General features: G+C 39.7%; 10 protein-coding genes and 1 long non-coding RNA gene across 16 annotated transcripts; 4 read left to right on the forward strand and 7 right to left on the reverse strand.

Moving 5' to 3' along the window:
• Positions 1-9838: 9838 nt before the first annotated feature.
• LOC116264875 (UMP-CMP kinase 3) lies at positions 9839-15547 on the reverse strand. Of its 3 annotated transcripts, none has more exons than XM_031645314.2 (10): positions 15391-15547; positions 13092-13175; positions 12880-12934; positions 11827-11944; positions 11035-11191; positions 10772-10852; positions 10565-10672; positions 10396-10467; positions 10232-10302; positions 9839-10145 (listed from the first exon to the last, which is right to left on the reverse strand). In XM_031645314.2, the coding sequence occupies exons 2-9, from the start codon at positions 13173-13175 to the stop codon at positions 10234-10236; spliced, it is 744 nt and encodes a 247-aa protein (XP_031501174.1). In that variant the 5' UTR covers positions 15391-15547; the 3' UTR covers positions 9839-10145; positions 10232-10233. The 3 variants fall into 3 exon arrangements, with proteins under 3 accessions (XP_031501174.1, XP_031501176.1, XP_031501177.1); XM_031645316.2 differs by having other exon boundaries at positions 13137-13175; positions 15391-15546; XM_031645317.2 differs by lacking the exon at positions 13092-13175 and having other exon boundaries at positions 15391-15530.
• Positions 15548-20757: 5210 nt separating this feature from the next.
• Positions 20758-34314, reverse strand: LOC116264023 (phosphoinositide phosphatase SAC3-like). The gene is made up of 16 exons (XM_031643925.2): positions 33699-34314; positions 30641-30845; positions 29026-29191; positions 28158-28380; positions 26394-26470; positions 26092-26279; positions 25919-26016; positions 25615-25748; positions 25365-25493; positions 24845-25211; positions 24170-24291; positions 23973-24059; positions 22890-23096; positions 22565-22735; positions 21671-21779; positions 20758-21318 (listed from the first exon to the last, which is right to left on the reverse strand). The coding sequence occupies exons 1-16, from the start codon at positions 33795-33797 to the stop codon at positions 21205-21207; spliced, it is 2496 nt and encodes an 831-aa protein (XP_031499785.1). The 5' UTR covers positions 33798-34314; the 3' UTR covers positions 20758-21204.
• A 12366-nt stretch (positions 34315-46680) lies between these two features.
• On the forward strand, positions 46681-58795 carry LOC116264297 (uncharacterized). 4 transcript variants are annotated; one of them, XM_050080574.1, is made up of 11 exons: positions 46681-46830; positions 50862-51276; positions 53775-54221; positions 54305-54508; positions 55311-55368; positions 55550-55612; positions 56530-56605; positions 57276-57391; positions 57525-57614; positions 57696-57827; positions 58268-58795. In XM_050080574.1, exons 3-11 carry the CDS (start codon positions 53812-53814, stop codon positions 58403-58405), a joined length of 1287 nt encoding a protein of 428 aa, XP_049936531.1. In that variant the 5' UTR covers positions 46681-46830; positions 50862-51276; positions 53775-53811; the 3' UTR covers positions 58406-58795. The 4 variants fall into 4 exon arrangements, with proteins under 4 accessions (XP_049936531.1, XP_031500294.1, XP_031500296.1 ...); XM_031644434.2 differs by lacking the exon at positions 46681-46830 and having other exon boundaries at positions 50718-51276; XM_031644436.2 differs by lacking the exons at positions 46681-46830; positions 50862-51276 and adding an exon at positions 53050-53312.
• On the reverse strand, positions 50958-52612 carry LOC116264298 (uncharacterized). The gene is made up of 2 exons (XR_004174820.2): positions 51533-52612; positions 50958-51329 (listed from the first exon to the last, which is right to left on the reverse strand). It is a non-coding gene; the product is annotated as an uncharacterized LOC116264298 (long non-coding RNA).
• Positions 58796-60305: 1510 nt separating the features above from the next.
• On the forward strand, positions 60306-63232 carry LOC116263564 (uncharacterized). Its single transcript, XM_031643301.1, has 2 exons — positions 60306-60478; positions 61279-63232. The coding sequence occupies exon 2, from the start codon at positions 61320-61322 to the stop codon at positions 63075-63077; it is 1758 nt and encodes a 585-aa protein (XP_031499161.1). The 5' UTR covers positions 60306-60478; positions 61279-61319; the 3' UTR covers positions 63078-63232.
• Positions 63233-71523: 8291 nt separating this feature from the next.
• LOC116264463 (21 kDa protein-like) lies at positions 71524-72489 on the reverse strand. The gene has a single exon (XM_031644710.2). It carries the CDS (start codon positions 72351-72353, stop codon positions 71748-71750), a length of 606 nt encoding a protein of 201 aa, XP_031500570.1. The 5' UTR covers positions 72354-72489; the 3' UTR covers positions 71524-71747.
• A 2015-nt stretch (positions 72490-74504) lies between these two features.
• LOC116264405 (AUGMIN subunit 4) lies at positions 74505-82396 on the forward strand. The gene is made up of 13 exons (XM_031644599.2): positions 74505-74696; positions 74804-74851; positions 74999-75124; positions 75914-76234; positions 77446-77545; positions 77629-77674; positions 78014-78107; positions 78217-78288; positions 78477-78535; positions 80637-80705; positions 80784-80835; positions 81731-81808; positions 81886-82396. Exons 1-13 carry the CDS (start codon positions 74568-74570, stop codon positions 81961-81963), a joined length of 1272 nt encoding a protein of 423 aa, XP_031500459.1. The 5' UTR covers positions 74505-74567; the 3' UTR covers positions 81964-82396.
• A 4264-nt stretch (positions 82397-86660) lies between these two features.
• On the reverse strand, positions 86661-87735 carry LOC116264496 (uncharacterized). The gene has a single exon (XM_031644763.2). The coding sequence runs from the start codon at positions 87602-87604 to the stop codon at positions 86834-86836; it is 771 nt and encodes a 256-aa protein (XP_031500623.1). The 5' UTR covers positions 87605-87735; the 3' UTR covers positions 86661-86833.
• Positions 87736-106378: 18643 nt separating this feature from the next.
• Positions 106379-110636, forward strand: LOC116264797 (probable flavin-containing monooxygenase 1). The gene is made up of 5 exons (XM_031645200.1): positions 106379-107002; positions 107997-108237; positions 109163-109344; positions 109519-109868; positions 110130-110636. The coding sequence occupies exons 1-5, from the start codon at positions 106511-106513 to the stop codon at positions 110470-110472; spliced, it is 1608 nt and encodes a 535-aa protein (XP_031501060.1). The 5' UTR covers positions 106379-106510; the 3' UTR covers positions 110473-110636.
• Positions 110637-113786: 3150 nt separating this feature from the next.
• Positions 113787-114872, reverse strand: LOC116263565 (uncharacterized). Its single transcript, XM_031643303.1, has one exon. It carries the CDS (start codon positions 114870-114872, stop codon positions 113787-113789), a length of 1086 nt encoding a protein of 361 aa, XP_031499163.1.
• A 10266-nt stretch (positions 114873-125138) lies between these two features.
• LOC116263946 (peroxiredoxin Q, chloroplastic) lies at positions 125139-127426 on the reverse strand. Its single transcript, XM_031643782.2, has 4 exons — positions 127142-127426; positions 126283-126420; positions 125768-125857; positions 125139-125488 (listed from the first exon to the last, which is right to left on the reverse strand). The coding sequence occupies exons 1-4, from the start codon at positions 127337-127339 to the stop codon at positions 125270-125272; spliced, it is 645 nt and encodes a 214-aa protein (XP_031499642.1). The 5' UTR covers positions 127340-127426; the 3' UTR covers positions 125139-125269.
• Positions 127427-138300: the final 10874 nt, after the last annotated feature.

Raw genomic sequence — 138300 nt, forward strand, 5'->3', positions numbered from 1 at the left:
GAACCAAATATTGGAATCCAATCCAGTACGCTGATGAAAGAAGATGATGTGGGGCATGGACAATAAAAAGAGAACGGATGGATCACGTGTCGGTAATTATCATATTTTTTTTTTTTTACCTTTTTACTTTTTTCGTTAAAGTTTGAAGATTAGATCTATTAGGATGGTGCAGCCTAACGCTTTCACTACGCGTTCTACAATCAGAGGACCATTTGGCACGGTGAGCCCTTGAACTTAAACACCAAAAGGAGAAGAAAGAAATGAAGCTTCTCTCTTAGTTGGGATCGATGATTGTATCTTTCCAGAGGCAATGAAATTCATTCATTGAAGACGCAATTATTACAAATCAATGTTTGTAATGCCCACATTTTTCCACTGTGGACCTGAAATTCCAAGATGTCAAGGCGCCTCGAATTTGAGATTGGATATTGAAAAACCACTTGTACAGTTGTATGCGCACAAGAAATTGCATCATCTTCCGTTTATATTTGTTCGAACTAAATGTGGTTAGCATGGGGTGCTGGTTTACACTGCCCCAAGTTCCACTGAGTCTCATTATTATTGGTATTTAATGGACATCGTGCCATGAGCTTGCCACCACACGAAATGGCAGCTGGGGAGATGCTTTCAAGCAGTTTCTCCTCAGACCTGCTAATGCACTAATTTTGGTGCACCAACCAATTTCTATACATTTTCAGTGGTGTTTCACATTAATGAATGCAAATATAGAATGGTTTGGTCGCCACGCTTGGCCTTGGTTGCATTTTTCACTTAATTAGTTGCATTCATTTGTTGAGGGCACTGTTCCTCTAGAAATCGCATCTACGGTAGCAAATGTGGGCAGTTTACTTAGAACTGGGACCCCGTTAAGAGCTTAGTGGCAGGCAAAGGAGTTTTATTCACCTTTTAAGGCCCCACATCTAAGACCCTCATGTTTAAAGATGTCGGAAAATAAAAAAGGTATATCTCTTGGCACAATCCACTGGGGTCTACCTAACCCGGCTTCCTCGTCAAACAAGAGCTCCTTGAAAAATAAAAAAGGAAAAGAAAAAAAAGTTCTTTGTCGATCTGGATCGCCGATACCTCTAACATAAATCCAAAGCGGTTCATTTGTAGGTCCCCAACTGAATCTGGATCACCCGATCCATTAATGGGGGTGACAATATCTACTTGTGGTAGGTAGGGCCGCTAAAGCTACGACCTTGTTGGACCAGCGACGCTGTTGGGTGAAGACGTGCCAGAGCGAGAAAGGCTTTTTCACTCGTTCCTTTCATTTCACGTCTGCGACTGCTAGTGCTTTAGCCTTCACCCTCCTTTTAGGTGAATCTGGTGCCATGGAGAAGAAAACAATTAGATATGGGGCACTTGCAGAACAAGTGACCGGTTGAAGCAAAAGAATGTTAGGCGCGGGGCTGCATCCAAAATCCTTGAATCGATGCAGCACCTATCTTATAGCTACAACTTACCAATGAAAAACGTACTTACTTTTAAATAATATTCTTATTCTACCATGTATATTATCTATATAAATATAATTTGCTTTACAAGTTTTTGGCAGCAATTTGAAGTTTTGAAGAGAAAAAAATTACTGCCGTAACCTTCACCTAACGGTCGTCCTAAGGTATTTGATAATTGCAATTTGGTGTTGTCTTTAATGCATCAAACGTGTAGTGTACCTAACCTTCCAAAGGGGGGGTACACATTTATGAGCGCTTGGACGCGTGCTCTTGTCATCCAACGGCTAATGGTCCCTCACGTCCTGCGTAGGGCAGAGACTTGATGAGTGCAACCATGTAGTCCCTGTCAGGCTCATTAGTGACCCGGACCGTTGGAACCATCGTAAGTCCAAATACCACATCATCCAACAAGAATGACAAGGGCCCTGTACCGTATCCAACCCATGCATGCTTATTATTATTAGAACTTGAGCGCCCCAGCTCCTATACTCAAGCAAGCCCATGTTCATATACGCTCGAGTTCTGTCCGCCCCAATACAAACATTTCTGCGGATGAACATATCGTCAATCTGCCTGAAACATATTGGCATATTTTATACTTTTCTTTCTTTCTTTCTTATTAGAGCTTCGGATATCCAAAGTGTCATTTTTTTTTATAATATCAAACACACACTAGACGTGCAAATAAATGTGTTTCGTTATTAACAAACGGTAGACAGGACGAACATGACCTCGGACAAAACAAACATGTTGTCCATTCCAAAAGGTAAATGGGGCAAAACGTATGCATGGAGAACTGAATGTCCCAGATCCTCCTGCCCAAGAAACGCCTATCAAATGGTACCCTCGGTTAGATTTTGCCACGCCCGTCTATGCTTAAGAAGTATCGATCAAACGTGGGTGGGGATTTATTTAAATGGGATTAACTTGATTTCCTCGCAAAGGCAAAAGTCTGCTAGAAATTTTCGTCCAAGAAGTGGATCGCATGACCTTACCCGTAATTTAGGGGCCACGTGAGGAAGCGGAATCTTACACGAGAGGGAGGGAGCTGCACAGCAATTCGGTGGGTCGGACGTGGGTCCCGCTCTCGTCTCAACTTCTGACCGTTCGCAAAGGCGTCCCCCTGTTTTTGATATCGCGCATTAGCATTTAGCATATTCGGGGGATCAAAGAGGTGGGACCCACGCAAAAGCCCCGTGGCCCCCACCGCGAGACGGTGGCTTCACCGGACGACATATCTGACGCCGCAAACCCTGTGACTTGGTTAATGCTTAGGCGGGGCCCACTAGGCGCCTTCCTTCCTGTTCCTGCCCACCTCCTCACCAACACGCACGACTCGAACGGACCCGATTATATCCAATTGGACCCGGACCTCCATGTTCCTCTGATTTCCTTCGACCCACTTTTAGACTGTGGGTATCGGATATGAGCATCAGGCGTTGTTTTCTTTCTTGGATCTGGACCTATATATTGTCCACCTCAATCGCAATTTCTACTGAAAACCAAGGGCCGCATCTGACAGGACGTGGACCACATCCCACCCATCCGATCCAATCGAAGGTCTGTCCTAAAACAGCACCCGCCGCTGGGGCATAACGATCCAAACCTGATGGGGACAAACACACGAGTTGACATTGGATCCAGCGTGCCTGACCTGTTCTTTGGATCTAGGAAAAGGAAACTTGTTCATCAAGAACGTGGCCTCCGGAATTCGGGTTGAACCAAGACTCCGCCATACCAACACCGCGGATGTGGATCCCGGACATGGTATGGTATCTGCCCCCAGGATTCAATTGAAACGGACCCCTCGATTGGGAAAGTGGTAAGTGATCTTAGCCTGGCCCTCTCTCGTAGTCGTCAATATACATCACTAATTAGCAACTGAACATTAGTTTGTATGCATAATTACACATCATCTACTGCTATAAATATAAATTGCCCACTGTTATGTGGGCCGCATTGATGAACTTTAACTGACACAACGAGAAGGCCCACATTTTCCAAACCACTACTCGATCTAATCCACTCTGAACAAAAAAAAAAAAAATGTTTATAATATGTCAATCACTAATTGGACAAATCCAACGTATTATGATATTTTATATCTACTCCTTGTCGTGTGGTGCCACCGTGATTTATGGCGACACACCATTGGTTAATGCAAATCTAGTTTAACAATTGGAACAAACAAAGTCTTGGGTCATGTGTTATGTTACCATTACTACCTACTTCCGGCCGTTGAACAATAATTTCTTTATTGCTTCAGATTTGAGTCATTATCATATGAAAACATTTTTTAAAACGCACCATGCCCCTACACTTTAAAGCTACATCAAATGGCAATGAAAGAATGCAGACGTAGGTTGCATTGATTCAGGATCAGAATATATATATACGTTTTTTTATTTAGTCTACTTAATGTGAATATACGTTATGCCTGAACGGTTTCGAGGCAGAAAGCTACAACTCTTGGGCAATAGATAAATTTTAAAATGTTATGGACCTTGTAGGACACGAAGCAATTTGTTGAATATTGAATTTAAGAGGTTCCTGATAACATCTGCTCGCTTGCAACTTGAGAATTGAGACCAACTTCAAGACAAATCAATAAGCGATCATTTACGTGAAAAAATAAACTGAAATAATTTTTTTAAGAAGGGTACTTTTTATCTACGTGAAATCCATACTCAATTGAAAATGATTATTGACTCTGTCATGGCGTCACCGCCAGTTAAATGCCAAATCGGCACTCTACCACGTATAGATAAGCAAGCATCTGCATACCAAAAGTCTGATACCGTGTTCAAAGTTCCTAAACTGGCCCCATCTGCTCTTACTTAATAATCTCATAGTAAACGGATTCAGTATAATCTAAAAATTCCATGCATCGCCTCGGTCATTCATTTAAGCAAAAGAATTTCCCCCGAAACTAATGCGAAACCACTTTTAAGTCACTAACTAACTAGATCCTGACGGCTTACAAGAAACTATTTCTTGGAATAGCATCGATATTCCATGAGACTCTACATGGTGTGGATCACAACTTATTTTTTTGTTGAATATAAGTTATACATGCATGAAACGTTGACAACCATGACCAGAGACCAAGTTATATACACAAGGATGATGAACATCATCGAAGTTGACAACACGCTGATTCGATGGGCCAAAGAAGAGAGCACGCTCGACTTTGAAGGTCAGAAGTTTGAGGTATTGGGTGAAGCATGCAAATGAATTAATGTCTCCTCTCCTCTCCTCTCCTTTCCTCTCAGCAATTATTATATTCACAGATTGCCTGCGCTCCCCTAAACACGATATAATGTCAACGGCAGATGGAAGCAACGCAACGATTTGCAGCGGGTAAGGCGTCGTCGATAACAGGCACGATGGCAAGGGATGAGGTCACGAAGAAGAAGAGTGGGTGCCCTCCTTTCCTCTCCTCCCCATGATTCGTGGTCTCTTTTGCGTCGTTGAAGTGTCGGTAACGGCTGGTCACAACGAAAAAGAGGGGTGGGACTGGGATGGAACGCCCTCTCTCTTTCCGCAAAAAAGTTAGGCGTGCAAAACAAGCCTTTGTCTAAATCTCATTATCTTGAGTTTCGAGTTGTTTCAATCAAACCCAACCAAGACATTCCCAAACAAAATCCACCTTTCAGTCGCCAGCCATGATCGATCGACTTGTTACGAATCGCTCTGTAATGCCTGCCACAATTAGTTCAACCCAAGTAAAAATTCGAAATCCCGGCCAATTTACGCCGGGGAAACTGCATGACCGGCCGGAGATTCAGCTTGTATGAAATCGATCATGAGAATTACGCTTATGTGGTTGGATTTGGTTAAGAGTAACTCAAAAATCAAAACATGACGACACAAAAAAGGAAGGGGAGGGGCTCCAACTACCCGCAGCTCTGCACGTGATGGGTGGCGACATTTCTGAGAGACCTTCAGATCTCAGATCTGACGATGTCAGGAGCTGCAGATGTGGTATGCGAGTGTAAACAGATATTTACGGCATTGAATCAAATCACCGCAATGTCCCTTGGCTGTGAAAATCAGAAGAAGCACCAAGTATATCTGAAACCGGAGGGTCCACAAGGGCTCCCCTCCCCCCCTTATCCAGAAGGGAAGGGAAGATGCTTTCAGCAAGCAAGTTGAGGAGATTGTCAGAGGTTTGAATCTCCAATGGCTTCCTTCCCTACAGCGAACTGGAAGGTGAGAGATTTTACAAAGGCCTTTACCCCGATACAATACATTACAACAGCAGCCAAAAGTTTTTTTTTTTTTGACTTCTTGTCTTTTACGTTTGCATGGGTCGAATCTGTTTTTTGTTGTATTGGGTCGGAACTCCCCAATCCAAACCATTTGCAGACTTGGTTCGACTCACGACACATTTATCCAGATCTGCTCCAATTTTATAATCCGATTTCCGTTCACCAACTTGAATGTTCCTAAGAGGGGAGGGTTGTACTTGTTCCAGACAAGGCTGGGATAGAAGGGGCCCACGAGGTCCTCTTGCTGCTGCCCAAGTTGGGGATGGGACGAAGCCAAATGGAATTGGGTCTCCAAAATCTGAAAACCGTTCATGTGTGTTGGATCAGATCTAATAATTTATTCAGCTCGACGCTCGAATCTGATTGATTCCAGCCTCAGTATTTAATTACAATATCGATAGGCCTACGGGACAAGATAACAATATATACATCAGTACAAAATATCCACTTGAGACCATTTATCATGACACACACAAAGATTTATGCACGCGGGCGTGTGTGTGTGTGTATATGTACATCCATATATATAGATATACATAAATAAATAGAGAGTGATGTGTGATCCATGACTGGTTATGTGATGCTTACAAATTTAACCAGGAAACTCCACATATATGCCCAAAAACTTAGGAAAGAATATGCGATACAATTTTCTAACTTGTATATTAATGGTTTTTATTGTGCACAAATGTGTTGTATGTCTAGTATATATAACGTGTGCATATATGATGCCTGTATTCATAAACTTATTTATGCAACTTGGTTCATATTGAGCATGGATGCTGATGATCCATCGACCGACGTCCAAGGTAGCAGCGTTTGGTTTGGGTGGCAAGGGAGCCAAACAGACGGAATTCGTACGGCCACCAAAGAGAAAAGGACAAATCAGCAGCCCCCAGGAAAAGAGAGAGAGAAGAAAAGAAAAAGGGGGAGCCGGAGGTGCTCTTACTTGCATGCATCTGTCTCTACTGCAGACTCATTCGCAGAGCAGAAGCTAAATGCCAGGAAGAGGGCAAAAGATAAATGCATCTTTGGCGTGATTGCGAGCGCGGAGATGGGCAAGAACTCAGATTCAGCAGAACATGGGGCCCTTCAGTCCCCACAAAAAAAAAAAAAAAAAAAGGAGATGAAGAACCATGAATGAGAAAGAGGGAGAGATCAGAGAAGTGGAGAAAGGAACAAAGGCACCAATTACCAAGGTTAGTCACGTGACGAAGGGACAAGACTGCCGTAGTTTAGCCACCTACGCTGCTAAATAATGTTATCTGGCTAAGCCTCTCAAGTTGCAGCCTCAGTAGTAGGAACACTAGGTTGTTGTGCTGGACCTGGACTCACCAACGCTTGGTAGAATGAAGGAAATATTTTCCCGGCTGGGCTGAGCCTTTCTTTTGGCCACAGTCCTAAAACGAGATTTGTGTTTGGGATTTTTTACGAAATGTCCGTTGTACTTTTACTGGCAACTAAGAAATAGCATTCTATTTTACCATAAAGTAAAAACTAAGTTATGTAAATGGGTAGCAATACCTTTTTACTTTTTTGTATTGAAATTTCAAAAGGGTGACATGAGAACATTTTTAAATTTCAGAGGAATCTAATTTCCCTTGAGATCCATGGGTCAGACATTTGTTTTCAATGTAATAAGTATCAATCCTGCGTCTGTGGTTCGATGAAACATAAATTTAATCGTGGAATTTTTGCTACAACAGAAAAGTATGCTACGTTAGATCTATGGATCTAAAATCAGAAGTAAGCAAACACACCTCTTCAAAAACGGCAGAACTTTTCCTCTTATCTTGTCAGCAGATGTATGGCATCATGTACTGAGAAATTGAAAAAAGGCAGGCCGTTCTTAAGATTACGGCCTTACTTGTGCAGATGCCGTTAAAATCGAAATCTGAACTGATCTAAATCCAACGTCGAAGGCTGTAGCCTGAAATTTCGAATCCATAAAATGTGTCCTAAAATCCAAACAAGCAAATATAATTATTTCAATGACACCGTGGTCTGAAAAGCTCTCAAAAATATTCTCTCTTATGGGAATGTCTTCATTCTTGTGGCAAGGTGCTAGAATGTGATCTCACCGTATTGACTCTCTGACCTCCGTTAACAAAGCCTCAAGTCCAACAACAACTTTGCCATGTATACAAACCGTAATGGCTTATCTGCAGACCGCGAAATTTTGCAGAGATCTTGAAAAAATCTAACCGACACTTTTGGTGGAGCCACACGGAGGCCAGAGTAGGTGAGCAATCTACCCTGACCCTGAAGTTATACGACAAAGAAATTGGCTTTACAGCGCCATTCGTCCTACCAGTACCCTGCCACCATCTCCTTTTGCGCTCTCTACCTACCTTCTTTATCAATGACTCTCTCTCTCTCTCTCTCTTCTCGATGTTCGTGCTTATTTGCTTCTCTGCTTCCTTCATGCTTGGAAATTTTTATATATGAAATGAACCGTTGGTTTCTAAGCAGACAACTCGATCGAGTACCTACAAGTTGAATGACTCGACGGTGTTTATTAGAACTCCCATTAATATCATTAGGTCAAGCATCTCCTAAGCATACAGAAGTTAATGACACGACAGGTTTTAGATTTGGATGTTCATAAGCGTGTTATAGAGTCTAACCACAGTGACGCTCGGACTTCAGTCGATTTCATGCAAAGATGGAGGTCCTTGAGCGATGCTAACAAAAAAAAGTCGTGTTCAAAGTTGTAGCAATGAAATTTAAAGTACACTTGTCAATGTGAATTGAAATCTTCACCGCCAATACCCAGTAACATAATAGGGAACAAATTTTTCATTTTCTGCACCTACTACGCGCCACCCGGCCCCAACCAGTTGTGTTACCCTTCATTTCCTCACAGAGAGAGAGAGAGAGAGAGAGAGAGAGAGAGAGAGAGAGAGAGAGAGCTGAAAAAAATTCATTACAACGGAAAACATCCAAGAGAAATGGATGGCAAGACAAACAAAAATCAGAAACAAAAATGCTGAGTGAATTTAGCAATAACATCCGGATGCCAAAATGTCTGCACAATAACAGTAACATCCGCACGCAGGATGAAAAGAAGGACCTGAAAGTCATACGGCTGCTCCCTAAACAGAGCATGTTTCTCATGATCCAAATATGCCCAGTTTTGTATGTTATATTCCTAGTTTCAACATGACCAAGGCCCAGGGACCGGGTAGGATCCCGCAACATCCAAGGAAAGATGATCTCCCAATCTGCAGAGTACAAGAAAGGGAGCATTTTCTGTGCTTCCCAATAAAAGGAGCAGACGTCCTCAGTTAGTTCGCAATGGCAAAACCGGTGTTCACAAGAAAATATAAGCGATAATATTAATGCATTATTAAGGTAATTCTATCCTCCAGTACGCCTGCTACCAAAAGCTACACTTTCGTTGCCTGCAGATGGAAAAAAGGAGAACCATTTAATGATTTCAGAAACGAAAACAGGAAGGAAAAGACGACTTAGAAATCCGGGCCAACTTCGCCACTCCATATAAGTTCTCATTTACCCTGCCAGTTCCAAATCATTAATCTCAAGATGGAGGGAGCACATGCAGGATAGCGACTTTTCAGCTTTGTGTTCCGCAGAGTCTGCTTTGTTGATGCCATCTAGAGCATCTCTGCTCAAAAGTTGGCCCTATCGGATCACCTAAGCAAATGTTTTTCACTGTTCGGGAATGAGATACCTTGCTAATCATTGAACACACGGTGATCTTACTGCAATCCAAACCTGCCGTAGGATCCCTTTGGATACTACAGCAGCAATGGCCAAATTACTGATGCTCATGTTTGGATACTCATATTTATCTTGTTCCAATCAAGAATGAGATATTTGCCAAACATAATTTTAAGTTTCTTAGGTCAACAGTGACGGATCAATTGACTGGTCGATAAGAAAATCCAGCCAACGTTCAACTCCAATTCTAGAAATAGGTAACCCATTATCAATTACGTCCACCACAATGTACGCCATTTCTCTTGGCATTTATATTAATGTGTTTTCTTACTTGACCTCTCTTCAAAATCGCGTCATTTTTGAAACATACGTGCTATACGATAAAATGAAAGTAACAAGGATCATGGTACAGCGTTCTTCGCCAGATGCCACAGCATGCCAACACTTATTATTAAGTTCCTTATCAAGTTTAACACATCCATGCACCCATTCTCATATTTGAGTGACTTTTTGAACACTAACCACCTTCACATTAGTGGAAGAAATTGTTTAATCCGGAAGGGCTTACCATCCGGTTGAATAGAATACCGGTTCTCTAATTCAAGTCATCGTCCACAAAAAAAAAAAAGAAAAAGAAAAAAAGTATATAAATGCCCGACAGTTCTGTAATCGTTGACCACCTAGAAAGATGCTCCTCATTGCACCCAAATGAAAAACTATGCACTTCAAGCGCCTGGTGAAAAAACCCCAGAAGTAATTAGGAAGGAGCCTTTCATGTAACTGTACTGCTTGTGCAAAACGAAAAATTAAAACTTGTACCTCTAGACTAGATGGATTTGCTTAACCTCATCGGCACAGTCCTCAACATTGTTCTCAACATTGACTTTTCCCTGACAATTCATGAAAAAATTAAACACTGCAAGTGAAACCGCCCGCCCGCCTAGGATGTCAAAAGCAATAGCAAGCACAAGAAAGTGACATACCTTCAAACTGTATGGGCTAAAAATACACTCGAGATCCTCAAAAACCTTCTCTTTGGGCCTTCCAGCATCAATCTACACAAAGTTAGCCTAAAAGTAATGTACAACTGTACAAGTTAAATAAACAAAGTTTAAGTAGGAACGTGGATATTGAGATGAAAAATCAAGTCACCTTGAAGACCTTCCCAAGTGAGGTATAGTACTCAATTACTGGTAAACTAGATTCTAAGAAAACTTTGAACCGCTTTCGTATTGTCTCAATGTTGTCATCTTCTCTTCCCTTAATGGAAAACAAATGCAAAAAATTACTGCAATCAGGAATCACAGACAACAGAAAGCATGATTGCTATGACACTTTTGATAGAATGTCACAGCTAACCTGGTTTCTGCTTAAAAGCCTCCTCTCCATCTCTTCTTCAGGACATTCAAAGAACAATACAAATTCTGGTTTGATGTTGGTCTGTCAATTGAAAAAAAAAAAAAAAACCCAGTAAAGATAAGTTTATGCAAAAATCAGCACTTGCATGTGAATGATATTATGCCAAAAGCAAAATATCAACCTAGAAAGAAGTTATATTGAAACTGAGGAAAAAGTAGTGCACCCTAAAAGCGTTACTTTATTAGAGAGGATAAAAATTGTACCACTCTCTCAAAGGCAGAACGGTTCTCTTCATTGCGAGGGAAGCCATCAATAAGAAATTTGTCATTTTTGTCTTCCTTCATTGCTCGTGCTAGGAGCTTAATTGTGACCTCTGAGGGAACAATTTTACCTTCCTTTATCATGTTCTGTATCATGGTCCTGCAAGTATGTCACATGATAGGTCCCATGTGCAATTTAGCAGTCAAGGTCAAGATGTGTTATAATTTTTCATCCCATTGAAGGTCCCAGAGTCAAGGTAGAAAAAGGATTACATGCAGGCATGTGTGATTATTTTGATGGAGAATGTGTGTTTTGTTAAATATCTCGTCGATGTGGAAACATATTCATACATGTGCATGATAGAATTTTATCTCAGTGACAAATGAGATACAGCATACTATTTCAGCTCTCAAAAAACTATCATCTGAAATGAACTAACGAGGTTCACAAAATTCAACAAGAATTCAAGATAATCCCCAAAATCAATACAAATGATATAAGCATACAATGTCCATTACAACGGTGATGTGACAAAAATAAATCTCACGAGGCACTAGCTTTGACATAACTATGCAGTTCAGAGAATTTTTTTTTTTTTTTACAAACAGCAGAAAAGCATTTTGGTCTGATAACCAACATCTGAACAATATGTGGACTAAAATAAGAGTGATTATCTATTAGCATATAAAATAATTACAACGGAAAAAACAAATAGCTCCTGAAAGAGGGAAGCATGCCAGCTTTTGAGGGGTAAGAGGGAGGGTAGTATTCTAAGGGAAGAGCCAGGAACATACCCATTTTCTGAACCAGATTTAATTTCTGCTCGAAGCAGATCACCAGCACTAAGGTGGGTAAACCCAAAGTGTTCAACTATGTTCGCACACTGTGTGCCTTTTCCACTACCTGGACCACCTGCTCAAGTAAAGAAAGGGAAACAGAAATTAGCTAACATTGAAGCTAAGAAAAAAGGACCTTAGGGAAGGTACAACAAATATTTACAATTTCAAGGGCTTGATGCTGACGGTTTCTCTAGATACCATGTTGTTGTGGCACTCAGAATTGTATAGAATAGTAGGAGGTGCATGCTTCCAAATTCAAGCTTCAAGTAGAAAAAGGTTTATTTACATAAAACTATCTTTATCTTCACAAGGAACCAGGCTTTCTTGCTTTTGCACATCTTTGTCTTGAAAAGGGATGAAACTTATATAATAGCTCTAAGACAACAATCAGGTTAGGAATACTATGTTAGAATTGGGGCAGGATGAAGTTACCAGAGACCTATGTCACATAGGTACGGGTACGGGTGCCGGTGTGGGTACCGAAGCGGGTACGGGTATTGACCATTTTCAAAAAACTTGAGTGCGCGGGTACGGCCGTATATATATATATATATATATATATATATATATATATATATAAACAATAAAAAATACTTAGAAAATATGTATCAAAATAAAGAATATACATCAACATAAACAAATAAATAACATAGAAAATATATATCAACGGCTCTTGCAACAGTCTTTTTAAGAAACCTATGAAAAACTTTAAACATTTGGACAACCAAGCAGCCCCCTAGTCAAATATACACATCAATCGAATTTTCACAACCAAAGAATAAAATAAAAAGTAAAGTAAAAAAAATTAAATCAAAGTAAAATTAAGCAGCTTGGATCTATAGATACCCAAGTGTCAAAGTACCCATTTTTGGTACGGGTACAGCGACACGGGTACGTGGACCTAAGTACCCAGAGACACATGGAGGGTTAAAATGAAGAGAAAAGCAAAAGAAGTTGATAATAAGAACACAATGCACCAGAAGATGGAAAACAACAAGAAACACTTACCAAGAACAAATACCACAGTGACTTGCTTCCCACCCAGAAGGTTCTCACCCTCCACCTGCAGGCACATGGCATATTGTTACTGCATAAATTTAAAATTGTTCTGGATTTGGGAACACACTTAGTGATTCCCTCATATGAAGAAAGGAATGCTGCCTGGACAATGATTAGAATTATATAATCATAACATCACGATAAAAAGCAAAATTCTTTACAATAGGCCCAAAACTGGAAGTAACTTGTTGACAATAACGAGAGACCTTGGATGCATCAATACAATCCACAGAATTGGTGCCCATCTGTACCAAAATCACCAGTTATATATAAGTACAAAAGTCAAAATAGATGCACAAATCCAAATAGATGTCACAAGCCCATAGGAGATAATAACACATAACTAACCTATTACCATGCACTAGCATCATGTTTCAACTAGATAATATAACGTGATGTAGAAAAGCTTTGACACGGCAAATTTGACTATACGGCATGTGAATAGTAACCTTTTGGCATAAAATATGATGCTTCTATAGAAAAATACAGCAGAAACAGGAAGCTTAGTTTCCAATTATTGGGCAGTCCTTTACTTCATTTAATGAAAACGTTCAAGTTCAAGTCTTGAAAACATTTCTTTTGATGAAAATTAATATATACTGGTTGAATCCACAGCTTCAACAGGCTAGCATGCCTTGACAAAGCCCAAAAAGAAAAACTGGAAAAGGAAAATCCACATGAGCTCTATCTTCCCTTCGCAGGCACAAGTACATGCAACCATGCACGCAGAGGTAGGGAACTTCCTCTACCTCATGCAAGTGGAAAATAAATAACAAAGTGTTAAAGGAAGTTGAAGGATACAGCTGCAAATATTCGGTTACTAAATAAACAACAGCTCACTAATAGGAATAAATGTCAAAGAGCTTTTGGATGTGGAAAGCAATTCCATTTTTGAGTACATATGTGCCCTGGATAACCTACCACTTCACAATAAAAAGATGACATGACAGCTTTTGAGTGGGAAAAAAACAAAAAGAGGAATTTTCATGTGAAAACCACCATAATATGGGAGGGTTCCTGATGACACATGCATCTTAATAACAAGAAATTCATTATGGTGGCATTTGGTCGCCCTATATAGAAATTTATTGACAAAAATCCACAGACAGAAATCTCCTATCCCAAATTTCCTACCAACGTGTGATGCGAAAGGACAAAAATCTGCAGTTTGATGAAAGTGGAAAAAAAATCCATAGATGAAAAACAGGGAAATAACACTACTATCAGTCATGTGTAGTGAGAAATAGGACAATGGTGTAACACCACAAAAATTTAGTTCCCTAACTGCTAGGGCAGGTTGGGATCCACTGAACCAGGGGCCCGAGCCTAGAAATGGGTTGAGTTGTTACAGTGGTATCAGAGCCATTGTCTATGAAGTCATATCAATGGGTAAACAAGCAGCAAAGATAGAAATGGCAACGTGATCATGTCTATGGATGCATTTGACCATGTCCATTCTTTATAAAGTTGCACTATTTCAGATATCAACAAATAGCACTACACCATTGAGCTGTGACAACCAAGTTTCCCCTTGTACCATTGAAAAAATCAGCTATGGCTCATAAGCAGTTGGGCAAATAATTCATTAAAAATTCTGTAGTCTCTTTTGGCAGAAACCAGTTTAGCTTCTTCTTACTCTATTTATGGTAGATACATCGAATCCATTGTCTGAACCACATAAATGATGTTAAGCATCCCTACAAACTTATGGCTAGGGCCAACCCGAACAAAATATGGACTAACTATAGCCTATCTGATGTAGTATTTTTTGCAAAGGAAATCACCTAGGATCCTGATATTGACAACATGGCCCAGGGCCATCATAGTTGACACTTTTATTGCAGCAAAATTTCAGAAGTGATCTTGCTGTGAAGTTGATTTCTAACATTTCCACCACAACCATAGAATTTACTTGATATTGAGGACGATCTCAGGGGTCAATATGCATTAAACTTTCTAGTCATTAACATGCCAATTCTCTTCAATTGATCTACAGACATAGAAGCTACAAGCTATGACGAATACTCAACGACCATAACAAACGACAGCTAGAGAATACGAGAACCATCCGGTTTTTTAAATTTGAAATCTGAAAAATCATCAACTACAAAAGAAAAAGTCAAGAGCATCAAGAGGAACACCACATATTTATAAGACGAATAAACGAATGAGAACCCAGCAGATCCGCCACATCTCATGAAACGAAACCGCGAACAACTACTCAATCCAACTATTTATAAAAACGGGGTCGTATTTCCATGGAACCAATGAAACAGACCAACGCAAAGAAAATTTTCGCCAAAACGATCACTGATGTGAATAGTAGGCCGACCCATCGATGAAATTCTGATTGAACTCACTAGATCAACCAAGACAAATATCAGAAATTCAAGACCCAAGAGGAAATTAAGATCTTGCTTGCACCAAGAGCAAATGAGAGAAAGAGAAAGAGAGACGCACCGAAGTTCAAGCTAGGACGGCGGGGGAAAGAAAGATTGAAGGACGGAGAACTCAGAGATCCGGCAGAGCAGAAGAAGGAGGGAGGGAGGGAGAGGGAGAGGGAGATCAGATCTGGACAAGCGCGTGAAAACTGGCGCCTTTTCCCCCTGAATTTATGCAGTTCGGAGTGAGGCTTAGGCGCCGGGTCGGGTCGCCATCGAGTACTCGGTACCCGGCCCGGTACGAGCCCGGGTCCGGGCAAGAATCGGGTTATCGCCTGTTTTGCCCGGCCCGTTAGGTCAAAATCTTCGAAATTAAAGAAAGAAAGCGAAGCTGCAAAGTGCGAAGGCCGACTTCGAAGTAGAGAGAGAGCTGTGCGGGCCAGAGCTGCCACCGTCACCGTCGCCGGTCCGCCACCACCACCCTTGCCGCTGGCCGGTTCTGACAATTCAGTTTAAGGCGTCCTTTGTCTAGCACCCAAACAGGATCATAAGTCTAAAGCATTCAAGAAAACAGAAAACAACGACCAAAATCCAAACTCATGCTCAATCCCCCAAACGGCAAAGGACGACCAAAATACCTTTTCTCCCCTTCCCCTTAAGAAAAGATCGATCCTTTTCCTCCAAATCAAACCCACACAACGAATTAAGGAACCAAGAGCAACTGCAATAACAGATGAAATCTGATAAAGAGGCCAAATAAGTGAGTTTACATCTTAAACAACGGTTAGGTTAATGGATTTGGGGCTTTTTCCAGCAATCTTCGTCACAATTCTTTCGGGCGTTGTTTTGTCGGGCCGGCCCGATGCCCATTGTCTTCGGACACTTCGTGGCAAATGTTTTTCAAATTTTATTAGAAAATGAAAAGAAAAGGAAAAGGGGAAGAAATAACGGCCTCCATTCAAACGTCCCCTTACTTGACTTCCGGTTCAATTGGGTCAAATACTTTGAAACATGCGTGGTTCTGACCCGAGTCTAACCCGTTTACCATCCCTCCTACGACGGATTTGCCCTTGCAAACCCCAAAACTGCTATAATTTAATAAACACTATGTTTTGTATTGATTAAGCCTCGTGAAGTAAGTATTCACTTCGGTTCCATAATCTTAGTAGATCAATTTCTGAATTTTCTTAATTACTTTTATTATTTTTGTATGCCAAGCCAAATGAGTCTCCGACCGACGGTAAACAGTGTGAAATCTCGGCATTATTGATGCAGTGATTAAAAGGGTTAGCTCTAATCCCTGTGGCAAAACTAAATCAGAGAAGAAGGGAAGGGAAAAATGAGTTGCACCTACGTGACGCCGGAGAGATCTCCCGGAGGAGCAGCAACTAGGTGGAATACTCTCTTGCCCAGCCTTAGGATCCCCCAGATCACCTGATTTCGGGTGGGAGTTGACGTTGCGTTTGATTGTGCGGTGTAAATGCTCTGCAGCAGTCCATTTTGACAGGAAGAAATTCATGTACATGTAGGTGTGTGTGTGGGAGAGAGAGTATGTGAGTACCTTCCATTAAGAGTGGGCCCCCGAATAATTTATTTGCTTTGCAGCAATCCATTTTGACGGGAAGAAATTCTGAAACAACCGGCTCCTAGAATTTTAAAGATGAACGAGTGTTTGAAAAGATGTGAATAGATGATGACGTCTCTTCTAATTTCACCCTCGAATTTGATTTCAAGCAATTGGGTTTTACAAAAAAAAATAAAAATAAATAAATAACAATGTCACTTTGCATTTGAATCCGAATTCAACAGCGGTTTCAAGTTTCAACTAATCACTATCTGATTCAGGCAGATGCAGAAAGGGCTATATCCGACAAGAATATGAAACATTTACTCCACAATTTTGGCATCGATGTGGTTGCCTTCATATTCAGATGCAAAACTGCGAGAAAGATTCAAATTCGGTTGGCAATCAGATTGCATTTCCTTTACTGGACGGAATTTGGGTTTAAGTCGGACCAGCCCACTGGCATCGCCCCAACTAAGAGTGCTGCATATCCATGAAAAACAATTGGGATGGTTCTGGGCGTGAATGGACCCCAATTTTTTATAGGAAATATAATTAAATATGTAGAGATTTGCGAGCATCTTTAACGAAAAGCTTTACCAGCGTCCTGTAGATGATGCAAAAATGTTTCCTTCTCCAGTTCCCCTCATTTGCCTCTATACTCGAAAGCAGAACAAGGAGAAAGAAAATTACATTTAAGGAACGCATTAATACGGTGACGAACTAGATCCCTTTAGTACTTCAGATAACTGGACAATGAGGGGACATGTCAGCGTCGTTGAAGTTTCGAGGACAAGAGGGAAAAGCGTAGGTCGTTGAAAAGTTTAGAAGCCGTCCAAGTTCATGAACTGTAAGTGCTTGAAACTGCAAGATCAAGAACCAGTTGATATCTTTTTCCAAAAAAAAAATCACCGTATTTGAAGCAAAAAATCACCTCTGCCAAAACATCATTTTTAGAAGCTAAAAGTGAATAGGCTATTGACGGTTTGATTTTTTTTTTTCTTAAAACATATGAAAACGTTCATTTTAAAGGTGAGAGCGGATTCTCTGGTCCTCCAAATCCTGGAAAGAACTTCCTCATTTTATTATTCGTTGCTACAGAATTGCGATTTTGCTCAGCTCAGCTGCTTGTTCAAGTGACATATGAATAGGTAAGTACAAATTTTCCGCTATTAGACAATCCCATTTTGGCCACGGGTTTCACTGATAGGAAACAGTACGAGATGCACGCGCGGCCCAGTGGGCCACTGAGCGTTGCTCTTTTCCGAGCTCCAGGCTTTAATTAGGTTGGTTTTTACTAGGGACTCGATTCATGTGCAAAATTGTCTAAAAAATTCTTAACAATTCAGTTGTTGGATCCGATTTTCTTTGTCTAATCTAATCTAGATTGTCATTACTAACCAGATATACCCGAATTGTTTTGGCTTGAATATTTTCTCTTGTGAAAATCTACCTCTGTAAGGCAGGCCCCATGAACTGTACCATTCTTCATTTGATGACCTTGAATTTCAGATTCTCATGATTTGAAAACTATGGATTTAAGATCCGACGCTCCCTCTTCCAATCTTAAATCCTATTTTTCCTCAATGCAAGGAAGTAAAATAAGGCTATTAAGTATGGATAGTTGTTACATCAGCAAGATCATGCCATAAAAAGGATGGAATTATCCCAGACTCTCAATAGCGCTTGGAGGTGGATGAATATTGTATGTTGGGAGGATGTTCTGCAGTATTCTGCCGTCAAATCTTCAAGATTGACGTTGAAGAAAGACTGGAAACGCGTCTTAATCATCTTTCTAATATTCTCCGCGCATGTCAAGCAAAATGGGGACCGTATTCTTTTTCCTATTTGCTCATAATTTTGCTGGACGTTCGGGTTCTTGTTCGCCCGTACTTTTCTGAAACCAGTGGGCTTCTGCAGGGAAAAAGTGGGTAAAGAAGATATAAAGTAGGAAGATATTCCAAAGAATCAGATTCATAGCAGTTAAATACATAGGGAGCCCAGTGAAGGTCAATTTTGGGACGGGCGGTCATGTTTGGAGGTGCTCTGGGCGCATGAAACTAGGCCAAGTTTCTGAGCTCAAAAACTCATTCTCATGTCCTGACACTTTTCTTGAACTTGGCTGTCGTGTTTATTACATTATCGGATGTTAGAATAATCTCGCCGGCAGTATTAAACTACACCTTCACCTACTTTTCCTTCATGCGTAAAAGGTGGCATGCCCGCATCCTATGGCTACTTCCTACCAAAGCTAGTTAACGTAAAAAAAAAAAAAAAGACCCTGTTCTAGGCATCTCATAACAGCTCACGTGTGTCGTGGCTAAGCCACCTCTGACCTAATTAATCAAATTATTTATTATTGCACAACATCAATTTGGTGCTGACCTAACATCAAGTTAAGCATTCATCAGTGATGCGGACACATAATCATCAAAGTAGATAACATAAAATTACAAAGATTTGACATGATTCAGCTTTAAAACTCAAAGGAAAATTACCAACCATGTGATGTTAATTGAGCAAGAAGCTAATCCTACTGCCCGAGTGAAGAGCAAAGCCTCCTTCCATCCCCATAAGGTTTAGGGTTGCTCTGGTGCTTGGGGTAACAAACTTGCTATATGGTGCGCTCTTTTTACAACATAGAGAGTTGACGGTACAGGAGTTTGAAACTTAAATTAACCAACTACCAACCACTGCTCCATTTATTGCGCCAACCCCGTGAGGATTACTATTACGTGATTCACCTCTAAGGGTCTTTTCTTATTATTGAGGGAGAATGAAGCAACTTTTTTTCTTTTCTTTGAAAATGCCCCCTTCAAGATTTCTATTAAGTGATTCACTTTTAAAGAGACGTCTTCCCTTATTACTAGAAAAAGCAATTTTTTCTTTTTCTTTTTCTTCTGAAAATATAAGAGAAGGCGTCCCTTTAAAGGTGAATCACATAATAGTAATCCCAAGGGGGTTAGTGCAGCCGATGGAGAGACACCAAAACAGGAAGCCAAGTCTTAAACCCTAATGGAAAGCATGTTTCCCTAGCGGCAACAGCCCCAAACAATTACAACATCGAGAACAAGAGAAAACCACTACACATTATTCACTTTCACATAACCAGTTAAAACACCAAGATCCATGCAACGGGGACACTTAGAAGCTGGGACCATGTTTTACCCCTTTGTAGCGTAGTCATGATAGAAAGCTACATAATAAACCGAATATCATGTTATTTTCGACGCACTCAGATGACTTGAAGATCACAAAATGAGTGACTTAAGCACAAAGATTTAAAAACATAGTATACCTTTAGATCATCTTGGAGAGCGAATTTTAATTCGGAGTGTGGGACGATGACTCTTAGCTGATGAGGGTTCCAAATAGTGCCCCATACGATGCAGTCCTGTTGATCAATTGAAGGGACATGGTTCTAGGCAAATTCTCGTTACCATGGATATTTAAAGGCAGTTTGGCAATCGGTAATCGGTTAGCCTAATCCCAACTCCATGCGTAACCAAAACGTCTTCACAAGTAACCTGATTGTTTGACAACTTCTAGGTACGAAGAAATATTTTACTCTCTGCGTAATTTACAGAGAGAGAGAGAGAGAGAGATGGCGAAGTCGTGGCCAAAGTACGTGTCTAAGAGAGAAAGAGAGAGAGTCGTTCTGTCAACTGGTCCAATCAACTCAGGTAGTTTAAGCTAACTGTAAACATTAATTTTGCAAAGTCGTGGCCAATGTGTGTGTGTCTAAGAGAGAAAGAGAGAGAGTCGTTCTGTCAACTGGTCCAATGAACTGAGGTAGTTGAAGCTAACTGTATACATTAAATTTGCGAAGTCGTGGCCAATGTGCGTGTCTAAGAGAGAAAGAGAGAGAGTCGTTATGCCAACTGGTCCAATGAACTCAGGTAGTTTAAGCTAACTGTATACATTAAATTCGACAAGTTATGAAGAGAAGTCTTTCCTTTTGGCTGAGAACAAATACGGCATACAATATATGTACATGAAACACTAAGGCTTCTAAACCCCATTTTCCCACAGGAAGAGAGAGAGAGAGAGAGAGAGAGCGAGAGAGAGAGAGAGAGAGAGAGAGGAAATTCTGCAACTATTTACCCCCAGACCTATGTGGGACTCGGATTGGGCATCTTCACCCAACCAAGAATATACCCACTAACCAGTATCTTACAAAGAATGCCGCACGCCAGCAATCCAGAAGCTAGAACAAGAGCAGCGCCGTCTCTGTTCCATTTTTTCCCTATTTCCTGATTGAGCACGTCCCCCCACTGCAAGTAGGTCAGAGCCAACAAATAATAAATATATTCCAGAAAATTTTTGGGACTAATTACACAGGGTCTGTCCAAAGATAACCCATCGTGCAAAGTTATCTGACAGCTTGGCAAAAGGTCCAGATTTTTGCATCTGATACATCTCCTCTAACTCTGCAGTGGCTTCCTGCAACAATGCAAACCCCCAAATCAGATACACAAAAACCGTGCAACAAAATGACCTCGAGCTAGATCAGACTTCTGAAGACCCATACAAACACCATACATGCAATGCATGACCAGTTGGTTCCCATGAACTTCTCAAACCGTTCCATTAGAAGTAGAGGTTTACAAACTGTGAGCAATAATGGTATCCTGATGGCCAGGGCAACAGTTTCTCCATGAAGTCCCAAACAAAAAATTTTAGATACAAGTATGCTGGAAAATGATCTGAAAGAGCATTTTACTCGCTGAAATCTCATTGTGTTACGTTATTAGCAGAAGATTTTAGTATATGACAGGAGTGGAAAAAGTCTCACCATTGAGCTACCTCCATTTTCACTTTGAGATGGAGTTGTTTCAGCTGAGATGCCATTCATCATATTCTCTGATGATTGCCCAGCACCCAAGGAATTAATGAGTGCAGACCTACAATCAGCACAACTGCTATGATCACATCTAATGGGAGAGGAAAATGACATCCATGTTAAGTTGGTCAAACTTGACACAAAGAGGCTCATAATGATACTTTCACTAACAAAGAAACTTCAATTAACTGATAGGTGGATGGAACACATGGTTTCCCACACCTGGGGTGAGCAACAATGTCTCTTGACAAAGGTTGTGGTTTCCAAGTGTAAAAACAGAAAAGGTTGACAAGTTAACTGCTGAAAAAGGTCCATGCAACTACAGCAAGCTAACTGCTGAGCCACGGTTGGTGAACCCTGTAGTCGACTTGAAAAATGCAATCGAATCTGTTTTGACTTGCTTGAATGTTGCATCTTGACAATTTTAGTACTTTAAAAGCATTATTCTGGTGAGAGAAAGAGAAATTGTTCGACAATAAAAAATGTCTCCCATTGGCAAAAGGGACAGGAGATGTGCTAATACAGTAATCTCAGAAACAAGAACATGTCAATCATAATACTGATGTTTATATTCATTAGTGATACTTGAGAGGTTGAAGTATAGGAACAAGGGAATCAGTGTAAAGCAGCTCAAGAGTTTCAAAACAAAATATATCTGATCAAAGAGTAGCTGCAAAGTTTCAGAAGCAAAATAAGATACGTGTGAATACTGCTTTAATATTGGAAAAGCCAATCAAAGATAGCAACCACTAAATCATATAGAAAATTATGAACAGTAGAAAAACTAAAAAATACAAAATGAACATTCTAGGAAGGACATTTCAGATAGGATGCATCAAAAATTACCTTTCATCAATTTCATCAGATGAGTTATCGGAAGATGACAACCAATCAACATCTACAAAATTTGAACTGCTTGAAATTTTACCAAGACTATGCTCACTAGCATCACTGTCGTGGCTAGAATCACCTTGCATATCCGGAAAAAGTTGCCGGCGAGTTGCTAAGGGCACAAACCTACAAAATAAGAAAGTGAAAACAGGTAAATATTTTTTTCCATTGTTCTATTTAGTGGATTATGATCAGCTCAAAATTTAAAGTAATATCTTATACTGAAATTCAAGGAAGTTCTCATGATAAAAAAGAGAGAAAGTAGAAGGAGTTGAAGAACCTGGAATAAGAAATATTATGTTCACTCGTTGAGGTCTCTCCCTTGGAATCAGAGTGGTCATGGGTAGAATTTTCTTGTGCACTTATTTCAGGTAAAGCTGAGTTAGAGAAACCATGTTTCTCAATGCCAACATCCTTGGTAATGGATAAAGGTGTGCCACCGTCACAGAGAATGCTACCATCTGATAAGGACCTTTTGAAAAGTACTCTGCAGAAATGTAAAGAACGAAATTCAAACCAGGACACTGAAAGCCAAAAGTAGAAACTCAGAGAGACAAGACCACTTCTGCATATATCAGAACTATTTTCAAAACAAGCATCAATCAAGCTTTTTTTATTTCTGAACACATTGAAAAAAGTGAAAATATAAGTTCTTCACGAGGAGGTGGTTGACATAGACAATAATACTCATGCATTGACTACATTACTCTACCATTAATCAACATAAAGGAAAGCATATAATCATGGACACGTGCATACAGGGAATTCCATCATCACAATAAACTCTAGTGCCAGGGTTGCGACCTTTTTCTAAATAGCAAAGATGCTACTTTTGGAGTAGGAGTCCTGGCTCACTGGATTATCCCACTGTACCTACGTTCCCCCCACCATGTACGACTCTGATGTGAAGACCGTTGAACCCCAAGAACCTTCAATATGGGGCAAGCATGGTGGTGCTCAGCCCCATAAAAAGTTATTCACAACTTGTTCAACAGGAATTTAGGAGCATTGCCACAATTCCTGCAGCTTCCCCAGTTGTTGAATGCTAAATCATTGAAGATATACAAATTAAATGTGCTTATTTTCAACAAGCACATCCAAAGATTCAACTCAAAGTCAGGACTAACACTAATGGGCTGGTCCACGTGCAGGTACAACAGAGTATAAAGCATCTATAGCATTAACTGCATCTCAGGATTTACCCATCACACTGTTGGAAACCAGTTTAAAATATATAGAAAGGATTCAAAGATAAAACCGTGTATGGAAAAAACATTGGCAAACACAAGGGACAAAAGACGTCCCCTTTGATAAACAAATATTAAGATAACACTAAGGTAGAGAAAATAAAACATAACAGTACCTTGCATTTTCATCGGTCCTACCAACATTGTGATGTAATTCCCAAAGTGCAGGCTTGTCCACTTGTGGTTGAAAGTTACCAAGAAACCTGATTACCCAGCAGACAAAAAAAAAAAAACTAAGACTACAGCAAAAAAGATTTTGAAGAAATGGGAAGAAAAAAAGGAGGAAAAACTCATCAAGGAAAAATAGGCGTACAGGTTAATTGCATTTTGTTTTTCTGCATCCATATAAGCATTATTATAATAGCGTTGCAGTGTCCTAAAGAATTCCTGGGACTGTGTTGCCGGTTTCCACTGACCTCTCCTCTCAGAAAATATCTGTTCAATACCACAAATAAATTTGTTGAAAGAACATAAAAGCAGTGCAAATATGCTGAAAGATGAACCAAGAGTTCTGTGAGACAGAAAAGCATCTAAAATGAGAGCAAGAATGTAGAAAATTAAAAAAAATCATTGTTTCTTTCCTAGGATGTTCAACCCAGGACAAAGGTTCTTAGTCCTAGAAAGTTAACTACAACTTCTGTGTGAAGAAAAAACCGCAAACATAATCTAAATTGCCACTTATAAAGCCTGCAACAAGGATATGTTTTGATATTCTTTGCACGCTCATGGTTATGTTGTCATTTCAGCAATTCAGCGAAGTTCATAGGAAACAACAAAATTCCTAAAGGTTCTTGTACATCTTTGGCAAGCAACATAACAAATACCTAAATAGTTCTAGAAATGTAACATAATCAGCAGACTGCAGACCCAAAGAGTTCTAGAAGTGCAACACAATCAGCAGCATGCAGACATTGTTTGGACTATTATGAAAAATAATGGAGCCATGCAACAGTCCAAAGTAAAAGATGGCGACAGGATTTCAGAATACCTTATTGTGTGCAGGAGAACCCCCATACTGCAAAGCAAGTGTATCACCCATTCTTTCATAAAATTCCATCAATTTCTCTGCCAAGGGGGCATCAAGGTCAATCGTGGGATCATCAGTTAAACCCAACGCGTAGAGCTGTTGGCCAAGTGCAGCTAATCCATATGCATATTGGGCAACATTTGTGCGGTCTAAACAATCTATACAATTTGTTCTCAGGACACCAGTTTGGAACATAGGATCCTTGACTACATGACTGGCATTCATATCAATTGATCCTTCCTCATTGCCAAATTCAGCATCTTGAGAATCCTCTGAGTTATTGCTCTCAGTACTTCCAGAGACATACAATCCACCATTTTGCCTGGAACTGTTCAATCAAAGTCAATAATGTCCATGACTAGTCAAAGCCACTAAAATACACATACAAATAGATACATGTTTTCCTCTTTATCTAAAGAGAGAAAGCAAACCAAGAATAAAAAGGAAATATGAGAATTTGGCAAGGAAAAAAAAAACTTACTCAGGAAAAGTCTGACTTAAACATCCCTCAAATTCTAATGATGGTGTCAACTGACCGAAAAAGAAACCAGTCATTTCCAACACATCTTTGGCAACTTTTCCTAACTTTGCCAAAACATTTTCTGCATTGCTGCAAAAATTAGCTTCTGCTAGTTAGAAATTAATTTCCTGTCACAAGTTCATTAGTCTGGCTGGTTAAAGCATAAGATAATATATAAATGAATGATATATGGAACACAAGGAAATTATACCTTTTGTAATGTTTGTGCAAGTCCCAGTGAAGGAATTTGAGACGATTTTTCTCAGATAGATCTTTATTAATATGATTAATTGCATTAGCAAACTCTACACGAAGGATAGACTCTCGAGGTTTCTTCTCATTTGTCTGTCAGAGAAAAAAGCCAGCATAACTGCTTTAGTGTAAGAGTCCTGAATGTCTAAAACTATTGGTGTCATGCTCTAATAAAGTACAGAGAGAATAAGAAATGACCAGATCAGACATCTAAGTCAAGTTTCTCTCCAAAAATCTTTACAAATCAACTTATAAAAACTTGCCTTCACCAAATTCAAGACAATGATAGGGTTTCCATATCTCTCCACAAGATTCTTAAAATGAAGTCTTGTAGCTTCATATGCTTCATCCTTTTTCAGCACTGGAGGAAAAGAATGTCAGTTGGCAAACAATGCAAACATCAAGTATTCATATGGCAAGAAACAATTAAACTCACAGACTATATCAGGCCGAATATTCAGGCGTGATGTTTCCTGTGACCAAAATAGGGGTATTGAACCCCTGTTCTGCACTACAGAACTTATTTGTGTTGCAGATCCTTCAGGAACATCCTCATAAACTATCTGTTCTGTTTCAACATCATTAGCAACACTTCCTTGATCATTAACACCACGTTTGAGGTATCTGACACAGAACATAGGCAAATAAAGAAAATCAACACAAAGGACATAAAATTATCTCAAAACAAACTTGAGCAATAAAAGTTGTGTGCATAGCAAACTTGAATATAAACTCAACCTGGTCCCAGCAAAGTGGCGTGATCGTCGGGCAATGAGTGCTAAATTAAAATCTTTTCCACATATGGAAAGTTTGGCCTGCATCCATAAATTAGAAGAAAACATTGGCAATAACTTGAGAATCCAATCACTGCAATAGTATAAAACCCAACAATTATGCATTCTAGAGGAGTTTATCTCCACCATACAACCCGTTAACACAACACGTATGCTTTCTAAAAAATTTTCCACTTTGACAAAATCTTTTGTACACCTTTCTTTTCTTCTCCCTACAAATAGATCCAACTATTTTTTTTGTGGATAACTGTACACATGGAAAAGTCCTCAAAAATTTTCCTGCAGTCAAACAGGCCTTGTAGCGTGATCCTTCCAGTTTGCAGAATAGACTCTATTGTTTGATCCCACAAAAAAGATATCAATGGAAAGCAAAAGAAGATAAAAATTATCGTCAGATAATTGAACGAACAGAGAAAAAGAAGTAACAAACACAGCACTGCATATAATCTAATGGCAACACACAAAGTAAAGGTTTATGGCCTACCTGATTCTAGACTTCTAGTAGAAGTGATAGTACAAAAAACTGGAGATAACATTGCATGCCTTAAGATGCATTCAACATAACAGCAGCTATAAAACCAAACAATGTTTAATCAAATGTGACGTTATAAGGCCAGAAGAGGCAGCTGTATGGACCAAGTGGTGTATTTTTTGTTTCCAACAAATAACATCTCTTGTTCTTTTGCTTCTTTAAAGTCCATAGTCACAAACAACGTGTCTTTCTAAAAAAAATACATGTTAAAAATGTGAAAAATGCTCAGCTAAAAACTTGCCATTTAAAATCCGTAAACAGTATTTGAGATTATGCTTTAAAGTTTAAACACAATCATAAATTAAATGGATTACATTTTGTTTCTCAAAGCTTTGAACTCCCATGTTAAGAAAAGCTTGTAAAATGGAGCATGTAAGAATTTATAAACATATGTGAGTTGCAAAAACAGCTTTTATTTATGGTGCCTTGGCCGGAATATGGTATATCATATATGAGAACATGACATAGTTCATAGAACCATGTTTTTTCTCTCCTCTTATGGATCCTATTCAGTCTGGAGACCAAAATGACTAAGCGATCTTCCACAATTACCATTTAACCAGCTTATTCAATTTCCACAAGCAGAACAATTTGTTATTCCAGGCATTCCATCCTGGCTTGTTTTATCAATCTCTGCCCAAGAGGTATACCTAAATAAACATTTGGTGTTAGCCATCAGTCATGCAGATTCAAATTTATCATCATCATCCAGGAGCATTTGAAGATGACTAGCCCATGGAAAATATTCTGATCCTGTTTTTTTTGGGAGATTTTTCAGTGCCAAGAAGGAACAAGACCTATGCTTAAACAGGCATCTTCCTAATTAAGAACTCCGATGCTCATTTAAGAGATGAAATTAGTTAAATGGGTGTGAACCGAAACTGTGAGATCTCACTAGTGGACCATGTAGACACCACCATCTTGATATAACTTCTGAATCACAAACAGGAAAACTATGATCAAGTACAAATAGCAAAATCGAAGAGATCCAGACACTAAATTGTTTCCATGTACATATCAAATGCATCAATGATATCATGGACAATAAAAAACACAACAAGAAAGCTTTGGTTCTTATAAAGTTCTCACTTTTACTTCAAGTAAAGGTTCCAGTTCCTATAAAGTCCCATTTCTTACTTCAAGTAATTCCAGTAAGATATACTGCAATTTCATTACCTGCTTGAAAAAGCCATACACCAATGCTACTGTCCAGATAGTGTTCTTCAGATGCTTCCTTATTCCACGTGTCAGAAATTCATTCCAAACAAACATAGTCTCATATACAACTTGTCCTGCTTCACGGTCGCATACGTTCATTTGAAGGCTACGCATAACATGATATGAGTAGCTGAAAAAGAAGTCCTTGGTAAGATCCACTGCGCAAAGGAGCCTCTTGTATCTATATCATATAAAAAATACAGAAATACATAATTATGTCCACAACAGATAATGGTAAGGAACTTCAATAAGACTAACAAAAAGTGTATGCAGCTAGCAAGCAATATCAGACAAAAGGACAATTTGTAAGTAAGCTGAAGATATTTATTCACACAACATATGGTACATAGATTAATAAGAAAAATCTCTGGTGAAACATCATCAGACTGGACATAAACGAGTTACAGAATCAGCATTATTGACAAGTTGAGCAACTACCTACAAGTTATATTTGCCTTCTTGCAAATGGTAAACATGGGATTGTTACAGCTATTTATTTAGGAAACGGAGTGGTGGGAGCAATTCTTATTTACCCATTCTAATATCAAAATTACTTCGACTAGTGATATCATTAAGGTCATCATGCACAAAACCCCAAAATAATTCAAACATTTCATCATATAAAATTGGGCAAAAAGTAAAAGCTTCTTAGCACTGCCGGGTGGCAAAGAAGAGAAAGCATTTCCCAAACACAACTTTCTCAAATTCTATAACATAACCTTCTAACTCACAAAATAAACAACTTTCTCCATCAGGAGTATGAATGTTAGATACTTTTACATTAGTAATTTCTACAGTCTCCTTTAGAGTACAATGAACAAAAAACCTGTTCTCATATTTAGAATAAGTCATATTGGATTCGACAGTAGAATGGGGAAGTGCAATCATTTCGCTCTTAGCAATTGCATATACTGTATGACCACATATTGCTCCAATCTGCTTCCTTTTTGTAATAACTAGCATGTAATAAGGCCCCAGAAATTTTACAAATCCTGCAGAAAAGACAAAAACATACAATATTAAGTTTGTCATACAGAAGGTAGCAAACAGGAAAAGAGAAGATGCTAAAACAAAAAATTTACAGACAGGTCACAGAGTTAAAAATGCTGATTTATCACTATTGCGAAAGTAAATTGGCTTTGAAAAATTGTTCACACAAACTGAAGACCAAAGAATGCAATGCACAAATTTGGATGAAAATCAAGCTTTGATGCAAAAAACCTAATAACCACATGAGCTTCAAGCATAATGAGAGTAGATTATATAGATTTGGAGCTGTAGGAATCAATAGATGGATGGTTTGATTACCACATGTAGCCTACAGTCTAGAATTTCCAGTAGATGTTCAGGCACTAAAGGTATCACTTTTTTAATCCATAAGCACATTTCAAATGTCAAATGGTAGCAAATGGGCCACTAAATATGCCTAGAAACACAAATCTACTCAAAAAGTTAAAAAAACTGCATATCATATTCATAGCAGTATGCAGATTCTAGTTTAACAAATACGGATGTGTTCTTGTACATGGAAACATTTCATATAGCAGTTCTAATGTACAATCCAGTTGACATTCACACTTTCAAGCTTTTCTCAAGTGGTGCGTCCAGCTTGTGAAATTTTCAGAATGCTAATTGTCAAACACTTATAAAATCATCATTAGACTAAAAAAAATTAAGAGTCATTTATAAATATAATCCACATGGATATGGATAGTTTGGCAATGCTCAATTTTGACTAGAAAAACTATGTGGGAGATATAAATCCTTCAATTACACAAAAGTGGCTATGCCCAAAAGCAATGTCTTGTGTTTTTATGCATCTTCTAGATGCCCTTGAGGAGGAGAAAGATAGATAGATAGATAGATATCCTAGTAACCACGAGGTCTAACAATAAATTGCATTGGCAATTTTAGCAGACACCTTTAGAAGCAACAGAAGCCATTAGTAATGATGAGAATGACATTTTCTCTAGTAACACATTGAGTTTCTGAGAGTTGAAAAAAGATTTAATCAATAAGACTAGGCTATCTTAAAGCAGATTCATTTGTTGCAGTTGATTAGTTGGCTTGATAAATGCCTGGTCAATTTAGTTTAGCAAATTCATGTGATCAATCGTATGTGGTTGATTCCCTTTTCAAAATGGGTATATGGTAATGCTCTCAAACAAATAAGTGAACTTCCAATAAGAATACCCAGAACATTTACAGGGAAAAAGATAAGTTCAATAATGAACTTCAGTAAAAAAATTTAACTCAGATACCAAATCCGTGAGGATGCACCAACCGCCCTTAAAGTGTTTTGATCTTACAACAACATTCTCTCTCAACAATACAAAAAATATAAACAATTATAAATAATCGACTGATGTAATTGTTAAAAAATTGTGATGAACATAAGGAACTTAATGAGCAAATCATACTGGTAGCTAGTATATACATACCAACAATCCCATAACACTTTGTCACAAACTTCAGTCCACCCGTTGCCTTATTGCCTTCATTTATTCTCTTCAGGAGATCATAACATTCATCCTCTGTGTAGATGGTAGAGTCCTCAAGAATGTTCAACTCGGATGTTTCTGATCGGTCAATCTTTAAAACCCTCCATGATATCCTATTCTTGTCCCTTCCAATCATATAAAAATTCTGGTGCACAATAAAAATAAAGATAAGATACAGTAAACAAGGATATTAGGATCTTCACTATAATGGAGCATATCAGTAAGTCTTTCATAATCCTAGCACAAAACTAAATAAATGACCAGTAAGGCAATAATAATAGTATATGTATATGATATCTATGCTCTACATATTTTATCCCTTTGTATCTAAATAGCAAATGTCTGATATTTTCAAAGTTTCAGACCCTACAATGCGACAAAATTAAAGGGAAGTCCAACCAAGATGGGTGCCACGATTATGCCTTAAAAATGCTGTTCATATAGAGGATAGACAAGCCAAAACAACTGGGTTTAACAACTAGCTAAATTAAGCATGAGAAATGGTGCAAGCCAAAATTGGGCTCAAATAGAGAATTCCTCGTTCTCCTCTATAGGATCTTCCAGTCATAAGCTTCCTGATCTAAACCACAAAATCACCCCAGCTAGATATTAGACTCCAACAGAAAGTACAATAGACTGCCCATCTTTCTCCTGAAATATATATTCTCAATTGATCGATTATCCAACAATTTTTCCATTCCACTCTGCAAGCTTTTCCATCAGTGAGTCACTTCATGTCAGTGTTCTCCAGTAATCATGTTGCCATGATGCAGAGGCATGGAAGAGTTATTAGATGCAGTCCTTTAAGTGAATTTATTCCTTATTGGGGGTCTTGAAAGTTCTTGCAGTACATCAGAGGGCATGTAGTTGCAGATATTCTTTCTTAAGTTTTCTACAAGAACTTTTAGAAAATCGACAGTATTCAATCTTTCAGTTAGTTATAGATTATTCATAAGTAAATCACGTTGGAAACCACAGGCTGTTAATGCTAGTCTTTCTTGAACTTAGCCTTCATAACCATTCACAAGGGTGAGTATCATGATCTTGCAGGGTTATAAAGGAACTCAGTTAAAACTCAATTTTCTAATGAAGGAGGCTATTTTACAACCTGCAGCTTCAGATTCTCAGGTTATATATTTAAAAAGGTGATTCTGGACATTGACACTATAAATAGACTAATCTTTGTGAAGAAGCTTAACATCACCAGATTCATTACTTGTGAAATATGAAACATTATTCAAGAGCAATAGTACCTCACAAGTCACAGGATGTCATGTTAGAATGTATCTGCTTGCCTCTGCAGTGGGATTTTTCAGCTTCACCTTGTTCATTTGTTAATGGGTAGTTTGTTCTTTCCAAACGTTTCCCACATGTAGAAGGTGTCATCCTCACTTTGCAGTTATTTATAACCTTTACTTTCTCCTCCTGTTTCCAGGCATCAGAAACTGTTTTCAGATATCTAACTGGATAGCTTTGTGGGACAGTCTACCTATGACAGGCAAACTATTGGACCTATATCTCTTTCTAGTCTGAGGGATAGCAGCCAAAGGTTGACTATCATTCCTTTATAGCATGTAATCACATTCACACGGTTGTTCAAGCTCGGGGTCATCTATGAGGATAAGAGTTGACCTCCAGCTTTTAAGTTAGTTGAGTCCATGTTAGTCTAACCTCTCAAATCAACCTAAAAAGCTTGATGCATTTAATAAGTGTGTCCTCTTTGAATATGCATATCAGAGGCACACTCAGGAACAAGGTCGGATCAGCAACTCTTAAACCTAGGCATATGCATTGTCACGCAAGCAAACGAAACAAGTTCTCAAAAAGGGATTCTTTTGAACAGAAAATAGCTTTTAATCATTCAAAATTTGAACAGAGTTTCTTATACACCTCATCTGAAACTATATCAACTTCCAAACCAAAAGTCATTGGAAGAATTCCTTGGAGTCTCTATTGTAACTGCTCCCATAATAAGAAGCTGCAACGACTCAGATGATCCAAATTCTAGAGGATCCTATCACCTCCTGAGACAAGTTGGCACATTATAAAATTACTTGCCTGTGTAAAAGGTGGACTGTACAGAAATAGAAGCCATGAAAAGAATAAACGACCTTAGACCAATTCTTGATCTGCTGTTTTTTGGCAAAAAGAAATGCAAGTGATCATTCCCAATAACATGCATGAAGTACAGGTTAAACAACTTACTGAATTAGGTAAATTATTAACAAGCAAAGATCAACATGGTTTTTCTGAAATTAGAATGACAAGTCGGTGCTTGAAGGCTGTGAGAACCAAATGACTCAAACAAGAGAAATTGTCAGAGAGAGAGAGAGAGAGAGAGATGATTGCAAAAATCAAGAGGGGAGGTCCAGAAACAAGCAGCAAAAAAGCAAAGGACGTTCATATTATCTGAATCCTAAGTTCCGACCTCATATTTGCCGGAAGAAGAATAAGGGCATAGAGAGCTTTCTTGTTCGTAACCTGATTGCGCAAAACCAATCGAATTGCAACAAGAAGTATAACAAGAACCTATTTACATAAAATTCACGAGAAATTTTTTTTAACAAATTGTGACAGAATTTGAGAAAAATCACATTTATCGATCCAACACAGAAGAACGACCATCACTCCAAAATTAGCTTCAACGCCAGCAAACCTCGGCTAAAACTAGAAAAAAACTCGAATAAGAAAAAACAAACAGAAAAACAGATCTCGGTCCATAGGAATCGATAAATTCTCCGGATAGCGAGAGAGAACTTATCAGATTATCCGAAATCCAACAAAATAGAAGCGAAAACGCATGCACCCAAACCGCATCTAGAAAATACAGGTAAAAAACAACAGAAATCAAGACAATCCGCAGAATCCAACAGAGCAGAAGAAAAAACGCATGAGTCCGACCGCATCAAATAAGGTACAGTTAAAAAGCAACAAAAATCGAAACAAGACCCGGAAAAAAAAAAAGCTGAAGAAACGAAGAGAAGCTTCATCGACTCACCGATCTCGTCTCGTACAATTTAAATTGTTGGAAGTTGTGATCCGCCGGCTGCTCCGCCTCATCTTCGATCTGTCTGCACTGTTCGTTCTCCGACGTCATTGAGTTGATCCCGAGCCTCTGGCTCGGGAGGACTCAGAGTACCATACAAAAGGAAAGAAGGACCATAAAATTTTGGAGGAGAATGGATCCTTCTCCCCGAAACGAAAAGCAACCAACAAAAGAACTCCTTTCCCCTTCTTCTCTACTTTCTCGTGTCAAACAATTCTGGAAATACGGCAAACGGAGAAGGATAAGGGAGTTTCTAGGTCAGGTCGCAGCGAACCAGCTTCCAACAGAGAAAATTTCCTCTGTAACACTCTTTTCACAAGATCAAAATCGAAAGCACTATTTTTTCCTCTTTTTCTCTGCTTTTCCCTTCAACCTCTACTGGAAGCTTGTGATCTGTGGAGAAAAAAGGTGCAGTCGGGCACGAGAGAGAGGGAGAAAGAGAGAGAGAGAGAGAGAGAGACATTTAAATGAGAGCGCTCACGGTCATACGACGGCTTCGTGATCGATACGACCGATTGTGAAAGCAACGAACGCCATAGAGAGGAGAGAGAGAGGACGCGTTCACTCTCTCCATCCCCCATTTTCCTCATTTTCTGTTTTTCTCCTTTATCTATTTGGCATTTCCCTCCCTGATTCTCTCCCTCTCTCCTAAATTAAAAAAAAATATATAAAAAAAAAAGAGTACCGCTGTCCGTTCTCGAACGCCCACACAGACATGCGCGGGCGCTCGCATGCGTGCGTGCTCCCTCTTCCCTTTTGACCAAAATGGGCCTCGAATGCCGGTCAAGGACGAGCGTGGGATCCTGTTTGCAATTACCCAAGAGGGCTCGAGCTTTGCATTTAAGGACGAAAAAGCAGCGTCGATGATGGCCATGGGAAGCGTCAAGCGAAACCCATTGTTTTGGTTGGGGGAGAGAACGTCATCTCCCTCTGAGCTCAAATCTCCGTCTTACCCTTTGACTCCGTCACTAATATCGGCCAGTTGTCATAAATGGCAGGCCCTTTACTTTTTACCGTTAATTTGACAAGGGCAGGGAGCCTTTAATTGTTGGATTTCGACCGTTATATCATGCTGACATTGTGTGTCTATATATATATAACATATCAAGTGAATAATAATTCACCGTTTCCTCTTAAAAGCAATAGAACAAAATGAATTTTGAATAGTGGGAATGAAAGAGAACGGCTGCATTTTATTAACAACATTCGAGTACTTTCAATAATTTGATCGACGGAAAAGTACCTTTCCAACGACCGGAAATGACTTTTCTCTATTTGCAAGGTTTATTAGTAGCTGACGATTTGGAATCGGGTTCTTGGCTCTGCAAACGGAGGTGCGGGTCCGGTTCCCACATGTTCAAAGTGGTGATTTTGGTTTCCACAGTCTCTTTTTTGTTAAACATAGCTACTAGTGCAACCAATCATGCTTCGGGGAGCTAGAAAGGGATCGAACTTTTTGTGTATCTTATCCAAATCCAAAGGGCTTACGTTGGATCTGAACTGTACCAGACGACCATGTGATACTAGTAACAAAATGCCGATCTGTTCCGGCCACTTCTTGACGTGCACTGAACCAGATACAATCCAATTAAATCAAGCTGATTTAGCAAATCTGAGTCCAATCCCAAGTAAATTCAGATTTAACCTTGATAATAATCCAAATGTAAAAGCAGTGATTTGGTTTTGCTTTGAACAGTTCCATTCGTTTATACATTTGGTTTTGAAATGATCTATAATGGTGAAGCGGGTTGGCCGAGGCGTCTGCTCGTAGGGAAGATTAGTGAAAATTGTCCCTTCGGAAGAAACTTCGTCATTCCAATGTCGCCGGTGCGTTCGTTACAGACGACGAGGAGAGTCAAAGTTTCTCCGTCCGAAATTTCAGCGGAGGATAAATATGGAAACCATTAATACAAAGAACTAAGTACTCAGCGTCGCGGGACTGGCGATGATTCGCACTTTGCCTGAAGAATATCCCGCCGTCCGCATGATGGGAAGGCTGGGACAAACGAACAAAATAAAAAGACGGTTTTGTCTTTCCTTAATTTCTGAATTGAAAAATTTTTCCTTGTCCCCGGTGGCACGAAATCGTCATTTTGAAAATACTGTAGGGCCTATACAGTAAAAAGAAAAAGAAAGGGATCCCTGCCACTCAGTCGAGGGACCCACACAGCCTAATTAGTATGCTCTGGTGGCCTGGAGCCACGCATTGTTCCGGGATCCAAGGTCCAGTTTTGATGTTCAACGGCCCCATGACTTTCATCCACAGGGGCACATACTTTCTGAATTACTCGTTGAATGATATGAAGATTAAGAATTTCTTTCCGATGGTAGGTCGTGACCAGCGCAGATTTTTATTTTTCTAAAATTGATATTTTTTAAATTTCTAAAAAGAAAAATCCCAATGAAGAATATTTTGAAAACATATTCAGATGCACCACCGGATATCACCAAAAACTAACATCAGATTATTCAGCAAAGCTACGAAACGGAAGGGACAAGTAATGTATGACGGAGATCTAAGAAAAGAAACGAGTGCTAGTAAAAATAAAATGATTCGCCAAGCAGGGTACGTTAGAGCCCACGAAACGCTACAGGCGACCCTGAATACAAGTAGCTACTTGCGGGTGCAAATTAATACAAGAAAATGTGTCAGGAAACGATGCAACAAGGGAAGCAAAAATGGAAAGTGAAAGGCAAGGCATGGATGAGTGGAAGAAGCAACTAAGAAGCTGGAGAGAAACGATAAGGAAGCTAATATCAAAGCCATACGCCTCACTGAAGAGAAGCATCCTGTCCACATCTGAAGCTTGATTTCATTTAAAAATGTTCATTTCCGGGGCGAAGAAGAAGTTTCTCGGAACATCTTTCCGAACAACAGCAACACAGTCAAACGAATAAATGTATTAGGCCTTAGTGGCAGGTCTGCATCACTCAACCGATGATCAAAGCATGCATTTTTTTTTAGAAAGATTTACAGTTACTAAGAAATTCAATTGACAACAAATTCCGCGCTGCAAAATTATGAACAGATGCTTTCCACATCAGGAAATCATTAATTCCCAACACATTCCCAGTTGGAAAGCAATTAATAGATAGTTCAAAATGGCATAAGAAGCCGGATTTTTTTTATAGGCAGTTACCATTTACACTTGCAAATATGAATGCCTTTTTTTTTTTTTTTTTGGTAAGTTTGGGTAGATCATGCCAAGACGCATGCCCCGCGCGCTAAATTATTTTGATCTCCTCCAACGTACAAGTCTTCATCTTCAAGCGGAACCAATTAGCAAAATATAGCAACGAACAGGTTGGTCAATTTGATAGAAATATCATAAAATATTTTGGATGAGGCTTCTACCAGCCAAGATCGCCTTGAAACCAAGTCAGAGAGATTCGAGGAAAGCTGTATCTCTTGAGGATCCAGATCGCTGCATTATTGTTAGGGGCGCGGAGTCTGATCCGATTTTCCAGATCTAGTTGAAGATCGCCCCGATGGTTTTTCGAAGTTAATTTGCCTGCAAAGAAGGAAGGGTGTGATCGTCATCCGATAAGTCAAACCGGCGCGTTCCGGTCAGGTTCCTGGATCTGGTGGGCGTTTTGGTCTTTGGGGAGCTCGCCTCGCCGGCAAGATTTTGCCGAATCCAGCTGGGACTGGGAAGGTGGATGCGTGGCGTGAGGGGATTGGCTGGTGTGGGTGACGTGGTTTTAGGTGGCGAACCTTTGGGTGCGCCAATCGCGGGGCACCACGTTGTGATGACGTCATCGAGCCAATTATTGAGGGACCCGGGAAGCATGGGGAGGGTAATCTTGCCATTTCAGAGGCTCTAGAATATCCCCCTGCACTTCTGGAAGTTCCACGAGTCGAGGCCACCGCGCCGTCCTCACCAGCATTATCATCGTAAAGACGTTACTACCCTCCACGAATGGTCATTATGACGAACGTACATCTGCCCGGGGTAATTCAGGTGGAAAGGGATAAAAGTGGACATTGGGCCACAAAAAATTTTCCATTTTATCCTCCTTTTCCTTTTTCCCGAAAAGATCAGGAAGGTCCAAGTCCAACCGCTGGGAGAAGGTTTTTGAACCAATTGGAGCTCGATCCGCGCCTGCCAATCCGGGGATCGTTGAAGAAACTCGTTTCTAAAGAGGTTCAGGTTAATACTTTTCGAATTATATCCGGAATTGACCTTTTTGAACTTTACCACTTTGCAATGGAGAACCGAAAAACAAAATTTTCAATGATAATAATCTCAACATTCCCGATATAAAATTCCAATTTTTGCTAACAGATTAGACATAACACCGTCGTGCGTGTGGTATGATACTCAAGGCGCGCTTGAATGGAAATGGGATGCCCTCATTGCTAGAATGAACTGAAGGCCAAAGGCAACAAAGAGAAAAATGAAGATGATATGGAAAAAAAAAAAATGCCACGTGTTTTTAGGGCTTTCAAAATAAATAAAAAAAATTCTTCAATTTTTTGGAAAAAAACAGATATGTTTTAGTTTAACATTTTGGTATCCTAATTATGGTTCCCAACTTTCTCGTTTTTCATCCAAATGCCAAAAACTCCATAAACCACTCTTCTTATTTTTTTTATATTTTTGTCTTTGGAAATATTAGCTAACCAAACAGAGCTTTCGAAGTGCATGCATCTTTATCGACATAATCTTGCTGGAATATGCGTAACCCCAGCATGGTCATAAGATTTTTAAAAAGAAACAGAGAAATTTTAAAATGTCACGCACACAATATTATTTACACGGACGTCCAATAGCTGATTTTAAAGATTAGTTTAAATATAACCAATCACATGTAACTAGGTAGCTGGAAAATAAAATAACCAGAACCAAGCAATATCCAGCTCGCAGCTCCAGCTCCAGCTCCACGGTCTATGAACACACAAGGGGTCCACGCGACCCGCTCCAACCAACATTCGGGGTTTCACTTCGCTGGGTTGGTCGGCGTTGGCAAATGTGCATATATCCAGGATGGACCGGGACTGGTTACGCACGCTGCTTTAATTCAAGGTCCTCTTCATTTTTCTTTTTCACAACCTCTTTTGGCACATTTGTGTTTTTGTCCTCGGTTATCTCATACATTTGTCATTAACTCATACTTCTGGGTTAGCATTATCTCACATATTATCATCTTTTCGTACCTCTTCTACTATTTCATACACATTATCTTATACCCATGTTTAATGTTATCTCATATCACTTATTGTCTTTATCTCAAACGCTATGAGTACCTACAGATGAGTATTAAAATAAATATACATATTGATAGTTAAATAATGCATGTGTATCAATGTAGGGAACTTGGTCTTAACTGCTGAGTGACAAAGAGGACTGTTCGTCGTGTGGCTTTCTAAACTGACACGGAAGGATAAAAAATTGGGTCTGAAACCCATGTTAGCAGTATCTCTTTTTATCGGGTTTTTATTTTTACCCTTTGAAATTATTTAATTAATTTAAATATTTTAATGGTTCTTCAATTTTTTTTAAAAAAATCGAACTTGAATCTATGCCAAACCAAAATTAACCAGGCTTTTTTTATTGGATTTTAGCGTAATTGAAGTAGAAAAGAACGTTTTGGATTTGGAGAATCAAGCAGCACATGGTTCGGGGAAGGCCATCGGGCAATTGAGAGGTGCATGGCCGCTTGTGCGGCACGTGGACCCGGCATGTTTCATGCAAGACGAGTTGTTTTAAGCAGGAAGCATAGGCAGTCATTTTCATTCTCTAAATGGCCTCTGTTTCTTTACGGAACGAATGACTCAGCGCCTTCCTTCCCTGGAAGGGAAGGGAAGGGAAGGGAAGGGAAGCATAAAGTGCCTCCTCAATTGACTGTCACGATCCGATACGAAACAGCTTGGCCCAAATGAATTCCAATGCGTTTTCTTCTTCAATCCACAATTTCTTTCTCTGTGGCGAACCCGAAAGAGCTACATGATTGAGGCGATGCTTATCCTTTTATATGCGCAGATGGATCACGAGGCAAGCCTTTTTTTTATTTAAGAACCCTTCGCTATTGCTTCTTCCCGTGGGGAGATAACAGATATATAAATTGGAAGGAAAGATGCAAACCTCAGCATCACTGTGTGTGATGCACGTAACATTATATAAAATTTTACGTGTGCTTTAGGTGTTCAATGTTCAGAACGGCAGGATTGGCAGCCGTAGCTTTCACATTGAAGGGAAGTAAGATGAGGAGACCTACTTCATAAGCAAAGGTGAGTTTCATTTCATGTTTCGACCTTCTTCCATGCTGACGACCAAAATTACCGAATGCAGGCAGCAATCGCCAGCCGAGAACTCCTTACAGGAATAGAAAAATATGGCTTCTTGAATTCCACAATGAAATCATTGGCCATTCAATGGTGCGTGTTTGGCATGCCATACTTTATATATTAAACAACCACGGGGGCGACGACAGCTCTAGACGCAGGCCCCGCGGTAGATGAGGGGTCGATAGGTGTTATATTTGGCATGTGACGCTTGACCCGAGATGGGAGCAAGTTGCGAACAAAAAAACTTATAAAATAATTAATGATGTTCTTCCTTTCTCGCTTCACAATTATTTTCACAATGACTTGCGGTCATATAGAATTCACTTAATTTCAAATACGAACTTTCAATGCAATAATACCGTTCGAAAAGCCACTAACTAAAATCACGCTCCCTTACGTTTTACTATGTCTCAAAAATTCTAAAATTAAAACTAGAGAGAAAAGAGATTTTATTCTTAATGCAATCATCTTAGATGATGTTTTGGATGCAAAATCTGGACCATTTTTTTTAGTGCTTGGATGACATCAAAAGTGGGTTTGGGAAAAACTAGTTTTGGTAAAACCTGATACTTTGAAAGAAAGTGAAAAACCTGACCTAACCCTTTTCAGGTTGTTCACAAAAAAAAAAAAAAAAGAACAGGTTTTTAAAGCGTGATCACCTAAACCCAGAAACCAGATTTTCAGAACACGTTAAAAAACTTTTATAAAACGAAGTTTTCACAAAACCCCCTCAGACGGTGTCATCAAACGCGTACGTGCCTTTAATTAAATGAAGCACATGAAAAGAAGAAAAAGTCGAAGAAGACGTCAGGCGGTTGAAAATAATTGAGGGCTCTGGTAATTACGAAGAAGAGGAGGGCTCGAAAAGGGCGGACGCCTTTGTGTGGCTCAAAAGGCGCTTCTTGTCATGTTTGCCAGCAACAAAACAAATCTTGGTCTCTTTCACGGGCACTTTCGTAACTTCCTCGGAAAAGGAGGGTCCCTTTCACTTTGGGAGCCCGTGACGCGGAAATTCGAGCGTTCCTTTTCCCTTTCAAAGGGAGTACGGAATGACCATAAAGCCCTTACGGATCCCTACAAATGACGGGATCAGCGTCTTGATCGACCGGCCGCCACGGCCCCCGGCAATTATATTATTTCTTCCTAACACCTAACTCTTTTGGGTGCTGCAGTAAAGCACGTTTAATGTGCTTCCTTGACTTCAACTCCTATTTCTTCTACCCTTTAGCTTGCTTAAAAGAGTTCAGACTAATTCTTACATCACTAATTTAATATAAGAATGGTATGTATTGGTACCAATATAGATCTTAGTCAAGTTTTTTTTTTCACTTATATTAAAAGAGTGCCATTTTTCCAATGTGGAAGTTCAAACCGTCGCCATCAAAATCCGTAAGGATCGGGCAACAATTATTTGATGCACCCCCCCGACGCGATATCATTATTTGTTTATTTTTTTTTTAAAGTGATACAATATTATCTTAATTCTGACCAATTCCAGAGCTGACTTGCATGCTGATTCTGATCCTATTCGATCCGGCCGACTCACTAATTTTCTTATCCCTTGATTTCGATAGCGTTTATAATGATGAGAAGGCAACAAAGCTTCCATTCCTTCTCCCAGCTTTCTCAAGTCTCACCCCTCAGCCGTCCATCTCTACGTCTAAATGTGAGATGGACTATGGAAAATTTGACAACAATGTATATATATACATATAAGGCTCTGCAATATGGGTTTGATGCTGAGAGATATCTAGCCATACGAAGTCCAGTTTTATATTGTCGACGTGCATCGGCGTGTTCCAGTGTCTGTCATTATAACATGGCATGACAAAAGAAGGTAACTACATTAGATTGGATCAAGTATTTGATATGGTTCGCTTTAGGCTCAATTAAGAAGGTTCATGGTTCATGGTTGTGGTTTCGATTAGCTTATCAGGACAGGTCCACATGACATGGTTGTGTGTAGACTGGACAGAACCCAAACTTTACTTAAGATCCACAAGTTTTTCGAGCACAAGGGCCAAACTATCGTGTGTAGTAGTCATCGCCAATTCTAGGCACTCCTTAAATCGTGGTTGTTCAGCTCTTGACCTGGATCTCGTTGGATCCAGGCCTGTTGGGCTCATCCAAACTTGGTTGTCATCTACTTAAAGGGATTAGGGATGATGAATCTTCAACTGGTACCTTTCTTTGTGCAGTTTATGGGGCCTGAAAGGTACGGACGATTGTATCAATGTATTCACTTGCAGAACCTTTCTGTGCATTGAAGTAAATTAATGTTGCACGGAGAGTTGGACGATCCACATGATAAGGTAAATCAAGTAAACCCGTAAAAGACAAAAGGTAAGTTGAAAAGATACATGAATTAGAAGTTAGTGCAGAAAAAGAGAATGAGTTGCAAGTCTAGGTTGATATTTTCATGACAATGATGAAGAAAAAAAAAATAGTAAGTGTTCCACATGAAGTGAAGGTTTAGACCAACTTGTTATTAAAGTTTTAAGTGTATGATTGGTTGTTAGGGTTGATACACTTAAGCCTTTTCTTCCTGTCTTTTCCAGGGGATTGAAGATGGGTTGATTTTGTATAGAACTTATCATACATCTCTTAGAAGCGAGTCACTTCAGACTTTTTTTTCGGGAGCGGTTTCTTATTCTGGCCTACATTTATTTATGATATTTTTTTCTTAAAAAAAAGAGTGACCAGTTTTTGAAATTTTCAGTAAAGGGAGTATTTTTTTTATGAAATTATTAATAAGGGTCTAAAGTGCATAGTTTGCATCCTAAGCGACGAAGAAAAAACATTAGCTGAACTAGTTAGAATGTAATTTAGTAATAGAAGGGGATGTTAAAAAAGAATACCACTAATATTTTTGTTTTCCATGTTAATGACTAAACTTTGCTTGGGGCCCGTTCTTGACAATTTTTATTGAAAAATGAAGCTTTTATTGGAAAAACACAAAAATGGCTCTTTTAAAAGTATAATAATTCCATCGGAAAGCTTGCTCAAGGGTAGGCTCCCAACCAAATTAGATGGAAATAATCCGATTCGTAGTAGACCCGGATACCCACAAATAGATTTATGACATTTTTGTTTTAAAAAATTTCTCATTGAAGTGTGATTACGCTTTAGGAGCTAATGAAAGTGCATGAACTTTGAAAGAATATTTCTTAATAAATAACTTGTCTTTTGGAGAAGTTGGAGGGAGCTTTCCCTGACGTTTATCTAAAAATTGAGGACTGCCCAAACGTGGAATTGAAAGCCGTGGCCTTGTGGAAATAGAAACTTAAATGGCTAGAGGCCCTTTTTGGCTTCTTCGTCATGCCAGCCTGCCTTTTGTACACGAAGAAAAGGTTATCTAAAATTTGGGGTTACTTGCAAATATGTCCACTTAGTTAGAATAGTCGACGTGCGAATTCAATTGCATACCTCATTTTCTTTATAATCCGCAAAATGCACGCCTGTGTTTCCGCAACCATATTTGTCATGATATTGATTACTCTAACTATTCTTAGCTTCAATATATGAAAAAGAAAAATATGGCAAACTTGTCCACTGCTTGCATGTTTTCAAATATTTGTCAATTTATTAGTGGCACTTGATTATTAATCAAAGACGCAAAAATTTTTGGAAGCGACATTGAATGAGGTAGATAGAATTATATGGCCGAACCTTATATTAAATGCCGTCTGCAGAAATAATATTGTCCTGGATGCATGTCGGCTGATAGCTAGTTTTAATTTTCTTTTTTCTAAAACAATCGAACGTGGACTCAAAATGAAAGAAATCATGAACCGTTTATGTTAAATATTCCCGGAGAAAGCAGTCAATTATCTTAAACATTTTCGAAGTGGCAAGATTAAAATTTGCCATATCTCAGGCACCAAGAACGCCATTGTAAAATTTTCCGGTCCGGCGGATAGGATCTGCCCGTGCTGAACTTGTCATAATCCATATCAGGATCAGCTATTGCGGTCTTATCCTATGGCAATTCTTTTTACGTTTGTTTTTGGTCACATACGAAGAATCACGGCATTGTGCTTGTGACTTGAAGTCGGCTTCTCATGTAAAACAATTTATGAAAATCACATGCCAATACACTTTTCTTTTTCATTTTCATAGCCAACAATTTCCTTTCTTTTACTTGACATAAAGATTAGTAACTACTTTTTGAAAGGATCAAAGACGAAGATCCGTTCGTAGTAAATCTAAACCCCCCTGCTTCCGCTTGATATGTTTACGGAACTTGGAACAACAGAAGGGACCTGATCGAAGCTCTAATATTCTTGGCCATGGGCAGCCAGGTTTAGATCTTTGCACCTTTCTATGGAATATCCGATGACTTTCACCTACTTGATTATGTTCTCGGCCACCATGTTGATTCTATCATTCTTGTGCGTTACTTCAGTTCCATTATTCTTATGCCTTGCTTCAGGAATTACCCTCAATGATCCCAATGAAACTACTGTTAATCACAGTGCTCTGATTGTAGAACAACAAGCTAAACATTGGGTCGATGGATCCGTTTGAATTTATATTGGAGAATCGGAGCTGGATGTAGATCAAGCTTCTTCCGGTGCAAATCGGCCGGACGAGGTCATGCTTCTTCCATTTCCCGAATATTACAAGATCAGTTCCATACGATCAACGATAGAAAGAAAGAGGACTCTGGAATTGAAGTAGTCTAGTGCTTGCAGAATCCAAATCCACAAACACGAAAATCTAAAATTAAAACGACCAGAATTTCTTCATAAAGGGGGCATTTGGTAGGTAACATGAACACTAGTCGAAAATTAGAATGACAAAAACTTCTTTATAAAAAGGGGCATTTGGTAACATGAACACCGAGTTCATACTAAAATCTATGTCAATCATGGCACGCAATACTGTATTATCAAGAAGGCGTGTTCTAAGCATTACCAAATTTCCCCCCAGTGTTCGGATCCAGGATAAATGGGTAGTACTCACCTTAATCTTGGTCTTAAACCATATTATGCCATTCTCTGACATGGATGTTATAGTCATGTTCTGAGGATTATGCTTGTATAAAATCATTATTTGTTAATGTTCGTGGAATGTAATATCCATGCGTTGAAAAAACACACTTCACTTTCTTTTATTTCTTAGGTTTAATTAATTGAACTTTTAAGCATGGAGGTCATTTGCCCTTTTTCTGCAAACGTGAAGTTTGTATATCTCCACTGTTTTACCGCATCATTTACTTTTAACATTTTTACCACTGTTTTTATTGTATTTTACGGATGTGATTTTACATTATATATAAGATTTAAAATCACTAGGCTGATGTTTCTTTTGGATCTAAGAAACAATATATATATATATATATATATATATATATATATATATATATATATATATATATATATATATATATATATATATATATATATATATATATATGAACTGTTGCTGCTCACACAACTCATTCAGCCGACAAAATATCGGCTATTGTAGGCCGTCTACGTAAATGGCCCACATGTACTTCGAGCAAATGGAGAGATTTATATATATAGGCAATTGCTTTACTTGGAAGTAAATGTTAGGCAATAACGGTAGCGAGCGGCCACCATTGTCATGTGCAGAGATTATTCCTAGAACAGCAGGTCAGGACAAACCAGAATTTTCCGCAACGTTTATTTAAGTTTCATATGGCAATGTCCAAAAGCATGTTGTGAAAAGATTTTACTTGTTTAGAAGATATAAGAACTGTTCCCTTGACACCCAAATACTTTTGACGGCCGCCTGTTGGATTTCTTAGGATGTCTCGTCATTTCTAATCAGTCTCATAGGAAGGATATACTTTGCCTTCCACTTATCTTATCACAAGGGTGAAGTTCTTTGCTTTTCATCTTGTAGTTAAGGGTGCAAACAACAAAACAGCCCACGCCTACCCAACTCGACTGCTTGAGAAGGATGAAGCTCAAACAGACATGACGGTCTTCACCCAACAGCTCAGCCATAAGGCAAAGGCAGAATGATGTACTTCATTTGACTCCGAAATGCATGTGATCCAACTTCCAGATACAGTGGGTAGCGAAAAAAAATAAAACAAGCGGAAGATGCTACTGTCCTGCTGAAGTACCTAGCAAGCTTCCTGCTTCCGTGGCGCATTGCGAGCCACCAGCACATCCATAAGCTTAGCCAAAGCATAGACCTCTGTTTCCGCCATTCCTCTTTCGTGGCCCATTCCGAGCCACCAGCACATCCATAAGCTTACCCAAAGCATAGACCTTTGTTTCCGCCATTCCTCATCGTTGAACCCTTCTTTATATATATATATATTTTTCTTTTTGGGGTTCGAAGTGGCAGGTTTTAGATTCTGTCTGGTTGCTTTCAACCATTTGCTGGTACAAGAAAAAGTAAGGTGCAAAAACACATCATTGATGGCACATACAGTTTACCAAGGTGAAAAACTGACGCTTTCTCCGCCGTTTTCAGAAGAGCATAGATAACTCAAGTGCGGAGTCTCCTGTTTCCTGAAAGATGGGCTGAAATATAAACAAGACAGTATAAAATATTTAATTGAAAGTGTGAGAAGGGGTGAGCAGTTCCCGCTACCCACCCTCTTACCACTATAAATGGGGACGCTTCCCCCTTTGCGTGTATGCAACAAGAAGAAGTGCGTGAGGTGTTGTGGGTGAGAAGTGCAAGGAGCATCCCGTGAGTTCGTCTCTTCCGTGTTCTCTAAGTGGCTTGTGACTCTGTAAGCTTCTTTCGAGAGGTTGTTGTTGTTCTCATCAAGTTCACTCCGTGAGCTTGTTTTTGGATTACTACTCGGTAAAGTTTCGCCTTCGATTAAGTTATCTGTAATACTTGCTCTAGTGAATTTTTGCAATTTTATTGTCAAAGACATTGCTGGATTTTCCCCGCCTGAATGATTAAATTTTGGATTTAGATAGTATTTTTCAATCAATGCCAGACCCGTATTCATATCCAAATTTCCTTATAATTGGTATCTGTTCTGGTTTAGCTTAGTTGAAATGTGACCTATATTAGGTTGGCTGTAAGTTTATGTGCCTGTTAATTGTGATTATATTTGTTCTTTCGTAAAGATGTCCTAATATTATGGTGGTATGTATTGACTGTTATTTAGAGCAATGTTGAAAAGCTCAGCATTAACTATTCTAGATATTGGAAATCTTGCATAGAGTTATATTTTCAAGGGCAGAAATTATGAGATGTAGTATTAGGATCATAGACAAAAATCCTTGTTGAAGATGATGCCATGAAGAAATGGCTAGCTAAAGGAAAAAAAAAAACTTCATTTTTAATTTAAGTCATTAGTTGAGAAGAAGCTGTTAGAGCATATTTGTGATGATAAGATTCTCAATTATCATACCATTGTTCTTGAGTTAATGATGCCTGTTTTTAGCTGTGAGAAAAAGAATTAGACACGCTAACTCCGGGAAGTATGTCAATATTATAGTACTTTATGAAAGCTAAGAATATCTATAGTGAGATTTCACTAGTTGACCCTCAGTCAAAAGTTAATGAGGCCTATATGCAGAACATTCTTATTTATGGACTTGGTCTAGAATATAACAAGTTTATAGCTGATTCTCAAAGCTGGCCTGTGTAGGACTAGAAATTCTCTTGGTTAATTAAGAGACACTAGCAAATGGCAGGGCTTTCACATAAAACCAATAGTCGTGTTGAAGCTCCATTTGGCAATGGTTAATAGCCACATGAACTTTGCTGGATTTTCTCCGCACGAAATATTAATATTTTGGATTTAGATAGCATTTGCGATCAGTATCGGATCCATGTCCAGGTCCAAATTTTCTACACCCATTCTCTTAAAAAAGAAAAAAAAAAAAGAGGAAACTGCACTGAATTTTCAAAAGATCAGCATAACCTTGTTAATTACAAGGTTCATTCATGATTTTTCGTGTGGCAAGGGGCAAGGGCGACGTGGTGCTCCTGCCGCCGGCTGCGCACAACCCTTTGGCCTTTTAGAATGGCGCAGCTGGGTTGGCAAATGAGACAAGGCCTGTCCATTTTCCCTTCTTTGCTGATCACGACCACCGAATCCGATGTACTTCCGATCCCTTCAGTTAACATCAAAAGCGTAACTTCTACCGGAAAGAGAGGCTACGCTGATTTCAGTTCAGGGAGTGGAAAAGTTCAGGTGGCTGGAGGGAGGCTGAGCTTGATGCCCATACATTCCCAAGGTTGAAAGTAGTAGTCGTGGCGAAAATATTGTCGTCCACTTCATGCGTTGACACCTAGCTTAGAATTGGAGGTCTCTCGGGTCTATCTCCATGGCTGGACAGATGTACAATCACTGCCCACCAATCTCAGAGGAGGCGTCAGAATCAGAGTTTCCCTACAAGATGCATGAAAGCTGCATCCTACTGGCTGACGATCCGAACCAATTCCGGAGAAAATAGCCAATGAAAGTATGTACTACCCCAACCTGTGTACCGTATTTTCTGATCAAATCTACTGCTAGCGGGAAATATAATTTCCAACAATTTGATGGACTAATAGACTTGTAGTTTAAGTAGCAATATAATTTCCCCATGCCTTCTCTTGGAACTTAATGTTAAGTAAGTACTTCATTTGTCAAATTCACTCCTACTCTTTGTATTTGACGCCAATCCTTGAACTCATATGACGACTTAAGTACGACCCACTCATTCCCATCGTGGGGACACAAAATATATGGACAAATCAAATTGGGTTTGGGTTTTAACAGGAAAGAGGCACTCATCGTAATGTGGATTGATTTGGCTGCAACGCATCGTGAAATAGGAGGAGGTATAGCCAAAATGACGGGCCACACCTAGTCCATAATCACAACCACTCGATTTACGAGGGGGAGGACGATCCAGGAGTGAGTTCCCTATGGCAGCTCAAATTGAAGATCGATTCTCCTGGTACAGTTTAGTATAATTCATCTTTGTCGGTGCTCAGTTGGTTGTGTGTACAACTATAATGCTACTGTTGCTGTAAGCTCTCGTTTTTACTTATTGCGCTAAAGTTTGCCTTGAACTCAAGCGCGATTGGAGGGTCGATTCAAGTATACCTTTGCTCTTTCCCAATGAATTTATGCCTTACGACGCCCATTTCAGTCTAGTTCACCTTTTCCGATAGCATATAAAAAGTTCCATTCTGAAATTCGCTGTTAGGTCGCCTCTAATCTGCTCTACTTGCTTTGATTACGTTCTCGGCCACGCCACCATGTTGATTCCATCATTCTAACGTTCTTGTGCCTTCCTTAAGGAATTACCCGCAATGATCTCAGCTTTGATTGTGCGATAGACATCTTCCCCGATTCCCAATGAAACTACTGTTAATCACAATGTGCTAATTGTAGAATGACAAGCCAAACGTTGGTTCGATGGATCCGTTTGGATTTATAGCGGAGAATCGGAACTGGATGTAGATCACGCTTCTTCCGGTGCAAATCGGCCAGACGAGGTCATGCTTCTTCCATCCCCCGTATATCACAAGATCAGCTCCATACGATCAACGATAGAAAGACAGAGGACTCTGGAATTGAAGTAGTCTAGTGCTTGCAGAATCCAAATCCACAAACAGGAAAATATAAAATTAGAACCACCAGAACTTCTTCATAAAGGGAGCATTTTGTAGGTAACGTGAACACTGAATTCTCCAAAATCAAAACTTAGAATGAACACTTGGTAACATGACACCGAGTTCATACTAAAATCTATGTCAATCTTGGGAACAGATTCATGCAATGCTGAAATATATAAAGAACGCATGTTCTAATCGTTACTAAACTTCCCCAAAGTGTTGAGATCCAGGGTAAATGGATAGTACACACCTTAATCTTGGTCTTAAACCATATTACGCCATTCTCTGACATGGATGTGATAGTCATGTTCTGCGGATATTTTTGTATAAAACCATTATCTGTTAATGTTCCATGCGTTGAAAAAACACACATCACTTTCTTTTATTTCTTAGGTTTAGTTAATTGATCTTTTAAGCATGGAGGTCATTTGCCCTTTTCCGCAAACGTGAAGTTTGTATATCCTGACTGTTTTACCACATCCTTTGTTTTTAACATTTTTACTCATAGCATGGAGGTCATTTGCCCTTTTTCTACAAACGTGGAGTCTGTATATCTTGACTGTTTTACCACATCCTCACCTTTTGACATTTTTACTCATGTTTTTATTGTATTTTATAGATGTCATTTTACATTATTGTATGCTAAAATCTTATATACAATATTTACAATCACGAGGCTGATGTCACTTTAGGATCTACGAAACTCTATATATATATATATATATCCTGAATTTTTTATTTATTTTTATGTTCCAACGCAAGCCTGCTGGGAGAACCCTGATTTATATGTTTTTAATGGTATCGCTTACGTCCGCATATTTCCTTTAAAGAAAAACCCATTAAAGTGAAATCTGTTGTATATGTATTCATATATCTGCATGCAAATCTAAATTCTTTGATACCTAAGATATTGCAACACAAACCTACGCAATTGCTTTACTTGGAAGTAAATGTTAGGCAATAACGGTAGCGAGCGACCACCATTGTCCTGTGCAGAGATTATTCCTAGAACAGCAGGTCAGGACAAACCAGAATTTTCCGCAACGTTTATTTAAGTTTCATATCGCAATGTCCAAAAGCATGTTGTGAAAAGATTTTACTTGTTTAGAAGATATAAGAACTGTTCCCTTTACACCCAAATACTTTTGACGGCCGCCTGTTGGATTTCTTAGGATGTCTCATCATCTCTAATCAGTCTCATAGGAAGGATATACTTTGCCTTCCACTTAACACAAGGGTGAAGTTCTTTGCTTTTCATCTTGTAGTTAAGGGTGCAGACAACAAATCAGACCACGGCTACCCAACTCGATTGCTTGACAAGGATGAAACAGAACATGACGGTCTCCAACCAACAGCTCAGCTATAAGGCAAAGACAGAATGATGTATTTCACTTGACTCCGAAATGCATGTGATCCAACTTCCAGATACAGTGGGTAGCCAAAAAAAACAAAACAATCGGAAGATGCTACTGTCCTGCTGAAGTACCTAGCTAGCTTCCTGCTTTCGTGGCCCATTGCGAGCCACCAGTGTTGGATAGTGGCTTTCCTTTCTCTTCTATTTTGTCACAGGTGCTGCTGCTGAGACGTGGCTGAAGAGGCGCTGCTGCTTCCGCTACCTTAACATTACTCTGTTTCCATCAGTGGTATCAGAGCCAGACGGCCCTTCGACTTCGAAACCAAGTAAGTACGTTCGGACTTTGTTGGTACCTGTGAAGTATACAGATGGACGCTACCTACGCAGGCATGAATATCGTCTGTCTATCATGATTTTTTTTTTTAGATCATGGCTACTGAGTACGAAGCATACTAGATAAAAGTGAACTATTAGACATTCTATATGAAGCATGCTAGAATAAACAGTTCTAGACTAAAAATCTATCTTCGTTGTATGAAGCATGCTAGTATATATAGATTGCAGTTAAGATAGGACTACAACCTGCGATTCTCTGTTTCCATCAGTGGTATGATGGAAACAGTAAAGGCGGCTGAATTCCGACCCTAGCAGTGCCTGTGGTGCTTACTCTGTCTGCACGGCAAGAGTTCACAGTTATGTTAACATGCCATTTTTCAGATCGTAACTCTTGAGCATGCTAGAATCTACTAATCTAATGAATGAAGCATGCTAGTTAGAAATTTTGCATAAAGTTCCATAGATCTGATATATCATGTTACGCTTTAATCCATGTTGCTTCTGTTTCCCTGTACCACTGTGTCCCAAGGAGACAGAGGACAGAAACGAACACTGACCTTAAGTCCTTTTAACCAGTCTCTCGAAACTATACAAACCCTCATCGAGGGTTTGGCAAGGGAACAAGCATAGGAGGTGAGAGGAAGATAACCTCTGACGTTTTTTTTTGTTTCTCCTTTTTTCCTTAACCGACGACCTCTGTCTGCTCGATCCTCAAAACCAACAGAAGTTTTTTTTTTTTTTACTACTTCTGGCGGAATAACAGAGAATCAAGCCCTCTGTTTTCTGTCGACGCAGTAAGGTGCCAGATCTCTGCAGGAGATCAGGGAGCAGGTTGTGGGTCGACCGGGTTAGCCGCCGCCAAGCTGGTTCCTTTTTTCCGGCTCACCCGAAAGCAGCTGCTGTCGTCGGACACCCCTACTACCATCTGCTATGCGGCAGAAATAGAGGACGGTGCCTTCCTCATGCGGGCAGTAGTGAACGGAATGGAAAAGGGCAGCGGGGGCGGCGCGGCGGAAGCTCCACCGCCGGACGAAACCCCGTCTCGCGAGAAGAGAGAGGTGCTTTCGTGAGGAGAGAGAAAAAACCAGCGAGAAATAAGAAAAGATTAGGGTTCGACTGAATTTATATCAAAATTTTAAAATTAAAAAAATGTCCACCTTATTAGGAAATTTTTTGAAAAGTCAGTTACATTTTTCATAAATTTATCCCGCAACGTTTTTTCTAAATACTGTTTCAAAAAGAGGCTTGCGAAAGCTATTTTCAGTGAAAACCGGAGATTTCATACGAAATTGCGTAGTGGCACCTTCCAAGTTCTTTGAAATTGTAAACAAAGGGTTAGTAAAAATTTGTTTTGCAAATTTTCGGCAGAAAACCGAGATGTTATGTGAATATAAATTTGAAAATAAAAAAGAAAATTCACATTGTGTTGGTTTGAGGATTTTCTGACATGATATTTTGTATTCTATTTTGCTTGTTATTATAAATTAATTTATAAATGACTTCAACCATATTGACCTTAATTTTAGGAAAACTTATTTTTTTTTTTTTTTACCATTATGTTAACATGACCTGTGTTTGAAGATTGTTCAACAGCAAAAAAATATTTTGATAGCGTTTCGTTCAAATTCAATAGAGTTGAGATGATGACCATGTTAACAAGATGTTAATCATGATAAGGCGATTTGGGTATGGTTGGATTCGGACCCGAACATTGCTCTCACTTCTCATCTTTAGCCTGTGGCGGGGAGGATAACCACTTCGTAAATCGTAGTCCATTCTTTCGTCGTTTTAGAAAAAAATTTAATTTTTCTTTGGGAAAAACTCAGTCGCTATACTGATTTTATTTCAAGCCGATACGAGTTTCCCTCCCATTGGGTTCATTTTTCGTGTTGAATTGAACGTGTATTTGAACGAGGAGTTACCACAATTTCTTTCTTCCCGCTTTTCTTCAATTGATCTATTTCTTTATCCGTTAAATGGTACCTTTCCGTTTTATCTACTGCTTCTACAGCAAATTCCATCCAATGTGAGCTGTTCTTCGTGCAACTAACTTTCTCAATCTACTTTCTAAGTCTGATTTGGTTTCACGTCGATTCTAATTTACAAGGCTCCTTGTACTGTACGTATTTTACCTCCCCCCTTTCTCGAGTAGCTCAAATTGAAGATCGATTCTCCTGGTACAATTTAGTATAATTCATCTTTGTCGGTGCTCAGTTGGTTGTGTGTACAACTATAATGCTACTGCTGCTGTAAGCTCTCGTTTTTACTTATTGCGCTAAAGATTGCCTTGAACTCAAGCGCGATTGGAGGATCGATTCAAGTATATCTTTGCTCTGTCCCAATGAATTTATGCCTTACGATGCCCGTTTCAGTTTAGTTCACCTTTTCCGATAGCATATAAGAAGTTCCATTCTGAAATTCGTTGTTAGGCAATCTCTGGAATCTGCTCTACTTGCTTTGATACGTATTCTTTTCTTTTGTTTGGCAGGGTTTGGTAGCATCTTGATTGCTTGCGTCAACTAAAAATGGCCCTGGTGGCACAACACGCGTCATACATGCAATGCATTGTTTCTAAGATAAAGAGCTTTGCCTGTTACTGTGACAATTCTGGTCCTAATGTAGCTGCTTCAAAGCATGTTGTATCTGTCACTAGATTGTCTCTTTCACATTCATATCGCCTCTCTCGATTTTCAACTGATCCCTGCCAAAAGATTTCCGTTGGAGTAACAAAATTTGAAAGCAGGAAGGCATGGGGAAGGCGCCCAGTGCAATTGGCTGTTAGCACTTCTGGTGTTCGAAGTGCAACTACATCTATAAAAAAAGAAAGATTGGGCTCTTGTTTGGTTTTTCCACCTTCCACTGGCAGAAAGCCTCATTCCATTATCAAGTTTCTGGGTGGTGCCTTCATTTCGGCAATTCCCGAAGTTGCATATGGGTAAACTTCTCCTTTTCATGCTTGGCCAGGACCTTTATAAACATTTATTCTTTGTGAATTTGATATGATCTGCTGGTATGCAGCTTATTGATCGATTTGTTGGCGGGGGAAGATTTTCTTGTGGTTGCTGTGCCTTACAACGTGACGTTTGATCATGAGAAAGCAGCCAAGGAAGTTTATGAAAAGTTCAATACGTGTTTGGATATGCTGTATGCCACCGGTTTGCCTGATGCTGATTTACTGCCCAGTGATGTGCTTGGGCTTCCAGTTTATTCTGTTGGCCACAGGTTTGTAGCGTTCTGCAAATGTTGTTAGCATGTCCTTTGTTTCTGCTTTGTTTTGCTTTTTTCATGTTTTTGCTGACAATTTATGTTGTTGGAGAAGCTTATGTATGGACTTACATAGACTTACTGACCATTCAAACTTCTCATAGGCATTTGGATATATGGCTAATTTTCTGTACATATTTAGATGAAGGGCTATTCTTGATCGGCCTTTTCTGTCACGTTATCGAAATATGTTTATCCTTTAATGAACTTCTAGTTGTAGACTTACAGCAGTGTATGCGGGCATCCATGCTCCACTACTGGATTCTATATTTTCTGGTAAACTGAATCTTGAACTTTTTAGTGTTAGAATGGAAATCATTGGCCTTTTTCATCTGCAATAAGACCATGTCCATAAAATAGAATCTTTGAAACTGTCCTCAAGCAGAGGGATGGAGGAAGGGGCAACACATTGCCCCTTGCTTGCAGTGTTGAGAGAGATAAGAGTCCTCCCTTCATTTCTCAAACCGAGAGATGGAGGGAGGAGATTACTCATGGACTGACCTCCTTCCTTTATGTGCCCTTTTTGGATCAGAAAAGAAGTCTCAGATTTAGATATGTGTGTGCATGTGCATGTGCATGTGAAAGAAATTGCTATGTCCTATCCTCCATGCTGTACCTGTGTGTTCCTGCATTCCATACCTGCTAAATAGAGAGATGCTTGGTTTACCGTTTACTGTTCAAAGTTGTATATTTCCTTGTGTTTTCATTCCGAATTTCATTTATATTATTATTATTATTTGATTTTAGTTTGCACTTGCAGCAATGGGGCTCTCCTTCAGTTACTTTCAGGAAGTTACTTTTCTGAGATGATACCAAAGGTTTGTGTTTCCCAGATTACCTCTAGTATTCTGAAGCTTTACTAAACATGTTATGTATAATGTCCTTGCTGCAAAAGTGGATATAAATATGCAATGTAACTTGGCAAAAAAAAGTTGCAGACTGTAAGGCTTTTAAGAAATAATTTGTTGACTGAATTCTGATTAAGTTTTTTTCTTGAAGGCTAATGCTGTTATCTCCTACAACAATAGACCAGCTGCAGAGGCTGTCCCATATTTTGAGCAGGTGATGCCCGTACACTTGTGGTTTATTCTAGCAGATGTTGATGACTTAATTGCCATACAGTATGTAATGAACCACAGTCTTCATTGAAAGCAGTTCATTATGCAAACATAACTGCAAGATGTGGTTAATGCAGGATAACCTTTACTTCATATAAAGTTATCCTTGTTGTACACGATGGCAACAAAAAACTAGTGAAATTATTATATATAATTTCACCTGCAATATAGTTTTGTTTGGCTCAAAATCTGGAGAATACACACCAGGAAGATCCTACAGAAACCCTTGGTTAGTTTATTGAATAATTTATGTAACCTAGTTAATGTTTTTCTCTTTCAAACTACTTTATCTGATATATGCATTTTTCATATCTGATTTTATAGTTTGTCTGCTCTAGCCGACAGTTTGTGTTCAAATTTTTGACTGGTGCAAACATATATGAGTACTTGTGTTTGTGCATTCTAGTTCAGGGTAGGTGGGCATGCAAGTGCATGTATATCCCTGTGCGGGTGATGGTGTCCAGATGGACATGGGACCCTTGCATGCACCTTTTTCATTGGTGGTGGTGGTGCTTAAAAAGGAGCATGTATATGTGTCTGCCTTATCACCCATTTGCAAAACCCACAAAAAGGCATATATATCCTTTTACTTTTGATATAAAGTTGTGATTTGTATTCAAATGAATTTCTCTTGTATCAGAAAAATATTGACATGAACCAGCCTGTTGGATTAGTTTTTGGTATTTTACTCTGTTAGACGTTACATAAGTTGATCAATTGGTTAAATTAGTATGTATGGTTAACAGTTGACCTGTCAGGCTTCCTCCTGCAGTGATATTTTAGTTATGGTTTCCTCCCAAACTATGATGATATAGTTGTATCATGCTCTGACTTTTTATATTTGTTTTCTTGTTTGCACAGTTCGGTCCTTTGGTTACTCAGATTACACCTGTTATAGAAGCTTCACCTATGTATGCAATGGCAAGAACTGCTTCAGGTAATCTTTAATTTTGTACAAGAACAATTTACATAATCTTTTTCTGATTAGAAAAATTTAAACCTTCTGCCCAAGTGACATGGTGAAAACTGTGTGGTACTATATTATTTATTTCATGTCCTAGCACTTACTTCACCTATGTTTGCAATGGCAAGAACTGCTTCAGGTGTTTTTTTTTTTAAAGGATGGACAAGAACAATTTGCATAATCCATCAAAGCCTTTCGTTTCCCCCTTTCTTATTTGCCGTTAGTAGGTTTTAGAAACTTTTCCCATTGGAAAAATTTAAGCCTTTTGCCTAACTGACATACCAAAAGTTGTGTGGTACTATGTTATTCTTTTTTCATGTCCTAACTTCCTTCACAGTGATCTGCCACTAAGCTGAGGGGATAATTTTTGTTTTGAAGACCCACAATGTTTTTTTTGTATTAATACTACCTACTGCACTTTTCTGGTGTTGGTGAGTAATCAGTGCTGGTAAAATGTTGTTTAATTTTCTCCATTTATGTAGATAAAATGAGAACTAGTCATGAGTAACTTTTTATGGACATGTGTGATGTACTATTCGTTTCTTCACATACTTTTTCGTATTGGTACTGCTTCCTCCAATTTCTTCTCTTTCCTGTCTGTTTCTGCCAATACGACACTTCATACAGTAAAATCCTTCTGTAGGAGATGCATTGAAGACTCTCTTTGATACTGCTGCATCAATAATTGAAGAATATGACCGTGAAGCTGTGATTTCATTGACAAGATTCACTGAACAGTTGCCCCTGGTCATGAATCAGGTCATTTCGGGGAAAATTTCTTTTCATCTTCAGATTGGATCTTTACCACTTGTGAAGTCACTAATCGTTTTCTGCTTGGGTTAATGTTTCTAGAATGTTATCACTGACATGATTCATTCTTTCTCAACTACAGGTGTATGAAGGGGTGTCAGAATTCAAGCCAACACCCTTTGAAAACCGTAATTTTGTCAAGAACAGTTACAATGTGCAGCAAACTTTACTGGTATAGTGTCTGTTTATTTGTCCAAAAGGCAGGTTGCTTGTGTTCAATGATTGGCATACTAAGGCCACATTTCATTGATAGGTTAAGTTCAACTTTGATTCTATCGATGAAACTGATATTATTGAAGAAATACTGAGGCCTCGTGTGAACAGTATGGGTGGGAGGTTGGAGAAGGTAATACTTAATGGAAGCCACGTCACACCATGTGCCCAGGTAATTGGTATTTTGCATTATATAGTTTCAATCTTAATATGGTAAAACGCTACTTATCAGTTATCTCCATCTGATGTTATGGATAGGTGAAGATCTATATGATTTTAAATGATGGCTGAAATGGTGAAGACATAGTCTATATGTAGAAGTCAATAGACATGCATGATGCTTATGTCTACAAAGTTGAGATATATTTCATGTTATGCAGAGGCTCATAAGAAATGCTTGTTTGCTATGTAAATTGTGAGTTATCATTCGATTTTAGGTGTTATTATATCTAATATTCTCGAATGAATTTATTGCAACTTCGAGACGTTAAGATGGTTGCATTTCTTTCGCTACACTTACGTTCTTGGAAAAGAAGCCATTTCTTAATCTTGATTATCTATGTTGTTCCTGCTATGAAATTTGATCTGTTTCATTTTCTCTAATCACCTTAGGACATCAAGTGGCAAGTGGGTGACTTGTACACTCCAGCAGATGCGCTTGCTCAGGGTTTAAAATCTGCCTCTTTGAATGACACAAGAGTTCTTGCTAGGACTATATCCGATTGGTTTCGTGGTTTGGTTGGTAAATGAAGAGCCAGATGTCTCTTCCTCAATTTCCAGGCTTTCACATTTCATTATTTCAAGGCCCACCCTCATATACTTGCGAGGTGCTGTTCTGCTGTTTGTGAATATCGACAATATCGACACGAGGAGAAATTGGGTGTACTACTGACACAGAATGTCTGCTTAAAACAGTGTATGTGCAAGCAGCCAATAAGCGGGATGTGTTAATAAGGTGAATGCGACTTGCCAGTAATTTGTTGTATACCATTCCTTAAACAATTTTCACCAAAAGATAGAAAATGTGATGGAGCAAGATTTCTTTTGATCAGCGAGTCCGAGGAGTCCCCTGTTTGTACTGCTATATTCGCATTGTATGATTACAGAACTGTTTTAGGTGCGTGTTTCCTTTGTCCTGAATCCCTCCACTTCCCTTCATCATCATGGAGTGCACAATGCTGGATTACTTGTTCAAACCTGATCTATTCTCTAGCAATTTTGCAATGGCGACAATGACATCAACAGTCTCGACTAAGCAGTAGGTGTGATGATTGGATGACCCCTATGGACAGGTGGTCTCTGTTATAGTCGCTACGTCGACTCATATAAGTTCTAAGCTTCCGTTAAGGTCGACGGATCTCCAAGCAGTGTCTTTAATCAGGCGGACGTGCTAGTCCATGGTTAAACAAAATCATGGTCGGGATCAGCGAGGTAAGGTTGGGTTTGAACTGGAACTTGCACGTTTTTTCGAGTTGGTGAAGGCTTAACAGAGCAAATCGTTAGATGTAATAATTCCACTAGTCATTGGATGTTTACCTGATTTTTGACAAAAGTTTCCAGCACAATGCTCATCCAAGTCCGTGATTCCTAATGTAAAAGTAATCCATTTAAGGAAGTCCAAGTCCGAAGGAGACAATTCATAATTCCAGCAATAAACGTCAAAAGAATAAAGTCGATCAAGTTGAATATGTCCAAGCAAATCCCGATCCATTGGCACCTCTGACTGGAGCCTATACTGTTGACGGCGCATGTTTTGCTGCCTTTCGTTTAACAGCATCATCACAAAAGTAACAGTGATCGATAAGTAAATAATAAGTAATTCAATGAACAAAATTGTGACTAACTATATATATAAAATCGCCCTTCCTTCTTGAGTGAGTAGGAGTATTTCATTCTTCTACCACCCAAAAAGAGAGCTGAATTCCATCTCCATTTTCATGTTCTTCTTCAAACCTCACTATCATGTGTTGGTCAGATCAGGGCCATTATACACGATAGATTTCATGTAAATTAACTCATAATTTGTTCTTTTAAAAAAAGATTTATCATTTTCCCTTCTTGGAAAAGCTACATCTATCCATTTCTTAACTTGGAAGAAAAATCGTATGCATGGATCAGATTCTATAAAACCTCCAACTAACGACCATTTCACATATGTGGGTTTCAGTTTGGATTATATAAAAACGTGGAATGGCAAGGGTCGAGAGACTGGCATGAAGAAGATCATAAGCGTCGGGAGAGACAGATCCAGCTTAGGAGGATGGTCCAAACTCGTGGTTAGTCGCCCGATTGGAAAGAGAGGGAACATTTTCTCATGTCATGTGTTAGGCGCAGGCTCCTAAAGGATATCTCGAGTGTCAATGAAGTTAATCGGGTTGTACCCACCACTTAGTTCAAACCGTGGAAAGCAGACCAAACGGGTTGCCTTTCCGTTTCCGAAAGGAAAGCCCTCTCTCTCTCTCCCCCACCGTTTTGAATCCATCTTTATCCTGCTGTCATCGTCCTCGCCTTCCACCTTCCCCCATTTTCCGTGCTGGAAAAACAAACAAGCGAGACAACTAATAAACTAACAAACAAGTTCCATCGTCCCCTACTTGTACCCCTCCTCCTCCAATTCCACCCTTGCACGTCGGGTCGTGACCCTCTGACGCCAGGCTCGACCAGGCGTCCACGTTCTATAACGTGACAACCAAGAACCAAACACCTGTTTCATGCGCCACCACCATGGGGAGACCCTCTTTTCCCATGACTCTGCTTCGCACTTCTGCAGGTGCGCAGATCTCCATTCAGGCATGAAGGCAGCCTTCTCCACCTTTTCTTCTGGTATAGTTTCTGCTTCCTTTCATAAGAAGCTATTTTCTTGTATTCTACGGCTGTCTTAGTCTGTCATAAATTACACAGGCGAGTTGCACGGAATCCCTTCTTTAATCTCTGAACCGACATGGCAATTTGATCATACAGCATAATTAAGAGCTTTTAGGAATTTAGGATTTCTTATTCTTGTCAACTGAAGTTCCGTCACTCGTGAACAAAAGACACGCTTAAGGTGCATGTCTTGGCGAAATCTGGAGTGCATCATCCCCCAAAAAAAAAAAAGTGATTCAATTCTTAAACACTAGAAAAGGAAGTTGGTTAGGAATCCCGATTCCTGTACATCAGCCAAATTTCCTTGTTGCACGAATTTGCATGAACCTTGAGTTTAGAATCAGATAGGCCTTATACATTATTTTCTTGATTAACATCTTCTATTTTACGCAGAAGCTCCAGCTTTGCTTGAGTTAATCTTCCTGTAGTATTTTTCATGCAGCTAAACATTTCGTTCTTAATGAAACGCTTTCTACATGCGTGCTTCCTGCTCCTCACTATTTCTAACTTGAAACGCCTGCTTTTCGATCTCGGTTGCCGTATTGTTTGCTGCTTCCAGTTCCTGCCTGTTAACCATTATAGATCCAACGGATATATACTTCACTTGCGTTTCAATTGGATTCCACATTTCCTTCCAGGATTAAATACCAGTGGAATATGCTGTGAAAACAATCAGTGCATACTAGATTCGTTTATTTTCGTCATGATCACAACTCTGCGTGGATCTGATGCATTATGCAAATTTTCTATATGATCAGCCAGCAGCTAAGAGGAACAAAATAAAACTCGGAGCCAATTCATGGCTGCAAGGGTAAAGGATGTGGCAGCTGCAAGGAAAGGCGACGCAGCTTCTGCTAGTGCCTCTAGCCCTTCGGGCAAGGCCAGGAGCAATCCAGAGCCCACATCACAAAGTGGTACTGTTGATTCGGAGCTGGTGGATCCTATCACAGGGAAGCCTCTCCCTCACTACCTGAGGCCCACCATCAGCTCTTGCCATGATATCTGCAAGTATGGCAAGAGGCGAGCCGCCGCGGAGCGACGGGAGCAAGAGAAAACTATACGGCGCTTACCGAGCATAAAGTCAGTATCAACATCGCCATCTTCAAAACCATCAGCTGCTGCCCACAGAAGAAGCTCTTCGACGTCGACGAGCCCAAAGGACAGTACCGGCAAGGCTGTGGCAACTCCCTTCACTAGGACTGTGTCCTTCGGCAGAACTACGACCCCCAGAACCTCGCGACCGCGAGAGAGGCAGCCAATTTCCGCCATCTCCATTGTTACCACCAATGTCACTGCCACCACCACAACCACCAAGAAGCAGGAAACAGCAAAGCCGAACAAGAATGCCAATTCTTCTTCTTCTGACAGTACTGTTGCTAACACGGTGACCAAGGTCTCTGAATCATCAAGAGATCATGAGGTGGAGAAAATTGAAGAGAAGACCATGATACTAGAGGAATGCGATGGCTCACAAGAGGAGAAGCTAGAGCACGCGGTACCTTTGGAAGCCCTTGGCAGCATTCCGTCTAGTGAAGAGGAAAGCACCCCCGCCGCCGTTATCACCATCACCACCGCCGACGACGCTACCTTCATAATTTCTCCTTCCATGGACGAACCCGAGACTGCAGAACAAAAGGTGGCAATGCCCACAGAGGAGCAAACAGAGGAGCCAGAAATCTGCACCATCGGCATTCTAACTCCCCAGCTGTCCGTACAAGAAGGGCTCCCCGGCATAGACGAGTTGCAGGATGAAGATGTCGGAGAATCTGCAATAAACAACCAAGTAGATGATGATGCAGATGCAGAAGAAAATGCAGCTGGTGCTAAGAACGTCGACGACGTTGGAGAAATCCAGGGAGAGGAAAAAGAAGAAAATGTAGAAGATCAGAAAGACGGTGAAGAGGAGAAAGAGAAGAAACAAGAGGAAGAAGAAATAGAAGAGAAGGAAGAGAATGACTCCTCTTATGATGAATATTCTGACAATCTTGACAGTGAGAACGACGACGATAGTGAGGAAGAAGGAGAAGAAGAACTGAAAGATGGAAAACAAGCAACCAAAAGAGAGAAGACACCCAGAGGACAGGGAGAAGAAGGGCAAGAGGACACACCAAAGAAGCTCAGATTCCGTCGAGGAACCGTCCTATCGCGGGGAGCCGAAGAATGCGAGGACAAGCCAAAGAAGTTGCGATTCCGGCGGGGGCGAGTCATCGACGAGGAAGATAGTAAGGCACATAGCAGGAGAAGGAGGTTTAAACAAAGAGGAGAGGCAATGGACATGGATGGTGCTGCCAACGTTACAACAGCAGGATCAGGGAAGGCGGTGCTAAAGGCCAACGGAGGTCAGGAGAAGAAAGATGGTGCAGTGGTGTTCAATCAGGTGATTGAGGAGACAGCCAGCAAGCTGGTTGAGTCCAGAAAGAGCAAGGTAAGGGCCCTAGTTGGTGCATTTGAGACTGTTATCTCCATACATGAGACCGATGCTCAGAACAGCCAGGGCCATGCCCATGCTCATCCTGCTGCTTCTGCCAAGGAAGAGGAAATCTCCCATGGTCAGTAACAAAAATTGCTAAAAAAAATTATCTGTTCAAAAAGGGGAAAAAAAAAAAAGAACGAAATCGGGCTTTCAAAGAAATGGCGTTATAATAATGTTAAATGGAAGTCCTGACGCCCAATTTCCATTCATGTGCACATAGAGGCTACAGAAGGTTTGAGGAAAACGGAAAAGAAGAGACTGTGCTTGTGATTTATGTGCTTAGGCTGTAGAATTATTGTATTTTACGTAAATGTTAAACTGTTGGTATTGATGTTATGCGTGGTACGTGAGAAAATGGAACTCTTAATTTGTACGCACCTACGTGTATGTAAGGTTATTGTCAGTTGTTCTCTTTTTTCCGGTTGAATTTCCGTATTGTGGAAGTGTTGGTTTCTACGTGCCGAGGAGTGTGTATGCATGGCAGCACATACATATATACTCCGTCTCCGTGTGCTTCAGGAAGATAGTTTTTTAGAAATTGGACCTTCGAAGTCTTGTTTTTCAAAACGCAAATGCACACATCCCGTGCATTCTGATTGAACAATAGCTGTGATAGCTTCCTTTTCTGAAGAGGGTGAAAATGGAGGATCATATTCCGTCAAACCCGTGGTTACACATCCTTCAGTTCAGGGTTCAGGTGAAAACAGTGGGGATCTCAAGATGTCTGGTTACCCTATGACATAATGATCAAACATTCTTGCAAGTAACAACGATATCAGATTTAAGTTAGATCACGAAAGTCACTCCCAATCACTGTTAATTTTACACAATATATTTAGACTAAAACATGTGGAAAGTGAACCAGTCGATGGGCCGCTTGGATATCCAAGCAACAACGTATTCTCAAACCAAACCTGGATTGGCATATTCTAATCATCCAATTAGATGCAAAAGAAGATAGGTGTCACTGCTTGTTACAGAATCATCCCCTGCTAGTGGTGCATAATCGGATCAGGAAGGTACATATACCTGAGCGATCTTACTGCCATTTGTAGGAGTAGGGTTGATTTCTCTCAGAACTAAGACGTCTACAAGAGGGTTCAGTTTTGAGTTTATTCTATACTTTGTTTGGGAAAACTGCATTAAAGACAAAAAAATCGTGACCCATCAACAGGCTCCATCACCTATTATGCATTCGCTTCCTCTTATCCATGTGCATGTCAAGAACAAATTAAAGAACAAGTCAAAGGCAAAAAAGAATAGTTGAATGGACAGATTCGTAGGCCATGTTCTAGGTACAAACGGTACTTAGAGGTCATTTGATTGTTGTTTATTGGGATAGTACACACAAGACGTTCTGTCCATCACTCTACTGTCATGTTCTCATGGACAATGATGTTTCTTGTCCGTAGTTTGATGATTTTAAGAACAAAACACTACGTTCCTCTTGTTTGACGTTTGTTTCGCATATGTCTGTTTTGTCTGTTCTGTTTTGCGTTTGTTTTTGTTTTGTTCGATCTGTCCGTTCTTTAAATGTTTGTTTCTTCTAGCATAGAAACTTTTTGAAGTTGAAGTGGGAACTTTTTGTTTTCCTGGTTTTGAGAAAAATAACTTTTCCAAATCTGAGAAAACCACAGTTTGATAGGAAAATTTCCGCCCCTTTGAACACGCTCTTTTTCCATTTTCACCATCAAGAACAATTTGAGTCAAAAGCAAAAGACCAACCATGGAATAAATGATCAGCAAATCAATTTCATTGCTCCAACAGGAAAAGGGCGAAAGGGAGCAAAATTCCAGTAGGAAAAAAAAAAGAAAGAACAGACAAATGTGACATTTCATAACAAACAAAGGCATCCATTCATTCTGTCCGGAGATTGGCTTAAGCCTTAAGGCCTTTATGTTAAAGAAAATAAGGTCATGAATCCAACACCAAGTGGCTAGAGTATTTCATAAAACGATCTATTTTTTAAAGCAGATTCATAAAGCAGTGGCAGTGTGTTACTGTGGAATGCCAACGGCCCCATAAGAACAACAGACAAGAGAACACGATGGATAACATCCAAATCTATACTGTGTTTTATGGTAAACCATGGAATAATTCTTTGGTTAGGGCTAGCTTGTTTCAAGTTACAAAAACTTTAATTAGGTACTATTACTTTAGATGCTTCTCTTTGAGTAATCTAAGACAAGAACTAACTTACGTGCCTCAGTTTCAAGACAATATATGAAACGGTTAAACGGAAGGATTTGATTCTCTATCTTAAATATTCTTGCCTTGGCTTCGTTCACAATTTGACGGATCAAGATATAAGTATGTAGCAGCAGACTTTACCCTTTCTACCATTTGGGGTCGGATTCAAATTTCAGATCTGCTACACGACGACAATTAAAGACATTGGATGGAACCCAAAGGCGCCGGAATAGAGGGCAGGGCCCTAGACGTCATGTCGGCAAAATATAGTCCAAATCATTGTGCAAGGCAAGTACACCAAACGAGCTTTGTTTGCTTCTCCAAGAACGTTTTCGCTTGAGTTTCTCTTCCAACTTGTGCTAAATTAAAAGAGACCCAAATTGAGACTTTCATGGCCTCAAAGTCGAAGCTCAACGCCCGAAACCTTTTGTACTTCAATCTCTCAACTCTTTAATACTACTGATGTGGGTTGTGGGTTTAGGCAGTAGTGGAGGCAGAATTTTTTTTTTTTTTTTTTTCTCTAAGTGGGTCAACTACAATTTTCATGCAGGCTTCTTTTTTTTTTTGAGTTGTTACATAGTAAAATAGTAAAATTTTATTTTTCAAAAAGTTAGAAGGGGTTGGGCAGGGGGGAGTGTTTGGTTGCAAGTATATTACGTTTGTGGAGTGAAATGTTTTACATACATTCGCGGAGAATTGCATTTCATAAGATATAAACTGTTCCCGTTCCCGAAGGCCCTTTTATATATGAATTTGGAGTCAAATCTGAATACGTTTAAAGCGTTACAGACGCTCATGGATGCAGAAAGAAAGAGCTTTTGCGACCATACCAAGTCCAGTTCCGGGTCCAATTAAGGCAGTAGATGGATCCAAAGACGCTATTATTCCAATTAAAGCTCTTTACGCGGGCTCCACACATCTAGCAGGTTCCAATAATAGCCGGGGCCCACCCGCTTTACTTTCTAAACGCACTGGGTCCCGCCTCTACGCATCAAACGTGTACGGCCAAGTCCGGTGCTCCAGAGGCAAACAGTGCCGGTTACAGTTTCAAAACTTAGGGCGTCTTTGAATGGTGGGAAAGATCAAAATCCTTCCTGATTTACAGACCTCGTTCAAACAGTGGACACCATGAGACAGACCATCCGATACACCATATCCACCCCATTCAAACAACGGATACCATTATATATATATATATATATATGTGTGTGTGTGTGTGTGTGACAACAAAAGGAAGGCTGATAAACTAATGAATAGAGTAGAGTTGGTGCAGCTAGTATGATTCATAAATGGATACCAAACAAACATTAGCGTCAGATATATATGCAAATCTAATCTACCTAAGACAAAAGAACAAAAAAGGAAAGAAACTGCAGCAATTGTATACTTCATAAACTAATGAAGCCAATCAGTAATCACACCCCGGGTCCGTTCATTTACGTGTTTGGCGGGCAAGTTAGAAGAATATAGCGCCTTTTCTCAATGCAAACATGAAAAAAGTTTCGGATCTTAAATGAGCCCTTAAATACGTATCGTATCAAACTGTTAGATAGATCCTTAAATCATTAAAACTTCAGTAAACAACGTCTCCATCAATTAATATTCAACATATGCATCAGATTCGTGGATCTAGAGTCCTGATTTCAAACATGCCCTAGTACGTCTTTGAGATATTAAAGAAACAGACCAGGCCGTATTCATATAACCAATGAACCATGGCCGTCCCCTGCCAAGAAAGCCAAAACCATCAGAAAAGTAATAATACAGCGAGAAAGAAAGCCAGATGGGTCATGTCTTGTACCAATTAAAGCGCCGAACATTATGATAAGAAAGAATCGGAACTGACAGTAGGAAAAAAGTGCATGTTCACATTAGATAGCAAAAGCTTCGACAGCAAGCGGAACGCCAACTGAAGCACAGGTTACTCCACCGTTTTGTTATACTTCAAGTGTTGGGTATGTATGGACAGGATACAATCGCCCACACAATCGAATCTTAGCATCGATTAGAACAATTCTGATTTGCCGACAATGCCCCTTTTCTTGTCGACATCGATTTATGGCGCGGATCCGAATAACTGGCAAAGGTGATCCGAATGCTGATTATAATCAAACGGTCTAATGCTCAACTCAACTCAGTTTTTGACAGAAACAAATTAATCTCAACGCAAACTGGTGAGAACTTAAAATATTATAAGGACGGTGGTTGAGAGGATCCGTCTTCCTCAGCCATAAGGATTGCATGAAAGCAAAATCACATTCTTTACATTATAAATTCAGATTTTTTTTCTCAAAATTTGAACCGGACATAGCTAGATGTTCTACAAGATATCATATCACCAACCATACACATTGCCAAATGGATCCTGGGAATCTAATAATGTCTCTTAATTATCGAAACAGGAAACTGACTGTACCCACAGGCCACAGGAGCAGAATATGCCAAAATTAATCAGGTAAGGCCAGGCCCATCGGCCACCTAATTGGACACTGAGAAAGGTAATTTCTTCGTGATGCAAGGCAGCTAGCTGCCTGGCTGTTGAGAGCTCCAATTGGGTTCTATTCAAATCTTTCAAATAGAAGTAACATTAGGAGATTAATGCTCGGGGAGGCATGTGATCTCTCGGCATAATTAATCTATGCAAGTTTTCAGGCTATGAAGGAAGAGCACCGCAATTTATGACAGCTACTTGGAGACCCATCATGTTCCATTCATCCGCCTTTCGTCCCCTTTAAGTGGGCAAAGCCAGCTTCTTGACAACATTTCAAGTAGGGCCTACATACCCTAACTTTCTTTTTTCCTTGTCTCCTTTTAATGTTTCGCAGTGGAGCCCAGAATGAAATGTAATATCGCATGGTCGTTCATGCATAAGGGATTTGATTGTTTATATTTACAGTGGTTCAAATCTTCCAGGTGCCGGATGTTACCGTCAACAATTAAAAGTATGTTGCTGAAAAAAAGTCGCCGTAGGAACATCAGCAATGACTATGATGCAACAACGGTGCCTTTGGCAGCGATTTTTTTGTTGTTTTCATCGATGGATTTTTATGTTTTCACCATCCTATTCTGCATCCGGCATATTTGAATTCTCCTTTTGTATATATATATATATATATGTGTGTGTGTGTGTGTGTTGAGTGAGAGCCATTTGTGGCATAGGCTCTCATACGAAAGCAAAGAAAAAAAAAAGTTAGCAAGACATTTTGCTTGATCTAAGCCACTCAATGTATGTGTCTGTGTGCGTGTTTGAATCTCCATTGCCTAAGAACGTGCATCGGTTTGCAACAAATATTATGCCAAACGAAATTTTTTTCACATTTTAATGACATTGAAAAATTCCCAACTTACTACATATATTTGGTAAGCCCTATTGTTCTACATACCTTCGGTAAGCGACCAGGCATAGAGTGGTTTAGATCAATCAAAATACAATACGTAACCACAATATTTGTGCTGATCATGAACCCTAAACTGCCACGGCGCGGCTAGAAAAGGTGCTTATAAAGAGGAGCCTTTCTCAATGTGCTCAGCACGAGCACACACCACGCGCTTGTAGGCGACCCATGTGAGTGTCTGCACTCATTTATCATGAGCGTCTTTGCGGCACAGTTTTCAAGATCAACACTCAGATGAAGATCGAAAATCTGGACACAAGTTAGCGGGATTAACTTCGCCGACAACAATACTGTTAGTTGTGATGTATAGGAAGGATAATTTATTAACTTCTTAAAAGTAATGTATAAGAAAATGCGTACGCCATGAGACCAAATATCATGTGGCGTCAATTACAATGAATTAATTTTTAAATGCTACGATAAAAACGAGTCATGAGATTACCAACACTTTGCTGCTATTTAAAATGAATTTACCAACATAAATCAGATGGTTCTTTCTTTTAACTTTTCAGATAAAAAAAAAAATCCATTTTCGATTAGTGGAGTTCAATGGCATCATGCTGATGTTAGATGGACATGATCATTGGCTCCATGTCCGGACGGAATTACAACCTACTGGGGAGCCCAAAGTTCGTCGTCCGGATCCATCTCAAAAGGAGGCCGAGGTCCCTATCCAGGATGCATCCAACAATAATTTAACTGCTTATGTGAAAGTGATGCGACCTACAACACTGCATATGGTTGATCCTCCTAAGTATATAATTGAGAGGGTTCAACAGTTCTTAAGCATTTTATATCAGATCCGTGATGAGGAACATCACCTTCAGTTATAATTTACTGTCATCGTCATCATTGTCACCTTTCATAGAAGATCTGCATACGTTGGATTCAGTGTTGTTAAATCCGCCTGAGAATTAAATCTTGCTGGCTAATCCTTTTAAAAAACTGGCTTTAGTGAACAGCATGATCGGATGATCAAAATCAATGCCTTGCATGAACAATCATTTCTGGCGATTAGACTTTTTGAGTTCCCAAGAAAAAGTCTTTAAATCCACGGCCCTGGTGATCGCGTTTGTTGGACTGGAAATCGCGCTCCCTTTCGTATTTGTTCTTCATAATTCTAAAAACGGAAATATTTCTTGTGATTTTTTCAATTATAAAGAGTGCTAAAAGATTTTCATGAAAACATTCAAATAAGGACTAGAAGTGATTTTCCATTAACTTGAAAAATGGAGAACGTTAACTGCAACTTTCCAATTCAACATTAAAATCTGAATGTGGGTGATTTCTTTGGACGATTTTGGTACAAACCAAGTTGGTCCGACCCCGTTCCCACCCATTATGAACCACAGAAGAGATCACCCGTAGTTAAGTCTCCCCTGTTCGGGCGGGGGTTGAACAGAAACCGTGTTAGCTGCAGAAGTGAAGAATCTATACGTCGTTGATCATATGAAATTTTGTGAAATGATTTAATTTAACGAAGAAGTGGAGGTAGATGTTGATGATCGCGAGACTTGTGCAATTATGCGGGATGAAGGAGGGAGAGACAGGTGGGGCAGGTCTTTGGAAAATGTGAGGAACGGGTGAATAAATGGAGCCCAAGAAATTGAATGTTGTCAACATCGGGGAGGGAAAGCACAGTAGGGCGGAGGGACGGTGCCTTCAGTTTCCTTGGTGGGGAAAGGAGGAGGCACATGCCATGCAGTGCCCTTCTGCACACACCATCATGTGAGGCCTCTGACAAACAGCTCCTCCTCTCCATCCACACCCCAGTCAAATCTACTCCAGTGAAAACGCAGAGACAGCGAGGGAGAGAAAGGCTGAGCCCTTTTCTATTATTACACCAAGGAGAAAGGACAGAGTTGCGTTCAGGAAAAAGACGAACCAGCTCCTCCCCTTCCCTAAATTATGGGCACCCTTTTATTTATCACTAAAAGGAGAGAGCGAGAGAGATAGAGACAAATTATTATTATAGTTCATTGTTCATGAAGCCGGCAATCCCTGGAAAACAAACCTCCCAACAAGCCTTTCGAGTGTATTTACGTGAAAGAGAAATTTAAGGCAAGCGATAGACAGACTTGCGTTCAGAAAAAGACGAACAGGCTCCCCACCTCGCCTAAAGATAGGCACCATTTTAACTTTTTCTTCGGGGAAAGAGAGAGGGAGAGGGAGAACAAACTGGATGATTATTATAGTTCACTGTTCATGAAGCCAGCAATCCCTGAAAGCAATGAAATTTCAAAATCAACTAAATGCGATGGAGTTCATGAACTCGGGGACGGAGTAAGTGCAGTTGAAACCCAGAGCTGACAAGTATGAACCGAAACGCCAGCTGGAAAGGATGTGGCTGGGAAGGAAACAAAGGAAGTTACACGAAAAGGGGAATCTTGGCACTAGAAGCCACGGAAATTTGATGAAATGATCAGATCAGGGGCGCCTTGCCTGCATTTTCATGTCAGAATCCGTCAAGGAGAGGCAAAAATTTCTGTCGGTTTTTGTACTGTGTTGCCACTGAACTCACTGCATCACAAGGAGCGGGCAAAATTTTCTTTCCAGCCTCTCGGTAGACACTGGCCTGATGCCATCCAAACACCCCACTTTCTAGCTTATCGTCCAGTTCGATCCTTCGCAAATCAAGATTTTGCAAGAAAAATCTTTGCGCTATTTCTCAAAACATAGAGCAGATCGTGTCGCAAATATTAAGAGAGAGAAGAAAGGAAAACTATTGACAAGGACGAACCAGAGGAGAATAACTAATTAGTATGTTGATCAGGAGAATTGAGGTGTTCTAGTTTCCCATGATTTGGTTAAACCCCACCATTTTTCTGGATTTAAGAACCGATATTTTGCGAATGTATCGAGATACAATCATCACGAAATTCCTCAAACATCACGCCATGCGGATAAGTTTAGCCAACACGCAATCCTTGAAGATGCAACACACTTAAGAGAATATATACGTATATATTATCAACACTTGACCGTTACATATTGACAAAAAAGGAAAATACATATAATATAATAACGGAGCAAAACCGAAGCAGAACCAGGACACGCTTCTATCTTTTCCCCTATTTTACCACACGTCACGCTTCACGCGCTTCGCATACGTTTCCTATAAACCGCCCCTTGCTTCCACGGCCAGCGGAAGCAAAGACACGGCACGGCTCAGCGCGACGCGAGCCGGTTGATGAAGTAGAGCGCATTGCTGGTTGCGCGTGCGACATCGGTGACCCTGGAGCGGACGGCCGTCTTGATGGCGCCCTCGATGGAGCGGAAGCCGTCGAGGCACGTGTCGTCGTTGGTGAGCGCCGCGCTGACCCAAGTCTCGACGTTGGAGAGCTGCCACCGGCTCGGCGCGGAGCCGGCTGCGGTGGAACTGCGGATCTCTGCGAGGGACCGGCTGAGCTCGTCGAGAGACTGGGAGAGCTCATCAGCGCAGTCGTGGAGCGCGGCCCCTTCGCGCCCCACCGGGGGATGGTTCTTCAGGGCGTTGGTGACGAACTGGGAGGCCGAGTCGGCCTTCGCTAGGCTGGCTGAGATGGTGGCCTGGGCGAGCTCGAAGGGGGAGCCGGAGGGACTCAGGTGGCCAGAGAGCACCCGTTGGCAGTCAGCCGGGAACCGCGTCGGAGCGCAGGTGGACCGGAGGGTGCTACCGGAGCTCGGCTGCGGACTCCCCGCGGGGTGCGGATGGGGGTGGGGGTGGCCGAGCAGAGCACTCGGAGAGAAGAGGAGGAAGAAAGAGAGGAAATAGAAGGCAGGAGGCAAAGCCATTGTTGGGGAGGGGAGGGAGGATCTAGAGAGAGAGAGAGAGAGAGAGTGGGAGCTCAGGAGAGGGGAGGCGACGGTTCTTGCTTTATAGGAGAGGAAGACGGAGAAAGGAGTCAGCTTTCAGAAAGGAGCAGGGCAAAGAGTGTGAACGGGCAAGAAACCGTTTACATTAAGATCAACAACACTACTCAAGTTGCTGTGAGGGTAAAGCTATGCAGGGCATCAAGGTGAGGGCGTGTCTCATGGCATGATGCGTGTTGGAAAGGAATTTTCGGTCTCCTCTTTTAAGACGGGTGTTCTTGTCCAGCCTTGCAAGGGAGACCATTGGACTATAATGACTTACCCGAACCGATTGAAAAAGCATGCTTTGATCCGTCCCGGGTCTGGTGCGTCTGCATTTCAATCTGTATCCATACATGTTTAGGTGTTGAATCCTCCGATGCATGGACAAACAATTCTCTCGAGTTCGGACACCAACCTTGTGAAGAAACATGATCCGATCGCAATTTGCTACTCCAAAATCAGACCGAGTCCCAATCTTTGTCCACGGCGATCCCTTCTCAACAATACTTGGAAGGCAGCGACTAAATATGTGGGTCCAGATCTGAAAACCTGGGTCCGGTCATCATATGTCGATTAGAATAATGACGAGCACGAAACCTCATGTAATCACCATCTAGCAAAGTCCCATGAACCCAAACTAAGAAGCAAATGGGATGGGTCTCCACCCCCTGACTCATTTTTGGCGTAAAACTAAACTTAGTTAGGCATTTACTTTCCCCACCAATGTTTTTTCCCTAAAATATGTTAGTGGGCTCGTGAATTGATAAATGGCACAAATCCGGACGTGGACCTTAGCTGTCATACAAAATCCTATTTGCATGTTTGCTTGGTGCAAGCATATGTTTGTAGGTGCAAGTATTTTTGTACTTGAGCGGTCGTCATTTCGGTGTTTGCATGCGATTTGATATCTTTGGGCCTAAAAACTTGAAATATCATGGCTGTAGATTTGGACAAAGATTTCCGGTCTTTTGCCAATAATTTGCACCTTTATTTTCGAAACCATAGCAACTCCAGATTTGAAACAAAACAGGTTTGATTTTCTCACGATCTGATCCAAGTTGAAGGTGGACAAACGTAACTATTGTGAACCGTGAAAGGAGTACTTCACATGCAGGGGGCCATGGCCCCACCCCCAGCCAACTCAAAATAAAACATTATATTTAAAAATTTTAGTTTGACCCGACCCCGCGCCTTCAGCTTGGCCCGATATCGCGCCCTCCCTGATCTCCCTCCAGTTGCAGCCCACGGAGCCACGGCCCACCTGACCTGCCGGCTGCCACCGCTCGATTGCAGAATGCACACCCAATGCCACCGCTCGATTGCAGAATGCACACACAAAAGAATAAATGAAAGAAGCCAATTACCTTCACAACTAAAAATTGTTGATATAAATTTTCTCTTACAATGCTTTCAGAATGGCAATTGGCTTCTTTCATTTATTCTTTTGTGTGTGTGTCTGTTTTTTTTTTATGATGCACATATGGACCAAAATCATCCAAAGCTGATAAATCAAAAAACTTTGAGATGGTTGGTCATAATAAAGCTAGAACTTTTATTTTATGAAGGTTTATTGTTGTAAAATATATTCATCTTTATTAAGGAAGTTTAATTTATGCTTGTTCGTGTAAAAAAATTTCATATTTACTAAAGAATTTTACTTTAATTTATATTTGTTGTTGTAAAACATTTTCATATTAGTTCTTTTGCCAATTTGTAGGAAATTGTGCACCTAATATCCTTAGTTCTAAACTTGTAACAAACAAGGGATTTAAGATGCTCATGTGTAATTCCTTTGCTAACAAACAAGGAAGTTCAAAACTCCCTGATCTGAAATCCTAGGATCTTAGATCCAAGGATCTCAAATCACCTTGGTGAGGCTCACGGCTTTTGCTTCTTATATTGTTTGCGACACTATTTTGATAAGAGAGTATGGGAACGTTTGAGTGAACGGAGGCCCTACTTGCTTATCAAGAAATAGAGAAAATCATCCCAACTGCTTTTGTTGCATTAATTACTCGGTGAAGTTAGGGACATTTCTAAAATATCGGCTATATTTTGCAGTTTGCACGTTCTCCTGAAAGGGAACTTCTTACCCATAAAAGAATTCAAAGCGTCCCCCCGCCCCTCTCCCTCTCGTGCAAAAGAAAGAGGAAAATGGCAAAGGTGAGCGCAGGACAGAGCCTCCCGCCCGATATTGTACAACTCATTGAACAATTGGATCGCCATTGCCTTGCCCCAGATGGTTCTCTCGTCTCCAGATCCGCCTACTATGACCTACAATTGGTACATGAAATTGTCACCACCATCACTACCATTGTTGTTTCAGTTTTTCCTCCTTTTTCTCACCTGAACAATTTTCTTTTGTTGTCGTGGAATCTATTGCATCACAGGCGAGAGAGGAGATGTCAAGGGAGAGATTGCGGTACTTGGAAGCCATGGTACTTGGGAAAACCTCTGTTTATCCTTGTGTTTTCTTCCTTTGGAGTATTGATTCTGATTCTTTTGGAGTTTCATTCAGTTGTTTTTTTTTGGCTTTTTCGATTTGTTTGCGGGGTTTCTGATGGGTTGCGTTTCCTTCTTTGCAGGCGGTCTACTGCGAGGCAATTGCCATGGTGGAGGAATATCAGCAGGCAGTGGCTGTTGCTAGTCTCGGGGGGATTAGAGACGTCCAGGGTCTCTACTTTCAGCTGGGGTTGAAGGCCTCCCCTCAGGTTTAGTCAATTTTTAATCATCAAGAGAGTTTATCATGGGCACTATCATACGATTATTGGAATACTGAATGTTGGCATTGATCACAACCACAACTATGATAAGCACGTAAACTTTACTGAGCCTTCAATGGGATTGTATGATGGTGGTACTTAATTCAGCTATCATGTTTGCTACCATGAAGAAATTGTTAGTGATCATCGTTGTCTTCACCTTATCATGCTTGTCTAGTTCTATTGGTGGTATGGAGGGGCTTGTTTCTGTTTTGCAGCATTATTAGTGCAGATTCTGTGACAATATTGTGGTGCCAGCTTGTAAAGCTTTGCCTTTGCTCACCAATGTGTAACTTATAAGTCAGTGCTTTTGAGATCGACATTCAAACTGTTTATATCACTGTAGCGCCATCTTATGCTGCACTTTGGATCTTAATCAACCACATTCTACTGAATTCTCCTTCGTCATCCATTACAATTTGGGTTAAATTGGTTACTTATTTCAGCATAGCATGGAAGTATTATGTGAATGTTCAAGTTTCATGTGCTTATTACCTTTCTTTCTGCTACCATTTGAACATTGGATTCACTAAATAATACTGATTGTTATCTTTATGGTGTCAAACTGTCAATGCTATTCAAATGCAAGGAATACATATCTATATCCTTTGTTGCTCAAGTCAATTGGGCTATTCGTTCTCATAGGCTGGATAGAACATGGGCATCTGTTGTTATATTGGACCTTGGCAAAACCTTTGCATTTACTAACTAAACTATTTTCTTGGTTTCTTTTTGAAGGTTTATGAGACTCTTGAACATCGTCTTCTTGTTGCTGAGGCATCCCAACGGCTTCGACTTCCTCTATTGTCCAAAGATGGACAAGTTTGCAAAGAGGAGATTGAGAAATGCATTATAACATCTAGGAATTCTCTAGATACCAGCTCGAGTTCGACAAATACTCTTGCAAACACTAGCTCCTCTGGGGCTGCTTCTACGACCCTTCCTCTTAGTGCCTCAGACAACATTGAAGACACAATTGGTGGTATTCCAAATCGATTTCTGGGAATTACCCCGAGTTATTTGCAACAATGTCAGCTTAATCTGCATAATGATCCTGTGGTATGCTTCATACTCCTTGCATTATCACTCATATCAACTTTCGTTTACTTGGTAGACAATATTGCTTTATGAGTAATATACAAAAAGTTAATAGGTGGCTCGGCTTGAGAGCATAAGCAATTTCCTAATAAAATTGATGATTGGTGCACATGCTTATGGTTGCATGATTATGGCCTGTAAATAACAAAAGATTTGGAAAAGATAACTTTGTCATATAGCAGAGAGATGCAAGACACCATGATCTGTCAAAATTGTCCCTCGACTTTTCTGCCTCATCTAATGTCTTGCATCTTTTTTTCTCTTGGATGTGATCATAGAAGTTCAGCCGAATTTGAATGTTCCTTTTCTGACATGTCTTTATTAATGTAACTTCAAATTGCATAGCATGAGAAAGTTGTTCCACAGAAAAGGATTTTCTTGACATTTTCGACAGCTTGGTTATTGCTTTAAATTAAATTAGAGGAATATGATGAGATTCCTGCAGAAGGAAAGCTAAGAAAATGCATTATTTAGATAACAGCTGCGGAATGGTATTAATCATTTGGTTTCTCCTTATGTGCTTGTCATTTATTAGCACATTTCAATTGAGCTATATAGGGCTTGGAAAGGACTTGCCTATAATACATAGACATGGCATTTTGCGTGCCGCACCCACATTAATGTGAAGCTGGTGCAGGTGCTGCTTGGGTGTGGCAGCCTTCATCCCCTAAAAAAGGAAGAAAAAGGAAGCTGGAGAGAGGAAGAGGGGGATGAGGAAGAAGGATGAGAAGGGGAAAGGACGTAGAAGAGGAGGGGAAAATACCTTCAGGATTTGATACACACATGGCTCGTTTAGGGACTTAGGGTTTCTATAGATTTTTTTCAAACATCTCTTTTATTGTCATTACCAAAAAATGACTAAGTTTTTTTAAGTTTCTTTTTAGTTTTTTCCTTCATACTTAATACTTCTCTTTTATTACAGTAGGAGATTTGTTTTACAGTAAATAAAAGAATTTTCTTAACTTTTAACTTTTTACCACACACACAGACATATATATACTGCTCCTCAAAGTCATCCTGAGAAGTGCGGCACCCTGCAACCATGTGACACAGGGGCTTGTCCTCGCACTTCAACAAACCAATATGATGCCACATTATTTGATTTCATTTGAGCTTTATAATTGGTTCGGGTAAACACTGTAAATTTCTTATGCTGCTAACACTTCTTACAGGATACTGCAGAGCACCAAATGTTATTGGCTCAAGAAATGGAGGCCCGCCTTAATAGCAAATGTGATAAAGTTTCAGATGCTTTTGCTATGGAGGAAATTGGTATTTCTCAGTAAGTTAAGTCTTGAATGTGGTTCATAAACTATTCGAGTGTTGTCAAATGATGTATTTGTTCCTTGATGCAGATTGTGCAGTTGTTAGTCAGTTTCAGAGTTCTCGACTGCCTGAAAGGTTTTTTTTTGCATCCTGTCTTTGTTTTTTGTATTATTTTATCTTTTGAGTCATTTTATGGATATCCTTCTGCCCTGGTATTGAATATGTTATTTATTTGTGTTTTCTTCTTAACCAATCATTACTTGGCTTAACTTGTTACCAAGCCATTCTGTTTTGTTCAAGAATGAAGCTTTTGCCTAGTTATGGATAAAAATTCAGTGTTATCCTGAAGATTCTTTGTTTTGAATACATAAATGGCTATTCCACTCTAGTGCATTTATTTGGGTTGGGCTTGTATTATAGTTTTAAGGTTGGAAAAGTTATTTACTTGATAACCTTATTTTTGTTCATATATAGGGTAAAGTTCATCATTGAAGAGATTGAAAGGGAAGAGGCAGCTTTGCGTGATGACCTGTATTCTGCAGATAGAAAATTTGCTGAATATTATAATGTAATTGGACTCTTCAAATAATTTATCATATTTCCTTTTTCGATGATTGCAAGTACCTCTGGTTTTGACACCATGCTGCTGGCTGTCTTGTTTGTTTTTTTCTTTGCAGGTCCTAGAGCAAATATTGGGGGTGCTCATTCGGCTTGTCAAAGATTTGAAACTGCAGCAGCAACACCAATATGTAACTTTTTCCCCCAGTTGTGACTGTAACCTACTGGACTGTAACTTTGAGAAATGTCTGAAGTAATAGATGGTGAAATATAGTGGTTTGTTATAAGTATTCTATTGATTGGGTAGAGGCAATCTTTCTGCTTCTGTACCTGATAGATGTCACTTATTGCCTATTCTCATATTTCATTATTTTTCTAGGATGAGTTGAAGAAGACGTGGCTTTGCAAGAGATGTGAGACAATGAATGCTAAATTGAGGTTTGTTCTTTCTTTATAGCATGCTGCTTAAATTCATACTCAATTTGGAACGTATTGTAGCACCAGTTCTATTAGAATATCCAAATCATCATTGATCTGTGCTCTTATTTTAACATTGAGTTCATTTTAGGTAAGCTCTGTGCAAGGTCATCCTTTTTTTATTGAAACATGACCTCTAAATTGTTTGTTAGGAAACTGTGGTGATGTTTAATTGCAGAATGGTGGGCATTAGAACACCTTGTTCAGCATGCTATGTAATAAGACACACATAGAGAGGAAAGATGCAGACCCATCTCAAGTTCCTAGTGTGCCCAAAGCCATGCCTCTATTCAATATCACATGTTTTAGTGTGGACCTCCTTGGCTTTCTCCATTTTAATCTCCATTTGTTGATCGCCATCACTGTCTGTGTTAGTGTGCCTGTCCATCTCATCCTCTTCATTGTCACCAGCAGTCAGCTTCTTGAGACTTTCTGCCTCCACCATAGTTCTTTCTGCCAGAAGCCAGAAGGCATCAACTCTACCACGTTGATACATCAACAATCATATTGTTGCAGGAGATCTAGGAGGTTGGTGGATCAGGAAACCTCACAGGTTCTGCAGCCACCAGATTGTTTTCTATGACTGGTCACTGTTGCACAGGAGCACCTACGTCAGCGCTTGGTGTCTATCCATTGCCTTGGAGGTTTGATGGGGTTTGGTTCATTGGTTCACCTCTAAGTCACATGGGTACGAGTGTGGTTTAGGTACAGGTACGAACATATGGGTACAAACACAACAACTTTAGAAAACGTTGGTACAGGGTACGACAAGAATATATATTTATATACACAAAGTAATATAAAAGAAATCAAAATGAAGCAACATTTACATGAACAAGTGATTTTAAATAAAAAAAACATTACATGTTAATGAACAATAACTCTAAAAACATAATGAAGACTGAGTTGAAAAATCAAATCATGTAAAATTAAGCAGTTTGGATTGGTTTTCATTTACAAAGTACCCAAGTGTGTCCAAGTACCCATTTTGAGTACGGGTATGGTGAAAGGGTACGTGGACCTTATTGAGGTACTCATGTGACTTACGTTCACACACATTTTTGCTTTTAGTGAGGACCAAGGAGGCTTATTGGGAGTTTAACGTTTTCCTGTTTGTCTATTTGGCAGAACACTCTTGTGGCCCAATCAGGTCATGTGGAACCATTAGTGCAGATATTGCAATATTTTCAAAAATTATTTTGATATTAACAATAAAAATAAAAAAAGCTTAAATGCCATTTTTGTAAAAAAAAAAAGTACAATAAATTTATTGTGTTTTTTTCCTTTTTTTCATATTTCTTATTTTTTAGGCCAATATCCTCATGAATTCAAATCTAAACTTAAATGGAGTTACTTATCACCATTTTCATGATCATTAATACAATTTTTTATCATTTTATCTAGTTCTCTTAATGTCTTCTTATTAGTTTCTTATTTATTTTGTTTTTACCTAATTTTTAGATTTTTTTTTTCTTTTCCTGAGATTTGCCTGAGAAAAACAACTTTACCAAAAAATATCCAAAAAAATCTCCTTGATGAAAGCCCAATAACGATATTTATGGTGGTGTGTGTGACGCACACCGTTCCCCTGGTTATTCTCTTACCTGTTTGATTTGCATGTGCAATTTTCCCAGTGGGAATTGAGATGTTGATTCTTCCATTTTGGTTCTACAATCAAGTGGAACCTATTGAAACATGAAGGTTATTACATTCTTGATAAGAAATACCTTCTTTTGTTGGCATTAATGATTCTGCATTCCTCCTTGCACTAATGTGATGCCTAGAAATTCTGGTGCCTAAGCTTTGATTAACTGCTTCTATTCCTACTATCTTGTTTCTTGTCATGACATCTTTAGTTGCTTTTTCTGTTTATTTATCTTTTTCTAATAGGCAATTTCTCCTTTTTTCATCGTTCTAATTTATTCTGCATTCCTGCTTGCACAAGGTTTATAAATTTTATCGCTAAAATTTGATTAACTGGTTTCTATTTGTGCTGTTTATGTTTCTACCTTTAGCTGTTATTTTAGTACTTTTTGTCTAACATGTGATTCTCCTTCCTTAGGGTCCTGGAGAATCTTGTCTTGCGTGATACATACACCCAAGATTCAATACCAGCTCTCCACAAGATTAGGTGCATTTAGTTCCTAATGTTTGGTTGTTCTGGCTTTGTTTTGGCTTGTCCTAATCTATTTACTGTCCTGGTCTACAGACAGTATCTTCTTGAAGCTACAGAGGAAGCTTCCACAGCATACAACAAAGCGGTATGGAAGTTATGGTTTGATGAAGCTTCTGTTGTATTAAATGCTCTTCCAAGCTTTGGATGGGATATGTCAAATTTTGTTATGTCCTTACCTTTAAGCATACTTGCTCTGTTCCATTCCCTTACATAGAAAATTTGATAGAACTGGCTGTGACTCAGAACCATCATCTTCAAATACTGCAAGCCAATTCTATTTCTCAAGCCAAGTCCATCTCACCTTAATGCAGTGGGATGAACTTATTTAGGCAAAATTTGGTTTGTGATGAAAGGAAACTTGTCTGTATTTGATGAGATTCTGGCAGGAGTTAGGTAGACGTCTCAATCCTTAAAACCTAGGCATTTTTATTTCGCTTCTAAACTTGCTGTAGGCTTATGCAAACCTCAGAATGGTCTTATTCCCAGCCTAATAGCTGATGAAGGTGAATCTTCTTCTCTTGTTTTGAGGTAGCCGGAATGTTCATGTGTCTGAACAGTAATCAGTTCTGATTGTCCAAAGATACCTGGATCTCATATTTGCACGTATCTTGGTCAGTCAACAATGTTCCTTGTGTTGGCGTAGGCTATTAAAGATAGGTAGGTTATTGGATGCAAATCCTACATTCGTCAGTTTTGCAGCAGAAGTCCGTCACTGGCCCATAAAGAAAATCAATTATGGGCTCAACTGCTTTTAGATGCTTTAGCTACTTCATGCTTTGTTCTTTTGTAGCTATTGTGGAACAAAGTGTATTTATTATGCCTTGCATATATTGGACTAGTTTGGCCTATTGAGAAATATAAGAGCAATATGCGGCAAAGTGCATAAAATGCTTAAAATCAAGCAAAAATGACTTGGCTTTTAATGTTGATTGTGAATTATCCTCTTTTTTGGTCAAACGACTGACTGCTACATACATCAGGTGACAAGACTTCGTGAATATCAAGGTGTCGACCCTCATTTTGATACAATCGCAAGGCAATACCATGACATTGTAAAGGCAAGCTTTCCTTCACCTTTCTTCTGACCTTCGTCAAGTGTCTTTTCTTTCAGCTGACTTTACTGTATCATAAACAGAAGTTAGAAGGCCTGCAATGGACCATTCATCAAGTAGAAATGGACTTAAAGCGTTCATCAGATCATCCAGCAATGTAGTTGTATTTAGCATGGTTCTTTTTCCATCTGCGTATGTGATGTTTATGTGCACGTATTCAACAGCTTTTGCCTCTTTTTGATGGTGATATACGTGAATGTGCACGTATTGAACAGCTTTTGCCTCTTTTTGGGTGGTGATATACATGGTCTGAACTTCTTTCCATGAGATATATTTGGTTGTGTAAGCATACGAAATATGTAGTAGTTTTTATTCCGTCAGATAGGTTCAGGCAAAAACAAAAGGAGATCAGAACCATGTCTTAACCATTTTTGCTCCTCAATTTTCTTGGAGAGTAGTACCTCGAAACAGTTTTTCCTGCGCAGGGGGAGAGTTGTACCTCGAAACAATTTTTGGTGCGCAGGGAACAAGGACTGATCTGGGGACATTCCTGGCCCCTGGGTCTTTTAGGAATACAAGTTTCCTATTCTAATATGGCTTCTATTCATTCGTGTACTTATAATATTCATGTATTCGATTCAGTAATTTTAGAATTTGTCCTTTTCGTTTCCTGAATAACTTTAGGCTGGGTTTTGATGACCGTAGATCTGATCCAGTTTGAGACGCCCAGGACATGTACTGACTAGGGCCACTTCTGTCTGTATAATCTTAAGGACGGCTCTGTCGCCAATTTAAGACTGAAAAATGGTGCGGATTAAGTCTACGGTCAGATAGTTTTTCTTTGATAAGTTTTATATTTTGCTTGTCTTTTTCCATGTCAGCTACTCTCCACTTCACCATACCAGAAGCTATATATTTTTGATTGTTGGAAGAGAAACTCGCTTCAGGACAATGTCCTGTTCGTTGCATTGCCCTTGCAGAGGTGGAACACATAGAAGACATGAAACGAACATATGAAAGTGTTTTTCATGAACAAAACAGAGTTGTTCCGCGTCTGCCAGTTGATTAAAATATGTAGGGTAGGTCCCACCGGCTGCATGAGCAGTGGTGTTGTCGCCAATAAAGAAGTGGGTTTGAATGGCCAGGGGATTTTCGGGGAACTGCGGATGTTTATAGTTTATACGTTACACAAAAGACCGACTCCCACAAACGTTCACATTGAACGTTCGTGGAGTTGCTAAAACCAAGTTCTGCTGCATCGAACCATTTTTTGAAAAAAAAATCTGCATTTTTAAAAGGGATTGAATAACTTGATTTCCCCAGGCAATTCACAAAAAAAAAAAAAGTCTTTAAGTGTCATCTAAACACAGAAACTAATATTTAAAATATGATTAAAAAACCATTTTTTTCACAAAACCAATTTCTTGGACATTTACACACCCTTGGACTTGGTCATATCAGGCTTCCTCTTTCTCCCACCTAGTAGCGGGGGCGCCAGGACACGCTGCGCCGCCTCTTCCCCGGGACCCTACAGCTTCAAAGCATATACTCGGGGATACAAGAAGATACAATATATATCATAATAACAATGGCGAAGATTCAGCGAATAAGGGAACTATTGCAAATTTTCAGTTGTAAAAGAAGGTTTGGCTTTTGCAAGTTGACACCGCTACTTTGAAACGTCTGTTCAATTGGATTTATTATATACACATATATGTGCATGCATGATGAGTTGGATCATCATCTCTTGACATCCCATGAGTGATGATATCTGCGTTTACGTAGTCATGATATCACCAAACTTTGGCGTTTGATTCATGGTGAAAGTGATAAGGTTATGCCCTGCACTTACGTCATTCCGATAAACGTTTTCCGGGGTAGGCCCCCCACCTTTATGTATTCCTTTCCACTTGCTTCATTGCTTAAAGGATATTAATATTAAAATTTTAGGCACCTGGCATCTCTAACGCCACATAGATGCCAAAACACATAGAAATACACACCTATGTAAAAGAGTTTTTTTTTTTTGTTGAAAAAAGAAGAAAAAGTTTTACCATAGATCAGGCAAATATTGTCACTGTTGGTGCCTAAAAGGAGTCGGATCATCGACAATAATTTTCCTGAACTAAGTGGTTCATGCATGTAAAGTGGGATAGGTATTAGTTAACGGTAGTCGAGTGCCGTTCATCTAAGCAGATGAAGGGCGTGCAACTGGCCCCCGAAACTGAACCCTCCAAGGCGTTAGAACCCTTCACAGGAACTCCATCTCAATCTCCTGATCATCCCACTGACGGTACAACCATTCTTCGCTCATATGTTTTATGATTTTCTTGATCGATTTTTATTGTACAGTGGAAAAATCATCAAAAGATTAGTTAACCTCATTGCAAATGGTAACCTGATCTCGGTGGACTGCTTAAGTTTTTCAGGAACTTGAAATGGGAAAAATTGAGTTTCAAATGGAAGTGGAAAATCTGTCTTACTTTATCAAAATCAAGAATGGAGGACCCCCCAAAAGAAAAAAGCAGCTTTGAAAGAGAAAGTGCTTTATCCTTCTTATTGTCGAATTCGAAAGCTAATTTACCATCATTCGAATAAGAACACTTAGTTATAGTTTTGAGCAAATATGTCGTCTAAAGGGCCCCTAGCTAGCCACCAGAAGGATTACCAAATTCGACCAGACGAGACAAAGTTGTTTGTTGACAAATTCATAAAAGGAACTCTTCAAAATGTAAAGGTGACAATGACATTGCAATTCCTTCCTGCAAACAATTGACGAGATGCCCTGACTGCCGTTCATCCCACTCTGGAATACGGTTCCAATGGATGAGATTGTCACTGGCTACTACGACGGGGCCACTCCGGAAAACAACGACATTGGCCGCAACGTATCGTCTGTCATTTTCGCATCAATGGTGGTTTTCTTTCAAACAACGGACTGCATGGTGGCAGGCCGATTGAGGTGGAGAAAGTGAGTGCGGAATCTGCCATGGCACCACAAAAGTTTCGCCACATCCTATAGTTGGGAAGAGGAGAATCATGCCATCACATTCCTTAATATGAAAGGTCGACGGTATGCTGCCTCTTTGAGTCCTCTTCTTTGGGGGAAAAAGAATTGGAAGAGATGTGAGTTTAGTCGGTACCGAAGATTAAGATGGTCAGGTTAAACATGGTCTCCTCAACCCGACCTCAAATTGTTTCTTTTCGTTTTTCTAATACATGAAAGACGCGGACAAGAGCACTGGAAATATAACCAATAAGCTTACATTACACACATGTGGAATTTTCCATCCTGATTACACGAGCTTAAACAAGATTAATCCACGACTCGCTTCAATTCATTACTCGAACTTGAATTGTTCATACAGTGGTGTTTCTCATACATGTTTGGGGCTGAGGGATTTTTTTTTTCTTGGGGCAGAGAATCTGATTCCGTTTGCATTTAGTTGATCTGAATCTATACATTACGTATGTTAATATTTAAAACTGAAGTACTAGATCAGCTAAGGCTCACCCTAGTAGTCTTTTCCTAACTAATCCAGAATTTTCTAAGAGAACTAGAGATTATGTGCCATTGTGTTTCCTAAATTTTGACATATATTATCTCAAGTATGATGACGTGATTGTGTTATATATACATATAAAATCTAAAATCCCCATCTCACTCATGAGCTTTCGTCTGATCCTTAGTAATAAACATTTAAGTGAAAAACAAAGAGAAAAAAGTGATAAACATTTTCATTATGTAGTATTCGTTCACACCTATTTATATTTATTTTTCTCTCGATCGTCTATCAATGAACTACACACTCATGAATAAGGTGGGTGACAATTGACTAGACAATTGATAGTCAGAATCACCATTTAATTTTCGTATATGATACATATGCATATATAATTGTACACATCCCAAACTAAAGTACAATGTTTCAAGTGAATCTATGTCCTTCTCGTCCGACCCATATGACATACGGACAAGTAATAATGTTCCAATTCAGTAACATGGTTCCAATTCGATAGTGGTCGTTTTATGCCTCATTTAAACAAATTAAATCCCCATTGGGCTAAAAGAATACAAGCATCTTTATAAATTGTAAATTAATTCGATTGAGTTGGGCTTTTTTGGACCTAATCTGGTGTCAGACGCACAGATCTAGTTGGGCAAAACCCGATCAGTTTTGCACACGCACACATATATAAAAGTCGGAAATGAACATTTTATATTTAAAACATATTTTGTTGAGATATTTTTCATTTAAATTTCTGGCTCAGCTGCTTATACGGTGAACGCCTTGAGAACCAAGACCTTCTGGGACCCTTGACGGGCCCACTCATCGGATCCTTCCGGCCGTCCTCGGTCACGGATTACCTGTGGCGCTCCTGGAGGCGGGGCCAGACGGTGATTTGGACCACAGAGAGAGAGAGAGAGCCATAGCCATAGCCATAGCCATTAGCCACAGCCTACTGAAAGGTGGTCCCCACATGCGTCAAAACCATTGAGCCCATGGGCGGCCAAAGGACCGACGATCTGGTGGGGCCCTCTGTAGCCAATACCATGAAGAAAATCAAGATGGCCACCTTCTTCATAAATCGACAAGGTATCAGGGCAGCATCTGATCTGATCTGAGTAGCCTTCGCATCACAATATTCGCGTCAGCAGCGACCAAAAGAAGAAAAGCAAGAACGAAGACGTTTGGTTGCGTTCGTAAGTTTCCTGAACGATGAAACTACAAAGCCTCTGGATTATTTTTGCGCATTAATATCCTGGCCTACTGAGATAGGCTGCATGTGAATACGGCAGAAGGCCTTCAGAGTCCGGGCTAGAAAGAGAGAGAGAAGTTTGCTGGGTGGGGCGCAGTTAAAAAGGGAGATCAATTCCTAATTGACAAGCTTGTACAAAATGGATGAAGTCCGAGTAGCCGGAATCCATGCATGAAGTCCGAGTAGCCAGAATCCGTCATTTTCCGGCACGATATCGGAACATAGTAGTAAGGTGCGGAGGCATATAAATTATGTACAAAAGTAGCCTATCTAAAATAGTGAAAAAACTTGCCCGGAAGCCCAGTCGACTGGCGGCTTCCGGCCAGAAACGTCGTCCCACAATCTGACGACGTTGCCGTTAAGCACCGTCAGGTCCAGGTTATGGTACCACGGCCACTCGGCCTCCCTCCCAACCAACGGCGCGAAACCGCAGGCGACAGCGCAGTTATCTGCGTCAACGCAATTTCCCAACCCGCAGAAGCCGAACCCTTCGACAGCTCCAAAGCATCCATCGCCACCAATATCATGTCCGTCGCCGTCAAAATAGACATCGAACTTCCCCCTACCCTCCTCGCAGAGAGTGCATCCGACCCTCCCCATTTCCGATACGTATTCCGAATCGCCCTCCCACCTCCGGAAAAACAGACCGGACGGATTCCTCGCCATACTCGTAGGTGGGTCCCGTCCTGCCTCCCTGCAGTCTCCGTTCATGCAGAAATCAAGACTCCCGCAGTTCGACTCGGAAGACGGGGAGACCGACGCTGTACCAGAGCGAACAGGTACGGGGGATGGAGGGGTTTGAAGATGAGCGGATTGGGGATGGTGCTTCCCTCCATCGGGGTTTTCCGGCGACGTTGCTTTCTGGAGAGATTCATTTTCCCCCCGAGAAGGGGCGGCCCCGGATACGGCCTTGATCCTCCAGAGGCTAATTGCCGCGGTTAGGATGGCGACCCATGTCCAGAGGTGACTCACAGTGCTTAAGGAGGCGATGCCTCTGTAGCTCAGGACGAGGGTCTCTAGAGAAGAGCTCAGAGGATCCATGGCTTGATCAACAGAAAGAGAGGTAGGGGTGGGGAAGAGACAAAGAGAGAGAGAGAGGGCTTGCGCCTAGGGTTGAGTTGTGAAGTGGTTGAATGGGGGTGATTTGGTTTTTATGAGGAAGGGGAGAAAGTATCGGCCGTCGGATTTCGACGTGATGGGATCGGACGGAAGATGCTGGGAATCGGATGAGCGGAGATGCCGAGAAAAGATGCCGATGCCATTTGTGCCTCTACGTGAGACGTAGGTAGGTTAAGACATCCTCACGCACGTGTATGGAGGAGCTCCTTTGGCTCTCCTAGTTTCTTTTCGTTTCCACAGATCTGGCCAGACGAATATTGTGGAATATCCCTTCTCTGTTTGCGAGTGTGTCTTATCATCCCGATATTTCTGGATAATCAGAGAATTTACTGTTTCAACCATAATTCACCGATCCGGTTACCGGCATGGCCGAGTCAGCGACATCTGCGAGCGTATGCCAAAGAAAGTACACGATCCAGCTGCTAACATCTAGACTTTCATAATCTAATCTTAATTACCAGTTTTCCCTTGCCTCGGATCTAAAAACTCTGACGATCTAAGATTCCCAGATTTCAGGTTGCCATGAATTTCACCATAAAAGTTTTGTACATGAATGTCATCATAAACTCATAACTGCTCATGCATCTTAAGATCCATAAATTTTATGTAAAATCGTTTCGTTTTGATTTGAAATTCATGAATTTGAGACATAGTGAATGAAGATCTTAAATTTACGGCAGCAGTTTGATAGAAAGACAAAGTTTAGGTGACATAGTGAATGAAGATCTTAAATTTACGACAGCAGTTTGATAGAAAGACAAAGTTTAGGTGCAGGTCTTCAGATTTAAGATCTGAGATAATCAAGCACCCCCTTGCCTACTTGACGGCCTTAAGACAAACTTCATGAGAAAGTCGTATGGACATGTTTTTGTTAACTAAGTAGCTAGGATAATCACTTATCTTATTATATTCCCTACTGTACTGTAGACCAATGTTGGCGAATCAGATTTTGAATCCTATCCAAACTTTTAAAATCCAATATATGGGCTGTATCGAGACATGCAATCAAACATGAAGTGGGTATCCAAATACTTTACTACGCAAACATATATTGTACTAGTGGATTTAAACACTTTCGGATGTTGTTGAATCTTAATCAGCATTAATACAATTAGTATTTTTTTTCCAAGGTGGTTGTGTGTACATTTTTTCATCAGATTCTTCAAGCTTACTTGCAGTTGTATGGATTCTTTGTTGCCCAACAAATTTTTTTTTTTTTTTAGTTTTTGATGCGACGGTTCTCGAATACACGACCTATTAAAGGAAATGTTTTACGTACAAGCGACTCGGTTGTCTGATAGTGGTAATTTTTTTGGGCACCACTCAGTTAAAAGCGATTACATGATCTGTTTGAAACGTACATCCTTGTCCATTGTGACGAGGACAAAACCGAGTCTACTTGAAAGTAAAGAAGCAGATCCTGGAAAATCTTTTACTCCAAGAAGAGCTCATGACCGAGGTAATTTCCTCAATTCCCTCCCTTCCCTGATCATTTAGAAAGTTAAAAAAAAACTACAATATAAAGTACTCATTCATTCTTCAAAGTAGATGATTTGCATAATGGCAGGCTTATTGAAATCCTACCCATGACTACCAATTAATGCTCTCCACATATAAATAAATAAAGTGGTTAGGCTCAATTTTATAGCCGGAGAAAAAAGGTCCGGTGAGGTATCCGGCTGCCACTGGTGCACAGGTTTCGGAGCTTTAAAAAAAAATGAAGCAATAATATGTTTGTTTTTATAGGTTAAGTGGATTATTTTATTCTGGTGGGCCACCTGAATCAGTTCCCTCGATTTTTGTGCTTACCTACTTGTGTAGATTTTGGTGGCCCCCCGGTCCTTGCTCCACCGCACGCTAAGCGTGCGACGAATGAAAGGGTGCTCTTCATACTCACGTTCGGTTCGACGTGGTGTTGCAGATCTTGGAGCGTTAGATAAGGAGATCAACGGCTCAGATGGGATGGTCACTTGAAATTGCCAAGCGGTAGGTGCGGCCAAATTTAAACTAGAATATTTAAATGGATTTACCATTTTGTCAATTTAAATAGTTTAATTAATATATTCGTAAACTATAAAATATTTTTCCGAGTCAGAGGGATCATATTAATTAGTCTTAGAAACCTACACCTCTTTTGATGATTAGTACAAATTAAAAAGAAAGGACTTTGCGCTATTTTAACACTGTTGAAGTTAAATTACATACACAAGTTTTACTATGGGAAATGAACGTGGAAAGATGGATAAAGGAGAAGCTCTTACAAAAAGAATCTGAAATGTTTTAAACAAAAGGTTCAGTTTGAGACCGCTTTTACAGTTTTAATAATTAATTTATGAATGTAATTGCAAAATGGTCCTCCAAAATCAGTTTGATTAAGTAAAAGAGAATAAAAAAAAAGGATGCAACTATGATAGCGATGTTCGTGCTAGAGTCCTGATAGATCAATCAGAACTGAAGATCAAATTAAAGTTAGGTAATTACCAATATCCACCAAAGCATTGGAATACGCGTATTCAATAAGAACAACACTAAAGGCTGCATATATAAGTCTTAGTGTGAGCTTCACTGCTCATTAATGGCGACGCTTACTGCACATCTCACAGGTAGCTGGTGAGGTACAGGAAGGTTCGAGGATCATTGACTCCATCTTCTTTTAAGATCATAAGAGAAAAATATAAGTGTTGTTCTGTTTTTTTTTTCCTCTTTTTGATAGTTTATGTGGAAGTTTTTCAGAAAAAATCAATCTAAATTAACTCTCAGTAGTAATACCTTACATTAAAGCACTAAACCCTTGCAATATAAAAGTTGTAGTAATACCGAAACTGGGTTATCTGCACGTAACTCCATCTCCAGTAATACTCTATATGCCTACTTTTAATTCTAGATGGTACACCCAACTTTAACTTGCCAAAAGAAAAATTAGTACGTTCATAAAGATGGAAGAATTCCTGGACAGCTACGGCCCACCCCAGCAGCCAACCGGCCTTCCTTTTGTGGGTGGGTTTTTTTTTTTTGGCTATTTCATGCAAGAAATTGAAAGTGGTACCAAAGATCGCCAAAATTTTCTTTTTAACAAACAACTCTTGGAGAAGGAAAGCCTGGAGTGGGCATCCATTGCCAAGTCTTACAAGGACAATACAACAACAATTATGTTCAATTCAGCAGCCGAGTGGCAAGGGGGGCCACACTCTATCCTAGCTCTTCAACTTGGCACTTTTCATGTTCTTCATCAACATTGTCTCCGTAACTAATGATGTGAATGAATCGAACCTAGAATAATTTGAATATTTTTGTCTGAATAAGTTCAACTTCAAGCAACAAAATGACAGATCTCGAAAACCAAAGTAGAACCATTTGGCAATTAACTGGGCATCAATTTTGAGGTCAAATTTATCTTATGCGCATTGAAGCCTTCTAGTCAGCCATACAAGCACTGGTACATGACTATGCCATAGGAAGAGGACAAGTTTGGTCATTAGCTTGGAACCACGAAAAACAAGAGATTTTGCTGTCAGCAAGATGATATCGTGTACATCAGGAATTGAAAATCTATCCATTTGTTTGTTGGCAAAATCCCGTATATGCAGAGAGTTGTATGGAACATAACCCCGTTCTTTTTACTATTTCTGATTTGCTAGGTTACTTTCAGTCGCTATCAATATATTTCTTTGTATGATTTAAACGACAGATTAGATAAACACCAACATATAGTTTTTTGTTTGTATACTGGTCAAGTCAAAGAAAGTATAATTTGGCAATTGTTCATCACTGGTACATGGAAAGGGAACAACCAACTCCTGAGAGTTTCTTCTGAAATTTATGTGCCATGTTATGTTACGAAATACAATATCCACCAACAAGCATGTTCGTGCTTCGTGTCATGAGACGCGTTATGAATTGTGGAACTTGGCTTGCTCTGCCCCGATGTCTGCAACCAGAAATTCGCGTTTCTACATAAATTTTTGCAAATGCCAAAAGCTGAAATCTTCAAGTTCTACATAAGCATACGATCTGTAGTTGGATCCGGTGCGACCTAATTGCATTCCTTTCTTCTGCAACTCAGCACCAACGTTTAAATGCAACATGTGTGTTGTTCCCTTGGGCTCTAAGGCCCAATTGACTGCGCAATCAGGGCTACAATAGATAGATAGACAGGAGTTAATGTGCTAGGCCACATTTCATGTGCCATTGGTGGAGTAGTTGAGGAGTTCATGAATTCACTCCTCATGTTCCATGATTTCAATCATACTTCCTACTGGTGCAGACCAGTCTAGCACTAAATAATTGGGTCCAATTATATGTGACGAACTGATTGATTTTGCAGCGACCCATCAGTTGGTGCGATGGTAAAATTACAAAGTCAGATAACAGGTTTGAGTTCTACAGGATGCAAGAGATACTTTGGGCCCCCTTCTCAGGCTGAAATTCCAAGCATTCTGGGACATGATCAGATCCAACGGCAGTGGCTATTTAATTGAAAGATTCTCTTCAATTTTGTCACAGTAAGCTGATTAATTTTGAGACAAGACAGGTTCGTCACAGATTTATTGATGCATGGCAGTGACCGCAGACGGCGAATTCAACAGATCTGTTTGAAGCCTTCAAGTTGAAGGAGGTCGGGAAGGTGACTACCTATCTTCATCTTACCAATTAAGTAAATGAAAAAAGGACTGTTGGGTGCAGATTCAGTCTGTCTATTTGTGTGAAGAACTTCCATTTCCAATTTGTGAAAACTTGATTGAACATAAATGCACTAAAGCATTCAAGTCTTCCTTGGTGGCAATATAGATTTTGCTGTCTGATGGTATGGACACAATTAATCCCTCCCCAGCTACTGCATCTTAGTTAGCTTCCACAACACTATGTTTCAACCCTGCGGCAGGAGACACCTCTCGCAAGTTTCATATCTGTATCCTTTATTTACATTACATCGGTAGAGTCCTAAGCGAATAAGTTGAGATGATACATGATGTTGACGAGTCTCAAGTTAGAGGACCCTCCACCCACTGCAGAACACATGGCCAAACAAGGACCAAAAATTACCAACCGTCCAATGGACGGCCGGCTCTCAAATTGTTTACCTGATCTGATTGGCCGAACGAAAATAATGCAGTTTTAACAAATGATATTTTAATCGTTCCTTGGAACCAAGTCGGTGAGAAGACGACGTATATGTGAGTAGATTCAGCTTACTCTTATTTACAAACTAGTTTTTTTTTAAATGTTCAAGAGAGTTTACTCAACTGTCGGGGCAAGGGCCAGTAGGTGGCTGGTTCTCGTTTCGAATTCCCATGGCATCAACCCTCTCTGTTGCAAAAGGAGCGCAATCAACGTGCAAGTGTTAGATGGAAGCTTCGGCCTTCTGTCCGGCAATAGGAAACCCTGCTCATCCATTTGTATATGATAAGTAGTTTTTCTTGTTAAAATTAATCAATTGAACCTTACAAGTAATTGCTTGTTCTATTTTGCCAATTTTTAGCAACTCTCAAGTTCATCAGACTTCTTATCATTTTATTTTTTGATTCTCTTACAACTTCAATCTTTTAAATTTTCTGATTCGATTGGAATTCTGCTGATTCTGAATCTTCTTAGAAAATGGTTTCAATTCATAGAGTAATTTCAACAGCATTGAGTTTCAACGATCAAACTGAATTTGGGGAAGTCGTGCACCACCGGCCGTTCAATTGTGCGTCATTTAGGATGATGGGTGACGTCAGACTGGAGAAGTGGTTCTGTATTGATTGACGGTGATCCATATGAATTGTTTCCTGGTCGGTACCCAAAAGCTGTGCTTTATTGAGCACTACTTTAGCTTAATCAAGCAGTCAAGCAGTGAGGCAACAAATCGACCTTCCATTGTTTTGTTGTCACATCTGACTATCTGAGCATGCATCGGGTGATTTGACAAAGTTAAAAATTAATGATAATAATAGCTTCATGCTTTCTGAAAGTAACACCGCCCTTCTCTCATGGTCAGACCAAGAAACTTGCTTTGTCCATAGTTGACACATCCAAACATTATATCTAGGGAAATCTTCATATGGGGGTCCCCTTTTATTACAAAACTAGAAATATACTTGAGTTTCTGCTTTGAAAATTAAATGAAGCACGAAGGCAACTAGGTGGATTTTGTTATCCCAAACCTCCATCCAACTGCAAGGATCACAATTTGGTCCAAATCAAAAGATAACATACTGCCCAGTAGACCCAAACTGCTGTGACTAAACCTACGTTTGGGTCCTTGCAGAAATGGATGATGACCTTCAACAACTCAGGAGCCTACCCAAGATGGTTTCACTTTCATACTTTCCAATTCGCGGTATTATCCATGCCAACTGAAACAAGTTGTTGAATCTTTCCGTCCATTCTACGGATCCATTAGCAGATCTTTCAAATAATCACAAGGAAAGATCCACATGCTTGTGGTGAACATCATATACAGCTCATTTCTCGTGTCGAATCAGATCAATCCAATAGATTCAAAAATTTACAGTGGCTTGCTGAATGACCATATCTGAAGCCACATTGAACTAATTGGAAGAAGCACAAGCAGAAGAAAACAACTCAAAGGTGAATATTTCCAAGCTTGGTTGGCGATATGGATCGATGCGAGAGGCATTAACAACACACGTACGACCCGTTTTGGGCTCGCTTTTGTAGATTGAATTTTACTGGAAAGAGGTCCTCTAACTCATCTCCTGCTATTTGTCTTCCTTCTCTTTCGGCAGGCAAATTACATAATGGTTGCTTTCTTGCTTTCACGTGATGCTAATAACGACGAACTTCGTCGACCTTGAAATCGACGTGCTTTTACTATGGATGATTTATGTAGGTAAGTACTACATCATTCATGACCTCCATTAATGAGCCACACATTTGAACGAGTGGAACAGAACATCTTTTACTTTTTATGTCGCTTCTTTAAAGTAGCAACAAGAATGTTTGAGAAAAATTTCGCTTAACGTGGTTCGATAGATGACGATGTCACAAGACACCCTACGCTGTGTTGGAGATAAAACATTTGTTCTCATATACCTCACCAACATATCAAAAACAGGTTGGTTTCGCATCGTGTACGATCAAATGATTGTTTTCCTCGATAATGTCCACTTTCGAATTTGGTTTGTAAAACAACATAAAGCTATATATAATTAGGGATCCATATATTTCTGTCCACATATCTATGAGTCCATATTTTTTTATAACTAATGAACTAATCCAATGGCCCCACTCTTTCAAACGTAGACACACATAACTCAAAGTTGCAAAGTGGCAGCGGTAGTAGACAGCTAACTCATGATCATAAATGTAAAACGTTAACGTAGATGGATTCACCTCTGCCAGACTACTAAGAATTAAAAATATATCACTAAAAGCACTATAGACTATTGTTAAAAATACCATAAACCATTACCACATCATAAACAGTGCAATTGCATTTTTAGCAACTTTTTTTAAGTAGAAATTTTTAACTTTATCCTGTGTCCATCCAACAGCATGGGGCACGTACGCATCAAGTTTAAGCTCTCCCATTCACCCATATCAAATGGTTACTTTTTCTGTCGCTTTTTTAAAGTTGCAACAAGAATGTTTGAGAAAAATTTCGCTTAACGCGGTTCGATGGATGATGATGTCACAAGACACCCTACGCAGTGTTGGAGATAAAACATTTGTTCTCATATTGCTCACCAACATATCAAAAACATGGTGGGTTCAAGCCGATCACATCGTGTACGATCAAATGTTTGTTTTTCTCCATAATGTCCACTTTCGAATTTGGTTTGTAAAACAACATAAAGCTATATATAATTAGGGATCCATATATTTCTGTCCACGTATCTATGAGTTCATACTTTTTACAATGAATGAACTAATACAATGGCCCTACTCTTTCAAACACGGACTCACATAACTCAAAGTTGCAAAGTAGCAGCGGTAGTGGACAGCTAACTCATGATCATAATTGAAAAACGTTGACGTAGATGGATTCACCTCTGCGAGACTACTAAGAATTAAAAATATATCACTAAAAGGACTATAGACTATTGTTAAAAATATCATAAACCATTGCCACATCATAAACTGTGCAATTGCTTTTTTGGCAACTTTTTTTAAGTAGAGATTTTTAATCTTATCTTGTGTCCATCCAGCAGCATGGGGCACGTATGCATCAAATGGTTTTGTTACTTCCCCTTTTCATTTTTCAGGCAAAAAAATGCTAGGTCCGACTAAATGAGTTCGATCGGGCTCACTTAAATGGTAAATTGTAGACTCCAAACCGAACCTACACGTGATAGCAAGCCATTAAGAGCCAAAATAGATTTCTAAGACAAACACCCGTGTAGTAGCCAATTAGTATTTGCCTTTGTGCTTTGGACCAGCTGGGTTTGTTGGGCTGCAAACTCTACCTTGACTATTGACGCTTAGTTGAACATGGATTCGTGCGCATAATATAAAGCGCAATTGACATGAACGCATAATTGAAGGTACGAACGCATAATTAAAGGTATGAAACAATATGAATCTCGCTTTTGCTCTAGATTTTCACTTACAGGCCTTAATCTGACCCCTAAGCCATCTAACTAGATAAAATGAGATGCAGGTTTAGAAGAAATTAAAAGAGAAGAACAGAAGCAGGGTTCCTCTTTTGTAGTCCTCGCTGCCTTTGGAGGCCTAGCTTGGATTTAGAGGCTTTCCAGGTTTTTTTCTTACGCTGCTGCGGTCTAAATTTCTTTTTGCTAGAGAGCAAATAGAATTCGTCAAACTTTTTTTTTTTAATCACCGGAGGGTTCAATACGCACTTTGGCTAGCTTTGCGGTTCAACTGCAAATTTTGGAGGAAACAAGACCTAGACTTTTCTTTGTGCACATACTCTTCAATCTTTACTCCTCATCTTCTTAGTCATAGTCTTCATTCTTCATTCTTATGGTATTGAGAACATCGTCTGCACGCCTACTAGTAATCTTAAAGTAGCAAATAGTTTAGCTCACTCCGCTCTTACTTTGACTAAGTTTTTTTCTATTTTCTCTTTGTTCAACTTTAGCGACCCAGGTCCTGTGAGTGTGTTGGCGCACTAAGAGAGAACAAGAGTTTTGCCAGTCGTTGTTACGATGAAAAAACTGCCAATCCTGCAACCCTTGATCACTTGCTCAAGATTTTAAAGGTAGAAAAAGTTGTGATGAAGCAAAATACTTAATGAGCTGCCAGGCAAGGGGGTCAAATGGCCAATTAATGACAAGTCTGGCACCCTGTACGCTGGCTTAAGCCAACGGTTTAGACCTAATGAATGCTTGGGCCACGTTTCCAGCAGCCAAGCAGGTCAGCATCTATACATTTATTTCCTTTTTTTTCTCGTTAAAACTTATCGTATCATTGTGAAAAAAAAAAAAAAGAGATTCAAGGTTGACGCATTTTGCTTTATTAGAAAAAAAAAAATAGAAATGTTGACTGGTAGCGCTAACTTTAGAGATATGGAAAACCAACTGGAACAGACTTGGAAATCAGTAACTTTATTCTCTGTGTACAATTTGTTTGTCATAATGCATACTGATTTGCAAATAGATTGCGTATGCATTTAACTACTTATTAGTTTGACAGCCCATATGTAGGCCAGTTGTTGAGTCTCAGCGAGGATATCAGCACGTCCGATTTGAATTGGACATTTGACTGAACCATTTCGAAAAAAACAGATGTGGAAAAAAAAAATTTAATATCTGAATAAGAAATAGGATCAAATTCGGATTTAAAAAATGACATATCCAAATGTACATAAATATTCAATCGGATTTGAATTTGGATTTGGATTAGATTTAATTTTAAATAAACATCCCATATCCAATGCTCTTATGTTTTGAAAATCGGCCAGATTCAGTTCAAAAATTAGATTCTCATAAAGATGTAAACATTGAGTTCAGATCAGATTTGGATTGTAAAATCAGATTTTGGATTCAGATATGATTTTCCTTTGTTTGTATTCAAATATGAATATGTGTCACAAAAAAGGATGTAGTTAAAAGTATATTCAATTCAAATCTGACCGGTCAACATCCTTAGTCTAGCTATCTCCATTAGAAGCGCTTAAACCCATGAAGCTCAGTCGATTGACAAGCTGGGATTGGATGCCAAGCCCGGCTATAGGTCATTAGTCGGCCAGTCAAGGCTTATTAAAAGTTCATGAGTCAGTCTGGCGCTGGCCGGACCTGACCTGTTGTGCACCCGAATAAAAAATAAGCGAGACTTTCGCTTCCATTCCGCGGGGAATTTAGAATGCACAACACAAAGTTCCAGAAATCCAACTGAATGGTGTAGTCACGTATTTTTTCAACACGTTAGTTAAAATACATAAATGAAAATAAAAAAATCACGTTGGTCTTCCTGAAGCTAGCTAGATTCGTGGATACCTAGATACAATGCATGGCTGCTCAATAATATACGCACCTTGTATACATATGATAATTAGAAAACAACACACATAGTTTATGAGTGTGTGTGTGATGCCTCAAAACCATAAGATCCAATAATCCCGTGATTAGTTGAATGTGAATTGTGATATGCACATAGTGTATTCAATAAGGGTCGCATGCATTACTTTAATGTGTAAAAAGGAAAATTTAAGAACATAAAAAATGAACGATCAGTACAAACTAGGCAAAGCAGATCTTATGGTCGGCCCAAACACACAACGAAACATCGAGCATTTGGGTACTTGAAAAGATCAAAATGTCCTCGCAGGTCTACATGGAATGGTGATGGCCAAGTTGAGAAGAATTCATATCCCTAGCAGTGACAAAACGGGCAAGCGCAAAAGAGAAAAACAGTAGTGATAAAATTGAAATTAAGGCACGCTTTTATGGGCGTGTCTGATTTGCTTCTTAAAATATACAAGAATTAAAAAAAATTCTCCTTTAACATGCACTTGACTCCCTCTGTGAATTTCCTGGCCCTGCAGATTTCGTGACTCATACGGCAAATGTTGGTCCCTTAGAACCCTTTAATTAGAACCCTACACACGTCGTGCAAGTGCGCATGAGTGCGATGCTCATCTTGACTCAGGAACCTAATAAAACAAGGAGGAGGTAGATGAAGGACCCATGCACATGCGTATTTGACTGATCAGATTTTCTCAACCTTTCCTAGGGTTCACATCAGTGTAGAAACTAATGAAAACTTTGGGAGAATCTTCAAGTTGGTGGTGACAGTAGTCTAGAGGGTAGCATAAACGGGTTTGAAACATACCTGCACCACCCAGAAAAGAAAATAAGAAGAAGCAAAGGAGAAAATTGAAACGATCAAAATGATTAGCATTTAAAGATTGCACATGAGAGAGCGAAGAATTTATAGTCTGGTTCAAACGAGAGTTCACATGTTCGTGTAAACTCATCCGTTCTTGTTGAACATGCCATGTTGGAGAGAAGCATAACCAACTTTATCTGTGTTCAAACTGTGGCACTTTTGTGAGATCATCTTATACGTGTACACATTGCAGCAGAAGGAGAGACCCCAAGAAAATGACCGACTTTAGTTTGAATTCCAAGGTTGACAGAAGTGTGGATAAATATAAAGACGTAAACGGAAAAAAAATGTCAATCACCAGAAATTTCTCATGGTAGGGTCTCAAATTCCCACCATTTCCAACTTTCCGAGGATTACTGGCATTTATCGGGATTGAAAACTTGGGGTCATTATAAGAAAGGAGAGAACGGAAAGGAAACGTTCAAACCTCAGTGTCATTGATTATGGGTTAGCTTAGCTGCTCTTAAATGTATTGCCACCTCAAGTTCCTTGAAAACTGTGGGGTTTCAAGTAGATCGATGCATTCAATGAAGCACCGCAAAGTTTAGCTGGTGATCGTTGTACATAATCGATGAGATATAATATTACAAGCAAAACTTTTGGTGCGAGACGGCGTCTGGAGATAAATAGCTTATGACCTCTGATCGTCACTTCCAACTTCACCAACGAAGGATGTCAAAAGTTAGCATCTGTTTGAATAGCAGAAGACAGAAAAGCGTCCAAGTTATTTCGAGGAAGAAAAAGACGTCCAACAAAGTGGAACCTGACTGTCCATCTGTCAGGAAAGTAATGTCCCTTGAACAAACCTCTTTAGATCTCATCTCACAGAAAGTGACATATATCAACCCTTATCATTGCATGTCTTAATCTTGTTTAGGATCACATAAGGACGTTGCTTTACTTTCTTGCTGATTATCATTGGAGAGTGAGGTAGGTGGCTTGTTGTTAAATATGCTTCAGATCAGAAGTGCCCAAATTAAATAGTACTCCTTCCATATAGTGTGTATATATAGTATATATATATATATATATATATATATATGTATATGTATCTCAGGTCTAAACATCAATTACAATACAAAAAACATCAGTGATTGTTCAAATGTACTGAAAAGAATATATATGACCAACTGCGGAGATTGACCGCGACGAGTCCGACGTATATATAACATTGCCTTCGCTTTCTCTCCGACGAGTTTTTCCTTCATCCAATACTAGTTGCATAAACAAAATGGTATTTTCAAGGTTTGAGCTTCATGGTTCTTACCATTAAGAAAGACACGAAAGGAAAAGTGGTTAATTGATATATCAGACGGAAGCAAGCAGAAAATTGGCAACTTTCACCATTTTTCTGTCGATATCATGGACTGATGAATACCAGCAGTTTGAATCAACAACAACAGGCAGGGAAGTCGGATCAGATAATTAAGAGAACAAGATATTATTAACGTCAATTGCATTGATTTTGAAGCAAGTCCAACTTCCACCCCAACATTCAACTATGATTGTGGACAGATCGAACTTATCCAATCTTATTACTAGCCGGTTCTAAAATCACTTTTCAAAACCCCGATCAAAGTTTTGAGTACCAATTCATATCCTCTTAGATGGGCTTTGAGTAAACGGCAGTAATTAGTAAAACAAAGAAGGACGGAAATGATCGAATGACCAATTATTATTTGAATGATGATCAAATCCGACCTAAGTCCGAACAGTTTAGTAATTCTGAACTGTAAGCAGCAGCAGATGTATGAGGGTCGGTTAGGGAAGGGAAAACAGTACACATATGATAGTTTAATCATTTATGAACATGTGATTATGGTTGCAGATAAAGATAAAAGATAGCCAAAATCAAAATCAGACTGGTGCAGCTATTTAAATAGGATTCCAATCTTTCTCTCATCACTATTTTAGATAGAGGTAACACCTTCCACCCTGTACCCAAACCAGATAAAAAATAAATGGATCACATGTTACGAATGCTATATAATGAACAACTCTCCCTCGTGAAAATCACGGAGAAGAGAAAAAGTAACAAATCATGTAGGCACTATTTTCGGAACCTCCGTAAAAATTGTTTAATTTATTTTTCTGTTGATATTTGTGATTCCATTTTCCTGTCGTTCAATTAGTTTATATATGAATTGGCTTCTCTTATTCCTTTTTTGAGAGGGGGTATGCTGCCAACGAGTTTGAAGAGGAGAATATATACAACGAATGAATTAACCTAACCAACTTGTAAGTGGCAGAGTTGAGACTTGATTGACGCAGCATCTTCAACTTGCATGTGATGAAGGAAAAAATGGTGATCAAAGACTTCAATTGACGCCTTTCATATTACTCAATATTAACAAAGCGCATAAACTTTACGCAAATAAACGTACCACGATAGTTAGATTTTCGGCCGCGTTCAACTTAAAGGTCATAAATGGGACGTCCCGAACCACAGGTGTATGGGATTGAGCTCTTATTGATCTATCGTCTTAATTTCTCGAAAGCCAGTGTATGTAAGTATAGATATTGGCCTAATGATATCTAGCAAAGGGATCAATTTGAGGGTAACATAAAGAAGGGGGTAATCATGCATCCCTTAATATAATACAGTTTTAAGGAGATTCAGTTGATCTCACAATGTTGGTTAACACGGTGTTTTGTTCTGATGAACATCCCAATGTAAGGCTACTGTAGGCGTGATTGGTACTTCTAGTTCTAGCTAGGTTTGTCAAAGTTTTGATAATTTTGTGACTGCTTGTCACTTCTCTCATTCTATTCATTTTCCATTTCGTCGGCTCTCTCTCTCCTTCTCTCCGTTGCACTTTCCCAGAAAATGGAAATGCAGATGTAAACGAGCTTGAAAAGCTACGAGAAGAATCAAGACTGCCGGGCGCCCATTGGATAATGACACTTGATCTTCCGTCATCACATCAACTTTCTTTCAAACGAAGAACCAAATGATGCAGACAAAGAATCTTGGACAAATTCTACCACGCAGGTACGCGGAAGCATCTCCAGCCGTTCAGCCTTTTAAAAGCCAAATGCATGGTTCATGATCTTACTTCAGACGAAAAGGTCAGATTTAAGATAGAAAGAAATACTAGTGAATCAGGGATCTTAAATTAAATGCAGGGTTCTCAAATTCTAAATATATTAGATGAGCAGTCCTGGAACGTTTTTGTGAATCGGCAGTGGCGTGAAATGTAAAACGGGAAACGCAAATGGAACCTCCATCTACCCTTTCAATATTGGGCGGCAGATAAGCACAGGGCCGTGCACGTGCTTCTTCATGAGAACGGGTGGCCGTCTCTGTCTGCCTCCTGTTGCTTCACCTTCCTTCTCTTCCTGTCGCCTTTTCTAACTAAAGATGGAAAGGGCGGGGCCGCTAGTGGCCATTGGCCGGCCGGACGATCTTCTGGCACCAGTCAAAGTCAGAAACCGTGGACATCAGAGGAGGGCCACTCCCGCTTTGCTTCTTCCTCCTTCCCTGAAATTTAGTGCTTCTCACTCTAAAATTGTTGGGACCAGCGTCTTCGAGGGAAAGCAATGGGATCGTGAAGGCAAGCAAAGTGCTTGGGTACTTGGTCACACTCCCCATGCGATAAGCCATCAGCCATAGGCGGCTGAGAGGGAGGAAGATGACGTTTGTTAAAGCATCCCTCCTTCCTGCTGCCTCCAGCCAAACTTCAACTTTTGAAAATCTAGATGTTTCACTTCCGTAACGTTTCCAAATCCTTAGTCTTACTGTTAACCTGCCAGATTCTAGGTAACTGATCGAATTTGGACACAACCAGTTTGCCTAAGATCCGAAGGCGATGTTTTTATTGTCGACTCACAGTCGAATATCAGGTTTGGATTTAGAATAACAATTTCAATCCTTTTTACCATCGCAAGAAAAATTTTGACCTACATATGGGGAAATGAAAGAAACAAACTGTTTTCTTTTTCTTTTCTAGAATAACAACACTTGATTCCTTCTGATCAGCAAGTTGCATCTGTCACTATTGCACGGGAAGTGGCTTTTCAACAACCGCCGGCTGCTTCCTAGTCTCTGCAGGTTTAAATATCTAAATTTTGTTGAAGAAGCTGGCACGAACTACGAACACTGGAAGCTTCCATGAGTAACCGATCCCAACTTGTTGATGGTTACCTCATCATTCGTTGTTTCTTCATTTGTCCTTCTCCGTCATCGTCGAGCTTAAATATCAATGTCTCGAGGGAAGTAACTATCAAGCAGTCACGAACGTGCTAATCTTTTAAGCATCGCCCGGATGTTGTGGTATAGTTCCATATGACCTTTCATGGAAACTTCCTCCAACTCCAAGAATTTTATATGACTCCTACAAAGTACTTGTATATAAATAAACAAGAGGACTCAAATCCACCGCATTACTTATGGTTAAACATTAAAAATCCATTGTTTAAATCACCCTAAACCATTGCTAAAAGCACTGCACCACATCCTGTTGCTCAAGCTCCCGTGACAACTATTTCTTAAGCGACAGATTTTTAATCTTTTATAAACCAAGAAAACTCGAATAATTGGTCTCTTCAAATTGTCAAGAAATGTGTCAAACTTCTTAAATTTAGGCATCCAAGGCGTGAAGAACACGATATCCTGTGGCTAATTTCTTAAGAAACGCATTGACCAATGAAATATCTTGTTAGGATAATTAGACTAGTGCATATAACCTTTTTATGTCGGTGCTTGCGTGTGTATATAAATATATATCTATATATATATATTGGAAATACATCTTTTAGTATCCATTTCCTGTCGCCCTGAGTAAAAGCAAAGGAGGATGTATGTTTTGTTCCATCGATCTAAACCGCAAATTAATGCAAAAAGCATCCTCTTTAGTCACTTGAAAACATGTGTTGAAAAACAAAATAATTCCATTGCACGAAAAGCATTTGAATAATTACATCACCACGTTTATTAGTTTCTTTAATCATTAACAATTACTTATCAAAAGAATGTGGTCTAAATTGTTGATCTGCTAACGCAAGTATGATTCAGTATTTCCACAAAATGACAACCGTAAATATGCCAAGAAAATCGAGAAAACATTTTGGTATTCTTGAAGCTGATGGAAATAGTGACTGGACTCAACTAAATTGGAGGGCATATATAGACACGTTATATATGATTTTTCACAAAAAATCAAACCGTAGATCGTGTTATTAGTTACAATTCACTCTTGACGTGAATTAAAAAAGCATAGGCACATGTTTTGATCAAGTGATCTATGACTTATTCAAAGTAAACAGATCATGTATTTCACATATTGCATAATCTTTAGTTTGGTTTAGTCAATAGCCTCGTCCTTTCAACGCCGTCGAGTAACTTTGCTGCCACGAAAAAGGGAGTGTCATTAGATGGTTGTAGCTATGTCGCCAGATTGTGAAAGTCCAATATTGGCTTGCGTCTAAGAGGGAATAGATCGTGCATAACACAAGACAAAGTTGGTTATATATACCGACTATGTAATTTCCCATGTTATTTTAAGTATGACAAAAAAAACTTTATGAGACAAAAAAGAAGTTTTTTTGTAGGGATATAAACTAAAATCTCAAAAAGATGATTTAATGAAAACTTTATCAGCATATCTTTATGACCAAAATATCCTTTTAAACAGTAAAAAAATATTTTCATTTTTTTTACACTTATAATGTTATCTCATTATCTCATAAATATTTTATTATCTCTCATAAACATTATCTTATAATTATGTTTAACAATGTTATCTCATTATCTCGTAAATATTTTATTATCTCATAAACATTATCTTATAATTATGTTTAACGTTATCTCATACAACCGTCTGTTATCTCATTATCTCATACTTACGTATGGCGTTATTTCATGCATCTATCCATTCGTTATCTCATTATCTCATAAATCTTTTTTTTAGCTCATAAACATTACCTCATGCTTATTTGTTATTTCATACTTATTTATTGTCTCATATTTATTATTTATACTTATTTATTGTCTCATGCAAATGTGTATACAATGGCATGGTCCACATCGTGTGTGTACTCGACATATATAGAACGGTCTATATAAATGTCCCTCAACACAAGAAGGCAGCAGCGTGGACAGTGTGAGACGCCCGCAGAGAAAGTTGGCCAAAAAAAACCAGTCTATGCTAACCTGTGTGCCAGCATCAAAATTCCATGTGAAACGACACCTGTAATTTCCTTTCTTATATATAAATTTTATACTTTTTGGTGATTGTCATCAACATAGACTGATTCCAACCCGTAAAATTCTTTGTATGACTAGGAAAGAGCAATGGCATTTCCTTCGGTTGACGAATCCTCGATAAATGACTGGAACTCTGACCGTCTCCCGATGCTCTTTAATACTCTATTGTCCTCGTCAAATATTCTTAGTCGCTCCTACTTTTGTTCTGCAAGTAGGAATGAAACGACGAGACCAGAACAGAGAGGGAGAAACTAGCTGGAAATAAATTGGGCGTTATTTTCATAGACTTTATTTTGTATTTAAGATTCTCAATTATAATAACAATTTCCTTTTTGTCCAGGCTCGGGAATCCTTGAGTGTTGTTTAACGCGTTCAATTGGTAACGATGAGTGCTGATAACTTGCTATCCTTAAAAAAAAAAAAAAATAAAAAAACAATTTCAGTGAAGTTCCTACGTCTAGTGGTGCTACCAACCCATTTGTTTTCAGGATGCCATATTAATTATGAGAAGACCAATTTTAACAAGATCACACCATCAACTTGAAGGCCTTAACTTCCTCGATCTTTCAACTATTGGTAGCTTGTTTTCGTTGGTGAATTTCCTTTCCTTTTAGTGAGGAGCAACTCGGAATGGTGTTTCATCTTTTTGTCGGTTTGAGGGGAAAATTAAATTTATCCGTAAACCTCGCAAAGGGAAATGATAAAATCCTGCAAATCCTTTCTCACTGCAAGGAGCATGCTAGTTCTTTAACTTTCTGGAAAGATCAGACCCATCAAAATTGAACCGTGATCAGAACGATCTGCCTCAGCTCACCAACCTGTTTGGAAGGTGTAGGGTCCTACTATAGTTGCCTTCCTCTGACTACTGAAATGAGGTGAGCACATGAACCAGAAAAGTCTCACACAAAAATTCACCCAATCTCTTGCAGTGAAACTTGTCCATGGTTATAAGATGGATTTTACCTGCCCAGTTCAAAAGCAGAAAGTAGTTGACGGAGAAATGTGCCCCACATACTCAAAGGGATTCGATGTCCATTGGACTTTTCTCAAGGAAGTGACCGCTCCCGTTTAGAATGAAAAGGTGAATTAGGTGACTATAAGGCGTGGAAGTCACGTAGTTGCATGCATGCAAAGTCTATAAATAGGCTCTCTGGTAGCGCCAAGAATTGCATCTCTCGTTTTCCATCTCTGAGCTGCTCTCCTCATTGCACCTCTCGTCTCTCGCTTCCCATCTTCCTTTGTTATTTGCCCTCTCGCTCCATCTCTCTCTCTCTCTCGTTTATACTGCATAAAAGCCTTCTGAAAAGTCTTTTCCCGGAATCACTTGGCCCATGGCAAACCTTCACGATTCCGGAACAGGAACCCCTGAAATCTCCAAAGTAGGCATTATAGGTGCTGGGGTTAGCGGCATTGCTGCAGCCAAGCAACTCCGCAATTTCTCCCCCATCGTCTTCGAAGCCACTGACTCCGTTGGTGGCGTCTGGAAGCACTGCGCCTTCCACTCCACGAGACTGCAGACCCCTCGAAACGACTATGAATTTTCCGACTACCCCTGGACGCCTCTCCCCGATTATCCCCCGCCGGAGAATGATTCTGCAACCTTCCCTACCCACCTTGAAATCGTCGAATACCTTGAGAATTATGCTCGTCATTTCGACGTACTCAAGTTCGTTAAATTGAACCACAGGGTGGTGGAGATCAAGTATCTGAGCGACAGGAAACCCACGTACTATGACGGTATGTGGGGGGATTTCGGTAAGCCGCTTTCCGGCGACCCGGCGTGGGAAGTTGGCGTCCGAACCCCTCTCTCTGAAGACATTCAGGTGAACTGAAACCGCTCTTCTCTCTTGGTTCCGTCGTGAATCAGTCGAATATAAGAACCTTCTATATTTTTCACGTGTACATTCGGGGTACACACACACATATATATATATATATATATTAGAGAGAGAAAAAGAGAGAGATGAGAGACCAAATCTGCTACAAATTAAAATTTGTGGGTAGTTCATGGTGCTTTAGCAACAGTTTATAATGCTTTCAATGACAGTTACGTTCTTTTCTAGCTCATTCTCTCATCTAATGTTCATTTCAATTGTTTTTTTCACACTTCCACTTTATAATTATCCTCTCCACCTTCTAATTAGTGGAAACATATATGTGGAGCGAAAGGAACTTCAAAAGTGAAGAGTTTCATTTTAATTAAGAATGGTTTTACTCGTTCCTTTTTTTGTGTGTGTGTATATACACACACATATATAGTGCAAATAATCATATATATATATATATATATATATATGTGTGTGTGTGTGTGAACCGTATATGCTTGTAATTTTTTTCCTCAATAAATATAATCTTGTATTCTATATATATATATATATGTGTGTGTGAACCGTGCATGCTTGTAATTTTTTTCCTCAATAAATATAATCTTGTATTCTTCGAGAATATTCGTTTTCGGTCTATATTGTCGAACCGATGACTGAACCAGTGCGTGGACGAGCGACTGGAGTCAGAGAGAAGCGTAGCTAGTAAATGCAATAGGCTTACTGGTCTTAATTCAGGTGTAGAAAAGAATTTGTCCGAGTCACCGGTTCCGTACGTCTCATTTACGTCTCAGATCCTGGTGCGAGTCAACCGTGCCAGTTTGTCGAGCTCCCAAGCGGATACGGTGACGACTAGTTCATTGACTCCGAGACCAGAATCGGTCGACCGAGTCGAAAAGATTCGCCCCTTAAGCTCATGATCTTGATCATTAGCAATTGTTAGATTGTAGACAGATGAGGCAATAACACTGGGTTCACTATATGGATGTTGCAGTGGTTCAAGTTTGAGTTCTTGGTGGTGTGCCTGGGGAAGTACGGGGACGTGGCCAAGATGCCAGAGTTTCCGACGGGGAAGGGGCCGGAGATCTTCCAGGGAACTGTCCTCCACTCGCTCGATTACTCCAAACTTGGCCGGCAGGAAGCGGAGCGCCTCGTTAAGGGAAAGAAGGTGGTCGTCGTCGGTTACAAGAAATCTGCTATTGATTTCGCCACCGAATGTGCGGAGGTCAACCAAGGTACTTCCCTCTCACTCGGAATATACATACAATATTGGCAAACTTAAGGACTATGAAGACTAATATAAATCATGTCATCCACTTGATGGAACATCAAGGGAAACTTCTTTCAAGATTAAGATTTAAGCAGTTACTTTTGTCATTCGCAGTAAATCAAGGCGTCCAATTAGATCTCGGAGTCCTTATTTTGTTGTGTGTGTGTGTGTGTGTGTAGGAACATGAAGCACAAAATTGTGTAGTTGTAGTTGCAGGATGTGTACATGAAACGCGAAGTCCATTTGGGTTTAGTTGAAGTGATAACGGGTTCAGATTGAATATGGCCAAATAAATACGGTCCACGCTGCTGCTGAAACGTTCCCTGTCCACAAGCTTAATTACATATTATCTGGTTACAGCTCATGCTTTAGATCAAAGAACACGTTCAACTCACGCCTCGACTCTGACCGTTCTATATAAATATGCCGTGTAAGTACACAAGTCAACAGTACCACGTGGGTTTTTGGTCCCTTTCGAAATGGCCAACACAGGTCTGGAACACAGACTGTACCTGCCAATTTGCTCAGCCTCAACCCTACTGGCTTTTCGCACACCCAGGTCTTTATCAGCTTTATGATGAACATGTATGTATGCATGCATTTATTTGTATACCAAAAGTTACATCTCGAATGATGTTCAAGGAAGTCCAACATATAAAACCAATGGCTCGTATTACACCACCAAAATTTAGTGCACTGACGTGCAACAAAATTGGTGTTAATCTGCAGAAAGGTCAATGAACAATAAATGAATACTGGACATCTATGTTTAGATTCGGATCAAGTGAAAAAATATGTGTAAGATTGTCTAGCACTTACCAGGTAGCTAGCCATTGCAAAAGAAGTGTCATATTGCAGTATATTGACCGAAGGAAGGACGCGTTTTGCAGGACCAGATAGACAGCCTTGCACCATGTTGATCAGAACACTGCATTGGATGATGCTTCCTTCTTATTCTGTTTGGGGAATTTCCTTCCTCCTGCTCTATGCCACAAGGTTTTCACAGTTCCTCCACGAAAGGCCATCAATGAGCCTCCTCCGAGCACTCCTCTGCTTGTTACTCTCTCCTCTGGTACGTACCATGTGCGCGCCCAGAGGGCATTCGATTTTGTGTGCGAGAGAGAGAGAGAGAGAGAGAGAGAGAGAGAGAGAGAGAGAGAGAGAGTAACAATTCTGTTGATTGTTGAACTTGTGCATGAATCTTGTCCTGATTACAATTCACCGTATGCTTTTGACGACTGAACAGAGAAAAGCAATCTCGAAGTTCATCGAGCTATACTTGATATGGAAGCTTCCATTAAGAAAATTCGGACTGGTGCCCGAGCATGCATACGAGGAGGATTACGCATCGTGTCAAATGGCAATCCTGCCGGAAAAGTTCTTTCCAGCAGCCGAGGATGGACGGATTTGCTTCCGCCGCTCATCCAAGTGGTGTTTCTGGAGCGGTGGCGTAGAATTGGAAGATGGAAGCAGGTTGGAAGCAGATGTGGTCATGCTGGCAACCGGTTTCGATGGGCTTAAAAAACTCAAGTGGATCTTTCCAGAGCCTTTCAGGCATTATATTCAGGACTCCTCAGGCATCGTGCCTTTATACAGGTAAAAGTACTATTTGTCTCCGAACTTTCATGTTAAAGCAAAAAGAGGTGCGTTTCTCACCATTCAAAAGTTTTAGTGCCCAAATTGGAGTTTGTCTTTGTAGGTTCAGGCCTACCTTCAAATTAATCTTCTCATCAAGACAAGTATCTTCATCATCAATCAAAATGTCTGAAAATAATAACAATATAGTTCATTAGCATCATGTTCTACCTCTCTCTCTCTCTCTCTCTCTCTCAGCTTATTCTTGTTCTTTCTTCGCAGGGGGACTGTCCATCCTTTGATTCCACATATGGCATTTGTTGGGTACATCGAGAGTGTTTCAAATCTCCATACTTCTGAGATCAGGTGCAGGTGGCTGTCTTCGCTTCTGCAAGGTGCTTTTGTTCTCCCCACTGTGGACAAGATGGTGTACGAGATAAGCAAACAGATGGAAGTGATGAAGAGGACTACCAGGTTTTACAAACGGCACTGCATCTCAACATTTAGCATTAACCACACAGATGAAATGTATGAAGACATGGGACTGAGCCCATGGAGGAAGAGGAACTGGCTTCAGGAGGCTTTCTCTCCCTACTCCAACCGTGACTACAAAGACGACAACTAGCGCACTTTCTAACAGTTTGGGCACGGTACGCTACTACAAAACAATCAAGGGAAGATAATGGAAGGATGTCTGCGTTAGGCCTTTCAAAACATGCAGGAGAAGGACATTGTCTGTCATGAATAAAGCAAATAATTAATGTTTTCTGCCGATATTGTCGTTAATAAAGGAAATAACATTCTGTCGTCAATAACGTACAAGTCAAGCTTTTTTGTTCCTTTGAGGTCAGTCTTATTGTAATTAATGTCATTGTTTATCTTCCAATATTAATAAATACCATGCACGCCACTTTTCTATCTCTCTTGTGTCTGTCTGTGTGAACAGTGCTTCTATTATTCGGATCATAAGCTGCATATGTATTGCATCTGCTGCAATATATGCCACAAAATTTGCTTTATTCACAGACAGAATTTGAATAAAGTAAGTGATGTGGAAAACATGTAATTCATGTGTATGCCAAATTCTATAAGAGTCTAAAAGTCAAGGAAATGTATTTTTCCACTTGTTACCTATATATGTATGTGTGTGTGTGTGTGTGCGCAAAAGAAAAGTTACGCGTTTTCAAAGTTTTTAGAATTCTAAGCCCGTCTACCTGTTTAAATTTACCAATGCCAATTACAGATGTAAAATGACACGGTAGGCAGCATAATAATTAGGATGGTAGAATAAGTTTTATACACACACATACTGGTTTTTCAGGTAGAGTGAAATCCACACTGCATGAAATATTGTCGGAAAGTTGATTGCATGAAATATTGTCGCAATCAACGGATTGAAACTCTCTCTCTCTCTCTCTAACATGCTTTTTTCAACTATTACAGAAAAAGTACATGAGGTAAGTTTTTCTTTCCCAGCAGAGCTGCCATCATAAAAAGTAGTTCTGAGAACAAAGCTGATCGCCTTGCAGCGTAAAAAGAAAGTTCTGAAAATTTAAGCTTATCGCAGAGTAAAATCAGCACCATTTATTATTGCAATAAATAAAGCAAAAGAAAAATCCAAGCTTCAGAAAAATCATGATGACCATGCATGCTTCCTTTCGTATGTCCTTTTCAAGGTCAGAACTGTACCAGGCGAGTTTTAAGTGTGTATCTATAAGGTAGGCATGTCATCATCCCCCTGCATCCTCAGAGGGGGAAATTTGGCGCAGAGAATTATATTTGGGAAAGGTATACTAAAATGCATTCCAGATTCTTTCTTAAGACCGCCTACAGTCACCAACATCCTGTAAGATGTGTTTGCATGCCTTTAAAATCCAGAATTTTCAAGTTCAAGCTTGGCTTGCTTCAGACGTATACCTATCCAATAGATCAGATGTGAAGAAGTGAAAAATCCTGGATTCTGTTTTCCATTTTGATTTCCTGCCAGTCACTCCAACGAGAAATCAGGATCTAACCAAACCAGAAGACTATTTCCAAAAGATCAAAATGGCCCTTGTTGGAACTTCCATTTGGCTGAGGTGCGTGGCCCAAGACTTACCTTTCAAGACCCAGTTCAACCAGGAAATCAAACGAATGTCGTGATATGAGACAGAAGTTCAACCTTTCACATCTAATTACAAAAAAAATTTGCATTGATCTGGCCCTACAACAATTTATAGGACCCACAGACACATTTCTTTGTTCTGCTTAATAGAGGGAAAAGGAAAAACTACTATAATTTACTCGGTTTGAATACTATAACCTCTAGCTAGGGGAACTTGAACCAGAATTTTCATGTAAAAAGATGCCGCTGTTCTTTTCACCAAACTTGACTTGTTTCAATTTCTTAAGCCAGTATGAAATTCAACTTCTTTCACCCAAGCCGTCAGTAGAGCTAACAAATTTGGTGGATCTGGGATAATTTTCTCCATGAAATTCAGGAAGGGAACATACTCTAATATGACATCTGAAATGACTTCGTTTATCTCATCTAATTGTCAATTGCTTAGAGATGCTGATGCATTGCCTGGCATTCTGTTGCCACCTGATCCTTCTATAACGCTAGCTTGTTAAATTAAGTTAATCAGCACATAATAAAGTTGATGCACTACCATTGCCGCTGCTGCTTCTAGCCTCATAAGACAATGCCAATGGTGCGGGCCATGATACAAATCGAATACCAAAATATGCAAAAGTAGATCCATAATTGATCATTTTTGTCAAATCTTTCACAGTATCAATATTCAGCATGTGTGACTCATTCAAAAGGAGTTTCTTTTTATGACAGCCTGCCTTAGAAAGATTTCTTAAATGGTGTCCATTAAATAGCTCTCCAACATGGCTTTTTCACTGGTAAGTTACCTTGGTTCCTCATTGATATTTCTAAATGTTTGGGAGAATCACTATTCAAACGCATTATTGTTTTTCACTAGAGCTTCTTAAAGCCCAAAAGGATACAGGAAAAGTACGAAAAAACTGGAAACCTATTTATACATTTTCTCCTAAAAGGTTCTTGTATATATACTTGAAAGCTACTATGATCTGTGACATCTGTCTGACATCAAATCGAATGACTTACCGCCTGCCAAAATAATAAGCGTAAATTGCTAGCTCTCTAGTCTCTGTTTACGTGTGTATGTCTTGCAACCTGAAAATCTGTAAAGGCAACGGTTCGAAGAGCCTAATTCCAGAAACAAGTGTGTGGGGCATGCGCAGGCACATGCATCGGATCAAAGCGATTAAAGCATAACAGCCATATTAAGAAGATCTGGGGTTCTGGGTGTCTATCATGGGTCATTTGATCGTCGGATCAAGCAACATTTCGTTGTCCAATAATTCATCTCCCCAAACTCTTGAACATCTTTCTACTTCAAAAGAAAATTAATAAAATTTTGACCTACCTCCTTATGTTTGAAAATTTTTGCCACCTTTTAATGATTGCCATCACCTTCGCCCAAATCCAAGCTGTAAAAATCAAGAGACACACAAGTCATCGTTCAATAATGAAGATGTTATATTGTGCAATTAAAGACAAGGAATGCCCCTAGCTAGTAAGGCGTGCGAAACCCTTGTTTGGTGCAACCACTTAGTAAAGTGTATCGACATCTACATAAAACGAATTCAGTTATATATCTACGAGACAAAAGGATGTATTTTGATAATACCATCAAATTAAGTCAGTTTCTTTTTCTTCATTTAGTGAAATTCCCTCATAAAATGGTTGAGATCTAAAACACAATCAACCTCAAAGTTCTTGAAACAGCTTTTCCTGTAAGTCATTCCAATCCTTCAATTGGTGCGCATAATTACTTACTGAAGTAATCTTTTTAAAATGAAAACAACAAAGTGAGGATGCAGGAAACTACTACACTCTGAAAATTAAGAGAATATTGTTCTGACTTACCATTCAAAAGAATTATCCTGCAAAAAATCCTCATAATCATCGGAAGAAGAAGCCACTGGATTGGCACTTTGATTACCACGTCCATCCTTGAACCATGACGGAATCTCCATAAACTCATCAAATAGCCCTTCCATTTTCCCTTGAGTGCCATCATCCTTTGCATCTAAGCTATTCAAAAACCTAAACCACCAAGCTGAGTTCACCAAATCTGTAGTGCCACTCAACTGCGTCTCATGTTGCTCCCCGAGTGACCTGATCTCAGCCATGATCTCTTCATCGTCGACCGCCGAGGATGGAGAAACTATAGGCTGATTGAAATCTGGTGGCTTTGCCAAGGAATTGTTTGTATATGGAGGATTAAGAGCACTAGGACCATTAACAGGTATTGGTGACAATGCTGGTGCAATTTCAATGAGATTCTTATCGCCGAAGATGGATGATGAGGGTAAAGAAGAAAGAATTTGACTAGTCATTAGGTCGTTGTTATCAATACTGTTGTTCAAAAAAAAACACGGGTCTGGGATACCCTGTTGATGAAAATTGAGATTGATACTTGGGTTTTCTGATAGAAGGTTTATATTTAGACCACTATCCACAGAGGGGACCCATGGAAAAAGCGATGAACAAGAAGAAGAAGAAGAAGGAGCGACTCCAAGAGGAGGAAAATTGAAATTGGCACTGGGGCACACCTGGGAGTTATCCTGGAACTCTCTTGCGATGGCTTCTGTTTCTGCTTGCCTCATTGCTGCCCTGTGAAATTTAAGGGCAGCCACTATCTCTCTCCTTGCTTCTGCCATATTTAGTAGCCTCTGTTGATAAGGTTTGCTGGTGTGTGACCTTCTCCTCACTTTCTTCTTCACCTGTGGTTGTTGGGCATCATCAATCGCCTCGTTACATTTTGCAGCGGGGCTAAATTTGGTGGAGGCTTCAGCTTCCTGCTTAAGTGGTCTTGAGGAAGTAGTCAGCTGCTTAACTAGGGTTCGGATGTATGCACCAGAAAGATGTGGCTCTTCTTTGGATCTCTCTGGATCTATTCTCCTTGTGCACTTCCTCGTTCGGTTTCTCATATTGGCTTTTTCCATTACCAAGGAAGGAAAAAATTCTTGTCAAAGAAATATAAGAAGCAGAGTACAAATGGAATCTGGCTTGCTTCCTGGACTGAAAGTACCATGCAGACTCGATGATCGTAAAATGCCAATTAGTTATAGAAGAAGGACGAAGCGTAGGCTCCTTTCCCTTTCTTGGCAGGTAGTGATTTATTTCGGTTCTTGATAGGTACTGTAGGTATAAAGGGGCCGATAGGGATGATGCATATCGGTATGATGTCAGCAATGGGAAGAAAATTTTTCATCGGACTCTTATATAGAAATGGCGCGGATTAGTAGACGCAACAGCTTCTTTATAAGAAAAGATGTCCCAGTTAGTTTGATGGTGCACTTTCCCTGATATGAAAATGAATTTAGCCCAAGCTTATATTGAGTTAACAATACAAGCTTAGGAGTTAGGTATGAACATGTTATATTTAACCGCCTAAGTTAGGTATCGGTTAAGTGGTTAAATTAGAGAAAAATTAAAGTTAACCATATTTTCGTTGTGCTTCCAAAAGTTGGGCATGCATGTATAACATTTTCATACTTATAAGTTCATTGGAGAAAAGGGATCGATGGCTAATGGCCAGGTATAGGGGCCTATACATACGAAACTGTTGAAGTTGGTTGTTTGCACCGTTCAGCGTGCAAAAAATTGTGCATTGGCAGTATAATGACCAGAATACCTCATTCAGTAAAAAGGAAAGTCCCCTACAAATACAAAAAAAAAAAGTGAAAAAATTCAATATCCAACAAAACTTTTTTTTTTTTTTGAAAAATCAACAAAATACCCGAACTTCCTGCTTCTTTTTTTTTTTGCATAAATACACACAACTCACTATACAAATGACCTCTTTCTTTAATATTGGTCTTAGTACAAATTAAGTTGTTTCACGAATGGCTCCATACGCAGTACGTATTTCTCCGCAAAGAACCAACACCAATTTTAAATATGGTGAACTTCCAGCACTGAAAGTTTTCGATCTGTGCATGATCAATATATACATAAATGAAAAAAGTTCATTTGACGTTCATGCTGCTTGGTGGTGCTTAATGGCAGATCATCGACATACCGAAAGGCGCAGTTATCTGTTCAAATTTGTGGTCTTGCTCGGACTGATCAGCGTAAACACAATTTTCATCGTCCTATATATTCTTCTTCTTCTTCTTTTGTTCTCATTGGATCATGCGCAAGTTTTCCTGGCAGAGAGGTCATCTTCTTTATTACTTTGGTGGCCGCCCATGGTAGATGGGCCGTAGGAGCTACTCGTTTGTTACAGTATGGCAGATTTTAGGATGGTCCCACTTCATGGTTCTCTCTCTCTTTCTCGCGTATGCTTTCTTCAACTGCTACAGAAAAAGTGCATGACGATAGTTGTTTGATTTTTTACCCAGCAGAGCTCTGAGAATAAAGCTGGTTGCGTTGCAGTGTTAGAAGAAAGCTCTGAGAATGAAGCTCATTGCAGAGTAAAATCAGCACCATTTATTATAATGCAAAAGACAAAATTAAGCTTCAGAAAATCATGATGATCATGGTTCCTTTCCTATATATCCTTTTGAAGGTCAGAACTGCAGCCAGCCAAGTTTTAACAGTAGGTGTAAGGTAGGCTTGTCATCATCCCCCTCTAGGCTCAGCGGGCCAGAATTTCGCACATAGAACAAAATAAAGAAAACGATATACTAAAGTGCATTCTAGGTTCTTGCGTAAGACAGCCAGACACCCACGTTATGTAAGATAATCTTGGACGCCTTTGAAAATCCAGAGGTTTCAAAGTCAGGTTTGTCTCGGCCGTATACCTATATATGCCAATAGATCAGATATTATATTTTTCCGTTTCGATTTCCTTCCAGTCATTTCAACCACAAATCTGGTTCTGACTAAACAAGAAAATCGTATGACCTCTAGATGAACATGAACCCGAATTTTCAAGTAAAGAGATGCATCTCTTCTTTAATAGCTAAATTAAGACGATTTTTTTCGCCTCTAATGTCTTAAGTTAATCTTAACTTCAACAGCTTTTGCCTACGGTAGCGCTAAAGCTACCAATTTCGGTGGTTCTGGAAGAACAGGTCATGCGATCTATAAAATGATGCACGAAAGAAACTCTTGTAACATCTGAAATCTTTTTCTTTATTTCATATATTTTTTACTTAGAGATGCTGAAGCATTGTTGGAGTCCCATTACATGACTTTTTGTGCACTGGGCGGTGCATATAACCAACAAAATTGTGCACTGCGCAGTGCGTATAACCAGCTTGGCAAAAATATGAAAGGTGAGGATAGCCAACAGCTTCTCCACGCCCTAGGCAAATGTATGCTATGACTGCCCCCAGCCAGTCGTATGGGCTCATGTTCTGTAATCAGACCAAAACTCATGCTCTGGCTAGTAATTCTTGAAAGTTCTCAATTGCTTCACCTCTGACAAAAAGAGGTTGAGATAAAGCTACTTAGATTACGTTACAATAATGAAAACTAACTTCTGTTTTTACCTAGCGTTCCCTTGGAAGAACGAGAACATATCGTACATTATTTTAAAAATATTATGTGTGAACATCCTTTTTCGTTGCGAAAGCATGCACATGCAGCCGCATCAGTTGGTAGGCAGCTGACAAAGGCGAGCTATGACAACCGAAACCGCCCTGCTGCACAAATCAAGCAGGAAACAGCAAATGAAGCAGCAATAGTAAATAGGACAAGAGGAGCTGAATTGTTCATGCCAATCGCTGTAATAATTTTACGTACTACCACTAAGAAAGACGCAAAATGAATGATGGCTTGGAACAAGAAGATCCAGAAATGGAGAGTTAAACAAGAAGTGACAGCCAGCACATAGCGGAAGATGAATGGAAGAGAAGAAGAGACTGCGGAGAAAAACCTGCATCTTTTGCTTTTTTCGTCACTGGTTAGCTTTCCCAGCGTCTCAGAGGCCACCTGCTTAGACCAATCTCGTCTTTCCTAGAGCAGAAACCAGAAGAAGCAATCCCATCCGCAAGCTGCAAATCTCATCCCCCATTCTTATCTCTGACTGCCCAATGGTTCTCCATGACCATGACGTCCTACGCATTTCGCCTTTTTATCGTGGGAGGCTTGCTGCATCCACAAAGAGACATAATGGTGAAATAATTGAACGATATAATACTATTTCTTCTGAGCCGTAGAAAACCTGTAAGATGCAGACTCTGGCGGTCGGCGCCTCTTTGTTACTGTGCTGCATTAACTTGAGTCGTTCCCACCTTTTTCTCTTTCATCTTCTTTGCCTCTCTCTTCTCTTTCTCTCACACACAATATCCAGTATCATCTTATCATTTTATTGCTTTCAATAAAGCTTTAATGCACCAAAAAAATTATAACGCAATATATATGGACAACCATCTATTAAAGGCAAACCTAACAGCTTTACTATTAAATGAGAGGGTTTAGTACACCCCGCGCCGTTCTCCGGACCCCAACCACGCCAATCTGCTCAGGTTGTCCAAATTGCAAGTTAGAGAAACAATCACAAAGGATGGTGTACCTAAGGTTAAGATCTTAAAATTCATTGGCACTCTTGGTTGAATATCTCAAAATACAACCTACAAGTTTTTGCAGTTCTCATAAAATTATAGTTTTCAACAACCCAATTACACTTGTGCGGTCAAATTTGTGGGGGGCGTAGTCATACACTCGATGCCCAGATGGATACCACCCATATATACTAATGAGCATCATTGTGAGTGTCGTATATATATATATATATATATATATATATATATATATATATATATATATATATATATATATATATATATATATAAAATAACGGTGTTCTTCATAGTTTCCTTCCTTTCTTTGTGAAGCGGAGACCAGCCGAACCTAAGATGGCATCTCGAAGAGCAGACGGTTCGTTCATGGTGACTATTGACTGGTTCAAATATCGTGTAAGATTTCTTACACAACCGAACACATCCAAAACAGGTGCACGACGTCCCCCTCTTCGTGAGCACATAGAGGACACGGGCTAGCTACATGAAATCCAATCCGCATTAAGTTTGGACTCTTTCTTGCAAGATTAACCATGCTAGATATTTAGAACTTGGAGTAGGACCGAGACCCCAAAGGGCTTCTTTCAGGGAAGATATGCCCACCCGGTGGCAATAATGATGCATGCACAAGCGCATGGTAGAGACCTCTGTTATGGAAAGAGGATAAACACGCTGAAATCAATTGAAAGAAGATAGGAGAGATTAATGCCATCACGAATTTCTCTCAATGGGATAAGTCGCCACCTCATGTTCTAGATGATTCTCTCGATAAGAAGCCATGTCGAGAATCTTTCAATGGCTCCACATTTATCCTTATCCCATGTTTCTTCCCTCTCTTGTCTGTCTTTATAAATACGTGCATGTAACACAGCAAGTGGGTAACCAAGCAGTATAATAAAGTCTTTCCCTCTTCCCTCGTGGATGTAGGCTGTAATGCTGAACCACGTAATGTTATGTGCCTCTTTATCTCTCTAATGCTTTATTACTCTGTTTCTATCCCACTCCATGCTTTTTAACATGGTATCAGAGAAGTTGTTCTTGAGAGGGAGTGCTTCATGCTGGCTGCTGTAAGGTATTATCTACTGATTCTAAAGAAATCTGGTCACCAAAGGTGACATCGGCAAGGGAGAATCATTCAAGCAGCATTGTTTTTTGTTCAAGAGGATCGTTCGTGAGTTTTTTGAGCCTGATTTAAAAGCAAATTGCAGAAGATCTAGTAGTAACCAGAGTATCGCCGGAGAACAATTTTCTTCCAGCCAGACTTCACTTTTACGGCAACGTTTTTTCTTTCCAATTTCTTTTTGGAATTAGGGATCTCTTTGCTCAGGTAACGAATTCTCTCTTCATCTTTTGGTTTTATTACACTTGTTTCGACTATTTGGTTCTTGTTATTGCTGGAGGACGGGAATCTCTATCAAAGAAGAAACAGGGACCACGAAGGAGATATCGCTGATCGATTTCTTTCAGCGATGAATTTTTTTGGAAGTACGCTGAAGAAAGTGTAAACCTTCCAAGCTTTCACCGGTCACTTGCAGCCAACCGGTGGATGAAACGTGATTCCATTGAGGTGGTGTTGCCTATCTCCTCTCTTGTAACTCAAGACGAAGCTGGGCTGTGTTTTTAACTCAATTGAGTTAAAGGTTAGGCGTCATTCTGCTGTGGGCGATGCTGTGAAGCTGACAAGACCTGAGACGAGGCCAAGCCTCATTGCGTCCTCAAATTCCTGGTGGTGAAGAAGCGAGGCTGATTTGGAAGAAGCCGGTCGTCTGGTAGCATTCTATCTTATTTTATATGGCAACAACGCACCAAGAAGGAAGCGTCTGCAATTCAAAGAATGGGCCCTCCGATCAAGGTAATAACACTCTGAAAATTACCTCACAACCTCTCATTGGCCCAAACTATTTAAGCTGGGCTAAGGCAGCCAGACTGTTTCTAAGCAGTCGTTCAAAGGTCGGATATATCAATGGCAACATAAACCCACCAGCGAAGAACGATCCAAAATATCGTGAGTGGGAGTGTGAAAATGACATGGTTATGTCATGGCTTATTAATTCCATGGATTCCTCTGTTGCAAATCTCCTTCTTTATGTGGAGACGGCAAAGGATATTTGGGACAACTTGAAAGAATTATTTGGTGAGCAGAATAATCTTGCTCGTGTGTACGAAATTCAAAATGAGATCGCTCAACTTACTATGGGAGATAAAGATATTACTCTCTACCTCGGTCATATGCGCAGCTTATATGATGAATTACTTCAGTATCGTCCAGCCACTTCAGATCCAGAAGTATATAAAAAAAGATTTGATGAAGACAAGATTTTTAAGGTCCTTGCCGGACTTGGCAGAGAATATGAGACACTTCGCAGCAAGGTACTTAATTCTAGTCCTCTGCCATCTTTTAATAATGTGTGCCAAATGATACAACGTGAAGTGGCTCGAAGGAAAGCTATGAATGTTTCTTCAAAACTCGATGCCATCGAAGAAAATAGTGATAAGATGGTATGTTATACAAAAGGCAACAACAAACAAAGCAACTTCAAACCAGGTGCCGACAGCTCTAATCACCAAAGGAATCAATCTCGTTGGAAATGCACCCACTGCAAGAAAACAGGGCACGAAGAAAGTGATTGGTAGAGGTCAAGAACATGGTGGTCTCTATGTCATGGATTCATGCGACGTTAGTCTTCTTACTAGCAATAAAAGTTTGAATGAGTCAAACTACAAAAAATGACATGCTCGTCTTGGACACATCTCTGATAGCAGTTTGCAGCGACTTGTTCCCAACCTTGTCACACAATATTGGGCTTGTGATGCTTGTGAATTTGCAAAATTTACAAGGTTACCGTTTCACACTTCTAGTGAAAGGTCTTCCAATTTTTTTGATCTTGTTTTCTCTAATGTTTGGGGTCCTGCTCCTGAGGCTTCTTATTTAGGATTCAAGTACTATGTTTCCTTTATTGATGATAAATCTAGAATGACATAGATATATTTTCTTCAGAATAAAAGTGAGGTGCCTAAGGTATTTGAAGAATATGATAGCATGATTTTAACTCAGTACGACATTCAAATTAAAAAACTCCGGTCTGACAATGGTGGGGAGTATGTCAATGACACTTTGAAGTCATTCATGACAAAGAAAGGCATTGAACCTCAGTACACCTGCTCAGGGACGCCTAAGCAAAATGGCGTCGCTGAAAGGAAAAACCGTCAATTGCTTAATATTGCTCGTTCTCTTATGATGCATATGAATGTCCCTGCTCAATTCTGGACGGATGCTATTGCCACTGCATGTTACTTGTCTAATAGAATTCCAAATTCTAGTATAAATTATGAAATCCCTATTCAGCTTCTTCTTGGTAGAAAGTGCTCTATTCAACATTTGAAAGTGTTTGGCTGCAAATGTTATGCTCATATTCAAGACAATCTCATAAACAAATTTGAAAAACGTGCTGTTAAGTGTATTTTTTTGGGATATTCTAGCAAAAAAAGGGGCTATAAATGCTATGATGTTATGTCTGGGAAAACTCTTTGTCTCTCGTGATGTTAAATTTTTGAGCAGGAACCTTTTTTTGAGGCACCAAATCAGGGAGAGAAAACCAATAATAGCTCCATGAACTCGAACTCCTCAAATTTTACCACTGAACCTGCTCGCCCCATCATCAACCCTTTTTTCGAACCAAAAGCACCTACCAATCACAACAATACATCCAGCTCACCTATTGAAGCTCCTCAACCTAGTATTAACTCTGTTGTCCCCTTCGAAGACCCTATCTCTTTACCTCAAGACATACCTCCTGACGACCAACATGTGCGTCGTTCATCCCGCTTTACCAGACCACCTACAAAACTCAGTGATTATTACACCTACCTCTCTACAGACCGAATCCATTCCATTGACCAATATTTAACCCTTAAACATCTCTCACAAACCTATAAGAACTATGTCCTCAATACTTATCTCCACATTGAACCCAAAAACTTTGAAGAAGCTACCAAACATGTTCAGTGGAAGGAAGCTATGAATGAAGAATTAAAAGCTCTAGAGAAAAATAAGATTTGGGATTTGGTGCCTCTTCCCAAGGGAAAGAAATTAATTGGTTGCAAGTGGATATACAAGTTCAAATACAAAAGTGATGGAACTATTGAACGGTTCAAAGCGAGATTCGTTGCAAAGGGGTTCACCCAAACTGAAGGAATTGACTACTTAGAAACTTTTGCTCCAGTTGCTAAAATGAATACAGTCAGAACTTTGTTATCAGTTGCTACAAATAAAAATTGGAACTTGATGCAACTAGATGTGAAAAATGCCTTCCTCAATGGAGAACTCACTGAGGAAGTATACATGGAAATTCCTCCCGGTGTAAGCAGTAAGAGTGGCTATGCATGCAAACTGAAAAAGCTCTTTATGGTCTCAAGCAATCTCCTCGAGCATGGTTTGCCCGCTTGAGTGAGGCTCTTGTTCAATATGGTTTTAAACGAAGTTCGGCAGATTACACCATGTTTACTCATATTCATGAATCTAAAATTACTATTCTACTGGTCTATGTCGATGACATTATATTAACAGGTGATGATGATATATTTATGCTGCGTGTGAAGACATTTCTTAACAAATAGTTTGAGATCAAGGATCTAGGAGTCTTTTGGTACTTCTTGGGGATTGAAGTTGCACATTCAGATAAAGGTATTTTCAAGAAAATATACTTTGGATCTACTTAAGGAAATAGGTAACATTGGAGCAAAAGCTGTCGACACACCTCTTGAAACAAATTGCAAATTGAAAACTAATGAGGGTGACCTTGTCGAAAATGTCCAAAGCTTTCAAAAGCTTGTTGGAAAACTCATTTATCTTACTGTCACCAGACCAGATATCATGTATGCTGTCAGTCTTATAAGCCAATTCATGCACAAGCCCAGGTCTTCACATGTCGAAGCAGCTCATAGAATCCTTCGATATCTTAAAGGAACTCCTGGGAAAGGAGTTTTAATGAAGCGGGGCCAGACATTGGATGTTGTTGGATATTGTGATGCTGATTGGGCAGACGACCCAAATGATAGGAGATCAACTTCTGGATACTGCACCATTGTTGGGGGTAATCTCGTCACATGGAAGAGTAAAAAACAGTCTGTGATTGCCAGATCAAGCGCCGAAGCAGAATACAGAGCCATGGCAGCATGCACATGTGAACTGATATGGATTAAAGCCTTACTAAAGGATATGAATGTTGAAATTAGTGGACCCATGAACTTAATGTGCGACAACATGGCTGCTATCTACATTGGTGCTAATCCGGTGTTTCACGAACGAACCAAGCATATAGAAGTCGATTGCCATTTCATAAGGGAGAAGATCCAAGATAACATCATTCAAACACTTCATGTTAAAAGCGACAAACAATTGGCCGACATATTTACCAAAAGTTTGGCAAAGGAAAAACATTAAACTATAATTCACAAGTTGGGACAGATAGATATCTGTGCACCAACTTGAGGGGGAGATTGTTATGGAAAGAGGATAAACACGCTGAAATCAGTTGAAAGAAGATAGGAGAGATTAATGCCATCACGAATTTCTCTCAATGGGATAAGTCGCCACCTCATGTTCTAGATGACTCTCTCGAGAAGAAGCCATCTCGAGAATCTCTCGATGGCTCAACATTTATCCTTATCCCCTGTTTCTTCCCTCTCTTGCCTGTCTTTATAAATACGTGGATGTAACACAGCAAGTGGGTAACCAAGCAGTATAATAAAGTCTTTCCCTCTTTCCTCGTGGATGTAGGCTGTAATGCCGAACCACGTAATGTTGTGTGCCTCTTTATCTCTCTAATGCTTTATTACTCTGTTTCTATCCCACTCCATGCTTTTTAACAACCTCAACAATTGAAACAGCACATCACCCTCCATAAAAATGTCATCCCCATCATTAAAAAATTCGACTGCTTTCAGCCAGCGAGGGAAAGAGAAAAAAAGAGAGCAAAAAGAGGTTTGGATGGACGGATGTTCGGAAGAATTCAGTCCATATATATATCATTTACCAGTATATGCATGCCCTTCTTACTTCCACATTTTCAACGTTATTTTAAATGTGTTTTTGCAAATAATTTTTTAACGAAAAAAGAAACAAGAGGAAAGAAAAGAAGACGCACAGAAAGAACGATCTGATCCGATTTCTTTAACATTTTTTATGTGTTTAAAAACGTTTGGTTTTGAAGACAGAAGTGATCGCCAGCAAACAACTTTTATAAGGACAACACCACGTGAAAGCTCAACAGAAAAATGGTACTGTTAGCGCCTGATTCATGAGGTTGAAGAAATAATTCCCTAGTATTTTATATCATACCATGAGAAAGGATTGGTTTTCGCTTCCACTCTTAGCGATACAGAGCATACTCCCAACCATGCTGCTTATGGCCTCCCTCTGTCTTGGGACGTATGAGACACATGTTTTTGGTTCAATTAATACCATATAGCTCATGTTTTAGGAATAAGCACTGGATAGAGAAAGCACCTAAGATAGTAGGCAAGACATTTCTGATGATTACATCACTTCCATGTCAAGAGGTACTTGTGTGTTTCTGTTGTAGATATAATGGGTATTGAGCGCGAACGGAACTGCTCTTTGGATCATTTTAACTCTTCAAAAAATCACGAATCTGTTTCAGGATTTGTTGCACTTACCAAACTGCGTTTTAGAAATCTAAAACTATCGGCTCCTATGCATCAACAATATTTTCACAGTTAAATCAAGAAGGGCATGGTGGATCATGCACTATATACTGACAAAACTAGAGAGTGAAAACGTATACAGATCATCCACAAATTTCTCTCGTCCGCTACAGAATGAAACAGTAGAAAGGAGAGATTTAGCATCAGAGTTTCTGCAGTAACTTCAAGGTCTCGTCAACATGCTTCTCTGGCTGGAACTGATTGTTGTATACCAGCTGGACCACGCCATTCCTGTCAAGAACGTAGGTCTCCCTTCCAGGCAATGTACCAAACAGGTCAGACGGCACTCCCCACTCTTTCCTCACCTTGTTCCCCTCATCACTCAACAATGTGAAAGGAAGCCTATATTTTTTGGCGAATGCCTGCACATTAAAATGAATCTTAGCTCAATGGAAGAGTCAATCTGTAATCAGAATCCTAGACCGGGCATGCACTTGATTATCAGTATCAACAGCCGCGGACATGTTCCGCCACAGGGATTAAATACCAACTTGTGCATGTGATGTGACATTACTCTTTTATTCTTTGAAGCTAGAGGTGCATGTGATTGTAGGTCTTCAGTCTTCACTGCTTACAATTTAAAAAGGAAAAGGACAAGGAAAACTAGAGATTGGAGAAGATGAAGATCATATGATACGTGCCTTGTGTGATGATGGATCGTCCCCACTAATACCCACAACTTCAGCTCCTGATTTCTTAAACTTTTCATAAGAATCTCTAAATGCGCAAGCCTGAAGCAGGAAATTCATTAGACCTATAAAATCCTTCACAACCAAGGACATCTTTCACATACACATACATAAGACGGTTCGCATAAAGGGAAATTTTCTTAGCCAGCAGATAATTGCATATTCAATTCAATACCAAATGGTCGGGATTCCTACTTTGAACTTTTAGAGAAATTAAAGAGCATTCTCTAGCTTAAGGGTTTCCAAACCCCGTGGTTTTCGAGTCCAAGGGAAGGGAAAAGGGGATAGACGTACGTCGGAGCAAAATTCCAAGGATCGGACTGCTCAAACTGCTTGATTAGCAAGGGAACCAAACACGTCCCTTTACCACAGAATTGGGCTTAACTTGCAATTCCTGTCAAGAAAGGGGGACTGTTCTGTCTTACCAGCAGAATATTTCAGAGGAAGAGGGCGAGAGACTTTCATACCTCCTTTGTGCATCCAGGCGTTTCATCCGCAGGGTAAAAATAGACGACGACGGGTTTGCCCTTGTACTTGGAGAGGCTCACGTTTTTGCCATCCTGGTCTTTGAGCGTGAAATTTGGTGGAACAGAACCCTTGGACACCTGAAACCGTATCGAAACAATAAGAGTTTAAGAATGAAACCAATAGAACCGAACTGACCCGAATAAACCCTTTCGGGGATTCTGGATTACGTTAGTTCGGATCGGACCCAGTCACCAAGTTCCTTTTTCTTCTCTTGCTTTGATTTTTTTTTTTTTCCTTTTCCCTTTTGCAGCTCGATGGAAGCAGACGTGTTTGATTTCGGTAAAAAAATGTCTATACCTGAGGTCCTGAACACTGTTTTCCTAAAATTCTGGGGATTTGAATCGACAATCAATTCCCCTCGGTCCCCCAGAGGACTCTCAGTCTCATGTCGCGTTCATAATGAACGACGCTGCTGCCGGTGAGTCGCTAACGTGGCACATCTGCGTGCCACTGGACTTCACATGACGAAAATACCCTCCTCGGTAGTCGCTTCCGGCGACGGTAGTCGGCAGGGCCCTCGAGGGTCGCGAATCACAAGAAGCATTTCCTGTGAATTTCGGTCACAAGGGCGGGAGGACGAAATATTTTTGCCGGTGGGAAAGGTATAGGAAAGCAAGCTCGCATGGTCTAGACATTTCGAGACTCTACCCTGTAACCAACGCCCCTTCGCCCCTCGGAAAGCGTCTCTCCGGTGGCCATTTTCCGGGCCGCCGGTAATGCATTTTAACGGAGTCACGGAAATAGGAAACGCAGACTGGTCAACCGCGCGCATGAGTCGAAAGCCATGACTGAGCTTACCTTAGCCGCTATGGTGACGACGCTTGGGGTCCGAGCTGGCGCAGCGAGAGGCGTGGCGAGGCCGAATCTCGCGAGCTTTAGGCCATGGATGTGCGACTCGGACGACTTCAAGGTGAGGGACTGGGAAGAAACGAGTTTGTTGGGGCTGGAAGCGGAAACGACCGTCAGCGAGGGCTTCGGAACGGAAATGCAGGCCATTTTTTCCGGCGAGAGTTTTCCCTCCGAGAAAGATTGGGAAAAATGGAAATGGCAAACGGAGGAGAAAGGTTCGCCGTCGGAAAAGAGCCAATGAGATGTTTTTTCCTTGTTGTTTTTGGATGAGGTGGAAGGATCTCCTTCCACGTGTCCCCTCTCTCAGCCTTTGGCCGTATTTCGGATATGGACAAATTCCGACCCGTATTTGATCCAGCACCTATGAGGCCGTGTTTGACTTGGAGTATCTTTTCCATCACTAATATTAAGTCTACATTTTTCAAGAGCTCCACAATCAAATGCAAAATCCATAGTAGGTACAACAATTGCATGTTTTGATTCTCTTTCTAAACACAACAATGAAGATGGAGTTAGTCAGACCCGTATCATATCATCCTACTTCAAATCTGTCTGGCGTCCAACTATTTATCTTTTTTTTTTTTCAAGTTAAAAAATGACTTAAATCCAAACACTAAATTTTGGAACATTCATGACTATATATTGTCTAACTGGACCAGGCTAGCTCTTGGTATGAGGGCCGAATAATGGAGCGTGGCACCTGGCCCATTAGGCTTGACCACTGGACCAATATCTCACTAATCTACTTATCCAGTGGCGGAGCCAGCGTGGGGCAGGTGTGGGCGCCTGCCCACGCCAGCTCAAGAAAACTCCATGTGAAATGGAGTCTCAACCCAGCTTCACACCTTTGTTGTCCACGCCAATATTTGCTTTATTTTTAAAATAACAGAAATTTTTTTCACAAACTATGTACTAGTGCCCCATAGCCAAAAATTTCTGGCTCCGCCACTGTACTTATCCCGGCGAACTTTAAATGAGTCAGCCACAATGGATGTGTGTGTGAATGGAGATGGAGATGGTATGTTTCATGAGATTTCAGATTAATCATCAAGCTTCAGTTAGTACTTGTAGTTTTCAACATAAAAGTGTTAAAAGCGGTCTAGTTTCAGATGATATTTGTTAAAAGAAGAATTGTGCTCTTAGAATGCATATTATTATAATACATGGCCTAAGAATATTATGGTTTTGTTTCAAGAAATACCATGTGACTTTGTCCAGCATTTGATTTCTGAGTATAACAATAATATCTATAAAGCACCTTATGTTTTCTTAAACAAAATTTGGTGTTAATTATGGAACATGACTTTTAAGAAAACATTTTCTCCTTATTGAATGCCCTTCTATAAGACTTTGGTTCTTCCTAATTAATCATATTAATGTGGCCACCGTACGGGCCGCAAGAAATGTAGATCAATAATACGTAGTAAAAAAGACAGAAGGATAAACGTAAGAAAAAAAAACGATGAAAATATTTTAAAAAACACGAAGCACAAAGCATCATGTGTATAATGGACGTTCTACAGTGCAATTAATTGGAAATGTCTTATTTCAGTACACACTGTTTAACCGATTAATGTCGGAAATGCGATACTTTTAGTGAGGGACGGTTGAAGAGCCTTTATGAAATTAATACACGCTTTTGCATACAAATATCTAACCACCAATGTGAATATAAGGTAAAATTCCATTTAAATTCCTTATTTTGGCCATGATCTCAAAAGCAAGCTTCAAAATTTTCAATCTTGATGCGAGCCGATTGTTTTTAACATTTATCAAATTCAAGTTGTTATGGATTCTTTTTCTTTTCTCGCATTGTCTGTTCATATGCCGGACTGGGTGAACAGTAATTATAAAAAAAACAAAAGGGGTTACAACTTGCCTGAGCTCTTAAACTTAAAGCATAATGTTAAAGGACGATTAACATAAAGTTAGTATTAAAAGATTAAGAAATAAAGAACGTAAGTTAGTATTAAAAGATTAGGAGGCAAAAAGCATACTTTTGAAATTATCATAAAAGCAAAGACACCTAAAAACCTTAGTTTAATATTTTCAAACCGTAAACCGCAGCAGCTTCGGTTTCTACTTCAAAAAAAAAAAAAAAAGGCTAGGAACTAAGACAATTGATTATTTAGCTAATCTCCTTATAAACCCTCAAAAACTTCTTCTTGTGATACTAAACATTGTTAATATTGTGTTACTGTTTGTTGTTAGACACACTGCGCTTTCGGTAAACAAGCCCCACGCTGTACATACTTGTAGCTCACATATATATTTGTTACTCTCCATAGGGATTGTTTAATTGCATAATCTCTTCCTTTATGTGGTGAAACGGGCACAACATCCATTGCAGTCAGTCCATCACCTTTAGAACAAATACGTGGACTAGCTACTTTATGAAAACTCACTTTGAGGACAGTCCAACCTGGATCACACCTCATTTTTAATGCATGTCATTAGGACTCAAACAGCATTTTATAAGCTGAACATGCTGGAACCCACTTTGCCCACGACCCAAAACCGTATTAATTAATCTGGGTCCGGTTGGATCTGAATCGACCATGACCTTACATTTTTTAAATCATTTCCAACTAGTTAAGCGTAGGCATATTCCTTGAGAGTTAGTGTTCGGTTAACGATCAGATCGGAAAGCTTCCTCCAAATGAACAAATGGACATCTACAAAAAGTTTTGCTGTCAATATATATGCATTACTCCACGATCAAATGAACATATACAATATAGTTGATTGTTGATTTGATTCTTAGTAAGCTTAACCCTGTTCTACTAAACTAAACAAACCCACGTCCCCCACTAGTCAGAATAAAACTCTTAAAATGCGCCCAAGTAGTAGTAAACAAAGAGAAGAAATAACTAAAGAATATAAGATCCGACATATAAGAAAATCCTTGTTTCATCTTAAAATAGAGCAGAAGCTTTTGAAATAAATTTTAGCTGCAGGTGGTGTTGGATTGGACCTCCCATGTACCCACCTACTTTGATCGGCTAACACTGGCGTTTTGGAGCCAAAAATATAGTCTTTAGATAACTGCCTGAATTGGGTTTATGTTATGTCCCACCAGTGCTTTGGAGGCATTTCAATGAAGATTAATATATAATATTATCTGGCTTCGTTAGTTGGGTTTATACAATATCCGGGCGATTCGGGCAAGTGAGAAGTGGCCCCGTTGGGCAGTTCATCACGGGGACAGTTCACCTAAAAACGGAGCTACCCCCTCTGCTTAAGCTGGCCGATGAAGAAAATTCCAAGAACTGCATCAATGTACTTAGTATGTCTCTCGTTTACATCAGGAATATGAAGCATTTAAAAACCAAATCATTGGTGTATGAATATGATCCCGCAATATTAGTTTGAAGATAAGTTTCATCTGGGATAAATTTATAGCTATATCACTCAAATGTACTGAACATACATTATCAAAGGTTAAAAACCACTGCTGCCAGGATCACCTTCAATGGGATGAAATCGAATCAAATCAGATGAATTTTTAGAAACTTTTTAAATATTCAAGATTTTAATTATTATTTACTTGATTTTTTTTATTTATCTTAACAAAAAAAAAAAAACTTTTCCTTATATCTTTTAACTGACCTATTCATCACCGATTCAACGAATCAGCAGCAGCTCAGGCGGAAGGGGCGCAGAATCGGGAGGGATTGCATGCAGTGCAGACGTTATCAAAGAAGCCGATCACGATCGTTTGCGATAGAAACGATCTCCGAACTAATCTTCCGCCTTATCAACACTAATAAAAATCATACTTTTTTTTTTATTAGAGGAAACTGGAAAGAAATTAGAAATGGTCGGCCAGCCTCAGAGCGAACGCGTCAACCATGGCCCCACCACCGTCCATCTCGAAGGAGGAGATCCGCTTGACGGCAGAGATCGAGAACCGAAAGCCCACGGAGAGCTCCGCCGGGGCGTTCATCTTCTGACGCGTCAGCGTCTTCCACGTCAATTCCGGTGGCGCCCATCTATAAAATGGCTCTCCCTCGTCTTCACACTCATCTCTCTTTTTCATGATCTCCATCATGGCCATGGGCGAGCATGCCGCGGTGGAGAAGCAGGGCACGTGCTAGGAGATCGACTCCGTGCGCGGCCTCGCATGTGTCCTTATTCTCCATCAGGGCATCCTCGCCCTTCCTCCTGCTCCTTCCGCCTCCCACCAGCGGCCGTGATTCCGCTCTCTTCCGCCTCCACCTCTCTTCCAACTACTGTACACGACCACTGAAGATCTTGCCAACCTTCACGGCTCATCTCTCCCCTCTAGGCGAGAAGGCCGTTCCGATCGCTTCAAATTTCCTCCGCTTCTGGTAATATTCTTCCTTGCTTGATGATAAACACCCTTCAAGAAGCAAGCCCTTTAATTTCACCGGCATTTATAGCAAGTAAGCCCAGAGTTAGATATGCTGTTTAGGACCACAATTGAATGAGAAACTAAGCTCATGTTGCAGAGTGGGAAAATAATGATCATAACTAATCAACCGTAGCTAAAACTTGTCTATTGCTTGCTACATTGGATCGATCTGGGCATCCCATCTAGGCCGTTTAATCGATCAAAGATCTTCCTCGTTATTAATATTTCTTGAAGTGCGAAAAATTTCAGGAAGCCGCAGGAAGATGAAGGAGGCGCCCTTATGAGAAGCACGCACACTGGCCGAAGCTCTTTTTAATTTTCCTCGATTGACATAGCGATTGGGAGAGCCGGCCCCCGGGCTAGTAATTGGTGGGTTGCCGATTCTCTCGTGGTGATGAATGCACATGCGCGGTAAATATACGCGGCGTTTTTAATTTGCTGCCATTAATAGTGTCACTCTTCTACATACTCGGGAGGTAACTATGTGCAATGTGCTGCACAGTTTCCGGGCATGACATGTATCTTTTGACTGACTTCTACAGATCCTAGCTCACTCCTAAGAATATGAATAGGTGTCATACACATGGAGGGACCTGTGCATATAACCAGTACTCTACACCCCAAAAATATTGCTTAGCTTTGAGTTAGTTGAACAAGTACAAAACTCGGCAGGTATGACTGATGGTATATACTTCTCTACACACTTGAGCAGGACATGGTCAGTAGTTTAAATCAACAAGCATGCATAAGACAATGGAATATATGTAATTTTTATGCATTCATTGGATTGTGTCTTCGAGATGAGAGTGACAGTTTAATTTTACACAAAAATTAGGATCGGATGCAATATGAGAAGTTGATTTTTCATTTAATTGTGGTGTTTTCCATGTGTATCCTGCAATGGAATTATTCGATTCAAAATTTATCTTGCATTACATTACAGAAGTTATATACGTGAATTGGTTTCATCAAGCAGTACTTATGGACATTTTATAATGGTCGTCTTCAAATAGGACACACAAGGTGCATGAAGCCTGGGGCCATGAACCAGCAGTGTGGCCCGCTTGAATGTCAGTGGGGCTGAAGGACAGGTCAAATTGGTTGGATTTCACATGCATTGAAACAACGTTCAATTTTTCATATATTGGTGCTACTCTTTCTAGGAGTCCGGTTGATCAACAATTCTGTCGCACGCGATCGTATAGAAGACATGGCATGACATGTGAAAAGGCTTGCAATGTTATGACACTTGGTGATCACTCCATTAATTAATTGAAAGAATTCTTCCTCGATCGAGTTGCATTTTACATAAACTAGAAAACCAAGTTCACTTTGTTAGGTGACGAGACCCATGTGTTGGTTCTCGTCATAAAAACTACTCGCGCACTCACAATCAGAATCCTTTTTCCTCTTTATTTTCTTTATTGCTTTTTCAACAATTTTAAAATTTTCTACTTCCACAATATTTTTCATTTTGAGAGAGAAAGAGTAAAAGGCCATTTTCCTTTCCTTTATTTTCCTCCTTTCACATCTGAATTACTAATATGTAATTGGGAATCCGTGTAGCAGTAACTTGACCTTGGCTTATCCCATGATCACCAGAATACGATATTATTAAACCGTGAAAGCAATCATCGAGCACCACAAACAACGGATTTGAACAACATTTAATAGATTAATATGTGGCCGACCAAATCTGTCACTACAAGGTGAATATGTTTTTTTGTTCCTTCCACTTGCAGTCTAAGTCATCTTGCTTATTTGTTTATTTCTTTTTCTGTCGCCAAGATAGAGTTTGACAGACCGCGACCAGCATACATACATCAGACCTCATGCATTAAACTCTTGAATAATTAGTCTCACTCTTTTAAAAAAAAAACATTTTACTTTACCCACTGCAGTTGTCCCACGTTATCAGTTCTATAACAAAAAGTTTCAAAAGGAAATCCATCCTTTTGATGGTCCACAATTGGTCCAAAAAGTTTTGGCTGCTTATGAAAAATTTATAAGACCCGCAACCTTTGAAGGTTGTTGAACCGTGTATAGTTTTTTGATAGTATATAACATGAAAGGTTGTAGTATTCAACGCTTACATTAAACTACATACCAACTACGAAGTACAACATTTTCCTAATACAAGAATGTTTAACTCACATGGCTAATTGTATGAAGAGAGACATGCATATTGAATCACAGTTCAAGAGGCACTATGAAATACTAATGCATGCATTTGCATACACTTAGCTAACTGTCAAAGTTAATATAAGGGAAAATTCCATTTAAAGCACTTGTTTAGTTTGGTCACAATCTCAAAATCAAGCCTCAAAACTTTCTATCCTGATGCGAGCGAGCCTACTCTTGCCAACAATTTTCAAATTTTGGTCATTTTAGATTCTTTTCTTCTCATATTGTCTGTTCATCTAAAGATTCGTTGTACACTAATTCTGAAGAAAGAAAAGGTATTACAACTTGAATCAGTCTTGAAAGGGATTGAGTTGCGTGCATGGAGGTGTGCATGATACAAATATACACCAAAAGGGGATGGGGGCATGTTTGATTTTTTTTTAATGAAGGAGTAGACATTTTAGACATTTTCATTTTTTTACAATAATTTCTTACACTTTTTAAAAAATTCTTTTTATTATTTGAATGAGGATATTTTGGTCATTTTCGTCCCTATGCACCAATTTTTCGCGCATGCCCCCTGTGCACTTAACCAGCTTCTGTTTTGAAACTTAAAGCGTAATGGTAAAGCACAACAAATGCTTGGTATAAAAAGATTAAGAAACAAAAAACATATTTCTGAAATTATCTAGAAAAAGCAGACTCCTAAAAGCTCCCTTCGTTTATCAATATTGATTATTTTTGAACGTTTAATGGTTTTGGTTTTCGAAAAGACTAGGAACTAGGGATTTACTGACGGACTCCTCTATAAACACTAGGGATTTTCAAGAGTCTTTAATATAGAGAAAGAGTGAGAGATTGTCTATTACTCTTTGTTGTTAAACCTACTGCATTTTTGGTAAACAAACACCGCCATGTTCATAACTGCAGTTCACATATATTTTTTATTCTATGTAGGGATTGTCTAATTGCATAATCTTGTCCTTTATGTGGTAAAATGGGCCAAACACCCGTGCAATTTATTGCACTAGTCCAACCTGGATCCTACCTCACTTTTATTGCAATTTATGTCATGTCATTAGGGCTCAACGTCACTTCACATATTTTTACTCATCACGTCATGTCCAATTACAGCTAACAAGTATTAGGCATATTATTAGAGCATCCTTCAGACTTAATGTGTTCGGCAACAATCAGATAGGAAGGCTCACTCCACAATGAAAGAGCAAACAGCAAAACCACAACACTTATCAAATGGATGAACAGAAAGCATGAAAATACATCTTTTGTATATATTATATAACATTGGTACGTGTCAATATATTTGACATGATCGTTCATAACTCGTTAAATTCAAATCTGAATCAGATACGGATGATGGCTAAACTTCTCAAAAAAAAAAAAAAAACCCATGTGTTGCATTTGAGTTTGGATCCGATCCATTGACTGCCCAAAAAGATTTGCGGTTCATAGGCATTACTCCAAGATCAAATTGATGAATATTAGTAACTACTAAAGAAGGGCTAGGTGGTCAACCATGGCCTACAGCTTCACTATACATGCTTCCCAATCCCCACTAAACTAAACCCACCCATGTCTCCCACTAGCAAGAGTAAAACTCTTAAAATACACCGAAGTATTAAACAAAAGGAAAGACATGACGAAAGAATATATGTTCCGACATATAAGAAAATATTTTTGTATTTTAAAATACCACAGAAGCTTTTGAAATTTTAGTTGCAGGTGGTATTGGACCTTCCATGTGCCTAACTTTGATCAACTAATTGACTAACCCTAGTGTCCTCGAGCCATTTCACTCAAACTGTACTGTTTAACTAAATTCCTCATTTGGTTCAATCTTACGTCCCACTGGTGTTTTCGAGCCATTTCAACTCAAACATATACTCAAATTAACCTGACTTATAAATATACATCCAAATTCAAACCACATTATGATATGTTAAGAACCCACTTTTAAAATGTATCGAAATTAGATATAGGGTATTTTCTTAAAACCGGATCAAATCTGAATCCAATTGGATGCCATTCCATAAATATGAATCTGATCCAACTTTTAATCAAATGTAAATCTTTGCATATCGATTTTCTTGAAGACGTTTGGTCGGATTATCCAACTCGAATTTGTTCTATTCACATCCCCAGATGCGCTCCTACCATTGGTGCACAGTTTAAATTGCTGAGCCAACACTTGAGGTGGCCAAAAGGCTACGACGAATTAAGATTATTATTATCGTTTCTACTGCCACTTTTTTGTTGTTGATAATGCTGCAACATGATCACAGAGCTGGGCAAAATCAGAGTCTTTCAACTGGACACGTTTCTCATCTCCTTTTGATTATTCTTCTAGAATGAACTTCAATTTGATGATCTGTTGAATTTGAAGTCCAAATTAGCAACATAAAACTGGAAAAGTGCAAAAGATAACTTTTTCCTGAATAACTAAACTGCTCCGTGACAAACTCAAAAAATACCGTGAACTAAAAAAGGGGAACACTCCCCCGTCGAATCCTTTGAACGTTGAATGGACTTGCCCTGCAGCAAGGCACGTACTGAGATCATGCTTGTATCAAACGAATAGCGAGTGTCGGCCGCCGTTGAGCGCACTTGCACGAATAGATAATCAATAATTAGTTCTAATTGGGCGGCATTGCGCAGAAAGTTTTAGATATTTCGGCACTGGAATACGATAATGGTGATCATTAGCTTCCATAAGCAGGCATGCACATTTGACGATCGGTTTCTTGGTTTGTTAAGTGGTCGGTAAATATAACCAAAATAAACATAATAACTGCATGAGCAATGAAAGTATGAGAAGGCACGTTAACTACATTTTTTTACATTATATGAGTTGGTTGGTGCAATTGATAGGATAAGTAGCAGTTTTCATTTCAAACTTTTAGAGGATCAACTCCCTGTATTTATTGATATGCACAACAAAAAGTGTCCTCAAAGAACTGTAGTCACATATATATAACTGTAATGAACAAAGAACTGCATCAATATCCTTAGTATGTCTCTCTTTTTTACATTAGAAATATGAAGCATCTGAACACCATGTCATTCATATATGAAAATATCAAACACCACGTTTTTCTACCCCGCACATCGGCTTGAAGATAAGTGACACCTGGGGTAATTTAGATCTACATATTTTGCAGATGAAAATAACCCACTCAAATTGGCGAACATATTTGGAAGTGAAATTGGAATAAAAGAGAGGGAAGATTTATACAAATTTTCTTCAAAGGTACTGAATATATATTAATGATGGCCATGAATATATATTAATGATGGCCAAAGACTACTGTTGTCAGAATCAGCTTCAATCGGCCGAAATCTAATAAAATCGGATTTATTTTTAGAAGTTTTTTAGTATTGAAGATTTTAATTATTTTGTATATGACTTTTCGATTATTATTATTTTTTGACAAAAACAACTTTCTTAAAAAATTTATACCAATTCATCACGATTCATAATATCAGCAGCTAATACAGACGGCATCAAAGAAGACGACGGCCTTTTAGGATACAAACGATATCCGAACCCTCCTCCTAATTATCTACACTACTAAAAATCAAACTTTTCATTATATGGAAAGAAATGGTCGGCCAACCTCAGAGCGAACGCGTCAACCCGACCCCCCACCACCATCCATCTCGACGGAGGAGATCCGCTGGACGGCGGAGATCGAGAACATAAAGCCGACGGGGAGCCGCCCGGGGCGTCCATCTTCCGACGCGCCGGCGCCCATCTATAAAATGGCTTGACTCCCCTTTGTACGTCATCCTCACACTCATCGATTATCTCTCTCTTTCTCGTGATCTCTATCATGGGCGAGCATGCCGCGGTGGAGAAGCAGGGCACGTGCTCGGAGAGCGACTGCGGGCGCGGCCTGGCATGTGCCCTTCTTCTCCATTGGGGCATCCTCTCCCTTCCTCCTGCGCCTTCCGCCTCCCGCCAGCGGCTGTGATTCTGCTCTCCTCCGCCTCCTTCCCCCTTCCAGGCGGTCCATCTTATTTTCAACTATTGTATGCGACCACCGTAGATCTTGCCAACCCCGACGCCTGATCTTCGGCGGCCCCTAGTCGAAGCCGCCTGGATGGTACTTCCTTTTTGTTTGTGCAACGTGTATGAGCATCATCTCAGATTTCCTCTTCCTCTGGTTATATTCTTCCCTGTCCTGATGAGAAACACCCTTCAAGAAGCAAATCCTTTAATTTCTCTGGGCGTTTGTAGCAGGTAAACCCAGAGTTAGATCCGGTCATAATGCCTTTTAAGAGCACAACTGAATGAGAAATTAAGCTTATGCTGCAGAGTGGGAGAATAACAACCATAAGTAATCAAGTTTTTGAGCTAAATCTTGTCGATTTGTAGCTACATTGGCTTGATCGATCTCCGCATCCCACGTAGGCCGTTTGATTGATCAATCAAAGGTCTTCCTCGTCATCAATATTTCTTGAAGTTCCAAATTTCAGGTGCCGCTGGAAAATTAAGGAGGCGTCCTTCCTTATATATAGGGAGCATGCCCACTGGGCAAAGTTGTTTTTTTCCTAGGGAATGCGAGACTAGTTGCAGGGCTTAAATAGC

Source organism: Nymphaea colorata, chromosome 11, assembly GCF_008831285.2.
Source record: "Nymphaea colorata isolate Beijing-Zhang1983 chromosome 11, ASM883128v2, whole genome shotgun sequence".
Taxonomy (NCBI): Eukaryota; Viridiplantae; Streptophyta; class Magnoliopsida; order Nymphaeales; family Nymphaeaceae; genus Nymphaea; species Nymphaea colorata.

Coding starts and splice junctions, on each gene's coding strand:
- LOC116264875 (XM_031645314.2), bottom strand. CDS start 13,175: ATGGGCACCAATTCTGTGGATTGTATTGATGCATCCAAGGTCTCTCGT. Junction 11,945..12,879: donor CACTGTGGTATTTGTTCTTG/GTAAGTGTTTCT, acceptor TTACTTGAGCAG/GTGGTCCAGGTAGTGGAAAA. Junction 10,468..10,564: donor CACTTGGGAAGGTCTTCAAG/GTGACTTGATTT, acceptor AACTTTGTGTAG/ATTGATGCTGGAAGGCCCAA.
- LOC116264023 (XM_031643925.2), bottom strand. CDS start 33,797: ATGACGTCGGAGAACGAACAGTGCAGACAGATCGAAGATGAGGCGGAG. Junction 26,471..28,157: donor TGTATGGCTTTTTCAAGCAG/GTAATGAAATTG, acceptor TTATGGATGCAG/GCCAAACTTTCCATATGTGG. Junction 25,494..25,614: donor TTGCACAAACATTACAAAAG/GTATAATTTCCT, acceptor TAATTTTTGCAG/CAATGCAGAAAATGTTTTGG.
- LOC116264297 (XM_050080574.1), top strand. CDS start 53,812: ATGGCCCTGGTGGCACAACACGCGTCATACATGCAATGCATTGTTTCT. Junction 55,613..56,529: donor CTGTCCCATATTTTGAGCAG/GTGATGCCCGTA, acceptor TTGTTTGCACAG/TTCGGTCCTTTGGTTACTCA. Junction 57,615..57,695: donor ATGTGCAGCAAACTTTACTG/GTATAGTGTCTG, acceptor TTTCATTGATAG/GTTAAGTTCAACTTTGATTC.
- LOC116263564 (XM_031643301.1), top strand. CDS start 61,320: ATGGCTGCAAGGGTAAAGGATGTGGCAGCTGCAAGGAAAGGCGACGCA.
- LOC116264463 (XM_031644710.2), bottom strand. CDS start 72,353: ATGGCTTTGCCTCCTGCCTTCTATTTCCTCTCTTTCTTCCTCCTCTTC.
- LOC116264405 (XM_031644599.2), top strand. CDS start 74,568: ATGGCAAAGGTGAGCGCAGGACAGAGCCTCCCGCCCGATATTGTACAA. Junction 74,852..74,998: donor TGCGGTACTTGGAAGCCATG/GTACTTGGGAAA, acceptor CCTTCTTTGCAG/GCGGTCTACTGCGAGGCAAT. Junction 78,289..78,476: donor TGCAGCAGCAACACCAATAT/GTAACTTTTTCC, acceptor TTATTTTTCTAG/GATGAGTTGAAGAAGACGTG.
- LOC116264496 (XM_031644763.2), bottom strand. CDS start 87,604: ATGGATCCTCTGAGCTCTTCTCTAGAGACCCTCGTCCTGAGCTACAGA.
- LOC116264797 (XM_031645200.1), top strand. CDS start 106,511: ATGGCAAACCTTCACGATTCCGGAACAGGAACCCCTGAAATCTCCAAA. Junction 107,003..107,996: donor CTCTCTCTGAAGACATTCAG/GTGAACTGAAAC, acceptor TGGATGTTGCAG/TGGTTCAAGTTTGAGTTCTT. Junction 108,238..109,162: donor ATGTGCGGAGGTCAACCAAG/GTACTTCCCTCT, acceptor CGCGTTTTGCAG/GACCAGATAGACAGCCTTGC.
- LOC116263565 (XM_031643303.1), bottom strand. CDS start 114,872: ATGGAAAAAGCCAATATGAGAAACCGAACGAGGAAGTGCACAAGGAGA.
- LOC116263946 (XM_031643782.2), bottom strand. CDS start 127,339: ATGGCCTGCATTTCCGTTCCGAAGCCCTCGCTGACGGTCGTTTCCGCT. Junction 126,421..127,141: donor TCGTCACCATAGCGGCTAAG/GTAAGCTCAGTC, acceptor ATACGGTTTCAG/GTGTCCAAGGGTTCTGTTCC. Junction 125,489..125,767: donor ACGATCCATCATCACACAAG/GCACGTATCATA, acceptor TTTAATGTGCAG/GCATTCGCCAAAAAATATAG.